Genomic DNA, 144179 nt, shown 5'->3' on the forward strand with positions numbered 1-144179 from the left:
GGATATTGGATATTGGATAGAAGCAGGCGTTACTTTGCGGAAATCCATGATATATTATCAAAATTAAGCTTAATTTGCTATACTCAGCGAAAAGCAGGAGAATCTGTGTGGTGTAATTTATAATTTCTTCAATCCTTATACCCCACACCAAACAGATCTTCGGCAATATACCCTCTACGCACGTTTCGCTCCGAAACCGGAGCATCAATTGGAGATGTTGACTTTACAATGAATAATTGTTAAGAATAATTTGATGTTGACTTTACAATGAATAATTGTTAAGAATTATACTTAACAATTATTCATTGTAAAGTCAACATCTCCTGATGATGCTCCGGTTTCGGAGCGAAACGTGCGTAGAGGGTATATTGCCGAAGATCTGTTTGGTGTGGGGTATAAGGATTGAAGAAATTATAAATTACACCACACAGATTCTCCTGCTTTTCGCGGAGTATAGCAAATTAAGCTTAATTTTGATAATATATAATGTAGGACTCTCAGGCATGCAGGTGTCCTCACAAAAGTTGCCTCCATAACTATTATTACCACTTTTGCTTAGTATCTTCTATGGCAGATACCTATATATAAAATATTATCCGGTATTACCTTTTGTATAGGTATCGAAAAAAAGCCATTTTTAAGTGCACTCAAAATAGCTTACGTTAATGTAATAACAATTTCCTATACTCATAATCTTATTACATAAGACTTTGAATTTGTTTTGTTGTTTTTTTTTTAAATTACCTGGTTTTATTAATGAATTAATACACTTTTATTGTACACTCCAGAACTAAAAAAATAACAGAAAACCACGATACATAGAGCAAGTTAGGTAGGTAGAGATAAGAATTTGTAATTGTGGTATAAGTAGTCATACTATATTAATTATAACGCCTAAGTACTTTTAGTTTCTTCATAAAAGTACCTACCGTATTATTGAAAATTAGAGCAAGCTAAGAACCCAATTTTTAGATGTTTTAATTTCTGAATTTTTTTTCGTCCTTACGTTCTATATTTAAACATTGACACTAATGTGACATTTATACATTTTTCTCCAACCATACATTAGTGGGTTTTCGTACAAAATAATTATCGGTCTCTGGAAACACCCAACTGAAGACCAGACAGAAAGCCCTGTAAATTTTTATTGAAAAATTCAAAGAATAAGTTAATTACGAAACAGTAACTGTGCAACACGATAATCGATAAACAAAGTGGGACATCACTACCTACATCGTAACTCGCGAAAACTCTAAACGGATTCGGCGTCTCAACTAAGCGACAGTTTTAAAGTAACTCCGCCCCTAACTTGATTCCGATGCGTCGCGAACTCACCGGTCGTGCCATCTTTATGTAAATTCAGCAAAGTTAACTTTGCGAGCGCTGAACGTAAAATTACACTTTGTAGACGTTACAAAACTCGTTTATTGGCAGCAAAGGAAAAATTGCCGGAGCGCGCGCCTTAGGAATTTCATCTCATTGGTGGCGTGACGGTTTTTTTAATGTCAAAGCATGTGTTAGTTGATTTTTTATGGGCGGGAATGTATGTGTGTTTCTCGATATACGTAAAAAAACATAAGTGGTTATATACATACTAGCTTTGAGACATTACCACGACAAATGATCAGGGTTGTATGACAGTAAAAACAAAAGTAGGTAGGTACACTTTTTGACTATCCTCTGAAGAACTGCTTTTTCACTGATTGGTTCTCTGAGGATAGAGTACCTACTACTATCTCTCATTCTTTTTATCTCCTGAGATAATCCTAAGTTTTATGCATAACCTACCTATGCCTAGGTATGTCATAATATTCACCCCCAAGAAAGGGGTGAATACTATGTCGTATTATAGTAGTAGACATAAATCAAAGGCAGCTGTTTGAAAAAAAAAACGGTAGACAGTAAGTAAATCAAAGTACACAGTTACTGTCATGTGCTGCTGGAGAATAAAAGTCCCAAAAAAAAAGTACAAAATTTAATTTTCTCGTAAGTATAATAATTATCTTGTAATAAATGATGTATTTGGTATATTGAAGTAGTCAGGTACAATGTATTCTTGTTTAATATACCTGCCTATAACTTAACCAATTAGCTTGTGTCCAGCGGCTCCCCGCGACTCGTTTGGGGTTGTCGGTCCACCTCCAACACCTTGAGTACCCAACGTCCATCGGTCCTCAGAGATATGTGCCCCGCCCATTACCACTTCAGCTTCGCGGCTTGTTGAGCTATTTCGGTAACTCTAGTTCTTTCACGGAGTTCCGTAGAACCAATACAGATGACGGCCGAGTGGCGCAGTGGGCAGCGACCCTGCTTTCTGAGTCCAAGGTCGTGGGTTCGATTCCCACAACTGGAAAATGTTTGTGTGATGAACATGAATGGTTTTCAGTGTCTGGGTGTTTATCTGTATATTGTGAGTATTTATGTGTATTATATTCATAAAAAAATATTTATCAGCTATCTTAGTACCCATAACACAAGCTACGCTTACTTTGGGGCTAGGTGGCGATGTGTGTATTGTCGTAGTATATTTATTTATTTAATAAGTAATAACTTCTTCTTCAGTCTTTTTCGAACACATTGCTATAGGCCTCCTTCAACATCTTCCACTTCTCGCGACATTGAGCTGTCTGGATCCAACTCGAACCGGCTACCTTCTTCACGTCAACCGTTCAGCATTTGGCCGTCCTTGAGGGCGCTCCCCATGGCTTCCATTCGAGGAGACGTTTGCACCGATAAAGTAATATTACCTATAAAAGTAACGCGTAGGACCGATTGTCAAAATTTTGCCTGCATTTCAGCGCTCAACCGTCTAGTATTTGCACAAAAAATACCTAGCACTACTTCCTTTACCAGTTAAGGCAATTAACCGCGTACCTCGTAGAGAGGTAGCCATTATTTAAAATCAAGATTCCGTCGGAATGGAATAAGCCATCTAAAATTCAAATGGTTTCAACAAAAAACGGTAAAACCAAGAGATCACGTCGTCTAGCTTTTAGCAAAACGCGTTGATACAAAGGACTCGCAGACATACTCCCGGCATCTCCATTTTGCTTTCTCAAGACACTACGTATGCACTTAACTAACCACTCTTGTCTAAATATATTTAAAGTCGAAAATCCTTCGACTAAAACGTGAACCACTGCTAAGAGAAAACGGATGTTACTTTGAGTGGAATAAGAATTTCTATCCATAATCATATATTGCTCTGTTCGGAATTGAGAAAGGGTTCTTGCTGTTCAAAATGCTACTCTATTTTAATACAATTGAGCTTTATTTTAGAGTACTGTAGACTTTAGGCAGGGTTGCCACTGACCACTTTACTTTAGAAAAATGATTGTTTGAAAAAGAAGTATTATTTGAACATAAGGTATAATCAAATAAAACTTCTTTTTGCCATTGTGTGAACGATGCATTTGCACAATCTTACTACGTAAATTGGTAAATCTCTAGACTGTAGGTATACTGATAATCAGCCGAGTGTGTGTGTGTGTTGTGGTAACCTCGCCTAACATTGTCAACAATTTAAGTAAGAGAAAATTTATATTAAAACCAATTGAACTTAAATTATTTCCTAGGCACTATTACACACTATATACTTCCAATTAAACTTAATGTTATAATTCAGAACAGATTGCATGCACAATTGGAAAGCTTCAGGTGGGCCCCAAATGTTCAGCTTTGGTCATAGCTTCCTTTCCTTTAAAATAACAAAGAGGATAACTTTAGACTATACAAAAATACATGAAGATATAAATATTGGATAGAAGTAGGCGTTACTTTGCGGAAATCCGTGATAAATTATGAAAATTAAGCTTAATTTGCTATGAACAGTTTTTTGTGGATTCATGTCGCTCATTCGCCGGATTGCGGAGTATAGCAAATTAAGCTTAACTTTCATAATACATAAAGATATATAGAGTTAGACCCATTAGGTGGACAGATGGCATAAAAAAGTCCCAGTGTGTCGTGGCACCTGGAAGTCCATCGGTTGATGTGATGACGACTCTGATGATGAACGTAATATTATTTAAAAGAGAAAGAGAAACTTAAACAAAAACGATGAACTAACAAGAAAATTCTGTCGCACTTCTATTTTAAAAGCTTTTATATCATTTTATCCTCAAGTCATTGAGATTCTATGGAACTTGACTTAGAGTCCTAGTTTTAGGGTTTCTCTAGTAAATTATAAGTTTCAAGTAAACTAGAAATACTTGTTACAAGACTAAAATACTTGTGTTAGAAATACTTACAACCTAGAAAACTAGAAATACTTGTGTTAGAAATACTTACAACCCTAGCGCAGGTGCGACAAAATAGCGGCGACGACAAGGTACAATTTGAATAAATTTGATAGCGTTGCCGCTATTGTGGAGGGGTGATATCGGAAAGTGATATCATGATGAAATTGGACCCGACTGCGGATTATAAGCCTTCATATCGAATTGACTTCGTGGTTTTATCTGAACAGGTGAGGTACCTACCTATGTAGAATTGGAATACGTTACGAATGGAAATCAAAATTTCTTCTTTCCAAAAATGTAAATAGATAGGTTGCGACGAACAAGTGATGTGTGTGAACCTACCCACCAGCATGGCTAGTTTAGGCAGCAGGTAAATTTTTATCCCCCAATTATTATCCACTGACAAGGAATACAATTTATTTGTTCACCTCGCAAAGCACAGTCTGATATTAATACGTGTGTATTTGGATATTACATGCTCGGAAAGTGGATAAAACTGTAAGAGAAGAGAGAGTCTCGTTACCGAGATAGCCGTGCAGTCTAACTTCTTATGTCTGAAGTCAATAATCAATATAAAACAAAATTTTCAGATGGCAGATTGGATTAAGTATTGCTATCCTTATCTATAATAAATTATGAAGAGCAGTTAAAGGATGCCACTATCTATCTTCTAAAGATAATGGATTAGATTGATTAATTAATTTGTTAGTTAGTCTTAGCCTAACTGATCTATTCTCGGAAATACACAGATATATACTTACATTTTATTTTCTCTACCATAATACCATAAAGCATCAGTGAGATACTGTATTGCCTATTACGATCTAGACTATTTACTTGACTAATGTATGACTAATGCATGTTACAATTAATATTCTTTTTTATATTAGGTATTGCCGCATTCAGTTTTTTGAATATTAAGTAGATGAGAGCAATATAGTTCAAATAAAAAAAATTATGACTTGAGTTTAAAGATGATACGAATGAGAGACAAAGTTTAAAACAATTATCCTACCTATTAACTATTTTATTAATTAAAATTGGTCAAACATATCGCCTAATTAAGGTAAATACCATTTATAGGTGCAGTAGCATTTATAAGTACATATGTCTAAAATAGGCATGGATGTACTTTTAGTTTACAAATACCTACCTCAAGGATCTGTTTACTTGGAGTGTAACGAGAAATGATAAGCTAATGTTTTCTAATTCGCGGGACTTGAAACAACGAAAGGTTTCATTAATTAAATACATTCAATCACATGGCCTGACGTTTTGTACCTAATATAATACATACATTATTATTATTATGCTCTGGAAAATAAGGTCATAAATAATCCACGTCGTTGCAAAACAGTTTGGAGAGCTTGAGACATATTAAGTAAATAACTTAGTGGTAGTACCAAGAGCTTGCACCAAGTAGCAAGAGCTGTGTAGTGACTCTACCACCGGTTCGGAAGGCAGATTCTACCGAGTAGAAGCCGGCAAGAAACTCAGCAGTTGCTCTTTTCCAATATCAACAATTTACATTTTACATTTTACATTTTAAAATTCATTTTTCTATCTTGTGAGAGATGTATTAATTATCTTATCTTGTACTTAAGAAATTCATCAATTGTATAATAACCTCGATGTAATAATTGTGTTTTAACACATTCTTTAAACTTATACATTGGTAGGTCCAAAATCATATAAGGAATCATATTATAAAAGCGTATACTCAACCACGACTTCTGCACCTTTCGCAGACGATATGCAGATGTCACTAATTTATGACCATTTCTTGTAAGTCAACTGTTTATACCCACTTTTTGTTTATCAAGACTAATATGTTGTCTTACAAATACTATATTGTTATAAATATATTGTGAGGCTACCGTAAGTATACCTATTTCTTTAAATGTATCACGGAGGGATTCACGTGATTTAAGTTTATATATTGACCGTACAGCTCTTTTCTGCAATAAAATATGAATATAGTTTATAATGAAATCTAGATAAAGTTGTGCCAAACCTAAGGTTCCTTACTGCGATTTCTTTATTACTATAGTTAATGTTGTGTGAGTTAACATTGCTGTGACACATAATAAAGAAATCGCAGTAAGGAAACTTGAACTTGGCACGACATTATCTATATAGATTACTCCAGGTACTCCAGATCTTTGATTATCCTAGTTTTTATAGTTTTCCCTTTATGTGGTCATTAAACTCTGTACCAAATTTCAGCTCTCTGAGTTTATGGGAAGTACTAGTTCTATTTTGATGATCACGAGTGAGTGAGTGTCATAAATGCGAAACTTTGCTTTCACTTAACTTCGGAATAAAATGACCTACAGACTTGAAATTTTGGATTTTAAGTACGTGATTATAGCTTACCGGATGACGAAACTTTCCGCGTTCTGGTCTTATCCGGAGGTTTTCAAATAGGGACCTGAAAATGCGGCAAAATGGTTCCAGTAAAGGATGGTACGGCTGTGTTTGCTTCGCGCTTATCTTGGCGGGGCACTACCGGGCCCCCCGATCTGTACTCATAAAATATCTAATATTATACAAAATTTATAATGACTGTAACTTCAAGTTACGAATTTAACAGAGAGGAAAAAAGAAATGTACCTATATATCTTTAATTTTATCCATACTTTTTATTAATTCAATAATTTATTTATTGAAATAATAAAAAGTATGGAACATGTATGTATACATTGCAACTATTATTACAAAATTTGTAAAACTAGAAAGGATAAAATGATATTTACACGTGCAAGAGTTTCGGTTTGCACGTGTAAATATCATTAATTTTTGGTACTGATCAGTGCAATAGTTAAACCCGTGTACCTGTGTTTAACTACTGCACCGATCTGGCTTGCTTGCCTGGCATTTCCAAAAACAACAGTATCAGAAATTTTTTTGAAAAATATACCTTCCTTACAGGCTCCTTTCCAGGCTTCACAACTATCCGATCTTGGGAAAATGAATTCTTGAAAACGAAAAAATTAAATAAAATCTTTGGACTATAAACAATCGAAAATATTAAATTCTAATTCTAATTCAAATTCATTTATTTCAACTTTAAAAGCACTTTTGAAACGTCAAGTATGTATGTTTGTAGTGACTCTACCACCGGTTCGGAAAGCAGATTCTACCGAGAAGAGCCGGCAAGAAACTCAGTAGTTGCTCTTTTCCAAATGACGTACTTATTAACAAACTTTTTTATTACAAATGACGTTCTTATTAACAAAACTTAGCGAAAAGTGATTTAGGAAACTGGAAAACAGAGAGATCGAGTTGGCGGATAGTACCAATTAAAATAAACAAAATACATCATTTTGATAACTAATCTCTTCTTCCCCTATCGGCACTAGTTACGCCGCGAATGTATATGATATCAATTTTTATTATATTACATTTCAGATGTGTGCTAGTAATGAAATAACAAATAAATAAAACACGATTAAAAAGTCAGGTTCCACCGAGATTTGAACTCGGATCGCTGGATTCAAAGTCCAGAGTGCTAACCATTACACCATGGAACCGCGTATTAAATTCGCTAAATTTATCGACTGTATGATACAGCCTTTTACTCGTCTAAAGAGTGCGGCGACCTCATAATATTATACTTATGCTACAAGTGCGAGTTTTTTTTATTCCACTACAAGTTAACCCTTGACTACAATCTCGCAAGTGACTAAACACGCCCGAAGCCTCCCACCAGACCAGACCAAAGAAAATTCAGAAATTACAAATTCACAAATTTCCCCTGCAAGGTATCGTGCCCGGGACCTTCAACATAAAACCACATCGCTGACCGCTGCGCCAGAGAGGTCGTTAAAAGGTTGCGAAAGGAAGACGTTTCTAACGTGTTAACCTCAATCTGGTGAAAGTTCGTGGTATGTTTGATTAAACCTAATATTATAAAGGCATTTATATTTGTTCCAATTATTATCTACTAAGTGTTGCCCGCGTTATTTGTACGCCTTTGTTACGGTCTTTTACAAATTCCTTGAAAACCGTTGTTTTTCTTGGGACAAGAAGTAGCCTAAGTTACTCTCAGTCCTTTCAATTAACTTCAACTTTGACTTTGACTTTGACAAACAAAGAACATTTAGTATAACTCTTACTCATATTTAAGTAGTTATAGTAGTTATATATTAGTTTATTATTTTTTTTATATTTATTATTATTAGTATTTTATGTGTGTAATCTGGATAAGTATGCGTGTGTAATTGTAAGTATGAATATATAATAATAATACACCCCACCAATCGGTTTCCCTTGGTTTTCCTAATCCTAAGGTTGCCTGGAAGAGATCGCTACTAAGCGATAAGGCCGCCCTTTGTATCCTTTCAAGTTTATTCTTGTTGTGTCCATTGTTTTGTTTTTCTATTCGTGGTGTACAAATAATGTGTATAAATAAATAAATAAAAATAAAGAAGACCCTGTCGCATTTATAATACTTACTTGTAAGGATTCTACTGTTAGAGTAAATACTCGTACACGTAGGTACTTACTTAAGCATCTTTCCTTGCTGTCTTAATACTTTTTAACCGACTTCAAAAAAAAGGAACAGATCAAAGTTCGCGGATAACATCGTCGCTAATGAACCGATGTGGATGATGTGTGAAATGTAGAAACTTCTGGTACTTTCCTAATTTCTATATAAGAAGGTAGACGAAGTATATGATCTATAATGAAAATATTGATTTCTTGCTTTGTATTTGTACAACAAAGTCGGTTTTATATACATAATAATGTATCTTTTTGGTAAATATATTTGATATTTTAAGATTATTATTTACTTATATAAAGCTTTTCTTAATTTTGTTTTGGTTTTGTATATTATTTCAGTAAGTGTTATTAACCCCGATGCAATTTTTTTTATACTATGTAAATACACACATCGTCATCTAGCCCCAAAGTAAGCGTAGCTTGTGTTATGGGCACTAAGATGACTGATGAATATTTTAATTAATAATAAACATAAATACTTATAATATACACATAAACATCCAAACACTGAAAAAAATTCGTGTTCATCACACAACAATTTTCCAGTTGTGGGAATCAAATCCGCAGATTTGGACTCAGAAAGCAAGGTCGCTGCCAACTGCGCCAATCGGCCGTCAAAATAATAATTACTTAAACTAAAATTGCACATAAACTCCGAAAAGTTACAGGCGCATGCTGTGAATCTCGTAAGGGAGGCCGAACCAAACCTACTCACTGAGCTATGACCACTTTTTTATAGATAAAAGTTAAAAGAAAAACACAAATAAGTATATGTCCTGTGCCCAAAGTAGGATTACCGTAAATTGGGGGCTGAAATCTTCGTGAATCTCGCGAGGAGCGTAATCATTGTCCGCCGAACTGCGCATTTATTATTCACAATACTGATTGCGTACGGACGCACGTGGGTGATGCTGAATTATATATGAGCGGCGATTCTAACAGGACAGGGTACGGACTGCAGTGTGCACTTAAACTCCGTGGATACGGCCCACGGGTAGGTATGGACAGTGGCGTGCACTGAGTTATTTTCTGGGTATACAAACAGCAGGTAGATTGCAACAAATGGCAAAAATCATCCTCCTATACGAGTTATATATCAATTTTAGGGTAGGCAGTGCTTCGGTGCATGTATGAAGTGCACGCCACTGGGTATGGAGAAATGCTTAGAAAAGAAAGAATAAATTTACACTATTATTGTAGCTACACAGACAAAAATTTAATAGAGGCAATAATACATAGAGCAAATTATATAGAGCGTACAAGTTGGCAGCTTCATCGTTACATAGAAAACTCTTCCAGCCAAGACGTGCAAGGAACGAGGTGCGAATGACTATTACAGCTATACAGCCATAGATATTGAAACAAAGACAAAAAGAAGAGTAAACATTAGAATAACTATAAGAATTGTAAACACCAAATTTGCTAGTGAACAGTATACTAAACACGAAATTAAAAAGTGTTAGAGTGTAAAATAAGTCAAATGACACAAAATGTAATAATAAATATTAATAATAAAATTAAATATACAGTATACATACATAAATAAACAAGTATTGAGGCATTCAACAAGAGCTTTCATGGTTTGTTTACATGATTATCTACCACCTATTTTTTGTTACAAGTCTAAGTATTATTTGTTAAAATAATTTTGTTTAAACAGTTGGGTAAGAGAATGAAATTATAAGGTTTGAATCAAAACCTCAGATAAAAAAAACCTAGAGGGAGGACCAGCCGACTTTAAACGTTGTATGCGCAGCGGGCTTACACATACCGTTGCACCTACTGAATTCATTTATTTGAGCTGCGCTGCTTTCATTGTGATATTAATGATTTGAAGAAGTATAAACTTGTATCTATAGTTACAACTATTAAAAGTGTAATATTATTTTTTTTACTTTCTGCAGAATTATAAATCGGGTGGTACGGCCTTACCATTCTTATCTCGATGCTGTGCAGGCCATTTTCAGACCTCCTATAATGTATTCGTTGTGGATAAAACTAAAAACCTGAATTTTCAGTACCGAAGCAGTCATTGTACTTAATAACTTAAGACAGAAGTTAAAGTAACCGACTTGGTATTACAAGGATCTCACAACTTATTACCGTAGAAGAACTAACTGGCTAAAATAAGCTTTTAAATTTTTTAACTAGTCGTATTGCTCCGAAGTCTCGATAATAGAAAACGATTCTACAATGGGGATCCAACCGATTGTAGAGTAGTTTTCTCCGAATTTATTCAGAAAGATGACGCAAAACGGAAACTGCGAAACGCCTTATATTATATTGTACATCTTTAATCGCCTTATTCATTATACATGTTTAATTATTATCTATGAAACAATCGTATCGTGCCCTCGGTGGATTCTCATTGCAAGTAGAATTGTGTTTTAGCAGGACCGTTGCGTTCTTGAAGTTAGGACTTGCGACGTCGGATCTCGTACAAATAGCGGATGATCGATCGCCTTTCTCTTTTTTTTCTGTACTCTGTGGATATATCCGCGAGGTATAAGTATGTTCTAAGATAAAGTATGTAATAAATTGAGCAACTACATCCATCGGTTCCATGGTGTAATGGTTAGCACTCTGGACTTTGAATCCAGCGATCCGAGTTCAAATCTCGGTGGAACCTAATGTTTTTTTTGCACTCTTATAAATTTATTTCTAGGTAAAGACATTTATTTTACAGTGCCTACCTAATTATTATGACATATATGACAATAAGAAACAAATTAGTAGGGAATTCACATAGTTAGTAGATTTGAAGGTAACGCTTTAGTTAGAATGTTTTTCTGAATAAATAATCTGCTGAATAAATTTCTGACAAGATAGGTAAAGATAAATTTAATTTTGTTATTAGTATTTTTCAATATATTTATAATAAAATCTCAGTATTATAATCTATTAACTCTATTCCTTGTACTGTTTTTAATAAATTTTATTCACGATTTAATCAGTGTATAATTTATAATTCCAAGCAATTTGCCATTAATGTTCGAAATCTTTCCGGGGCTAAAAAGAAAAACTTATTATTTAGCCAATAAAATCAACTTAAAGTCCTCGGTAAGAAAGTGACAAAGTTACAATTTTAAGAAGGTACGCTTTTCTTAGTCACTTATTACATTTTTTGTAATAAAATATAATAAACACTAAATATAAATGATTCACCAAGTGCAATCGATTGGTTTGCGAGGTCCTAGGTCATACGATTTGAAACATGTTTAAGGCGTGACTAGGGAGTAACTCCGATTTTTTTCTGACGGAAGTAACGCTTACGTCAGACGTCTGTGTAGTTTCCGCTATTAAAAAATAATAATTTGGATTGGTCATAAGTACATGTCATATACTTCACGCTTCTGGACTTATACGCCAGCTAGTGGCAAATGTCATAAACAATTAGGATCTCAGGAAAAATTTATATCCAGTATTTTCAAACGGATCAATTGTGAATAGCAAAGTAAATAAAAATTCGACAGTTTAAAAAAAAAAATTTAAATTGCAAAGTTTTTAGAAAATCTCTAAATATACTTGTTTATTTATTACTTTTGTAATAAATATATTATTAATAAATTTTCTGACGATTGCCACATTCCATAATGTTCAATGACAAGGTTATACATGTGCTGATCTAACCTTCATTCTCAATATCTATCTATTTAAAAAATGTAAATATTTATAAAATGTGAAAGTGATATTAATGAATTTTAAATAGAATATTAAATGAAATAGTAAATATTAAATGAAACTTTCATCATTAAATAATAATAAAAGATTTACTTCAATCGCGCCGTATGTGTAACCTTACCACACACTTTTTTTTTAATTTAGAGTGCGTGCCTGTCGAAAACAATAGCGTGAACGGGTCCAATACGCAGCACTGCGTGATAACAGGCGTTTAGCGTCCACTGCACTCCCTAGAGGCGGGCACCGGTATCCTTCCCGCTTTATTGCCAAATCCAACTGATGTTTTTGTTGCTTTTATTCTTTTACTAGCTATTGCCCGCGACTTCGTCTGCGTTTGATTTTGTTTTTTGATGTGGCATTCAATTTAGTTGTAGTTCTAAAAAAATTTAAAGTATTCAGTATCGCTAAGCCTTAAATGAGAGGATTGCTGCTGTCCGCTGAGGAGTTCTGTCCTCTATCGCCAACCACATTCAGATCTACACAAAGTTTGGACAAAATTAAACACATATTATAACCTCAATAGTACAAAAATAATTATTTAAATCGGTTATAATTTGTCGGAGTGTAAGTGTGTGTAAAATCGTCAAACACTTTCATCCCCTCTCCCAAAGGAACCGAGCTTAATATCGGGATAAAATGTATCCTTTATTACTTCTAACACTTCTAAGAATATGTGTACAAAGTTTTATGAGGATCGGTTAAGTAGTTTATGCTTGAAAGCGTAGCAAACAAACTTACATTGACATTTATAATATTAGTAGGGATCTATACTTGTACTCGCCCAAAATTCATCCAAAATTCATTTAAATTATAAGTTTCAACATTATTATGGTTATACTGTCAAGGAATATATTATGGTTCCCCGTCCATTAAATGTCCAAAGTTTTCTTATGCTTGTTTTTAGTCGCTATGTAGTAAATATATTCAATCTAACAAAATTAAGCTCTAAATATATCTCATTATGATTTATAATTAAAAAAATCTTTGAATTATAACACTAACCAAAGACCACACTCCATTACGAACGCCTTATTTTGGAATACTAAATAAGGCGAAGTACAACGCGCCGATTTGGCACACCTAAAAGCCAAAAAACAAAAAAAGAAGACGAATTATGGTTATTATGGTTATTTTTGACATTCAGCAAGACTACAGATAAATAAGATAATCTATTCTCCATCTGACCACATACTTTAACAATAAACCAATGAGTATAAATGCGTCGGTGTGTCAAATACATGGTAGTGTGTGTAATGTACCTATTTTTTTTTATTTAATGTATTTTTTTTCCTTATAAGTGTGAGTACTTAAATACTCATCCGTTCTCACAATTTTCGTAAAATGGGGTACTAATATATAGAATATACTATACCTAAAGACTGCCTATGGTTTCAAATTCAAATTCAAATTCGAAATTCATTTATTTCAAGTAGGCCTAATATAAGCACTTTTGAAACGTCAAGTTTGTTTTTTTGCAGTGACTCTACTACCGGTTCGGAAGGCAGATTCTACCGAGAAGAAGCCGGCAAGAAACTCGGCAGTTGCTCTTTTCCAACATCAACAATTTACATTTTACATTTTAAAATTCATTTTTCTATCTTGTGAGAGATGAAAGCGGAGCCGGATGCTTCTAAGCAACCTTGTCATTAAGAAATTTATCAATTGTATAGTATGTCTACAATTGATGAATTTCTTAAATAATATGTTAAAACACATTTATACCTCGCTGTAATAAATGTGTTTTAACATATTATTTAAACTTATGCATTAGTAGGTCAAAAATTACCTTAGGAATCATATTATAAAAGCGTATACTCAATCCCACAAATGACTTCTGTACCTTTTGCAGACGATATGCAGATGTCACTAATTTATGACCATTTCTTGTAAGTCGACTGTTTTTGTTTATAAAGACTAATATGTTGTCTTATAAATACTATATTATTATAAATATATTTTGAAGCTACAGTAAGTATACCTATTTCTTTAAATTTCTCACGGAGGGATTCGCGTGACTCAAGTTTATATATTGGTTTAATGGTAAACATGTTTAACTGAAGATTACGAGGTCCTGGATTCGATCCTCGGGTCAGGCCAATAAATAGTATAAGGCATTTCTATCAAGAAATTCTTAGTACCAGCCCTGATTTTGGCTGAATATGAATGGTCCCCGTGCCTTGGAGAGCTTTTGACAAGGTTGTTAGCCTTAGGTACACCTCGAGGTCTTAGTTAGGGGCAAACCACTATAAGTACAGTTACCTGTAGCATACGTTGGAAACTATGTGTCACACTCATAGATTTCTTGACCGATTTCGACCAGGGTGGTCAATGAGATATCAGAAAGAGCCCAGAAGGGTTTTCCAACTACTATTAATGTGCACAAGTTTATGCTCAAACACAGTTTTACACTCTATTTCCTCACTTTCAGAGTACGGTGGGACAGCAGATCCAGCTCGACTGGAATTAGACCAGGCTCCTGAGCGACAGCTTAACGTGCTCTCCGAGGCACGTGGGTTTATCACTCTTAATCAATCACAAATTTTCCAAACTCTGCACTGATGCCAAAGAATTTCTTGATAGAAAATACTATTTATTGGTCCGATCCGAGGCTCGGACCCAGGTCCTTGTGATCTGCAGTCGAACAAGCTAACAGCTCGACCAACGGAGCAATTAAAAGTACAATAATCTAGATATGTCTTATCTCAAGCGAACTGGTTAATAATGCGACAGTTGCTCTTAGTAGATTGTAATCAAGCGTGAACTAAAACTCCTATACCATTAGCATTTTTCAATCATCCAACATCGATATCGATTAGTGTTCTGATATTAATCGAATAGGTCCGATTCCGATGTTTGTCCGTCCGAAACAATGTTTGCAGTGAAATGATCGATTACTCATTAATTTAATGGCTTTATTTCACTCGGCAGTTATCCACCTAATCGTTTTCTAACCGCTAGTTCTGCTGACTTTAAAAAAAATGTTTCAACAGGTTATATTTTAAGTAGTTACCTAACATCAAACCGCAGGTCTCCTGCCCTGCCAGTCCCACAATGAGAAGGGGTTAAGACCGTCCGGAATCCATACACCTTTGAGCACATTATGAATAAATCTCAGGCATGCAGGTTTCCTCACGATGTTTTCCTTCACAGTTGAAGCATGTGATATTTTAATTGCTTAATGCAACTGCAACCTAAAAAAGTTACAGGTGCTCGTTGGGATTCGAACTTGCGCCCCCGAAAGTGAAGTCGAAGTCCGACCCACTGTGCTATTACCGCTTCACTTACGTATCAATGGCGTATACTAATAACTTGTACGGGAGCTATGGTGATACGCTCGACCTTAACAATAGGAAGATCGTCCTCCGGGCGGTGATCGTGCTCGGGGACCGAGGGCCGAACCTCATTTTTGGAAGTTTTATATGTAGGCATTCTTCGTGAACACTTCGCTAGCGCGATGCAGGATTTTTGTAGCGCCATCTAGTTCGGTAATGTGGAGACCGCTACAAACTGCTCAAAACTCATATCATCATTATCATCAGTATGCTTTTGATTCAGCATTTTTGTATTTATTTTCATTCCACTACGAACGTATGAATGGAGTAAAATAAGAACTTTTAATAAAAACATAAAGATTCAGCATTTTTGTTTTTTTTTATTCTAAAGTTAAAGTGATGATGCCGTCTAAGATGATAGAAAAAACAAATGATTGGTTTCTACGCGATATCGTACCGGAACGCTTCATCGATTGGCCTAACTAACTAGCCATGACCGAAGCCTCCCAGCAAATCAGACCATAGACAACTCGAACGACCAATCCATAACCTCCAATTCAAAAGTCATTTTTTTTTGTTTAAGCATAGTTACTTCCATAAGACGGCCGATTGGCGCAGTGGGTAGTGACCCTTTCTGAGTTCAAGGCTGTGGGTTCGATTCCCACGGAGAATGTTTGTTTGATGAACATTAATGTTTTTCAGTGTCTGGCTGTTTATCTGTGTAATATAAGTATTTATGTATATTATTCATAAAAAATCATCAATCATCTTAGTACCCATAACACAAGCTACGCTTACTTTTGGGCTAGACTGCAATATTGTTGTTATATATTTAGTCGTATTTAGTCGCATATTTAGTCGAGTTCTCCATAATGATCTCAAAGGCGTGTGGAGTCCACCATTCCGCACTGGGCCAGCGTGCCCAGATCCGTGCCCTCTTGTGGGCGGGTAATGGGCTGATATATGATATATGATGTACTCTTTTTTAATAGTTGTAATTGAACAAGCCACAAAGATCCGATTAGTTAAAGCAATGATATTCTCCATATTTTTCTACGCTTCGGAGACGTGGACCCTGAGGGAGACTGAGAAGAAAACAATAGATGCTCTTGAGATGTGGTGCTGGAGGAGAATGTTGGGAGTGACCTGGAACATGTTCCGTACTAATGAATCAATTCAGCATCAAAGCGCCTATCTTCTGCAGTTCAAGTGCGAATTCTTAGTTTCTTCGGTCACGTTTCCAGGCGTAATGACGTGTCCATTGAGCGACTTGTGGTTCAAGGGAAAGTAGAACGTACCAGAGCACGCGGAAGATCACCGATGAGATAGACAGACCAAGTGAAAGCCATAATCGAGGCTCCTCTACATGAATGCGCGAGAAAGGCAATCGTTAGATAAGAGTGGCGAAGTATTGTCAAGCGAGCCACAACACCCAGATGACGATCACGACCAGTCTGTCAAGACTGAAACGACTAAGAAGAAGAAGGAAATTCATTCAAGGGCAATTGTGTATTATTTTATTATTTTATAACAAATTACCAAATGAAATCTTTGAGATGTCTCTCAATAAGTTCAAAGTTTATATAAAACGTAAGCTTACAGAAAAATCCTATTATAATATTAAGGATTACTTAAACGATAAAAAAGCTTGGGTGTGAATTGCTCTAGTTTCATAGCTTAATATAAATTTTCTGGAACTATACGATAAGAATTACACGGTAGTGAGATGATGGCGATAACCACATTCGTAAACTTAAAACTAAAGCTACGAGGGTTCCAAACGCGTCCTGGTCTAAGAAGAAGCCCACAGCCAACTTAGCCGGGTATATATATATATATATATATATATAACGTTCTCTTTTATTATAATAATAATTGACGCAGCAAGCAGATGAACTATCCGATAGCGTGTAAGACGATTACCTATAAACAGCTACATTATGCAGGACATGTAATAATGACCAATAAAGGGCCGCCCTGTGTCTATCAACCTAAGGCGAAGGTTTCTGTGTTACTCCAGCAACGACGCCCTTCAGACCGGAACACAGCAATTGTCACAAAATGCTCTACCACTTCTCTCCAAGGCAGAGGGGTAACAAACTAATTCTGGTATTGAGAAAAAAACAACCATACAACGTCGACCTGCCCGGTATATGAACCCAGGGCCTTCTAATCGTTTAGTTAAAGAACATGCTTATCACACGAGGTATTAATTTATCCCAAGCGTTTTTAATTCCGTTTTCCGTTCCGTTCCGTTATGCCAACCAAAGGATATCCGTGGTATAGTATAGTGGAAATTTAGAGGAACGAAAATCTGTCGAAATTGTATAAAACTATCAAAGTTTGACGTTTAAAATAACATATTTACGTAAATCTGACGTCAGTTATAATGAAAACTTACATTAAGGCAAAAATACTATACAAGATTTGCAGTCTTGCAATTGTATTGTCGCTGTCGAGTGTCAAAATGCTGTCATAACAAAGTAAATTACAAATTATCACGCTTGTTTTAAAGCTGACATTTGCACGTACTCCTACAACCAGCGCTCCGACGGCTTACTGGCCTCCTAAGTGAGGGCTCTTACCTCGCCCCGCACTACCCCAAATTCACGAAACTTTCGGAGCTCTATTTTAATATACTCAGGTACTCCATGCTAGAGAGCTGTGCCTTGCATAGTGCTTCTCTTACCTGACTGAACGGAATTTATTATTTCTGAATTATCACCTTTCTGGTCTGGTCTGGGAGGCTTTGGCCGTGGCTAGTTACCACCCTACCGACTAAGACGTGCCGCTAAGCGATTAAGTGTTCCGGCGCGTTTTCGCGTAGAAATCAATTCGTCGTATGACTACCTATGAAACAGATGCGGCTCTGATTTGCAGATCATTAAGATTTGAAAGCCAGTAAATTCAGTAATTATAAATTCTCTGCTGGGAATCGAACCCGGGACCTCTCGCTTATTAAGACCACAGTGCTCGACACTTGGAGGTCGACGTCGTATAAAAAAACACTCCAAATCAGTTCACTATTAACCTTTGGTGGATAGTCTGTAGAAAATAAAAAATATCTTAAAAAATCTTATCAAAATCGCTTTAGCAGTTTCGAAGATAAAACGGATACGAGTAGGGTGCCTAGAATTACACATACTTAATATTAAAAAGTTTGTAGCAAAATAGGAATTTTTAATTAAAACGACAGTATAAAATACATCATTATATATTTAAGTGACAGTTGCTTAAACAATAAAAGTTATGGCATTAGGATTGCACGTTCGTCTTTGGGTTTTGTTAACATTAATGTTGTACACTATTTACAGACGTTACACAATAACATTGTACTAAATTTGTTTTAAAATCTCGGTACATTAAATATTTTTTTATTCTAAATATACATTATATTACATACAAACATCTTAAAGTTAAAACAATGAGGAAATTATTATGGAACGAACTTTGAAATGTGTACGATAAAATTGTAAATCTTATAAATGTAGATTTAAAGTCTTAGTAAAATCATTGGTTGTAGCAAAATAAAAATTAATTAACAATAAAAATATTCGTCAACGTTTTAAACTACTTACCTAGGGAATTTGGGAAAATTGTTACACAGAAAAATCTATATTACTATATTTTAATACTATTTTAAACAAACTTTTGAATGTTTTACAAAAAATTTTTTTTAAATTGACTTGACACATTATAATATTTATTATGAAGTAAAGAATGTCGTATACAATTTTACGTATAAAACTGAAATAGTTTTAATTGGTATATTTTATTTACAGAAATTGCCTATCTATTCTTTTTGGCCTAAGGGATTTCACAATGTTCACTATAAGATCACACAGATACAGTATATTTAGGGCTTATTTACAAGCGTAGTTCTTTATTTTTATTACGGTTACCATAACACAATATCTATTATAATAGAAGCTGTAATTTAAAAGTTTCAATCAAATGAATTATGCTTAGAGACATTTAATGTTTATATCGTGATATATATGACTACAATTTGATTAATATTTACATTTATTTTATATGTCTAGTAAATTATTTTAATTGATTGAAGTATATTTATAAGTGCGTTATGCAGTAAAACATAAAATATAAGTACACTTAAAAACGACAGAGTTTCTAAGTGTAGCTTTAGACTTGTTGAAAAATATTAACAAAACTATATTTCTCTTAACCAAAATATAATTTGTGATTTGGAATGACTATTGTGGAATTCTTGTTAAATCTGTCTTTATATTGGAATTTTCTCTAGTTAGTACGCGTGTTAATAATTAATTAAATATAGTCTAGGTAGTTAAATCTCGGAATGCCAAACAAGAAAATATACACGTTAGGTACAACATATAAAAATAGATAACAAGCAATGTTCAAAATTGTACCTAAAATAGGATAATTAGTATTACATTTAGAATTAAACAAAATTGGCGTTTAATCTTTAATATAGTAAACGTGATAATTTTAATTTAATAGATCAGTTCGATCTTAATATATCAAAAGGTTTTAGTTATAAATACATGATAACTATAAACAGCCGATGCTTCAACACTGAGATCACATTAAATTTGTTTTATAAGTTATTATTTTATTCATCATTTACAAATCCACACCGTGGAAGAATTCTTGAAAGGATACTTTGAATTCAAAAAAACATCGTAAAACTAATTATATTTTAAGACTAAGTCTTTAGTTGTTGTGATTCTTTGCTTATTATCATTTCTAAAATTATTCACTACTGGGTGACCCAGTGTGGGTCACTATTTAATAACAAAAAAAAGGTTTTGTAAATTTCATACCATTGTAACAATTTCAAAAAAGTATGACAAACTAAAATTTGGTTAAATTAAAAAGGATAACTTTTAAATAAAATATTTACTTATGTAGTTTACACAACATTTTATAATTTACACAATGGTTACACTCTTTATATTATTAGTTCAGATTCATGGTATAAACATTGAACTTAAACATAAATTCCACTTAATCACACTAGTGTCTTTGGTATAACGTTAATATTCTTTTGATTTCTACCAATCACATTTCTAGACGATTTAAATTGTAACTACGCGTGAACTTAGCAGCTTTGTATAAATACATATGTACTCATATCTCATTCCCGATTTCTTCGTATTACCTATTCCCATAACCATTTATAAAATATGAGCTCGTTAATTAAATTAAACTAAAATAAGTGTTGAATTCTAGGAGTTTACTGCTATTACTTATTTTAAATATTGCCGCTCTTGTTTGCGAATTATAACCCTTTTTTTTGCCTTTTGGGACGTTAGATAGAAGGTATTAAGCCGTTCATTAAAGTAGTATCAGTACGGAGGTCTACAGACACCTCTGAAGGTACTGCTTATTGATTTTTACTTCACACATTTTCGGCTAGGAACACTGGCGGTAAATAGCAGATGAATTTAAACTTTAATAAAAGGATAATAAGTTTATTTTACTTTGGTGTTTTAGTACTATTAATATCTAAGGTTACCAATGAATCTATTGACTGTTTCCAATCTCGTTGAGAGGCAATTCGCGCGTAGTAGAAGCAAAATTTTGGTTTGTGCCTCTTTTACTATTTTTATACCACGATGCAAGAAACGATGGTGTGATATAAGTTTGACAGGTATGTGTGTGTGTCTGTCTGTGGCATCGTATTTCCCGAAAGGATAACCCGATTTTGGTTTGTTTTTTGTTCGAAATGTCAAGTTTAGCTAAGTTTGGTAACAATTGGTCCAAGATGGCCGACGCCGCAAAATGGTGATATTGAATGGAAGCAGGCGCTACTTTGCGGAAATCCATGATATATACATACTTAACAATTATTCATTGTAAAGTCAACAACTCCTGAGGATGCTCCGGTTTCGGAGCGAAACGTGCGTAGAGGGTAAATTGCCGAAGATATGTTTGGTGTAGAGTATTAGGATTGAAAAAATTATAAATTACACCATACAGAGTCTCCTGCTTTTCGCGGACTCTAGTAAATTAAGCTTAATTTTCATCATATGAAAAATTGTGAACTAAATTTTTTACATTTCAGGTTTGACTCACCGAGTGCACAATATTAAAAGGCGCCGTTTTTTTTGTTTGTTTTGTTTATTTAAGTTATTTATTATATTAGGATGGATATAACTTAAAACAATACGAACTCTTATATAGGTGTCAGTATGCGTAGTTATAATTTAAATATCATCCAGGAAATTAGTTAACTTACAATAGATGGTTAATGCCTTAGCGCCAAGGCGCAAAGGCAGTTGAAGTTCAGGAGGGTAACGGTTGCAGTGGAGGCACCGTGCTGCTCATTCTGAAGTCGGGCTGGCGAAGATCGGGATGTGGTGGACGCATATCTGTAGACAAAAATATCACATAACATATTATCGTAACATTCAATAGATTTATTTTGGCACATAAATATTACATGGACTTCGGTTACACTTCTCTAACTTTTCTAAGTTACGTGCGTTTTGAGTAATTAAAATTGCACTTGCTTCAACGGTGAAGGATAACATTGTTAGGAAACCTGCATGCCTCAGAGTTCTCCGTAATATTCTATTCTCCTTTTGTTTTCCTTATCCTAAGGTTGCCTGGAAGAGATCGCTACAATGCGATAAAGCCGCGTTTTGAATACTTCTGTCTGTGTTTTCTTTTATTCTTCTTCTGTATTTTTATTTGTGTGCAAATAAAGAGTATAAATAAATAAAATACAGGCGTGTGGCGTTACACCAATCCGCAGCGTGGTGGACTACGGCCTAAACCCGTCTCATTGAGGGAGGAGACCAATGGCCCGTAGTGAGTCGGTAATGGGTGGATGTGATGATGATGATGATGATGAAATATTCGATTTTAATCGAGCATCGATAGAGATAGGGTTTATCACTATTGTGTGTTTTCTATATTAAACCTTTTATATTTCGAGGATTTAAAAACCCATGTGTGTATTTATTTGTGTGATTTTAGTAAGTAGCGTATTTATATGTTCTTGTGTGCCTATTTATTGTATCTTCTGCCACGCATCTATAGCTATTTCTTAATACGCCTTTGGTTGCCTGGAAGATATCGATGTGTAGCGATAAGGACTTTCTACCTTATCCTTGTTTTGTATTCGCATTTTTTATTTAATTTTTGGTTTCTATCTTGTGTACAACAAATTTGCGTTCATTCATTGAAAGCGATACATAGAACATGTGGTTTTGTCTATTACAGACCATTACAGACTATTGTTGCGAATTTCATTGAACGATTTCCTACAAAAAGGAGGATATGATCTATTTTTAGATCTAAAGTATTATACATATTATACCTATATTAGTATATTATGTAAGACTTGTACAAAATCTAAACTATTAATGACCAATATGGACGGTTCAACGTGGACCAAAAAAGCCTTGTGTGTCAAAAGTATAGATTAACACTTACCTATCCGGTCTCCGACATGCATTTCGGGTGGATGCATTCCATGCACGTCCGTATGCGGCGGCATATGCTGTGGCGGTCTCAAGTCCGCGTGCTGAGTCTCCCGATGCCGCCTCAAGTCCACTTTCCTCTGGAACGCTCGTCCGCACAGGTCACAGGCGAATGGCTTGAAGCCAGTGTGCTTGCGCGAGTGGGTAATGAGGTTTGAGCTCTGGCTAAACGCTTTACCGCATACTTGGCATTTGTGTGGCTTTTCACCTGTGAACAAGGAAAATGGTATTAAAACTTTTTAAGTAAATCCACCTACACTATTTTGACGAACTCCCTGGCAAAGGTGGTGGTGTGGTTTTAAGTGGCAGGTCTCACGTTCGATGCCGGGAAGGGTCAATTTGGAAATTTATAATTTCTGTCTTCTGTCTAGTTAGGTGCCAGGCTTCAGTAAAGTGTGGTAACTATCCATAGTTACCACACTTCGTCGATTTACCGACCGGTACGATATCGCGGAGATATCGATTAGGGGTATGGGTTTAATACACCTAAATACCATCGACTTGCCTTATAATGTAATCAATGTATTCATTGGTTTTGAATGTAAAATTGCATTTAAAATATAAAAAAAACAAGTGTGTAAGTATAAAATGAATATAAACAAAGAAATAAAAAGATATTTACTTTATGTAAGTGTGTTTATATTATTTTTTTAACAATTTAAAATAAAGTTTAAAATAAATATATTTACAATTGTAGTGTTTAAATTTAATTTAAGGCAAACCAAAAAACTTGGGTACTTTTGTTTATTAGTAATTAGGGCTTTCGGGATAAATATTATCCTCTATATTATTTCAAGTAATCTCGGTAACAATTGTGATTAATTGATCACCTATTCACTTAATATAATAATATGTCACAAAGATATCCACAGTAACGCCGCATTGTTTCATCAAAATAATTCAGGATAAAAAATAAATAACACAGATAAGACGACGATTTATTATATAACATATAATATATAATGTCTTATGATATTAACTGAAAAAGTTACTGTGGAAATTTTACATAGACATGTATTATATTATATTATATAACGTATTATATTATATTTTATGTTATATAATATAATACATCATACATGTCTTTAAAACTGAAACTAAATCATTGCACCGTTACTGTAAATATCTTACAATATACACAGTAACGGCGCAATGTTTCATCAAAATAATTCAGGATAAAAAATAAATATCACAGATAAGACAATAACTAAGAAATAATCATGATATAACGAATCCATGATTTAAAGGTCGCTATGTAATCTGAACCCCTGATAGCAGAGTATCGATCCGCTGACACGTGAGGCTGACTAAAGATGAACCTAACCCCAGGGTTGGCAAAAGCTGATTATTATTTATTATTATCAATTATTAATACATTATATGTGCATGCATAAAAATATATATATATACGAGTAAGTATATATGGAATTCTTAGTAATAAATAAATTTAAATTATCCAATTCTTAAAATACATAATCATGTTTTATTTTAGACAGCAATACGAAAGGCCTCTTCAATTTTTTCCCCACCACTGTCTGTCTTTTGTTATAATTAACTGCAATTCACCGGATTTTCGTATTATTTCGTCAACCCACCTTTCTTTCCTTGCCAGGTAGTTGCTCCATATGCCAATTTTTTCTTTGTCCATACGTGCAATTTGATGCAAAAAGGCAAATGCTGATTACGCTTATCACATGCACGAGCGATTGTGATTTTGTCTTGCGTGTTTCTAATGTTCACGTCAAATGAATATTAATTTTTAAAATTAAATTAAAATGTAATTAGTCATAAGAAAATTACTTTCTCATGGCACTATATATTTTTTTTAGTGTACAACGAAACATCCGGTATACGTTATTCTATCAAATTAATATGAAAGGTCAACAGTAACATTTGACAATTGAATAAAAATTACAAAGTTATGCCCATATTATGATTAATGCAAAATTCAAAAAAATTCAAAATTCAAAATTCATTTATTTCAAGTAGGCCTAATATAAGCACTTTTGAAACGTCAAGTCTGTATGTTTGTAGTGATTCTACCACCGTTCATATAATAAAAAGTTCTTTGCATAAAACAAAAGTAGCCCACTTAGTGGCAGCCCTAAATGTTCAGATATTCCACGGCCGAGTATATACACACATAATCTGTGCAAAGTCCGGTTTTTATAAGTATCACTTATAAAAAATCTGGCGAACTACTTATGAAAAATTATAACAGAGTATTTCATTACTGTGCCTTGTTCCTTGGCTGCAAGATTCGGTATTTAATTTCTGATTTAATTTTTGGTGACGTAAGATTCCAATTTTTCTATCATTCGGCTGTCGAAAATTATATAAACATACTAGTTATACCTATCTATTAATACAAAACATTACATAATATTAGATTTTTAATAACGAGATGCTGTGATAAGTAACCTTTAAAAAAATTTAAGACAAGAACTGATTTTATAACAACTTGCTTGTAGCTTGTTTATATAAAACGAAAGTAATTGTGTTAGTGGCAGCCCTGGAATCTCTTCCTGTACGTAAGCTTTGCAGTAAAAAAATTTAACATTTTAAATTTGTATGTGAAGTTGTCAAATGATACCTTTTAGCCAAATAACATAGGTAGGTATTAAGTATCGCTTGGTGTCATTTAAATGAAACGTTAGTAGTACAAGTGACAGGTCTATATGTACCTACGTTAAATTTGTATAAAGTTGTCAAATGATACCTTTAAGCCAAATAAAATGACAGATTTACAATAAGTATTAAGAATCACTTGGTGTTATTTAAATGAAACGTTAGTTGTTTAAGTGACAGGTCTATAGGTACCTATGTTAAATTTGTATAAAGTTGTCAAATGATACCTTTTTGCCGTCGAAATAAAATAACAGATGTACAATGAGTATTAAGAATCACTTGGTATTATTTAAATCAAACGTTACCAGCATTAGTGACAGCCCTGAATATGCGGATATCGCACGTCCGCGTATTAATACACGCCCGTAATCTGTGCCAAGTCCGGCCCCGCATTACGGATTCGCCGCGCACTCTCCGCCGGACTACAAAAATTTATAGAGCGTTATATCCGCGACCATTACCAGTTTATGTATCGTGATTCCAGATAAGGAATTTAATATCGCCCCTTTTGTTCTGGATTTCTTCGCCTGACATTCTCTTTATAAATACTAGATAAGTATCTACAGTAGATACCTACTTAGATAATCGTAGGTAACGAAAGACACCCACTTATTCGCGGCAAATGGTTAAAATAAAACCAGCACGGCTAGCATAAAAATTTATCTTCTCCCACAGCTTTATCAACTCTCAGGGAATTGGCGCACAAGTGAAAATAAAATCCAAATTATATATGTGTGATAATAAACGGGGGTAAACTTCTACTATTCCTTGATCCAGTGCTTTGGCAGATGGACGCGTTAATTCATAGATCAATATAGATAGATCAATATATCCCCGATATATCCCCAGGGGATATCCCTGTCAGGGGATATAATCGGGGATATATTTTTTGTGTTCTGCCTGTGCAGCCAAAAAAAGATGCAGGCAAAAGATTCAAAATGGTTCTGAAAGTATAACTTAGTGGCATTAATACGACGTAGTCAATTCTTAGTCCGCGGTAGTTCTTGATTAGGTATTTATTCTAAGAGATCGCGCTGATTAATTTGTAAGTAGTCTTAATTAGTCATCATTATCTACCTCGTTTCTCATAAGAGAGACTGTTTTAGAGCATATACCCACCACGCTGCTCCAATGCGGGTTGGTGGGCTTTAACTACCATTACCACAATTAACTGATAATGACCTGGACCGACTATCTTAACCTCCGAGGCACGGGGGCTGACAGACTCCGGTTGTGTATCGTGAATTCTTTAATAGAAAATACACAACAACTTCTATAACTTAGCTCGACCCTGGATTCGAATGCATAACCTCATGATAATTGGTTGAACATGCTAACCACTAAACCAACGAGGCAGTTTCATTATATGAATATACGTGCGTAATATTATGTAATGCAGCAATCACAGCAGATATGTACTGCAATAGGTATACATAATGTTATAATGTACAGGAAAATGGCAAACGCCCAATGCCCGCGCAACCTCCTATCGCGAGCACAAATCACGGCACCGAATACCGATACCTAGCAATTAGGTGCTGCATTTCGGAAAAGGGCCGCGGAGTCCGTCAATCAAGGGGTTTGGCGACTGGCGACTTCATTAGTGCGACAGAGTGGGCTATACTCGTTTTTATCCCCGTCTCTGTTTCACATCAGTGTCGCGTTGGGAGACCAATTTATATCCGTCGTGCCATTGGCCGTGATTGCGGCGGCTCCACCCCAGCGTCGCATAGCAACGGGAGGGGGGTACCCCTCCTACACCACCCCCCACCCCGTTATGGATCGCAATTTTCCTTTGAATTGGAAATCAGAGTTCGCAGCCCTCGTTAGTCGTCCATCTTTTGGAGCAGATTTTTTAGTGAAGATGTTCCTTTTGCGGGCTTTTGTATTGTTTTGGGTTGTATCTTGCTTGGATGCAGATTGGTGATGATTGTTTAGGCTCAATACTTATGGCTCGTTATTCACAAACATCCAGAAGCGTAGGTAGTATCTATATAATTATATAGCTTCACTAGCGGACCCTTACGACTTTGAACGCGTAATAATATAATAAAAAGATAGACATATGCTGTCGCGGACTTTTTTTTAGAACATTAAAAGGGAAAAAACTTTGTCTTACATTTTTTTTTTTTTGGTGAAATTTTGAAACATTCTTCATATCATTCTGCGTGATGATATATAGCTTATAGTCTTCCTCGATAAAGGGGGTTTCCAACACTAAAAGATTTTTTCAAATCGGGCCAGTAGTTCCTGAGATCATCGCGTTCCAGCAAACAAACACTCAAATAAGTACACAAACTCATCAGCTTTATATATTCGCATACGATTTGAAAATGTGGTACCTACTAAAGACACGGTGCCAGTTGAAGTTTACTTCTGTCTACCTATAGGCAGTGGCGTACAAAGCAGGCAGATGGCATAAACTTGAAAAATCCTTCCTCTTTATGAGTTATACAAAAAAATTTAAGGTCGGCAGTGCTTCTGTGCATATATGAAGTGCACGCCAATGGGTATACCGAGGCTATCACGTATAATATTTCTTTAAACCCTCAGTAGTACCTATCTACAAAACTACCCTTTCCCTATACCCTTACTTTTAAATAATCATGTGTATGGTATTAGTATTTATTTATTTATGTATATCCTTAGTATACTTACAGCTAGCCAAAACGTATACTAAGACAGTTACAGATGTACATTCCAAATATATTAGTTCATTTGTCTGAATGTAATTTAGGAACTTAACTAAACTTATATAAAGTACGTCAATTTGTTGGTGCTGAGCAATCATATTATTAAGAAACGAGAGCGCGCGAAATGTTGGAGCATTTCGAGCATAGTGCATACGTAACGAATCGAGTGAAAATAGTCGTAATCTTCCCCTGCAAGATTTCTTAAGCATAGATCGATAGGGTCGAAATATCGACGAATTCAAAATATTATCGTGGTATGTACCCGTTGATCTATGCTTAAGAAATGTTGTGATTAACCACGTGTTCGTGATTTACCACGAAAATCTTAGTTTAAAATCTTTAATTCCCCTGCAAGTTCGTACCGTTTTACCAGGCACTCGCACAGCTAACGAGCATTTGCTAAGTGCGTCTGGATTGTCAACCTTATTGTTAAGATTATGATACACTTGTCATTAGATAACTTTCTAACCTATTTATTTAATCCTAGATAGAACACTGCACCACTAACTTAGATAACTAAGTGCGTGGGTAGGTACAATTGTCAAACGTTTAATAATTTATACAAAGTTACATCCAAAGTGTGTTCCAAAGACAATATTGAAGCCGCGGTTGGACCATAAACAAAACAAAGCAACCATTAACACAAGTTGTAACGATCGTAAGTCCACCAAGTGCGTAAAATCTTCGAGTCCCGAGACTTAACAGTGTAATTACAGGCGCGGAGGGGTGCGTTAAATTGTGTTCTCGGTCTTTGCGACCCCGAAGCGACGAAGGATGTATTTAATTGTTGAGAGTTCCAGACACGCTGTATAATATGCCGTAGGACAAAAGGGAAACATCGTTTTTGAATGAAAATCCTAGGGAAATTGTAATAGGAAACTAATATCCGTTTTCACTAACAACGTCAATGGCGATGTAGTTTGAAACGCCTTATCTAAGAAGATTTCTAGCCATTAATTAACCTTTCAGTAACAAATGATTAGAAGCAGGCGTAGCAAAGCTTAACTTGCTATACTCCGTGAATAGCAGGAGCATCTGTATGGTGTAATTTATAATTTTTTCAATCCATATACTCCACACCAAACAGATCTTTGGCAATCTACTCGCACGTTTCACTCCGAAACTGGAGCATCCTAAGGAGATTTTAACTTAACAATTATTCATTTTCATACTCTTTCAGTAATCGATTTCCACTAGGCAACTCAGAACCTAACCTTACCTACCTTGTCCATGGTTCATCATCTAAGAGTTGGTGAAACGTTTTTTTTCTCTAAGCATCATCCAAATCATTACGCATCCGATTTATTAGTTACCTAGGTTTAGTGAAAACGAGCATAAGAGAGTTTATCGCAATCCGCTGCTATTATATACACATTATTTATCCCAATAAAACGTAAGTGCCGCGTGCCTTCGAATCTTTACGTTTTTATCTAACCTAACTTTAGATTTTGCTTAAACTTAACAAGCGCAATTTTTCGTAAGACAAAGGTACCTAATATATAACTTACTCTTATGTCGAATTACCTATTGTGTTTTTTGAAAGGCATAATTAATTAACCGATCCGGCCGAATAATTTGTAAATATCTAAGTAGGTACCTACTGGTGAAATGTTTTTTTTAACACACACTTCACCATCTAGTCCCAAAGTAAGCGTAGCTTGTGTTATGGATACTAAGATGACTGATAAATATTTTTATGAATTGACACTGAAATATATTCATGTTCATCAAACATATTACACATATTTACCAGTTGTGGGAATCGAACCCACAGCCATGGACTCAGAAGGCAGGGTTCCCCAATGCGCCAATCGCCCGTCGAAACGTACCTATTTTATTTAGGCTTCGTGTTTTCAATCGTCATATTAAAACTAGTAACCCCTAAAGGGAAGACGTTTAGCCTAGTGGTTATTGGTACATAAAGTATAAAGAAAGCTATCATATGGTCTATTATAGCTTGGAAGTTTCACAGATTTTTATAGTGACTCGTTATCAAGCGACATAACCGTTAGGATTCTGTTGTTTATTAGACGTAGTTATGACTTTATTGCTTTTCATTTCTTTTTTTAGGATTCCGTACCTAACATTTTCTTATTTATTGTGATAGTTATTATCGCTTCCATTTCCAAGTTGTTATTTTATGTATTACTAGCTGTACACTGCCACGCTTCGCTGAGGCACATTGTGATTGAATGGTTGAGAAAAAAAATTAAAACCAATCCTTGATGCGTATTATATATCATGCTAAAATTTCAGCCCGATCGGTGCAGAACTTTTTGAGTTTTTGAAGCGTACACAAACCATCATAACATTTTTATATACATAGATTATTATGTAAAGTGTATGTAATTTATTTTATCACTAGTTATAAACCTGTTGCATTATACCGTTTTCCCGTACTTAATTCTTCCATCAAGGGTTGTCTGTAAGAGATCGCTTAAAGCGATAAGACCGCATTTGCGAGTTGTATATACTATAGTGGCGTGCATAGAGGGTATGCAGCTGATATAAAATGAAGAAAATCCCCAGTACGAGTTATAAATACTTAAGAGTAGGCTAAGCCTATCCTTAAGTATTTTATAACTGGAAATTTTCTTTATTTTATATCATTTGCATACCCTGTGCATACCCTCTATGCACGCCATTGGATATATATATATAATAAATATAAATAAATAAATATACTACGACAATACACTCATCGCCATCTAGCCCCAAAGTAAGCGTAGCTTGTGTTATGGGTACTACGATGACTGATGAATATTTTTATGAATAATATACACAAAATATTTATAATATACAGATAAACATTCATATTCAACTGAAAAATATTCATGTTCATCACACAAACATTTTCCAGTTGTGGGAATCGAACACACGGCCTTTGACTCAGAAAGCAGGGTCGCTGCAAACTGCGCCAATGGGCCGTCAAATATATTAGTTATTTCTCTTTCTCTCTCTGTAATTAGGGAAAAAAAGACTTTATCTATCTATTCAGTTACATTGTTGCACCAGGGAGGTCGTCAAATAGAAAGTAACGGGGACATGGAAGTGGCGTTCCTAAAAAGTGGAGCGGCTCCGTGCATTAGACATGAAGTTCTGGTTGTGATTGAACGGAGTCGGGCGAGCGATAACCGTAAATCCCGGATATACGAAACCGGGAACCAGTCTGGGGCGGACTGCCCTATGCTGTTTCAAGTATACCGTTACCCGCGTTTATTCCGAATTTATAAAAATACTCACGAGTACCGCTTTAATTTCCTAGGATACAAAGTAGCTATTACTCTCCGTCCTTTCAACAAACTCTGTGCTAAAAATCAATCTGATTGGCTGCTTAGTTAAGGCGTGACGTAAGGACAAACACAAAAACTTTGGCATTTATAATATAGGTAAGGATATTTGCAAGTGAATGTAAAAAAAACTATACCTAGCAAAAAAATAATAACTTCAGATGGCCAGGCCGAAATGTTACCCTTACAAAATGATCCAATCTAAATCCGATCTGAAAATAGTGTGAGGTGTGGAAATGATAGATCAGAATACAGTTGGCACTTCCCTTCTCTTTTTGCAGTGTCGTATGAGGCTAATGGCATTTAGCGGAGCACGGGCAGCAGCTTCCTGCGTGCTACTACTACCGGCTACTGCGATAAAAGGCAAACCCTTCCGCTTGGTAATATCTTTAGTGCAGAAGTAGAGAAGTAGTACGCTATTGATGATATCTAAAAAGATGATAAATTTAAAGATTTTTAAATAATGACAGTGTATATTTGAAAATTAAATGTATATTCATAAAACATTTCTAAATGTTCATAAAACATTTCTAAATTTAAGAAAAAATGTGACTGCAATAATGCAAACATTAGAAGTAAGAATAAAGTTACAGTGCAATATACTAGGTTACATAAAATTCATAATTCGTTTAAAGGAAATTACATACAATTCTACAATAAACTAACCATTGACATCTTGGAGATGTCTCTTAAAAAGTTCTAAGTTTGTTTAAACGTAAGCTTATAGAAAAGTCCTATTATAGTATAAAGGTCTACGTAATCGATAAAAAAGCTTGAGTGTGAATGATTGCTCTAACTAGGTTGCTCTTCTAATAATTTTAAATGACAATGTGAGATGGTGATAAAAAAACACCTAAAAACTAAACATTAAGTTTGTTGTGGGCTTCTTCTGATCAGGAAGCGTTTGGAACCCTCGTAGCTTTAGTTTTAAGTTTACGAATATGGTTATCGCCATCATCTCACTACCGTGTACTACTCATGTAATGTACGCATCAAAAGTGACACCTATGGGCCTAACCATCTACGTATAGTTAAGCCGGTAAAGCGATGTTAGCCTAGTACCTTATTATGTACGTTTTGGGGATTTTTACAATTTGCTTTAACGATAAAGGAAAACATTTGAATACCTGCTTCCCTAAGAGTTCTCCACAATGTTCTAAAAGGGTTTTAGGCTTCTACGGCCCAAACCCTTCTCATTCACAGAGGAGACAAATGGGTTACGATGAACTATGGTCATGCAAAAGGAACAATCTCAACCAGATTGCCCCAAATCGTAGTCGTTATCGGGGCCGTTACGAAGATATTGCCAATAAAACTGACATTAATATAATTACCAAATTCAGCCCTCCACTCATCTGCACAGCGTCACATGGGGTTTTATGAAGACGTAAATTAAATAAACCACTTCCTCTACGGGGCCCTGATTCCTAATTATGACGAAATGTATTTTGTGACATCGAATTTGATTTTTTTTTTTTAAATAGTAAGTTCTGAGTTTTCTGAGATAAAAAGTCTACAGGATACAAAGCTGTGCGAAAATTTATTTGCTACCGTTTTCTTCAGTGATCGTGGTTTTTCTTCTGATTTTGATCGTTAAATAAGTGAACATTGCATCAATAGAACGTTAAATTTAATGAAAACGTACGTACACAACGATTATAATAACTTAGGTAGATTATAATAACCTATCTATGTTTTACTGAGACATAATTCCTAATAAGTTTGTTTCTTTTATTTTTTCTTAATGTGCTAAACAATAGTTGATAATCGCATAATATTTCCCTAAACTATAATAATAATAATAATAATTTATTTTATTTCATATAGAAAAATGTGTACAGCAGTAATCTCCTTATGGACTAGACACAGTGACACTATTAATTTTTTCACAAAGGAATGCTTTAACACTCGCACTAGAGTAACTTGTGTTACGCCACCTTCCTTCGGACACATTACAACAACGTGAAATTAGTAAAATACAATCATCGCGATACATAATGGATAAAACAATTTTTTTTAAACTTATACTTTGTACAATACGACAATTTTTCTCACTCACTGCATGAAATTATAAGGTCATCGTCAATAACGTTTAACTTACTCTGCATTTTTGAATTAATATTCTAAACTGCCTATCCTAAACTATATTTTTCTCTATCAAATGATAGAGAAAAATATAGTTTAGGATATGTCGCTTGTCTTCAAATTATTAATAACGTATTACGAACTTAAATAGATATTTAGAGAGTATTTTAACAAATCGAACGTATTAATAATTTGGCATGAAAGGAATTAAAAGAACGATTATTAAGAAATAATTCGGCATTAAAGGAATTAAAAGAACGATTATTAAGAAATAATTCGGCATAAAAGGAATTAAAAAAAAAAAACAAGTCCGTCCCTGGTCTCATCTGCACAGCATCACATGGATTTTTATGGCGGCGTGCTTTTGCGGGCTTGAATTAAATATCACCCCCCACTTAAAGTGCTTCCGAGAAAGATTTTACGAAATATGGTTTTAGGCTAAATTAAAAATACGAGTGAGAAAGAATCTTCAAAATTGTGTTTAGGTACAACCACACAGCATAGTGAGCGGTTTGAATGACCCAGTATTTAAACCGATTTTACTCGAGTATACTTAAGTAAGTTTTTTTTATATATAGGTATAATTAAAAATTAAAAATCAATGTAAATTTTATATATTTGTGATGAGAAATAAATGGCTTTTTTATTTATCTTATCTTATATCTTTAAACGAGCAATTCTTGTATATATATATAATTGGAATCTCGGAATCGGCTCCAATGATTTTCATGAAATTTAGTATACAGGGGGTTTCGGGGGCGATAAATCGATCTACCTAGTATTCATTTTTAGAAAATGTCATTTTATTTGTGTTGTCCGGTAATAACCGATTTGGTGCAGACGAAGTTGCACGGGTAAGCTAGTTTATACTTAAGTAAGTACAGGTACGTACGAGAATCAACAATGAAGAGAATCAGATAAGTTCGCGATAAAATATAGGAAACCCCGGCCCCACCGTTTTTTAGCGTTAAATTATTAACCGTAAGAATCCCTCGAATTATTGTTATTACCCACAAACCGAAGCTACAGATTCTGTAGGAATACATAGAAAGTTTTTTGTCGGCTCATTATAAATCCATATCCATTCCGCAGCCTATTAATGTCCCACTACTGGGCACAGGCCATAAGAGAGATGATTTTAGAGCATAGACCCACCACTGTTCCAATGGGGGTTGGTGGACGCTATTGAACCTAACTGCATTATTTTAGCATCGAAAGGCAATGGGGTAAACGTTACGTGTGGATTTTGAGAGATAAGCGAACGACTTTTGCTCTATTTGAGAGTAACAGATTCATGTTGACCTTATCATAATGACCCACAATATGGAGCGTTCATACCTTTAACAGTCGAAAATAGAATTACTATAAGTGATACCACCTTTGTTACACAAATTTAAATGACTTGTACCTTTTTTCTCTTGTATTTATTTCTGTTTTGTTTTTGTGTGCAATAAATTATTTGTTATAACGACGAGAGCTAGGTTCGATAGGAAATGCTAAACGTCGGTGGATTATTAAATCGAAAGTAGGGATGATAGGCTAGATTTGCCTTTTTTTAGTAAATGAAGAATAGATAGGTTATTGAAAACGGCCGTTAGACAACGATCCGTTTAAAATCCTTGTAGCCAATGTAATTATTACCATCATCCCACAGCAGTGGAAAAAATTCTATTTTTCTATGCATCAAAAGTGCCTTTTTGAATATATAGATCTTTATTTGCATTATACACACGTTTACATAGATGCCATTTAAATATCAATTATGAAGTCACAGGTACTGCCATTAGCCGGCGTGCAAAGATGTCAAACCATTGATTGCAATTAACACATAGAATAAATACAAAAAACGTGCAATTTTATTTAAAAAATATGGAAAGTTTTGAATTTTGAAGTACCTTAGTATAAATTGAACTATAATTTTCAAATTTAATTAAATGTTCTGTTTTGCATTCAATTCTTTGTTGCGTTTCTCAGTAGTAAGTGTCAGATAGGTTTAATAAATTTCATATTATGAGCTTTTATGCGTAGGTATACCCGGACTAGTAGTACATTGTAAATTATTTACAAGAATGACTTGTGATACTATAATGCATGCGGTCATAACGTGTAACCGTTTACCATGTGACCCATTACGTAAAAGTTGTCCAATAATAATAAATAAATTTATACTAAAGCAATTGAAATTATTTGAGTTTTTCGAACCTATTTAGGTCAGGCTCACTTCTAGCTCAACTTTTAGTGTTTAGGTTGGTAGTAAAGCAAGAAGCGCTTTAGTGAACATAAATAAAAAAGCGCTAGAACTTAATTCCAGTAAGCACTCTCGGTACAGCTGAAAGCGCTGCAACGCTGCACTTAGCGGTCTCAGCTGGGAGATTAAAAGTGCTCTCATTAGAGCAACATAGGTACTTCGTTGTAGACTTATGACATTGGTTGGGTGACGTTGTAGACTTATAACATTAATATCGTGATATGACAGGATTCGATTTCAGTATGCAACATATAACGATAACAGTTTGCATTTTTCTTTTGTAATTGTTTGCTTTTTTTTTTTAATTTTTGATTCATTTGAATAGTCTTGAAGCTCGTCATTAATATTTTTGTTTTTTTTTTATCCAAATCTGTTTACTTATGCTTGAAGGAAATGTCAGTATAAATTCAACAACGTTGTTGTTGTTAAGTAACAACAATAACAACAACAAGAACTATACAATGGATAATTGTTAAGTACTAACAATTATTCATTGTACAGTCAACATCTCTTGAGGTTGCTCCGGTTTCGGAGGGTTTCGGAGGGAAACGTCCATTGCCGCAGATCTGTTTGGTGTGGATTATTATAAGTATTGAAAAAATTATAAATTACACCATATAGATTCTCCTGCTTTTCGCGGAGTATAGCAAATAAAGCTTAATTTTCATAATAACCACCACACCACATAAATTTGTCTCACTTTACCAGTTTCTTAAGTCTTAGTCAATGTACACTCAATAGATCACAGTTCGTGTGAAGTGTGATGTGACATCGCCGAGAGCACACAATTTTCGTGTTGTATGCGTAGCTCTCAAGACAAGATTGCTTAGTTTCCATTTTCCATTACAGGCTCGAGTCTTGCGGAGTGTACAGCGAGAGATTGGATTCGCCCGAGTTTATGTTGGCGTGGTTTGTTTGCCTCGCTAGAATTCCGAAGATTGTCCTTGACGAAAATTCTGGGTGCTCCAAGGGCTTTCTGCTTTTGTGTGCTCAAAGATTTTTACCTTGTGAATCTATATTAACGGCGCTACGAACCTTAATTAAAAACCCTTAATCCTATCGATCTAAACAGACATCGTCATCATCAATTAACGTCCCACTTTAAAGATGAAAGACGGGTTAAGTAAATAAATAAATAAATATATTACAATAATACACACATCGCCGTCTGTCATTAACGTAAGCGTAGCTTGTGTTATGGGTACTAGGATAACTGATATGATGAATAGTTTTTATGAATAATTTACATAATATACAGATAAACACCCAGATACTGAAAAGCAATCTTATTGTTGTAATTGAACGCTATTTATCTATGGTGCTTTGATTATGGAACAGACAGGAACTGTATTTCTATAGACAACCAATTCTTCCTTCCGTAATCTGTCCTATTTTGTAATTATTCTTCCTACTGTCTACTTGTCTTTATTGCAACCAAGATATGTACTTAATACTTTCCGAGTATTATTTTACTCGGAAAGTATTAAGATGATGATGACTCTCTAAAGAGTGTTTTCTCCACCACGAGCGATAAAATTCTAAGCATATTCTTCACACAAATTCTTTTTCATGTGTGGGTATCGAACCCAAAGCCTGAGACAAAAAAAGCAGGGTCACTGCCCACTGCGCCACTCGACCGTCACGCTGCTCCAATTCGCGTTGGGGGGCTTTAACGAATATTGTCACAAGTTAGTGATGATAACCGGGACCGACGGATCAACGTGCTCTCCGAGGCAAGGGGTCGATACCGCTAATTTCCTAACTCGGAGTTAGGTGGTACTGAAAATACTTAAACAGAAAAAATTTATAAATGAATATATATATTTTTTTTTTTAATTTTCCGTGTGTGTACACCTGTACAATAAAAATTTATTCATTTATTCTTTCAAATAAATTTGACGGCCGATTGGCGCAGCGGGCAGCGACCCTGCTTTCTGAGTCCAAGGCCGTGGGTTCGATTCCCACTACTGAAAAATGTTCGGTGATGAGTATGAATGTTTTTCAGTGTCTAGGTGTTTATCTGTATATTATAAGTATTTATGTATATTATACAAAAAAAATATTCATCAGTCATCTTAGTACCCATAACACAAGCTACGCTTACTTTAGGGCTAGGTGGCAATGTGTGTATTGTCGTAGTATATATTTATTTTAAATAAATATAGCGGCTATACGCTAAATAGAACTGAACGACTCGTTGTGTTCATAACGATTATTTGTAAGTGACGGTGTTCACCAGTTTATAACCATTGGCAACGCTATGGAGCTTTGTTTTAAAAATTCAAACATTTAAACCTGTTTTGAAAAGTCCTATCGAATTTAGTAAAGTACCTTTTTGAAGGATATTATTTAACTAGAAACAGTGGTGAACAGTAAGAGATACCAAACTTCCGCATTTTTGGTTGAAGCTGAGAACTTCGTAATAGAAAAACAAAAAATGTCCGCTCGACCAAGAAATCGGATCCAAGACCTAATATAATCCGTAGTTGGACTGGAAAACTGTAAAATTATATAAAAATTTATGTCAAAGAATACACAAACAAAATGTTCCTTTTAATCAACTATTCATTTCCCTACTGCAGCTAAAAGAAGTTTTCCTTAAACAGAGTGTAGTCACAACATTAACACCGGTCCAGCATAGTCATATAAAAACATAATATATTATTATAGCCCCCACCTCCCCAGTTGGGAGGGGGGTCGTGGGATCGTAAACCGGGATTCTCGGCGAAATCCGCACTTCACTACCGACCCCGGAATCACGCCTTGCCTGAGGATTTGTTGAAACGTATATGTGGTATATACGTATCTACTGAGAGAAACTTGGAAAATCCTTTAAAACAAAGCGTCAGTAGTTGGTTATATAAAAGTAACTCATAGGTCATCTGCTGCTCAAATAGCTTGCGGTAAACCTACAGGCTTTTTGGGGAACTATTTTTGTACATAAATAGGTATTCAGTATGTATGTAGTTATTTAGTCAAAATTATACACACTTTTTCATGCGTTTGGGCTCTTTTTGTTCTTCTCTCTCGTCCTTATCTCGTAGCGTTTCAAGCTAGTCCAACTAAACATATTTTGATGATAATAATAAGGGTGATAACAAAATTGTAGGTGGTGATAACAAAAAAAAAACACCCGGCTAATTTTGTTGTGGGCTTCTTCTTAGACCAGGACGCGTTTGGGACCCTCGTAGCTTTAGTTTTAAGTTAACGAATGTGGTTATCGCCATCTCACTACCGTGTGGTTCTTATGTACGCATCAAAAGTGCCACCTGTGGGCCTACTTGAATAAAGATATTTTTGACTTTGACTTTGACTTTGGTGGACAGCTTTGCGGGCTCTCCGAGGCACGGCGATGACATAATCAATTTCCTAAAATAAGTATTATAATTATAGGTACAGGTACCTTTATGAAAATTGAACCGTAAAAACAGATAAAGTACAAAATCAAACATGCAAAAGTCATTAAAAAGCATCGCTGTAAAAAAGCGATATACGATATGAAATACGAGGTTCAGAGGACGCATATAGTGGTGGGGTCCGATAAATCACCCCCCTAAGTGGCATTTACACAACACATATCTTTTCCGACTGCGGAGTGAATCGTAAACGTCTGTGAACCGAACGTTTGTGAATTGTGACCTGCACGAATACCGGAACGTGTATAAAAATGGTACAGAATAAGTATGGAATAGGTAAATGAAGAACCGCACCTACTATTTTAGTGGTCCTGAAATAGATAATTTTTGGACAGCCGATTGGCGCAGTGGGCAGCAACCCTGCTTTCTGAGTACAAGGCCGTGGAATCCTACACCTGGAAGATGTTTGTGTGGTGAACATGAATGTCTTTCAATATCTGGATATTTATCTGTATAGACAAGTACCTATTGATGTGTATTATATTCATAAAATATTCATCAGCTATCTTAGTACCCATAACACATGTTATGCATACTTTGAGGCTAGATGGCGATGTGTGTATTGTCGCTGTCATCATCATATCAACACATTACCGACCCATTGCAAGGCACTGGTCTCCTCACACAATGAGGAGGGGTTAAGAACGCCACGCTGACCCAATGCGGATTGGTGGACTCCAGACACCTTTTAGAACAGTAAGGAGTACTCTCAGGCATTCAGGTTTCCTCAAGATGTTTTCCTTCACCGTTGAAGCAAGTTATATTTTGATTGCTTAAAAAGAACAGTTAGAGGTTAAGCCGAAGTCGTACCCACTGAGATATCACCGCATCCAATTATCAATTTTGAACTTTAATAAGTGCATATTGCCAATAACCGTGGCTTAAACTTGTATGTAGTGAGACCTTAATTTCGAAAAGCACTTAACGGAGTTGCAAGTTTTCGCTAAGTAATTCATGAGATCCCAAGTGCATGCGGTGTTCATAATGCAAAGCATCACCTGATTCTACTGAATTTCTCAAATTCAGATTTTATCCATAAAATATTAAAATAACAATTATTCTTCAAATATCTACTTTAAAGGCACATGGAAATCATAATATTTTTCTAGATTTTGCTTTATTTTATTTAAACAATAAACTTACTTCATTAAATTTGTAATTTAAGTCTCATAATATATTAAATCATTTATTTCCCTCCGTATTCATTCTCTTCTATTCTCTTCTTGAGCGGGTGAAGATAATTATCTACACCCATGTGAACCCAATAATAGAATATCAGCATAGTAAATAAAAGCTGTATTTGACAGTTTGACAGTTCAAAAATGGGAGGGCTCCGATCGTCACCAAACTTTACAGGATTACTCGCCAGGTCAATCCGGAGATTCCCTGAAAGCTTCATTTTCACACTTTCTCTTTTATATATATAGACTACTATCACTCGTTCGGAAAACAGAACTGAACAGAACTGAGTGAGAGAAATCAGAATGTACTACTATCACTCGTTTGGAAACAGATTCTACTGAGTGGGAGCCATCTGAAATTTCAGCAATTGCTTTTTTTTTAAATCTTTATATTTAAAAATTTATCCCAAGCCCTATAGCCCAATTCTAAGTCTTCGCCTGGTTCTTTAAAAGTTCGCAGACGCATTTTATATGCAAAGATAAATAGGTACATATAAGTACTAAACTGCCGGCTGGTTGCTGAAATATTTATTCTTTTCAAAAGTTATTTCTAATAGTGAAGTTAACAGTGTCGATTATGCCAAAACATATGACCCATTACCGGTACTGGAGTGGTACCAGGGCACGGTTCTCCTCTCACAATTAGAAGGACTCCACATGTCTTTGAAAACATTATGGAGAACTCTCAGGTATGCAGGTCCTCACGTTGTTTTTCTTCACTGTTGAAGCAAGTGATATTTGAATTGCTTAAAACGCACATAACTTAGAAAAGTTGGAGGTGCGGCTGGGATTTGAACTCGCCCCCTCGAAAGTAGGTCAAAGTCCTACGCATTGGGCTTTATTATATACCTAGTTATTATATACCTAATCATAACACTATTCCCCCTTAATTATAAAATGCTATTCTTAATTCGAGAAATCGTCGAACCCGAAATAGAAATAAAACTTCAAGCGAACATCCCCGTGAAAATAATCGTCGAAGTTCCCTCCGAGAACTAATAAGATCCCACACGCGTTGACAGTTGACAAATTCGTTAATTCCACACCCCGGGCCCCGGACCTGGGTCGCTAAGTATCTCACATCGTCCGAGGGAAGTATGGGTATATACGAACTACTTCTTTGGAATCTTTTAGATTTGTTGGGTAAACTTTTCCGATAAGTATCTTCCAGTTTTAGGGTGCGTTCTCACTAAGCGATGAATTTTTGTAAAAGCTGATTACTTTGAGGTGTAAACCTAAAGGTGCAGAGGATGTAAAGAATGTGCCTAACTTACATAATAAAATTACGTATACACGCATATACTACGGCTTTGGTGCCAATTCTGTTGTACACAAATTACAAAACTAAACTAAATTGACATGTATAAATGTGGAACCCTTTTCACTATTCTCTGTATCGCTCGAAGATACTGTAAACATGCAGCTTAGGACCGTGGATTTTGGAACTTCAGAAGACCTATGTCTAGCAGTGTTTGTCAATTGGTTGAATTTTTTAAAATACACTTTAAAGATGTATATACAACGTGTATATGAAAACCGAAATAATACGTCACAAGCTTAAGAAATATACTATTTACTTTTTCTGAGATCTATCTGTGAAACCGAAACGCCAATAGTTTTTAAGTAAACCACTGCCATACCTTTTCTGCAAGAAATCAGATACAGCCCTAACATCACATGCAAAATTAAAGTCACTTTATTAAGTGCGCCTCGCGTAGCGTAGGTACTATGCACGTGTCGATCTTTTATCTTCAATAAGGTTGTCAGATGTGAGCACTTAAAATATTTTGAATTCGTTTGTAAGGAAAAACAAAATGTGCTTCTTTTATGATTTAATATTTTTAAAGAGGGATTCCTTATGAAATATACTTATGCACCCTTCAACAGTATTTCGTTATTCAAACTATACAATATTCGTTATTCAAATAATTTAACAGAATAGGCACCAGTCTAGTTGGATTGTGCTTTGACTAGCTACAGCGTAGGCCGTAGATGTGCTACGAATTCGAACAACTGCCGCGGCGTCGCGCACGTCAGTTTATACTTTATCGGTAGGCTGCCCACAATACCTATAATTGATAATATGCAGAATATTGTCAATATTATTGACAAGTGTGCGGGCAGCTTCTTCTTCGACCAAACATTTCACATACATGGTGTTTTTATGTTTTTTGCTGCCTGAACATATATGTGAACACATGCTTCAAACACCATATATGTGAAATATATCGTAGAACCGATAGGCATCACAATGCACCGTTACGTTTCTGATATCACTAAATGGATACAAAGGAAATGCGTTAATAAAACAAAACCTATTCGCAGTCTGTAATCAAGTGGACGCCCCCGTAACATTGCGCGGTCAAGTATGCAGTAAGATTGTCCCGGCGGGATTGTCCCTGGATTGCTCTCAACAATTCCAGAATGTTCCAGTCACTTTGCTTATTGCGATATATTTGCGACGGCCGCGCTGGAATTCGGGATTTTCGGACAATCACCGGACGTTTATCGTTATTGTGTACATTGATGTACGTTGTAGCTTTCTATTTAATGGACACTCTCTATTTTGTTCGTTTGAATACCAATAGAATATAGTTTTGTCTGTTTTGGTAAGTATTTTAGAGAGTCTAGAGTTAGTTGAATCATTGCCATATTAAATTTAAAGATTTACCCGCCATTTTGGTTAAGCACGTGTGGAAGAATTTAAAATTAAATTTAAAACATCGAAATATTTCATTTTAAGTATCGGTAATTTTTGATTCATTATATTTACCTCAAACTAATGAAAAGCCTTTAAGATTTTTTGAGTAAAACACATATTTGTTGCTTGTCACTTTGATTAAACCCGCTTGCTTTTCTTTAATAAATTGTTTTTGGACTATGACGACACTACGGGTTTTGCCTGAAAATTAGCTTCGTCTTTTACGAAGCCGTTCTGAGTAATGATAATGTAATCTTCCTATTACAATTTTCTTTTTTGTTTTTGGACCAATTTTATTTGATTTTATTTATGAGTATCTAATTATTGCTTTAGCGTAAACAATAAAGTTAATGTGAACCCTTCGCCATTTTATAATTGAATTACGACCACAAGTTGAATGCGATGTCGCCTAGCTAATCTTAAACAGGTAGTGCTGCTTTTATATTAGGATTAAAAGATTTCAAAAATTAACCACAAACAAGAATATGTTTTTTATAAACAAAAAAAAACAAGTTGCCGCGTCCAATGTTTCACAGCCCCGCAAGCAGTATGGCCGGCTCGTGTGGAATGCGACAGTCACCTCCCTTATTGCGCCGTGACAATTGATGTTTGTACTGCCCACTCTTTGTCACCGTTTCAATCCTAGTTTTAAAAGCGGGCTTTAGTTTTGGAACGACCAGAAAGCTCGACGTAGATAATTAAAAAAAAAGAATTATGAGGCACTAGTTGCCGATAGCTACTTCTTAAAATGCTGAAGCGTTTGTAAATGTTATTTATTTCTGACTATTGAACTAGCAGTTGCGAAAAATCACGTTGATCTCGTGCTCTGTGAAATACAAAACGAAAGGACATGATTCCGGGATAAAATTAGCCTTTGTGCTATTCCAGACTTTTTTTAATATATCGCTGTGCAAAATTTTATCCAGATTCAGCCGCTCTGGCATGATTTAGTAACAAACAGACATCCTTCTTAACTTTCGCATTTATAATGTAGGTATTAGTAAAGATAATGGAGTTTTTGGCATTCCGAAATAGATGTTTTTATTACCTATTACCCATTTTTGAATTCTAAGCGGCTGAATGGGTCCTATTTAATATTAAGAAGATCTGTTTAAAATCTGATAGCCAAAACTAGTAGGTACGTGCCAAAAGCAATCAGTGTAACTTTTACCCATAAAATTGGATCTTTTAAATTATGAATAAAAAAAATAACTTATTTACAACAGACAGTAACCCCTATTCACAAACCTTTATATGTAGAGCCTTATAAGTTTGGCTAGTTGACAACTGAGCAATATAAACATTGCCGAGTGCCACTGAGTATTTACGAGTGCTCTTCACCCAAACAAGTGGTAATTTTTTCGTCACACGCCCCCTCCGTTGGTAACTTCGAACAAGTGAACAATCAAAACAATCAAGTACTTGAGCATTAATTTTACGAAAAGAGTGTAATATTTTTAAGTCATAATATAACACGATGACAAAATGAATTGCCACTCGACCACGCGGAGACAATGCGAGAGGGCTGGGCCCATCATTTAGTCGGATTATATTTAACACCCGTAATAAAGCTAGTTTTGTCCATTTCAGACGCTTGCATATTAGTAATAGTAATTTTTTATTATTATTAGTATTATTATAATGTTTTCAACGTCATTACAGGGTTAAATCAATGCAAATTTCTTATTTCTGAGAATTTCTTGACAAAGAAGTCTAATTTCGGAATCCATAGTCTAATAAGTGCAAGTCTCTTTTACGCAGCTCTAATGCAAGTTATCGAGCTTTAACGTGTAAGCAAAAACCTGGTCGCTCAACATGCTTTTCGTATAATCGACGGAACTGACCGCTATACATTACCTTCCAAAGCTCATTTCTGGTGCAGGAACAATGCCTCTTACCAGTCAGGTGATAGGAACACTAGACTAGTACTAAAATATCTAGACAGAAAAACTTTTTAACATCATCACTATCAACCCGTTACCGGCACGCTACAGTTGTTTCTTGTCTTTAAAAATTAAATGTGCTTGCCGGGAATCGAACTCAGTCCCAAAGAAAGGCAGGATGACGTCCTAGCCCGTAGGCTATCGATGCTTTTGTAAAAATCAATGCCTAATAATTATAACTCGGCCAAGAAACCGAACCTACCTTTTGCTCTGTAATCGAACATACTAACTCGTCATCCGCAGCCCATTAACGTCCCACTACAGGGCTCAGGCGTCAGAGCATAGACCCACCATGCATCTCCAAAGGTTGGTGGGCTTTAACATAACAATTCAGTTATTATTACTTGGACTGACGGCTTTAGAATCCGTTCTCTGAGGCGCGAGAGCTGACACCGCTAACCTCCTAACTCCGGACTGGTAACGAAAACGCTTTAATAGAAATTTGACAAAACTGACCCCGGATTCGAACCCAGAACCTCGTGATCCGTAGTTGAACATGCTAGCCACTAGAACAAAGCAGTAATTTACTAACTACTGAACCAATAATGTAGTAGCATCATAAAGCATCATAATATAACACCCCCAACATGAATATCAAATTCATATTCAATTCAAATAATTTGATACCCTACACCGCTAATCCCGACTGCGAGCTATTACCGGAATCCAATATAATACGATGACAAAATGAATTGCCACTCGACCACGCGGAGACAATGCGAGAGGGCTGGGCCCATCATTTAGTTGGATTATATTTAATACCCGTAATAAAGCTAGTTTTGTCCATTTCAGACGCTTGCCTATTAATAATAATAGTCTAGTTTTTTTTTATTTAGGCTAAAAATAATGGATACAATAATTACATGAATGCCCTAAACTGTACGGAAGGAAAACAGTGATACTATATTATACTAGCTGTTGCCCGCGACTTCGCCTGCGTTTGATTTTGTTTTTAAAGTATTCAGTATCGCTAAGCTATGAGTGTAGTAGTATATCATGTGAATGTCAATTAATTATAGACGACTATAATTAAAGATCTAAGCTATCCGATCTTTTAAGTTGGACCAGAGTGTTCACGGTGTGCCAATTTAATTTAAAATCGGTTAAGTAGTTAAGGAGTCCATCGCGGACAAACATCGTGACAGGAGATTAAGAGGAATAATCTTAATATATATATATATATTAAGATGAAGACAAGTTCACGGACACAGAGCGGTACGTTGCACGACGTCTATTTGCATGCCCTGTGAAGTGTTTATTTGGTTAAAGGCAATGGATATCCACTTACATACACACGTATTAAAAAAAAATTCTAAATTATTTTATTTCAAGTAGGCCACTTTTGATACGTCTGTCTGTGTGTTATGACTCTACAACCGGTTTGAAAGGCATTCTAACGAGAAGAAGCCGGCAAGAAACTCAGCAGTTGCTCTTTTCCAATATTAACTCAATTGTATAATAACCTCGTTGTAATAAATGTGTTTTAACACATTCTTTAAAAACCCTTAGGAGGTCCATCTGCTCGGTCTGTCAATTATGCATCATCATCATCATATCAAGCCATTACCTATAGGGCACGGGTCTCCTATCCCAATGGCAGAGGATTAAGGCCGTCCACCACACTGGCACAGTGCAGATTGGTGGACTCCACACACCTTTCAGAAAACTATGGAGAGCTCTACGGGCATGCAGGTTTCCTAACGATGTTTTCCTTCAGCGTTGAACGAAGGGAAATTTTAATTACTTATAAAACGCACATAACTTGTCTACCACGCTGGCCCAATGCAGATTGGTGGACTCCACACACCTTTGAGAACACTATGGAGAGATCTCAGGCATGCAAGTTTCCTCACGATGTTTCCTTCACCGTTGAAGGAAGTGACATTTTAATTACTTAAAAAACGCTCATAGCTACGAGATGCATGCTAGGATTCGTACTTGGCCCCGAAAGTGAAGTCAAAGTCCTACCCACTCGGCTATCACCGCTCAATGATTACTTTAAAAAAAAACTTTGATAATAACCTGCTGTTACAAGAGCGAGCAAGATTTCGATGAAAATTTTTTAATAACTTATAGATTTATACAGTTTAGAAGTGAAGTGGTGTAAGTCTAGTGTATCAGTGTAAAATAACCTAAACAACTAGTGACATATCGAAGGGTTATTAACTACTTTGAAAAGGGTTTATGGTATGACATTATGCGTTGTAAATCAAATGCGACAGTATGGGGTGCATCGCGTGGATTATTATATTTTAATAACGAATTATTTGAACAATGTTACTACGTTTTAAATAAAATTGAAATAATATTAAGTTTTATAGAGCGACGGCTACAAAATTCAAATAAGGAAAACGGAAACGGTTGGTAAAAGTAACCTTGTACCACCTTTTAGTAGAGGGAATAAGTGCCACCTTTAAGGAGAGGAGATTACAAAAGCAAACACGATTACGAATTATCACGAAATATCGATCACGTCCCACTGCTGGACATTGGGAAAAGGTCTCCCCAAGTAAGAAGACGAAGATAGTAGAGGTTACTGAAAATATCCGCGAGGTGTATATATTCAATAGGTAATGTTGTCTATCATCTTAGACGCCCCTAAACCTCTCACTACACTCAGGATTTTAGATAATATTTAAATTATATCTTCACGCTTGGAATTTGTCCTGGCGTAGCGTAAGACGTTACATAATAGTTAGATTAGATAGTAGTAGTTATAAGCAAGGAATTTATGCATTATAAACATAATTCAAAATTCAAAATTCATTTATTTCAAGTAGGCCCACTTTATAGGCACTTTTGATAAAAGAACTAATAGGTCAAAAAAAAACAAGTTAAATAACCATAAGTTCCACAAGCTGTTAGTTAACACTGCACTACTTGATCAACAAGCTGACAAAAAAAGAAATCGTAAACAACAATTATTTTAAGATCCTATTCAAAATAATTACATATTGTTTTTTTATAACCCCATACAAAATAACTTTAATATCATTATGAAAAAAACGGTTTCAACCATATTGCAATGCCCAGTCGGGGCTTTATGTTTATATGTCTATCTAAACATTAATGTGTACAGTATTGTCTGCTATACATGAAAGCAATAAATAAATGAATTGAATTGAACATCCAAGAAGATGATTATGCATTACTTTTCTAGATATATTTCCATAAACCTTACACAATAAATCTGACTACGATTTGCAAAATAATATTTATATAGAATAACCTCCCCACAGCGTTACCGCATTATAAAATTTCAACTTCAAAGCGTACATTAATTTTGAAAACAAACGCATCCAATAATCAAATTATCCGTGTTTTGATTGGTCGCTGCGAGTGTTATTCGGCAGCAATGGCGGCAGATGCCAAGTGTTTTCTTAAACCAGCTCTACGAAATGCACGTTCCCGTAACCCCTATTTTGATTGTGGTAAGGGTGAGAATAGGGGTTGGAATGGAAATATAGATATTAGGAAATGGTCATGATGTTGCAGTTGAGTGCAATGATAACAGTGTCAAATGTCTGTCGGTACTTCGGTTCTTACTGGCCATTTATTTGATAAAATTGTATTAGATTCAAGTGGTTATTTTTAAATGCTCTCTATTTACTCATACAGTCAGTTCAGTTATGATCAGCGGCGTGCACTTCATACATGCACTAAAGCACTGCCTATCCTTTTCAATCTTCTTTATTTATGCGTGCCCTGGTCAAAGACCTTGTGCGCGCCACTGGTTATCACCATACTGGGCCCATTATAACAAAATATGTGCATCCTAAATTATAAAATAAGTGCGAATTTGAATTTGTTTTATTGTTTGTTCACTTTTTTCTTCACGCCTGTATTGAATTTTGCATATCCGTTGTGACTAGGCCAAAAAATGACAAAGGATATCTTTTATTATTGCTACTTTTGGAATAACTCTTAAATACTTGCCATGATCAAAAACTACGCTACATAGTACGTAGCGTAATATGTAGCGTAGCGTAGTTTGTACTTACCGTCGTCTATATAGGAACGTATAGTACAGTACTGGAACAGAACTTAAACCAAACCAAGGGCATTTTTTTTAGCGTTTACAATCCCACTTCTGATGCCAGTACGAACTAAATAGTGCTTACATTTTGATGAGAGAAATATTCGTCATAAGCATCATCAGCCTAAATAATGTCTTCACACATATTAGGAAAAAGGAATATAGACTTGCATGGTTGTACGCTGCACATCTACATACTCGTAGTACGGGAGCTAGAGTGAAGCGTTCACCTTATCATTAGGGAGATCTTCCTTTTAGCTGGTGCTTTGCATGGGGTCTGGAGGTCATAACATTAATTTAGGGAAGTTACACAGCGCTCATGTATGAAAGCTTCGATAGAGTGATAAAGATTATTTTTTATTCCACTACAAGTTAACCTAAACTTCAATCTCCCGGGCTATGTGATCATGCAGATTTGGATGGTAACAGTTAGGGGTATTACATGTATATTAAACTCATTGACGGCCGATTGGCGCATTTTGTAGCGACCCTGCTTTCTGAGGCCAAGGCCGTGGGTTCGATTCCCACAACTGGAAAATGTTTGTGTGATGAGCATGAATGTTTTTCAGTGTCTGGGTGTTTATATGTATATTAAAAGTATTTATGTATATTAATAATAAAAATATTCATCAGACATCTCAGTACCCACAACACAAGCTACGCTTACTTTGGGGCTAGATGGCGATGTGTGCGTTATCGTAGTATATAAATTAAAAAAAAATATATATATACCTAATCTGTTTCTACGCGCCTTTGTACGTGCCGATGTAGCGTCCTAGCGGGACGCTTATCGGCAATGTTTGTCGGTAGGGTGGCAACTAGCCTCGTCCGAAGCCTCCCACCGGACCAGACCAGAAGAATTTCAGAGATTGCCCCTGCTGGGTATCGACGCCGGGATCTCAAACTTAAAACCACAGAGTTCACTGTTAGTCTGTACTGCGCTATGAAGGTGTTTCAAGATAAAGCGGAGGCCTGCTCCAATGCAAGCTGGTCCAAGCAAAAATTGTGTATATGTGCCATAAGGAGTTGTTAGCAAGATTCTGAACTGGCACGTAGCTAGCGAACGTGCTTCCCGCAGGCAGATTATCTGCGGCTGCTGTCTGGGTTTATCTTTGTATATTTGGGTCTGCTTTTAATACAACCAGAACATTAAAAATATATAAGAGCCACCTGACTCTGACAAATAGTCAGATGTTTTCCGCAAAAGTAATGTTTTACGGGTAGCGAATTTGAACGAGAATATTTACGTATTAAACTTTATCTGTATATTTATGTGTAGTATTCATAAAAATATTCATCAGTTATCTTAGTACCCATAACGCAAGCTAAGCTTACTTTGGGGCTAGATGGCAATGTGTGTATTGTCGTAGTATATTTATTTTATTTATTTAAGGTTTCCATAGAGTATTGTGCCTTTTTTTGTACAATTCTAGGCACGTGGATTATTTAATTGTAAAAAAGGTCGGCAAAATTTGTTAGCTCCGGTATTGCAGTAAAACGTGAGAATAGCTTAATTTGAAAGATTTCTGTATGGCGTTTAAAGAATAAACAAGTTGTGAATAACAACGATCAGTCTCGGTTATAACTTAAGCTTTATGTTTATAGTAAATGATATATATACTCTTGGTAATTTCGACTCTAGCATCATAAGCTTCTACTGCTGGGCGATATGAGACCGGATTTTTAATGCATAGACCCCCGCCACTCTGCTCTTTTGTGGGTTGGTGGGCTATTACAATTAGTATCTCAGTTATAATAGCGAGGTCTGATGGCTTAGTTCTCCGTAGCACGGGTGTTGAAAACCATCAATATCCTAACTTAGGACTGGTTCTTAGGATTTTTGAAAGAAAAATGAATACCTACAACATATCCTTACCTGACCGGGGAATCAAATGCAGGACCTCGTGATTTGTATATGGATATGCTAACCACGAGACCAACGATACAGTTACTCTACACTATACAAGCTAATTAAGAAAAGTATCGCAAAAGTTCAATAGAATAATCTGATAATTGGTAAAAGGAATAAAATAAAAAGGTTAGAGCCACGCGCGGGACACGTGCCCCGCCCAGGACAAACGGGGAATTACGTTAATTACTAGGGATGCGATAAAATATAGTGCAATCAGAAATCACACCAGACTTCGCCGCCATTACAATATTTAAATTGGATTATCTGTTACTTTTTGTCACCAACCCGCACTGGGCCAGCGTGGTGGACTACGGCCTTACCCTTAACCCCTTCTCATTTTGGGAGCAGACCCGTGCCCTGTAGTGGGCCGCTAATGGGTTAATATGATGATGATAATGACTACTTTTTGTATTATTTAATTTAACGGTTTTTTCTGGGGAAACTACTATATTATCATTAGACATTAGACCTATCTTATAATACTTAATTTTAAATAGCAATGTGAGATCGTGATAACAAAAAAAAAACAACCGGCTAAGTTGTTGTGAGCTTGTTATTAGACCAGGGCGCGTTTGGAACCCTCGTAGCTTTAGTTTTAAGTTTTCGAATATTTTTATCGCCATCAATTCACTTCTCATATTCATATTTTACATGTATTACATGTAATGTATGCATCAAAAGTGCCATTTATGTGCCTATTTGAATAAAGTAATATTTGACTTTGACTTTGACTAGCCTACTACAAGGTAAGGTTATGCTCTCAGAAGGGTTGAATTTTGGTAACGATCTAACGACCTTACCCTGAACAAAGTCCAGATTGGTAAACTTCACACTTCGGAAGCGAAACGTGCGTAGAGGGCACATTGCCGAAGATCTGTTTGGTGTGGAGTATAAGAATTGTAGAAATTATAAATGACACCATACAGATCCTCCTGCTTTTCGCGGAGTATATGTCTATACTTTATTAAAATTAAGCTTAAATGTCTTTATTTTAATTTTCATAAAGTCATTCTGGTCTTACATTGCTGCCCAGCTACGGACCTGGTTTCTGCCTGCCGGCCTGGCTCAACTATTGTTGAGCTAGGGCGGCTCAACAATAATTCGGCTCGGATCGGGTTGGCTTATTAGCCAACCTCCTGAGCACACTTAAACCTTTTGTAGGTCCGCATCGCGTACAAAGGTATAAAATAAAAAGTCAGAAGAAATTGCATAGATAAAAGATAATAAACAAACTATTTCTTTTGCTTGTGTTTTGAGTTTTTTAACCTCCACCGAATGCCAGAGTCTTATAGAACGAAGTCGCATACAACAGCTAAAATTCAATAGTATAAGTCACTAGAAAGTGATTTAGCCTCATCCACCAGATGGCGCTGCACGGATTAATATCCATAAAACGTCCGGGTCGGATTTGAAATCAAATTTATTGTTTAAATAATCAGCCGACACTGATGCGAGGCACGCGTCCCGCACGCGGCGCCTTCGTTCCGACTGGTGTTCTGTTACCCACTTCAGTTCATCAAAAATCTTCCCAAACAACATGAGGGTTTTTGATAAAAAAGAAATTAGTAGATTCCTAGGCGGCGTGGTAAAAACACCTTCAGTTGTTTAATTATTCCCTGATAGAGCTTTATTTTTGGAGTTTCATCCTTAAGAATCGATTTTCATGTATAAGGTGCCCGGTATGAGAAAAATGTTAGGAGTAAAATCTACTAATGAATGACCTCGTTAACTTATTGAATGAGTTACCTTATTTTTCCTATTTAAGTTACCAAAGAAACCGAATTATGTCTAGATAAAGAAACAAACACATAAATGTATCGGACAGAGTGAGATAGAAAACATAATACATTTTTTTACCTATTCTAGTTACCATGGAAACTAAATAATAAACATTACATTTATCTTAATAGTTCAGATACTCTACATCCACCTCAATCTCTCGTAGGCTACTTTTAAGAAGTTACACTTCCGCCGTGTGTGAATAAATTGCACAGAATTTTTAATTTACCCTTTCATATGGTATTAATCTTTATTCAGTTCTCTTTTTGTGTATGTTTCGACAATCGTACTTAAGGAGTAAACTCCAGTCGCTGACACACACTTTTTTGAATTTTGTCTATGCGTCTGTCTGACTGCCAGAGCTCTAAAAGAAGGTAGTTTATCTAATTTAACACGCTTCTTCTTCTTTTTGGTTTATTGGTTCTGCGCGCTGAGCGATTGAACCATAGTCAATTAATTTTACACGCTTTATATTAGCTTCACTTGTATGTTTGTTTGTAGCCGACTTCTTTGGGCGCGATTTTGACCCACTTTAAACGGTCAGATTTCTTTCAAACTTTGTAGACATATCGAGGACCGATGACAATACACTAATCTGAAAAGATTATTCCAATTTTCACTATAAAAAATAAGATTTTTTACTAATTACTACAGCGCCATCTAGACCCAAATGTAAAAAACCTATGGCGTTCGCGTACCTAACAAATTCCACAGAAAAAATCAAGCTACTAGATGGTAGAGGGCGTTAGCTATTACTTTTTAATGGCCTGTTTTAAATAATAATTAGAACTTGCATTTCGAGAGACGGGCACTTTGAATAAAAAAAAAATATTTTATCTCTTTAATGGTGGATGGGTTACCGATTAATTTTGCTCTAATAAAAATAATAGATCAAGAAAAACTAAAAAAAATCGCTATTATGAATAAACTGAAAGAAAGAAATTAGTTTAGTTTTTTATACCAAGCTTTTTTTTTTAGTTTGTTTGAACTATTTAATTATTACAGATATTAGAGGGCATTGCTGGGCATGTAAGTCATCTGAGTCCACATTATCGTCATAATCATTGATACGTTCCCGGCCAACTAAGTCCGTACAGTTCGCCATACTTGCCTAATGCCGATTGGTAGACTGTACGAACCTTCGAGAACATTATGGAGAAATCTCAGTAATACTAATAACAATACAAATGTAGCCGCCAAAAAATATTATCATCGCCATCATTAGCACATTCTCGGCTAGCTATAGTCCGTTGGGTTCACCATCCTTGCCAAGTGCGGATTGGTAGACTGCGGAATGTCATTTTATGTGTGTTCATCGTTATTTTTGCAAAAACTGGACTGGAAGATGGAATAATTTTCAAGAAACAAAATAGGTACGTAGGTAAGTTTTGACTTATTAAGTAAAATCAAGAAAGTTATAACTACTTAGACACCGTGAGGTATCTTTGCATCGTCTAAGTTTCATACAAGACAATTATCAAAATAATTAGACAACAATTATCAGAATATGATTTTAATTATTTCTTGAAATCCAGCACATTTGTTTAAATGGTACTAAACTGATTTTATTAAATAAATTATCTGGCACTTAAACTAACTTGTAGTTTTAACGAGTTAAATTCATTATTAATGAAATAAATATACTGTAATATATATTTTGCAAGTGAGAAATACAATGCATGTTAAATGTAATAAAAGTGACTTATTTTTAAGAGCAAGTGTCAAAACCCGGAAACAACTTCTGCACAATTTGTATTTCTAATAAATTGTAGTTTGCTCTAAAAACCCCTTGTACTTATAAATATCAAAAAAAATATTCGAATTTTTACGAACTCATAATATGAATACAAAGGGTAGCGAAACGAAACATGAAAGGAAAATATAACCCTAAAATGGCTTGGTCAATTTGAATAAGACCTCATGATTAATATCGGTGAATCATCCGTCGAAATCTGTTCCTACGGGAGTGCTTCCACCGGTCGTTCGGGCCCACTAGCACTATTGCTCGCTGGGGTCGTTTCGACCCAGCGGGGTTCTCACTAGCTAATCGCGATAATGTGTTTATTGAATTAGCGGCGCGTGCGTCCGCGCCACGGTTGCACATGGGTTGATTCTTGTTAGGGTGATCGATGGTTCTTTTATTTTTTTTGTTTCGAGTGGTTAAAAAGACCGACGAACATGACACGGGTTAACATTGTAGTAGGTTAAAATGCTTCGTTCTTGATTGTTTTTGTTTTTTGTCACACTACCTGCTTTCTCGGGAAATCTTTCGATAGAAAGTGAGCCCCAAACATATAAAAACAGTTGGTTCAGTGAAAGCCGATTTGACGGCCAACACGTCAAAGTGCGCAGTGGGCAGCGACCCTGCTTTCTGAGTCCAAGGCCGTGGGTTCGATTCCCACAACTGGAAAATGTTTGTGTGATAAACATGAATGTTTTTTAGTGTCTGGGTGTTTTTATCTATATTATAAGTATTTGTGTATATTATTCATAAAAATATTCATCAGTCATCTAAGAACCCATAACACAAGCTTACCATTATATTTATTTATTTATTGACTAGAATGTTCGACTATGCATCACAAGGTTTTGGGTTTGATAACGCGTTGGGCCAAACAATTACTACCCAGGTTCTGGTTATTATCCCTAACATTTGTGATAAAACCCACCACGATCCTTCATTGCAGGTTGGTGGCCATTTATAATGTTAGCTGTAACGTTAGCCAGGGCTGTTAGTTTCCTTCTCACTGGTAGCCGGAATACGGAATTTTCGGAATTGAAAATGAGATATTTTTCATTAAAAAAAAAGCCTTATAATAAGAGAAAAGAAAAGAAAAGAGAACCCTGTGAAATAATCTCGAAACAGGCAAGAGATCAAAAGGCGTTATCGCCGACTCCGAGCGCTTCTCTGGTGCAAAGCAATACGTCACCAACAGTTCCAATTCACAGAGTAAAATAAAAATATAGACGGAGTTTTGCAGATCTAATATTATATTCAGAAAGCCGGTCCCTCATTATCAATAATATTGAAATAGTATCTGTACGCAATACGCATTTAGTAATATTTACAATTATTTTTTAAGAATTCTATATTCCGAGGTAGTTAAAAGGCCAAAAAATTTTTTTTTTAAAAAGGGGATCATCTCCTTTTATTAATTGACCTCATAAAATAAATTTTGCACGCAATCGGTAATTTAATACCTTTGACCATCAGAGTCGTAAAGATAAATGCTATTCGACTGAATTGTTTAAAAACAGTCCTACATGATCTGCTATATGGTTTATACAGAAGAGGCCTGTAGTAAACACAGAAAAAATGTACTGAAAACTCGGTCACTGTATTCATGTGTAATGTCCACATCAATACAAAATCCTAGCAGACATGGATGGTTAACAAATTAATGGAAATTAACTTCTTTATTTGGAAAAACTAATATCTTTCATTAGCTACTCATTCAAATATTTCTGTACATGTATTTTATCTTAACATGAATATTAAGATAAAATACATGGTCAGAAATATTTGTTGTTGAATCTAAGCATTCAATAATACCGCCATTTAGCTTGTTATATTTGTCAACTTAGACAAGAGTATAATAATACGATAATGATGAAGAAAAATCGAGATATATAGGTCGAGTGCGTCATTTATTGTCATTTGTAACTTCACATTCGATGTCTCATTCTGGTGTTTAACTAAATGATATACTGGAGTATTTCATTGACTTTGTCAATGAAATACTCCATTTTTTCACTTCATTCTTTTAATATCACTTATTCATTTTGTAATGTCCAGATCTAACAGATCTAACTGAGTTCCAAGAACAATCGCATAGTTATTACAACTTAGTGCGTTCACTCATTTTGCAAGCTAACGTTTTTGCTTGCGAAATAAAGGCGATGAAATATCCGTCGGTATTTAATATACGACCGTCTATGCTGCCCTGGTACTGTGCACTTCACCAACAGTTTCAAAGTAGAAACAATGCAGGTGTCGGATTACTGGAAACGAAACGCGGGGCAAAAGAGGGTAGGACATTAATTTAATTATGCCTCTCTCCCGGGAGCGGCTAATATTGTATAGGAGTGAAGCCGGCCTACAAATTCGGAATGTCACTTTTTCGCGTGAGAAAAGGAATCGTCAACCTGATTTCTGCGAGCATCCCCCCCGCGACTTATATCGAGTTACTTGTACGACAAATATAAAATCTGGTGATATTTTTTCTTCGCATTCGGATATTGTGATATTCGGCTGTGGGAACAGTGAAATTATGTTAAGTATTTTATGACGAAAATTTAGAATACGAAACGGCGGAAGAAAATATTGTATTTGTCAATATCAACTTAGCCTAATTTTTGCTGCGCTTAGGATTTCTGTGTGATTAGATAAGATATATCACGCAGTTCCAAACATAGCTAGGCGGATATTTATTGTTTTTGTTCCACTACAAGTTAGCCCTTGATTGCGATCTCACTGGTAATTTATGATGCAGTCTAAGTTACCAGTTAGTGTATATGGTAGTCATATCCATAACCGGATTCTAAATTCACAGTGCTCACCGTGGCACCAGGGAGGTCGTCAAATTTATTACAAATCTCATTAATACACAGATGGTCTCTCAGTACAAATTCTAAAGGTATACGTGTTATGTATAAATTAATTTACTGATAATCGAGAATATAGTAATTCAGTGATAATAATTAATTAACTGAGAATTCACTACATTGTTAAAGTTGCTTTGCAGACTGCTGCGTAGTGAAGTCCTGCCGAAATTATGAGAAGTTAAAATTCATCAAGCTCGAGTTACAAAAAAAGATTTAAAGATAAACCATAAACTAAACTCATCTGAGCGAAAAATAATGCTCATATGAAAAAATATTTTGAAGCATATTGAAACTAAATATCTTTCTACGTTACACTTTATGTTCCAGCCCTCTGCCATCTTATTTAAGGGACTTTCGCTTATTTTTAGATGTAATGATTCGAAATTATGAATTAATGAGACTCACAGGCATCCAACGACTTAAATTATGTTAAGATTTAATGAAATATAACAACGGTAACCAATTTATTTCGTCATTTCCTGATCTCACGAAATACACGAAGTCATTGTCCAAGCACCCGTCGCTATTGAAACAACAGCATTCACTATAGAGGAAGTGAGTTTAAGGAATGGAAAGAAAACGCCACTAAAATCGAAGTATCTGAAGACCCTCTAGAGTCCTTAATTAAACTCAAGGCACGTAGCACTCCTTGATTCAGTTCCCCCGGGCGTCCACCCCCATCCCCCCTTCCTTATGGACCGCTTAGATTTCCACCCAGCCGGTAGTGCGGACGGAATTCTCTAAGACTTGAATCTTGTACGAAGAATTGGTTTTGAGAGATTGGACAGTAACTTTTATATTCCTTTTTATTCAGCATTGGTTACTTGGTATTTTAATTGGAATCAAAAAAAAAATAAGGACTGTTCAGATTCCTAATTAAATGGGTATCTATTGTAGACTGGCTTACAACAATATTATTCAAGGTCTTCGTAAGCGTAAAATGGAAGATAACTATTGTCTTGAAAGTTAGTGATATTGCTCTCGATTGTTGATGAATTCTCGCAAGTAGATCAACTCAAAATATGTTTTTGGCAGCTGCTGATAGTTTAACGATTTAAAGATATAAAAGAATTTATGACTTTATTAAATTTCTAAGTCATGATCTACGTAAAAGAGGTCCAGTATGGTTGACCCCATCTGCATTTTATATTTTTTTCGCTTACGAAGATTTCTTGTAGAACTTCTCTGACCCTCGGGGTTCTGTAGTGACAATAATATAATTTTCCTGGGTCTGTATGCATGGTTGATATAATTTACGTGTTAGTACAAAATCGAAATAGTAGTCAGAATCGAAAAAGAAATTGGAAATATTTGGCTTTATTTCTTCCAGGTTTAATACTTAAAAGCGTAAGGAATATCTTCGAGAACTTTTCTAAAACAGGATTAACATAATATCTAGGATTTTTGGCCAAATTTGCAAGTAATACTCATTTCCACTGCAAATTGCGCCTTACGAATCCAATGACGCCATTAGAATTCGCTTTAAGAACTCTTCAAAATGTCCTTCTGCTATTTTTAAGTCGGAAAAAGCCTTTAAAAAGTAATCAGATAGTTGAAAGGAAAAGTTAAGAACATTTGGCGCGAGTATTGCAATTATGAAGTGTTTTATACTTTTAATTTTGTTCTTAGAAATCTCTATCCGATGCTAATTTCTTGCGATTGTTTTTAAAGAAAAACACCTTTAGATTTTTATTAATTTTGTAAATTTGTTGCTGGGATCTTAATTATTTTATTTAAAGATTATAATAGGCTATTTAACTACCTGTATTACCTTAGCTCATCTTAAATTACTTTGAGTACTTAATTTTTTCCACTTTTATATCTACTTTTATTTATTTTTTATCTATTTTTATATTTAAACAATCCCCTAGGTGATTCTAAACTAAATAAAGAAGAAAAATAGAACTTCCTTTTTCTATGTTTTACTATCCATTAGCATGAAAACTTAAACAGAATCACAATTAAGAGTAAAAGCTAAGCGCAATATCGTAATCCCCTAATTGCATAACAATGCAAACCAATTTTCCAAATGCTTCTAAATTCTTCACCGCAGAACAAACCGCGACCGGGAAGTAATGGGAAAAAATAAAAAAAGAGAGAGAGAGAGAGAGAGGAAAATTCAACCGCTCTGTAATTATAGCGAGAGCTAATGTGCCTCTTGTTTATTCCCTGACTAATTAAGAGCAGGAAGAGCGTTTAAAAAACGCCTTACCGGCGCATTTTGAAAATCAAACATTCATGAAGCTTGCTCAGGCACTTTAGATGATTCTACTTGTCTGTTAAAATGCCTATTTTTATCTCTCTAATCCCTTCCAAAATTGGAATGGAATTTTATATTCCCTTTTTTTCATTTATAATTATGCTAGGGGTATTGCAAGATAGCTTTGTCGGTCCTAATTTATTCAAGATGTTTATGGGTGACCTTCCATCAAATGAATGTGACCGTTAATTCTTAATAGATTTAAATCAACAAACTATATAAGAATGTTATATGCCAGCATACATGTTTTTGTGTTTAATATAGATATGAAAATCAAACGTCGTAAATCTGAGCGTCCTATCAATGATGAATGGTGGATTTAGGTGTTATTTTAAGATAAATAACAACACATAAAGAAGGTGAGTATAAAGAAGGTTAGTATGCACATTGATTAAACGAATGATTAATTAACTTAGAACTACTAAATTGAAAATTACCGTACTAACAGGTAGACTGGTAGAGAGCAGGGGTAACAAAGTTCGGGGCTCAATTAGCGTCGAATTAAACCGGTTCGGAGAGAGGTGACAAATCGCGGGTCGCGGTCCTACGTCTTGACATTGACTAATCGTTCCCCATTTAATTTAGCTGGCGCAATTATAAATAAAATTTCGACGATAAATTGCATGGTGGGACATTAATCAACAAGTTGAGACGCTGATTAAAATGCTGTTCGCGCAACTATTTGCTAAGTTGATATTGTTAATAATTTACACGTGGATTGAGAAGGGGGACCGTGTTAGTCGGGTGTGGTTGCTAATGGATGGGATTATCTATACTTATAATAAAACTGCAACTGGATGATTTCTGTACATTTAATATATTTTGAATATTTTGACCGGGTGATGCTTTAAAATAGATACTGAGTGCAAAACCGTATTTATTTAATTTTTGTCCGTCTGTCTATCCGGGCATCGCGTGAAAACTACTGCACGGATTTCAATTAAATTTGGTATAGTGATAGCTGATAACCCGGGTCATCATATAGGATCCTTTTTATCCCGATAAACAATGAGTTTCCTCCGGGAAATGGAATGAAATTTTTTATCAATTTTACTTCATATCTCCGTTAAATTTGCACCGATTTTAATCATTCTTTTTATTTGACAGTGTGAAGATCTAATGAATTTTGTCGGAGATCAAGGACATAATTCCTCACTTCTTCTTTTGAATTGATAGCAACAATTAGAATCTCTAGAAAAAACACGTAGGTGTATCGTAGACTCTGACTTATTCAAAACTTCTTTTCTTGTGATACGCGTATCGTTCATGATATAATATGGATTAGATTTATCAGAAGTGACGTTTCGATTTCATAAGATTACACGGAATTTTCATTTTAAGCAGCTAACATTTTTAACAAGTCTCGTTATCATCGAGTTACGATAAATAATAATAAATGCCATAAAAATACGTGCTGATCATACGAGTCCCTTTACAGATATTGCTGTAATCAGTTACGAAGTCACTACAATTTTGTACATTGAGAAGCCTATTATTATATTATATTTTTATTGTAATTCTTAAAAAAAACATAAAATATTCTACATTGGTTAAAATAAATAGAAAAGTGTTGTTCCATTATAGTATTTTATAATATTTAGTGCTCAATTTTTGCGGAATAACTTTGAAGTTTCACAGTTTTTGCACCCTACGCTTACCAAAGTTTAGCAATAATATCACTTTGGTGTTTACTAGAATTTTTTGAGTTAGAAAATTCTCTATTTGCCCGTAAAACTGTAGTTAAAATCTGAAGTCAAACGTTGTTATTTTTTACACAATATATTTTAGAGATAAGAATACGCTAAGTATTGTGAAATCACTGTATGCTTAAATTTTAATAATTTGCATGTAAAGGTAAAATAGAAACCAATTTTTCAGAGCACTCTATAACTTCGAAAATTTCGAGTAAAGTACAAAGAGCCACCGAGCGGAATTTATTCACCGACCCATAACCTATCTACAAAACTCTATACCTCCGTGAACATGTGCCACGATAACTAACCCAACCTTAAATCTTTGCTCTCAGTCACGCTCCATGTCTCAACTATACCCATCCCTCTCTCTCCCCAGTAAAGCAATGAAAAGTGAATCTACGCCTGAATCACGATTCCCACCCTCATCTTAAATGAACTGGGGTGCGGTAGGTGTTTTCATAGGTATGTTGAAAGCGTTCCGGCGATCTCAAGTACCTTGTTTACGTTACATAAAAGGAAATTTCTCGATGAATCTCTGATAGTACTTAGCGTTGTAAATGGCAGTTTGCTGGCGGGATTGGGATGAATTATATTTACACTGCATCATACTATCTTAATGATAATAAAATAATAAAGTGAAAACCATTTGTTTTTCTAGGATAAAAAGTAGATTAGGTTATCCTCGGTGCCAAAAAGTAAATTGATCGTTTGCTTAGTTAGGGCGTGAAGGAAGAACAAACAAACTAAATACCAACCAAAAACACTCTTTCGCATTTATATAATAATTAGAACAGAATAGGTACACTTCATAGTATATTCTTCTTCTTTTTAGTAATTTGAATGTAAAACTGTTGGTCTTGTCTTTACCTTATTCGGGAACGATAAAAAATAGTAAGATATTGAGGTTATCCCTCAAGTTCTTGTTATTATCAACGTTTAAAACTAAACTTTGGAGCAGGGTGTAATTGTGTTATGTATCTTTTAACAAACACCATATATATATATAATGTAATATTACTTTATAATATCATAAATTGTAGTTTTGGCTACACACTCAATTTTGTAACACGGTTTTATGGTTGTGCAATAGAATAAAAAAAAACTCTCCTATTTTAGAGGATAACTGTGATTTTAATAGCCTAAGGACTATGACATATAGGTATATATAAATATGTAACTGTATCAATATATATTTAGATGGGTGAAGTACCGAGACATTCCCGATAGTCTATGTTAACAGCGCTTCATCCCTTAAACTGGATGTCACTATTAACGGAACAAGGGTCTGAACTCTGAATTATTCATTCGCTTCCACCCCGAAAGTGAGTCGTTTGATGGAATTTTTAACTTACATATTTTATCAAGTTTACGATACCTATTTATTGTACTTCTTACAGCTTTCGACTGGTAGATTGGCGCTATAAATACTTAATTCCAGTGAACTAATTCATTGACGGTATGGAAAGTAGATAGATAGATAGAAAAGACTTTATTGTACATACAGAAAGGAAACAATTTTAACAAAACAAAAGGTGAAATATATCATCATCATATCGACCCGTTACCGGCCCACTACAGGGCACGGATCTCCTCCCACAATGAGAAGGGGTTAAGGCCGTAGTCCACCACGCTGGCCAAGTGCGGATTGGTGGTCTCCACGTACTTTTGAGAACATTATGTAGAACTCTCAGGCATGCAGGTTTCATCACGATGTTTTCCTTCACCTTCGAAGCAAATCATGTTTTTATTACTTCAAACGCACATAATTTTCTGGCCTGGCCCAAATAATGTTCGTGTGATTTTGTTACAATAGAAATATAATAGAACTATCAGCTAAATTTACCAAAAATTGTTCGGTATTGTGTTTTTTTTCTGTTAAAGAATTTTCAGTACCAACCCGGAGTTAGAAAATTGGCGGTGTCAACCCCGTGCCTCAGAGAGCACGTTAATCCCTGGTTCACTAACTTGTGAAAAAAATTCATTAAAGCCCACCAACCCGCATAGGAGCAGCGTGGTGGGTTTATGCTCTAAAATCGTTTAAAACTTAGGGGCTTCTGCCTTCGTGAAGAACAGCAAAATATTTTTATTTAAATGATGGGAAAATTCTTTAGAATAAATAAAGGCAAATCAACTAAAAACGTTCGATTTATTTCTCAGATAAATCTTTATATATATATATATATATATATCTTGTGTGCGTGTGTGTGACACTTTACTCCTCCTAGACGGCTGGACCGATTTGAATGAATTTCTATTATATTTCTATTGTAACAAAATCACACGAACATTATTTGGGGTACAGTGTATGTAAGTATTATGTGGATTCCCTATGACCCTCTGCGAATCTTATCCTTCGGCTTAAGTGTTAACGAAACAACAAACTCTATACCGCAACATCTTGTATTCATGAAGGGAGATACACACGGGGATGACGAATGAACAACCGATGTCTATGGTAACCATTTTGCCGGGTTAGACACCTACTGTGTTATACACTGTGTTATAAAGCTAGTAAGGTCACCTTTATTATCTCAATGGTATAAATCTGGCTCAGACATACTTGTCATTTTACAAGTTTCACTTCAATTAACATATATTTTGAATTTTGCCGATATCATGCGAACGAAGCCGGAATCGGAGATGATTTACAATTAGAATCCCACTTCTGATGTTTTTGCTCGTAGCACATTAAATCCGTGTGTACCGGTAACACAATCGCTATATAACTCACCGCAAACGCCCCGGGTTTCCCGTTCCCCGCGATTATTATAAAACACCCTAACTCATCTTAGGTGTTAATGTGCATTAATTATGGCCGGGGCGCTAAGATGTTGTGACAGTGTTGCCGTTTTGATAAACACCGCCTCTTTAATAGAACGGCGGGTTGTCTTGAGTAATTGTCTTCAATCTAGTCTTAATGTAGGGCTTAATATTATCTAATAATTATATTTAAATATATTCTCTCTTTGGTTGAGAGCTTGTTACCTTGTTTCTATTCCCGAATCGGGCAACAAAGGTGTTTTTTAACAATATCCACACCGTGCATAAGAAAACATATTGAGGTTATAAAATCTATTTTTTTTTTTAAATATACTTATAATTTATAATTTGTGATATTTTAGATTTTTGGAGAGTTGCTGAAATCTTAAAAATACATAATGGTCAACCAACTGTAAAAGGAAATCTGAGATAAAAATAGTTTTGGTTTACGTCCTATGTTGATTACACTATAAATCTAACGTATCTGGAAAACATGTTATGTTTGTAATAAACATTTTAGAGAAGAGAGAGAAAAAATGAAATACTTACCAGTGTGTATATAAGTGTGTTTCTTCATATCAGACTTCTGGTGGAACCGCTTGCCACAATACTGGCAAGGGTAGGGTCGGGTGTCCGAATGGATGAGGAGGTGTGTGGATAGTGTACTGGAACGTTTGAATGTCTTCCCGCACTGCTTGCATTCAAACACTTTCTCTACGCTGTGGACAGCCCTGTCAAAAGGGATGTCAGTTAAAGAAGGACTTTGTTACTATTTTCAGAAGATTAAATTCTAAGAAAAATTATAACTGTTATTTTTTGACTGTAGGTCAAGACTGCAAATTAAGAGTTTTTCTTTTCTTGTGGGAATATCAAGGCAGTGGTTAATATGGATACAAACAGACATCAGCAAATTACAGGTATATCGTTGCCGTTTAAGATAGTTAGACATGTTCCTTAAAATACATCACTAGATTTGAAAAATTGTACCTAACGTAAAGAAAACATCGCCTGAGGAAGTTGCAGTGTTAAAAAACCACACAATTTTTTTTGGTTCCGTGAATTATAAACATACTTGCATATCATAACCTACCGCAAACGTCCGCTTCTACCCAAAAGGAATGTGTCTCTAAAGGAACCCACTACAGGCCGATGCCTGTATCCGCCGATGCCGATGCCGAGTCGCCTATCCGAATCAGAAGGATTTAGCTTAGCGTCGGATTGATAGACTTCACGCGATAGACTTCTTTGAGAACATAATATAGAAACTAATGCATGAAGGTTTCCTCCCGATGTTTTCCTTCAGCAATAAAACCCACATTACTCTTAAAAGTTAGAAGTGCGTGCCGGGGGTTGATCACCTAGGAGGCCAAAGCCCTAGGTGATCAACCCCCTACAATAGCCTACTTGGCTATTTCAGCTTTAAAAAAAGGAATTTTAGTTACACTAGTGAAATTTTATAAAGATGCTCACCGGTGTTGACTAAGGCTGATCTCATGTCCAAAAGTCTTGCTGCACAGTTCACACGCAAACGGCCTCTTCCCATTATGAGATCTCCGCGCATGCACCTCCAATCCATGAGGCGTACTGAACATTTTCTCACACTTAACACACGAATAAACGTCTCCAATAGGCAAAGGTCTGGATAAAGGACTTGGGGCTCCGAGAACAGCTGCTCTTAACCTTAATAATTCTGGGCCAGCTGCCTGCACAGCGTGGAGGTATAAGTTGCTGTAACTCCCCCATCCTGGTATACCAAGGCTTCCAGCGTCTCTTAGAAACTCCGTGAAGGGTAAAGGCGGGTAAAGGAATGGTCTCTGAGGTTGCACTCTTGGGGCATCGGGTCTTAATAAAGCGCTGACTGAAAACGCTTCTGACCTCTTCAAAGGTGGGGAGGAATCTGGAATTCTTCTAGGGGAAGATGGTGGGGAGTCAACTTCGAGTTCGGGAGATGATGAGCGAACTGAGCGTGGGGAATGAGAGGATGGTGCCCAACATGGGCTTCCGCATCTTGATGTGGGTGAAATGTCTTCGGCTCTTGAGGTCTCATTGTTATGTGATTCGTTGTCTTCTTCATCTGTTCTTTCTCCCACTAGCCGGTTAATGCCGAATTTGATGTCGTCTGCAACAAACATTTCGGGTTAATATTATGAAGGTTTTTGGGTTCTTATCTCATCTTACAGCGAGCAAGTAATATAGCGATTATGATTCTATTTTCTATATCTTTGTTTATATAATAAATAATAGTATTAACAGGTACCATTTTATTTATAGTTAAATTATTGACATTGAGGAATTTTTTTTCTAAAAAAAAATCTGCACAAGAACATAAATATTTGATGTTAGTATTTCGACGCTACGACTTAGGTTTCCTTTTATTTTTTTAAAGATGTATAAAGTTTTAAGAGCTTAGTACTGCACCTTACTTAGTTACTTATGCGTTTGTGTTTCTGACTCTAGAGTTGAAAGAGTTAGTTTTAAAACACATAATCGAAAAAAACTAAGATTTTATATGCATTTTCATTATTGGCATCCCTAGTAGCAGCTTACGAGTATTTATATTGAAGATCAACAAACTAGAACTTTTAGGGTTGTCATGAAAACAGCTTGTAGGGAAAATGTAGCAGAATGCCGAATATGTTTTGCAGTGGGCGCTTAAAGGGGCACAATGCAATTCGCTATTGTTTGCCAAAAGAGCACAAAGGACCCTGAAACGCCCCTAGGCCAGTGAAAAAGCGCAGGTGCCGCACTTGTCGCAAGGGTAGCCATTTTATATCCCCTTTAAATCCGGATACGTTTACTTCGTTCCTCGAAATAAATATATCAAATCCATACGCTATGTCAATTAAACCTTTTTTTGAAGATCTCCTTTTTTTTCCTACTACCTTTCCGGTTACCTACAAAGACGTGACGCCAAGCGATTTAGCTTTTGTTATGATGCCAATTTGAAAACGGGTTTCCAATCAAGGGCTAACTTTTAGTTTGAAAAAAGAATAAAAAATTTGTCGTGTTATAAAAGAAACTTTATATTTATATAACGTTTTTGACAGGTCTCTTTCATCAGAAACTGTCACCAATCAATTGCTTATAACAGTCCGCTGCACTGTACTGTGCTGGGCAGATACCCATCTGATCACAGTAGAAAGTAGTAGCACAGACGTACACAGAGTCTGTAGTATTAATCGTCAAATTATCCTGCAGTAGTATTTTAAAGTACGGTAACCCCACTCCCGATGAAATGAGCCGTATCATGTCGCAGAAGCAAATTGACTTTCATCTGCTCTACCCCTCGCCCAACCCCAGTAATTAACACTTCGGGGTCGGAGGGACCCCGGGCCCCAATCTTTTTTACAATTCACTAATCCGCGGGCGCGAGTAAACGAAACTAAAGCGTACATTGTTGGAGTAGACTTTATTTGGTTTATTCACCGCAATGTTAACTTTTATCGAATAATTCAATATTCATTTATTTTAGGTATCAGACTTTAGGAACATTTTTGAAAAGTCACCTCTGTCTTTTTCTTTGACTCTGCTTTTCTACAACCACAATCTTGGAAGGCAGATTCTAAACGGTAAATAACTAACTGACTAATTTCTCACGTCCAGTGCTCTACGTACACGTAGGTCTTGTGTAGGGAGTTCCACAATCCTCGGTCCTGGATCGCTTGCCTCCAGCGGATTACAGCGACCCGCCTGATATCGTCACCAAAGAATCACCTCGTTGGGCGCCGACCTGCGCTGCGTTTACAGTGCGGGGATGCCATTCCAGCACCTTAAGACCAACGTCCAGTGGAATACCGTGGCCTATAAACTTTGCAGGCATGCAAGGAGTCCTGCAACGTTCCGTCCTGTGTCCGTCAACCTGAGGCGAAGGTGCTAACCCTCATGTACCCGTGTCCGGCATCCACGCCCTCCAGACCGAAACACAGCATTGCAACAATGCTGCTTAGCGGCAGAAATAAACATGGTGAAAGTATTTCCCCGGTAAAGTTCTGTCACAAAAAGCTCTAGGTACTACTACTGAAAATTCTTACCTCGAAATTTTTTTTTTTTTTAAATCAATTAAAAAAAATTATAAAATTCTAACATCCTCATTTTACAATTTGACAATTTGTTCTCTATCATATGTGATATGAGACTATGACTGAACTTTTGCTAAGCAACCTTGTAATTATGAATACAATCAGTTGTATATAACTTCGACTTCATAAATTTCTGTTGTTCCGCTGAATTATATTGTTGAAATGCCTTATGAAAATTTTTGTCTTGTGAACACTTTTTTTTTACTTGCATCCAGGCCTTTACATAATCATGAGGCCTTGTCAGGGCGTAGCAAAAAGAAACAGTTTGACACTTTATTATTATTACACGATTTCAGGATTCTAATTAGGTAGTGTTAGTAGAAATATATATCAGATATCAGAATGATTAGTTACTATTAAAGATCTTCAAGTTAATAAATCTATCAAAATATTAAATAATGGCACAGCCAATTGTTTAGTCATTAAATTATGTTAAAAATTACACTTACAACATGATAGATGTTATGTTACTCCTAAAAGGCAAAGTTTTCTAAGTAACGTGCAAAGACTAAGTTCGAAACGAATCACTACTGTTCTGTACTGTAATGAAACATTAATGTATTTTTCAAATATGAAATTTCTTCTTAAAATCATTAAAGTTCGATCGAGATTAGTGCAGTGGTTAATCTGATTATAGTAAAGAAACAAAGAAATAAATGCAGTTTAGCATTAACAATATTAGCATAGATTGAACAAACGACACTATAATCGATTAGTGACAATTTTCTCCACGATGGAGCCTAATAAATAATCCACAGATCATCAAGAAACCATCAGGCCGCGCTCACGCTGTCCGAAAACAAACATCCATCTCGCCGAGACAAGTTACACTAATGAAGAGCGACCCCCATAACTGAAATACTGCAGCTGTCGACGTCCGGAGCGGAACCAATCCGACTGTTACGGACTTTTTGACGACCTTCTGTAGCCTTAGTACAAGACTGCTAGCTTGCAATCGGAGAGTTGTTTTCGATTATGCAAATACTTGACCATCGGAGCAAAATGGATCTTATTAGTATTAAATAAAAATTTGCAGTGTTCCACAATTCTTCGAGTTTTTCACAGAACGATTGTAAAACAAAACTCTCAAGTACAAGATTTGCTACTCTAGAACAAGTAACATTAGGTCCATTTTCTTTTGATGTCACAGAGTTTGATATGCAAAAACCACTTCTCGTTTTTGAACGAGCAAATTTCGTACTAAGGCTACTCACTTTTTGTAGTATAAGTCTTGTTTGTCGAGTTGTTCGGATGTTTGACAACAGATCACAAGGTAGTGTCAGCTGAAAACTGCGTACTCTGTCTAGTTCGGTTTAAGTTTCAGCTGACAATCAGTGTCACAAGTTTATACGGTTGGTAGAGCATCTAACCCAATGCTGAGTTGGAATCTGTTACTAGGTTATGCCACACATTAGGACAAACATTATCCTGGCGCTTCAGTTATTTGATAAAACGCATATCTGTGGCATAATTTATTAATACAGATTTTTTTGTCAGTTTTTACGTCAATAAATTACCAATACTTACAAGTTTTGTTAGGATATAAGCGATCTGGAATCTCGTGCCTCTTAAGCATGTTAAACTTTACTAAAAGAGGCCTATACCCAGCAGTTCTTGCACATCGCCAAAAATAAGTTTGAGTCAAATTTAGGACACTGTAAAGTGCAATTTGACCCAAAGTCTAAGATTTATTTTTATCGGAACGTGTAAAAGATGTATCCAAGCTTATTTGAACAATAAACAAAGATTCTTATATTGTATCGTTATTTATTAGGGTCAGATTTAGGAAGAAAAAATACTTCATCACTGAATACTGTTGAATGTTTGTTAATAGATTCCACTTTTGAAATAGTATTCTAAATTCTAGATTCATTTTGCCCAATCATGCCGATCTTATTCGATATGATAACAATGATTAAAACTGTTTGTTGTAAACTTAATATCAAGTTAAATAAACTTGTCACGATGAAAAAAGAAATAGGCGCGACACGGTGATGACTTTGTTCCAAAATTTAACGCTCAGTCCCATTCAATAGCCGCAGTTTAGGGTTGCCTCCGTGCACTTGTTTGTTTGTCCCCCCGCGTTACTGGGCTTTATTGCCCCATAGTATTTATTACATATTAATGGTTATTTAGATTCATTGTTCCCCGACAGTATGCTCGAATTCATGGCCTTGCGAAATGTTGAATGGGACCCCATTCAGGGTAATGGGGTGAACTGTAAAGATGGTTATTATTGTGCCTATTGTAGAGCTTCGTAATAAGATAATTTAAGTTATTTGATGTTTTGATTATTATAGGTTTTCTATACATTGTTTGCGTACTTGTGTCAATCATATTAATACCATTACACCTCCTCGGAATTATTTTAGAAATAGAAATTTATTTAGTTTTAACGGTGATTGAATTAATTTGATGATATTTTTATCATGAATCTTTATAAATTTATTTCAACGATTTCATTGATTCCTCTCTTCCTTCGTCCGGGATCGAATCAACGTTATCAACTTATTTCTACTTACATTTTGGATTTTGATGAAAGTCGCGTAGATGAATGAGATGTGATATAGTTAAATGCCAGCTGTTTAAATAATAGGAACAATTATTATAATTAATCATAACGATAGAAAAACTATAAGAATGATACGAAAAAAAACTTTGACTTGGACCTATAACTTTTTTGCTAGCAGCAAAAAACAGTATTATTATAATCGTGCTTGGCTACTTTTAGTGCGAAAGTTATATGAGTGACAACCCTTAAATATTTGATGTGAAAACGCTGCAACCGGTTTCAAATAATACTGGCATTCTAAAGTTAAAACCCAATAATCGAGGATTCCATTACCAGTTGGTTTCCCTAACAAGCGCAGTCCATTTTCTAGGCAAGGCACAATCTAGTTAAGGCTTTTTGCAAACAGCATTAGCGTGGTTACGTTAGCTTAGCAATCATACAGTTCAGAAAAGCAAATACCTAATTTTGTAGGCGCGTGTTTAAAATAGATACGTAATCCTATTAATACTATATTGAAATAATAAACTTTGTGAGTATGTACGGATGTTTTAATGCAAAGATGTTTGTTACTCTGTAATGCAAAAACTACAGAAGGGATTTGACTAAAATTTAGAATTCTTCACAACGGGGAAATCCATGAACGAACTATGCTATAGTTATCTATAGTTAAAGTAATGCTGTGTCAAACTATGCTACATCTTTCTATAGCTATAGTAATGCTTTGGCAAACTATGCCACAGTTTTCTATAGTTAAAGTAATGCTATGGCAAACTATGCTACATCTTTCTATAGCTACAGTAATGCTTCGGCAAACTACGAATATGCTACAGTTATATTTATCTATAGCTTTAGTAATGCTATGGCATACTATGTTAAAGTTATCTATAGCTATAAATTGCCATAACAATCTTACTCAAAATTCCTACTATATAAAGATATACTTGCATGTTCGCCGCGGTGTTCCGCGTTGTGTCTGTTACTTAATTGAAATACAAATATAAATTTTATAATAGGCCATCGTTTTTTACTTACCATCAGAGGTCTATCAGCTCGAAACGGGTCAATTATTTCAATAAAAGTGTGCCAGACAAACACCTTACCAAACTGTATGATAGTTAAACTGCAATTGCATTTAATCCAAACACTCGCTGGCGTCATTAGTTAGGCGTCGTTTTTTCTGTGGCTAATGCAATTTTAATTATAAGAGGCGCGGTCTCTAATTGCGCTGTGCATTCTGAGTAGAAATCGAAAACTTGAGACCTGGATATCGTTTAGCACAGCTAAGTTACGTTAGTCGTTTTATAAAAAGCTAATGACTTCCTGCATAAACCGTAACGATTTTTACACGCTTTCATTTAGGTATCTTTTTCTATATGCCTCTCCGCTTCAAGATTTATAATATATATTACAGGACTGCCCAAAGAAAGAGTGTAATATTTCTAGAGTCCATGTGTAAGGACGTGAGATAATTTATTCTACTATAATCTTCTAAAGAGAGAAGATTAGTTTATATATTCGACTATAAACTTCTAAATGACCGAAGAGATTTATGTGCACGTGGGAGTTTTAAAATCCTTACATACCGATTGATATTATGAATTCTTGAAGAGTAAAATGAATTGCATGGCAACATTATCAAACATTGAACTTCATAGTGCTCGACAGTACTGTTTTTTTTTATTACGTTCTTATTAAGGAAGAGCTGCGGTTTACTATTCTTGTGTATAGTATGTTGTTTGTTTGACGACCTTGGCGCAGTTTGCAGCGACCCTTTCTGAGTCCAAGGCCGTGGGTTCGATTCCCACTACTGGAAAAGGTTTGTGTGATGAGCATTAATGTTTTTCTTGGTTTATAGGCGATGGTTTTCCACTAAGCATTAGTTTAGTTATCAGCTTGGACCGTCAATAATAAGTATAAAAATATATATATTAGCTTATATAGCCCAGCTTATGTTATCAAACAATAAACAAAATCAGCTGTATAACAGAGCCTTCAAAAATTCATGTTCACGTTTAGAATATGAAGGGCCTTACTATAATAGCTAAAAACATCTTTTTTTTAATTTTTTTATTTATACACACATCGCAAACAGCCCCAAAGTAAGCGTAGCTTGTGTTATGACTGATGAATATTCTTATGAATATGTTACCTAAATACTTATAATATACATATAAACACCCAGACACTGAAAAACATTAATTTTCATCACACAAACTTTTCCAGTTGTGGTAATCGAACCCACGGCCTTGACTCAGAAAACAGGCTGCCCACTGCGCCAATCGGTCTTAGAACAGCAATTTTAAAATTACAGTTATTTTGACATATCTTGACTTCTTGAAAATAAAGACAATAATTTTGTAATAAAAAACCAAGAACATTATAATAATACTGCTTCAAGCGAACGTAGGTTAATAAGGTATAGGTTGTATGTAGTTTGTTGAACTAAGCATTAGAATTTAATAGAAAAAAATCCACTCCACTTAATAAATTATCCCTATGCAAAATTAATCAACAATTTGCTTAGTTGTTCCATGAAAGACGGACAGCGAACGGACCAACAAAAAATACACCTCAGCTTTTGTGTATTTGTATAGGGATAGGGTGATATTAAAATGGCGAGAATATGTGTGGGCAATAAAAACAAAACGCGTGAAATAAACGACACAGACAAATACCCAATAATTGCACGGTGAGCCCCAGATTGTTATCCTATCGAGCTTTTAGCAAATTAAAAATACGCGTTGATCGCGTTTCCAAACACGAGTTGCAATTTTCATGCAAAATAGGTATCAGTTGGAAGCTAATGTAATCGTTTGGTCTAGAATTTTCCACTGCTTTCGATTAAGTCTGTCACAAGTTGAATTATTCCAAGGGAATCGAATTAGATAATTTAAAAGTGCTACAACAGCGCTGCCACCACGCACGTTATACGTTGTATAACAATAGTACCTTGATTGACTTATTGACTGACTGAATATTGTGCCAGTCAGTCAGTAATTATTTAACCGTAAAATACAGAATTGTAAAAATTAGACCCCTACATTCTATAGGGATAAAAGGTTTTTTATGAATAATTTAAACAATAGTAAAGCGTTTTACGATATGTACAAAAACCGCCAAAGTTTGAGTCGGATCCACGGACGAAGGGTTTTTTCAATTATACATAAAAACGAAAAAAAATCATTTCTGCTGTATGGGAGCCCGCTTAAATATTGATTTTGTTCTATTTATTAATACATATATTTTTTATAGCGGCAATAGAAATACATCATCTGTTTCAAGTGTCTAACTATCACAGTTGATGAGATACAGCAGTGGCGTGCAATTCATACATGCACAAAAGCACTGCCTACGCTAAATTTTTCATGTAACTCGTATAGAAGGAGGATTTTTCTATTTAATTTGCTTACCCTGGACAAAAACGCTAAAACATGATACAGCCTGGTCACAGACGGACACACAGAAACCGTCTTAGGAATAGGGTCCCGTTTTACCTCTTGGGTACGGAGCCCTAAAAAGAGTAGCTTAAATACCATGAAACAACGCTTATTATCACGGTTTGATATTGCTCAGATAATTGATTTATATGTATGTTATGTGTGTGTGTGTGTGTGTGTGTGTAATATTTTAATGTTAAAATAAAAACATCATAATCATACTTTTTAATGTTTACTGTCTTTTGTATAATTTAATTGTATTTTATTCCTTAACGTTAAAAGCTAAAAGGAAGTTCTTGATACCTATTGGTTTTGATAACTCCTATAAGACTCACTCGCTAGAAGTGAACATTTCGAGAGGTCTATAGATTATGAGTTAATAATATAAAAGATGCGAAGTCACGCTATAATCGTTAGTCAGGATTAGAGGTTGTAATGAAATGTTTAATAATGATCCGACTTATATGGGGAGCGTGACAAATTCCATTTTTAATAAAGTGTTTGCATGGGGTACAATAGACCTACATCTGTACGACTGGTGTTCAATTTTATTTATTGTTGTTGAGATATCGATTGTAAATAACTTACCAATTTTTTTTATTTATTTCTCTATAAGTTCGACCTTAAATCCAATCTCTTTGAGTTGACAATGAATAATTGTTAAGACTTAACAATTATTCATTGTAAAGTCAACATCTCCTGAGGATGCTCCGGTTTCGGAGCGAAACGTGCGTAGAGGGTACATTGCCGAAGATCTGTTTGGTGTGGAGTATAAGTATTAAAGAAATTATAAATTAAAACATACAGTACATTACTGCTTTTCGCGGAGTATAGCAAATTAAGCTTAATTTTCATAATATCATGGCCTACTTCTATCCAATACCATACCATTCTCTTAATCGGTGTCTACACTACGTCATACCCGAAACGCTACTTGTAAAAAAACGCGATAAGTGTCTATTATAATATCACTCATAACTTATTTCTTTATTTATTTATTAAACTCTTTATTTGTATACCACAACATTAACAAATACAAAAATATAATAAAAAAAGAAACATAAAGAAAGAAGTATAAGAGACGGCCTTATCGCTTAATAGCGATCTCTGCTAGGCACCCAATATCCATAATAAAAGATAATCTTTTCGTCCCAGGGAAAAATATTGACGCGGAAGAAATCGCGGGAAAAAGTTAGTAACAATTAAATTCATGCTACCAGTAGGTAAGTAATTAGGTACAATTGAAATGTTGCGCTATCAGTGAATTTACAAAAAATAACTTATAAATCAAATGTTATCATTCGGTTTTAATATCTTTTATCGGCATGTAATCCCATTTTATCGACATGGATTAGCCAAATCTAAGATCGTAAATGACGCTCAAATATTTTCCAAAGAAATATTATATTTGGATTTGTGTATCATGTCTACCAATGGACGGCTACTGGTGGACATAGGTCTTTTGTAGAGATTTCCAAATACCAGTCTTGCGGCGTCCCCTTGCGACTCTATTGATGTCAACTGACCACCTCTTCGGGGGTCTACCAACGCTGCGTTTACCGGTGCGAGGTCTCCATACCAGGACCTTGGTACCCCAACGTCCATTGGTCCTCCGAGCTTTGTATGTATTGCCACTTCAGCTTCACGACTCGTTCAGTTATGGCGGTCACTCTGGTTCTTTTACGAGTCTCCGCATTCCTGATTTGATAACGTAGAGATACTCCGAGAATAGCTCGCCCGATGAGTGACTCTGAGCCTCGTTATAAGAGCCATACATAGACACCATATCGTTTCATAGCCATATATGTAACTGTAGATTAATAACTAATGAAAATTTTGATAATAATTGGTTGATATGATGATGATGATTAGAGCCCAAATAGTAAGCAATAAATATGTATGTTTGAATTGAACATTCTATTTACAATGCTTATTTTATAATACTAAATTTATTCTTATCAAAATTAATACTTTTATCGCTTCTGTTATTTAAAATAAACAAACTACGTCTTTTATTAATTAAAATTAATAAAAGACGTAGACGGACGGACGTAGACGTAGACGGTAGACGGTAATTTGGACTAAAAGTTAAACAGTTATCGACGATGATCTTTCGCAAAAACGTGATGGTTAACATAGAGTACGGTGGTATGCAGGATTGCAGGGCATGGTACGAGTTACGTCACGACAAAAACTCTGCTCACTTCCATGAGATCTTATAACCAACGCAGACAAAGTCGTGGGTAAACGCTAGTCATTAATAAATTCCATTTCGATTAGATTCCCTTATCTCAGATGAAGTTGACGACTCCTGGAGCAGCGGTTTAAGGCTGGCAGGGACAATTTGGGAATTTACAAGGGAAAGGTTGAGAAGCTTCGGTCGTGGCTAGTTACCACACAAAATTAGAAGGTACCACTTTTCCTTGAACCAAAAGACGCTCAATGTAAACGTCATTACGACTGGACACGTGCCCGAATAAACTGAGAATTCGCGCTTTAATTGCAGAATATAGACGATGTTTGATGCTGAGTTCGTGGAGAATCGATAAACATGTTCCAGGTCACTCCAAACTTTCTCCTAAAAAACCAGCTACAACCAAAATTTGTAAAGTTTCTCATTTCTTAATTATTTTCTTCTCAGACTCCCTGAGGGTCCATGTCTCCGAAGAGTACTACATAATATGTGAATAAAAAACTGCAACTGAGCATTAAACTATGCATGTTACCTGCCTTGCTGTTCAGTCGGCTCGTACGACATCCGCGGGATTAAGAGGGGTGACGACAACAGTATTCTAATCTGGCAAATCACAAGACACAAAAATGTCGTTATCACAATGAAATGAGCGTTTTACGAAGGCCGATGCGGAACTCCGAAAATCATAAAAAAAAAATTATCGCAAACCTCGGGTTTAATCGAGTTGGATTTCTCTCACTAATCCATTTACTGGGCATTAATCAAAGCTGTATTTTGAAGGTCTCCGATAGGCGTGATAAGCGTAGAACAGTATCGAAGTTTATCCGATTACGAATATCTTTACGGTTTTGCTTAGGAAGTGACGTTATTTTTTTTTAAGTGTAATAAAACAACGGTTATAAAAAACGAGGATGGTGTAATTCGGTTATAAAATATTAATATTGTAATATTGTGTACCTACTCGTTGAAAGCAACGATTTTCATTGTATAGTCACATTTTGTACCTATCTACGTCTTTCTATTATACATCATATTACTATACACGATAGTAATATTTTGTTAAACGTTTTCAAATATTAATTTAAAGAACTTTGATCTTTGATCTAGCAGATCCTATATATTTATTTCGCGGTGTATATTTAAGTTCTCCGCATGGAGGTCTCGGATAATCACGCTCTGATTTTTGTTGCTGTCAGTTAAAGACTGTCTAACCACTGCATAACTATTCCAACGCTTATTTCTACCTCCGGCGCTTCGTGCCTCGTTACTGCCATTCTAATAACTTATATGGAAACTATATGTGGTACCAATTGTGTCTTGTATAGTTACTAATGTATAGGGTACAGATTTCTTTACGTTAAACTAGATGAGACGTTACTTTGTAATAATTGTTTATCTGATGATCTTATTTGAGTTTGAATTATCTGTTACATCAACTTATAATATTCATTCATTTTATTCACACCAACCCATTACCGTCCCACAACCAGAAGGGGTTAATGCCGTAGTCCACCAAGCTGGCCCAGGGCGGACTGGTGGACACACACCTTTGAGAACATTATGTAGGACTCTCAGGCCTCACGATATTTTCCTTCACCATCGAAGCAAGTTATATTTTAAATACTTAAAACGCACATAACTTAGAAAAGTTAGGGGTGGCGTTAGGCGTGCTGGGGTTCTTACTCGCCCCCCCCAAAGTAGATATTTTTTGTCACGTGATAATGAAAATTTACCGCGGGAATTTCATAACGAAAAACGTCGACGAGAGAAGTCGTAGGCAGCAGTCGTAGTACCTTTATCTTTTAATTGTGTGCAACAGAGAATTTTATCTATCTATCTGTCCTCTTGTATAGTTAGTGCTAACGTTTTTATCCACCCATCCACACTCGGCCCTAAATACCGCTAATGATATTTATAAACGCTTTGATATAAGTTTCCCACTGCAGTATGTGGCTCTTTATCTGTATAGGTACGTACCTCCATCCTCGGGGGGTTCTAAGCACGTTCTTAGAAGACGACCCTGCTCAACTTCGCAATCTTGAAATTGGTATTAGATTTCAAAAATTAATCCATGATTTCGACATCACACAAGTCACAAGCATTTGCATTGACAGCTTTCTCCCAGATAAGTTTTGATAAATCTTGGAGCGGCAACATCTTAGGGACGTGAAGTGTTATTGAGAGCTGGATTACGGAGGCCACGCCCTACGTCTCTGACGCTCACACGCCATCCGATTGATATGAGCTATCGGGTTTTATTTTAATGCTAAAGCGGTTATATTCGTGTTTTATTCGTTGACAGATATCACGATCAGTACAGGTAATATTTTCTGTGATTCCTTAGTACCAGCGACAACGGCATTCCAAAGGTACTTGCTGCCAGATTCGACTGCCCTATACTGTGCCACTGTGTGGATGTAGCAATCGGGCGAGTATAGTATTGTTATTTTACTATTTCATTACTAAGTTAGTGGTTAAGGAAAAATTGCTACTATTATACCTACTCACAATCTATGAATCGTTATTTTTATGCTTTTTTTTAAAACTTTATTATTATTAATAGGAATTGGGAACAGCGGCAAACATTCTGCTGCTTTCCAACAAACGTGAAAGTAATTTAAAAGATCCACACGGTACGTACAGAATGCTAAGTGTGACTATTTCTACCCACGTTTACTTATTCGATTGCGTGAAATTTAACTTCAATTTATACGAAATCGAAGGAGCGCCATCTAGTTAGTAACTAGGAAACCTTACTGTCACTAGATGGCGCTAGTTCGCTACTATATGATCGAATAAGTAAACGTAGGTGGGTAACCTCACACTCTCAGGTAAGATTGTCTGTGATTTCTGGGCAGAGATAGTGTGGGGCCCTAACACATCCGGAAATCAAGAGAACAGCAACCCTGCTTGGCTTGGTAAGAGTGGTAACTAGCCATGACAACATACAATTCTTCCAACACACATGCAAGAATTTACATCTCTACATGGTGGTTCGAAATCGAACGATGTTTCGGAAATAAAAAAAAACGTGTGTGTACTTATGTACACGCGTTAAAAAATGTTATTAGCTTCATGGTGTCGGTTTTTTGTGACGGTGTTCGCGCATCGAAAAATTACTCTTACCATTTTTCCCTAACGCGCAACAGGAAGTATAACTTTAAAAAATAACCATTATTTGTAAGTTAGCAAAAAAATAGGAAATAATTTTAATTTAAAAGTAATTTTATTTCTTATTCCCATTGGACCGTGAACATCCTGTTAGATACACGCCGCGCCAGTTTTATTTAATTTAATCAAAGGTCGTGGTACCTCTATTTTATCTCGGCGGCGCCTTTGTATGCGCCCCGATTTCTCTCCAATGTTTCCACGAATTATTTGCTGAAACAATAGCACGTTTCATGTTTGTGACTGTTACCAACTAACCATTACCGACTAACTTCATATACGTCACCATTAGTCCATTGAAATAGAGTTGAAAGTTGTACAGCATTTAACTACCCAACAGCAGAATTAAGTTTGCCAGTTTCCAAGCTTTGACGAAATGTCGTCCGCGGCATCTTTGAGATTAAATTCTCCCTCAATAATCGTTAGACTTGCGCCTAGATTTGTGATTATGACCACTTAACAAGGTTTAATGAGTTTTCTCAGTGCAAAGTTTGCTTTGTGTCAATATAATTCTTAAATCATTGCTGCAATTGACACCGTTTCTTCAATGTCTTCTTGGTGTAACATTGACTAAGAATTAACTGAAGGACAGCAAGAGTTGGCAAACAGTTTTGGTATACTTGTACCGATTACTTTTTCAAACACAGCTTTAACTTCTGAACTCTCATAAGAACAGACAAGCAAGCAATGGTTACCATATTATTATAATGCATATTCTGCATTTAACACTCAAGATTAAACACAATATATATATATATATATATATATATGAGACGTAGCTGAAGGTCCGATAAGATCTGCAAATTATGAAATGTATGCAAATTTTGGTAAATTATTATATTTAATAATGTTTTTGTTACTACGTTTGATTTGTTCGTTACTCAAGATTATTTGTTTATTATAAGACAACTAGACAAGTTCAGCCTTATAATGCATGAAAAAACTTGTAACAAAACTATATCTAAACTGTAAAAAGTAATCTATGATTTTAAGATCAAAAGAGTTTGTTTCTGCTGACACTGTTGTACGCTGAGCTTGGTTTATTTTTCTGTGTTACCATCTACTGCACTAAAGTGTAAATGATATGGAATTGGATGAAGCTATCTATTAAGTAGACACTCCATTTAATGGTTAATAAAATAATTCCTGGAACCCACACATAATTAAATCATAATGACATAACTTGGCAGCGTATCGTATTGTTGGCAAATAAGCTAATCATTCTATAGGAACAATAGTCCGTAACAATCACGAAACCTTTAACAATTCAGTTGTACACCAAATTCGATTGTCATAGCACCAAGTCACGCAAACTTTAAACAAGAGGACAATGTCGACTCTGCCACACTTGGCCAAACAAAAATGTGAATAACGGGACAAATAAACTGCTGGGGCGATGTCGTGACGGTGCCACTTGGCAAATATTGACGGGAGTTGGCGTGCACGAATGGGCCACATTTGATTGATCGAGCTTTATGGACTGGTCACCTTATGTTTGAAGTTCTATGAACTTGCAGTGAGACATGCAGTCTATTTTAAATACATCAGGGGCAATATTTACCTCAGTGTTTTTTTTTATTCCACTACAAGTTAGCCCTTAACTGCATTCTTACCTGGTGGTGAGTGATGATACAGTCAAAGATAGAAGCGGGCTAGCCTGTTAGGGAGTATGACAGTCAAACACCTAATAGGTTTCTAAGCGACAACGCACCGGAACACTAAATCGCTTAGCGACACGGCTCCCACCAGACCAGACCAGAGAATATAAAAAATCCAGAAATTATAAATTCCCAAATCGCCTCTACCTCCTGCTACCTCCTGCTTTAATTCACAACGCTGACTGTTGCGGCAACCAGGTCGTCAAAAATTGACAAAGATGAAGGTGTTTTGGATTTACTCCGTAAGTTTAAACAGTATCTTAAAATGCTTTTCATCCGTTGCACGAAGTTGCATTTTGTCTGAGCGTAAAGTCTCCAGGGATCATATTGTCTATGGCATTGAAATCTTAACTGCACGAACTGTTTAATATCGAGAAGTCTATTTACACTTCCCATAAACTGACTACTTTTGTGTCATAAATCATGGTAAAATGTAAGTTGAGAATATTATGTCGTGAGAAGGTAATAAGGGTTTTTCTTTGGATTTAAATAAGTTGTATTTTCAAGGTTCTCGAGATAAAGAAAAAGGTACATATCATATTCCTTTTTTGACAGTTTTCTCTATCTTTTCGATTTCTATAATCAGCTACGATTGATATCATCCTTCTCGTAGTAACACTTCTGTCAAATTTCAATTCAAATTTAAAATGCATTTATTTCAAGTAGGCCCAGTTTAAAAGAACTTTTGAAACGTCAAGTAAATCTGTTTGTAGTGACTCTACCACTCTGTCATCATTTTAAAATTTAGTAAAACATCATCGGCATTATCTAGCCAGAAACGTTAGAGCCTATTTATTTATTTTCATCAGGGATGGCTGACAGGAGACAAGCACAGGTTAATTTTTTTATAAAATATGGAAGTTCTGGTAGATTTTTGTTGAGCAATGCGTAAGTTTCTCGCGTTTCACAAAACAAAAAATTACCTCACAGAAAATGAAATTCACGCTTAACTTCAGACGGTCTGTTTACTCAGTTATCTGCATATTGGAGTTGTGCTATGTTGACCAATTGCCCAATTTTTTAGATCTAAAAACCGATTCCCCGAAACGGTCATAATGCTAGACAATCCATACATTCCAAACACGGCACGGTGTTATCTTGTAAACTAATGTTTGCTCACAAGCGTACACATGTCCAAATCGGATTTACAATGTGCCAAGACCAGAGCGGTGGAGGGACAGCAAATAAAGTTCATCTAAAATACTCTTTAATAGTATCTAAGTACTTACTAATATAAAGAAATCTTTTTTTTTTATTCCACTACAAGTTAGCCCTTGACTGCGAATTCACCTGGTGGTGGCTAAACCTATTAGGGAGTTTATTATAATAAATTAAATAAATAAATAATAATTTATATACTACGACAACGCACACATCGCCATCTAACCCCAAAGTAAGCGTAGCTTGTGTTATGGGTACTGAGAAGACTGATGAATATTTTTATGAATAATATACATAAATACTTATAATATACATATAAAAACCCAGACACTGAAAAACATTCGTGCTCATCACACAAACATTTTTCAGTTGTGGGAATCTAACCCACAGCCTTGGACTCAGAAAGCAGGGTCGCTGCCCACTGCGCCTATCGGCCGTCGGTTTATTAATTATTGGTTTCTACGCGGTATCGCACCGGAGCACTTAATCACTTAGCGGCACGTCTTTGGCGGTAGGGTGGTAACTAGCCACTGCCTAAGCCTCCCACCAGACCAGGGCAGAGAAATTTTCCGAAATGATAAATTCCCAAATTGCCTTTGCCTCTTAAATTCATAGCGCTTACCGTTGCGCCAAGTAGGTGTCAAAAATATAAATGACTGCCTGACAGACGCACACTGATCGCCCAAGACATTTGATTTTTGAAAGACATAATCATAAGACATAATACCAGTAATAGGTATAAATGTTTAATAATTTATTTAAAGGAGGGGAATGACAGTTTATGTTGTGGTTCTGTATTTATAAATGAAAACAAATATTTAATAATATTATTTAAGTTTACAAGTTCAAATGAAAAATTAAAACCTTTACAAGATCTTTTTGAATATCGAGTCTCATAGGAGCAAAATAAGTTTGTTAATTCGCACGTTTCTTTCCTATTTTGTGCTTATAGCGAAATAAGTATGTATGTAATTCTGATTAATTGTTGTTGACTAAACAAAAATCCTAGACTTATAACTAGCTAACCATATAACCTACTGTACGCAACACATGTTTTTTTTTGTTTTTTTTGCCAACCGTCCTCTTATCGGCGATATCGAAATTTGTGTTCGATACATGAATTACAACCATCATAACACGAACGTTTAAACTATCGATATCGATATCGACAGCTTTGTCGCCGCCGCCAGCAAATCAAAGTCATAAAACAAACGCAATTTTGCCGGGCGATACGCGCCTCGCGGCATCGATAAGATAATGTCAGCCCAAATCTGAAGCCGTGGGATTTGTGGCCCAATGTTATTGGAAATACTGTGTGTGTACGTGTTTATGAGGTTTTTTTATTAAATCGAGAAGCCTTTTAAATGCCGCTAAGTAGGAAAGTTATATCTTAGGTATTATGATAGCGCCAAGGTCAATGGTGGCGTGCAAATCAACGACCAATCACAGGAGGCGTTAGTTGAGCAAGTGTAGTGATTGGTTGCAACTATGACGCGGCGAGCACCTGGCACTAGTGTAGGCCTTAAACCTTTGGTTAGGTTTTCCAATAGGTAACTTTTTTTTACTTACGCTTGAATGAAATATCTAATTAAGTACCTACTAGCTGCTACCCACGGCTTCTTATATTTTTTTATAAATTCCGCGAAAACATTTCTTATTATTATGGTATTCTTTACTGCACACACAAAAACAAAATACAAAAGGTAGCACAAAAGATAAAATAAAAAAAATAAAACTAGTTTAGGTGTGCAAAGGCGGTCTTATCGCATTAGCGATCTCTCCCAGACCTTTGGCAAAAGTAGTCGTAATAAGAAACGGATTGGTGCGGCAATAAAATTTTATACCAAAATAAAAATATTGCAAACTAAACTGCATTTAGTTCTTATTAAATTCTCATACTACACATATAATTATTATATACATATTTTTTATACGTATAATAGTAAACTACATACTATAACGCCTACACACATAAAAAATAGTTTTTCAAACGACTTTAAAAAAGAGGTAAGTATACTTATCTTTTTAAAAGTTGGAATCTAAAGTATCTAACGTCATTATTCAGGATTCAAGCTATCTCTATGACCAATTCCCCTAAAATTTGTTTCGTTCTGAGGCCGTAACAACGGCTTGTCTGGTATGAGGCTTCTGTCGTGGTTTGTTACTACCCTACTGACAAAGACGTACCGCTAAGTGAATTGGATTTCCGGTACGATGTTGCGTTGAAACAGATTTAGGGGTATGGGTTTAATATAACTTCCATACTCTTTACAGGTTAACCCGTTACGAGTCTACTCAGTGGCGTGCCCTTCATACATGCGCAAAAGCACTGCTTACCTTAAAACTTATATATAGCTTACCCTAAAACTTATATAAGCGTTAGAGAAGCAAACTGGGGATCGAACTCGTTCACCTTGAAATCGAGGGCGAAGCTCTAACCACTAAGCTATCACCGCTTCTGTGATATTGTGATATAAATATAGATGGAGTTACCTCTGACAGTGTAGGAATCTAAGTGCTGGTGCGGAGAAGGTTCTGGTCGCGTCGCCGGTGCCCAAAGCGACTGGCAGAGGCCGTTCCGAAGTGCTTCGCTTGCTGACACACCTGGGAACAATACATTATTGGCATTATTGGCTTTATCAGTATTTTTTTGTCGACCGCCCCGGCGCGACGGTGATCGCTGTGAATCCCGAAGGTCGGAGGTCCCGGTTCTACTCCTGGAAGGGGCAGTTTGGGAAAGTAAAATTTCTGAATATCTCTGGTATGATCTAGTGGGTGGCTTTGGCATTGGCTAGATCACCACTCAACGACAAAGACGTGCAATTAAGCGATTTATTGTTCCGGTGCGATGTCGCGTGGAAACCGATTAGGTGTATGACTGTGATACTCCTAGCAGGTTAGCCCGCTACCTCCTTAGACTGCTTCATCACTTATCACCAGACGAGATCGCAGTCAAAAGCTAACATGTAGTAGAATAAAAAGGGCATAAATTTACCTATTAGTAGATAGCTACTGTAACTAATAGTAGTTACAAGAGTTCTTTGTCCACGTTTTTTTTTTATGAACACCGTTTGAACGACTTTACTTAGATATAAAGTAGCCAAAGTTACTCTCTGTCTTTTCAACTAGCTCTATGTCAAAAATAAAGTCGATAGGTCGCTTAGTTTAGGCGTAAAGTAAGGACGCACAAATAAACAAACACACTTTCGCATTATTAACATTAGTAAAGAAAAAGGGATATTTTTGTAGTAGAGCTTTTTTTGACAGAGGTACTTCGAGAAAGTTCTAACACCAGATCAAAGACAAAGTAATTCTTTATTCTATATACAAATAGGCACATAGAAGGCACTTTTGATGCGTTTTTTTTTTGTGTTTATAGACGAGCGCTTGACTGCAATCACACCTGATGGTAAGCGGTACTCATGTTGTAAGAACTGGGGAAAATGGAAGCTGGAAGAGCGTTCCAGACCCTAGCGGTGCGGATCAGAAACGAAGATGCGAAGCGCTTCGTACGCGTCCGCGGTATATCGACCACGTAGGGATGCAGATCCTTCATCTTCATCCGTTCATTACATACAAAATGTGTACATAGTAGTGAATTGATGGCGATATCTATATAGGTACGTAAACTTAAATACATGCTTATATTTACGGTCTAGCAGATTTATTTTTCTGTCTTAAGGGCGTAGTTGCCGGTGTATTTACAGGCACATGAGTCTTATCTACGATGGTAGTTAGGACCCTTTCTAAATGTGGGAGGATACCCTGTAGTGGGCCGTTAATGGGTTGATATGATGATGCTAATGATTCTTACCTATGTTTCATGGCATAAACAAACATTATTATAAGTATTTATATGAATTATATTCATAAAGATATTCAACAGCTATCTTAGAACCCACAAGCTACGCTTACTTTGGGGCTAGATGGTGATGTGTGTATTGTCGTAGTATTTTTAATTATTATTATTTATTACTTAACCAATAAAAAAATAAATAAAATCTTTATGAAAAACATGGCGGTAGATCTTCCCCGGACGGGCTCTGTCACAAAAGCTGTTCTTCTGCCAGAATCCAGACAGCGACGTGAATTTGCGTAATTACCAATGGAATTTCGTAATCATTAATCAAACATTATTCGAGTGAGAAAATCGAACTCTGTCGATATTATCCTATCAAATATACATGGTATTACACGCAATTACAGATGATAAATGTAATTACACGGCTGTTATCGTGTGTCCGCAGCAGTGATTACCTAAATGCGTGTCCCGATAAGATTGAATCGCTAATTTTACATACTACTTATTTGAAATAATTTAAAATAAGTAAAAAGACAGCCACCCCAATTGAAGCGGTGATAGCGCATTGGGTAGGAGCTTGACTTCCCTTTCGGCGGGGCAAGTTCGAATCCCAGCACCTGTAACTTTTTGAGGTTATGCGCGTTTTAAGTAATTAAAATATCACTTGCTTCGACGGTGAAGGAAAACATCGTGAGGAAACCTGAGTTCTACATAATGTTCTTAAAGGTGTGTGGAGTCCACCAATCCGCACTGAGCCAGTGTGTTGGACTACCGCCCTAACACCTTCTCATTATGGGTGGAGAGAGTGATGTGATGATGATGATGATGAAAAGGATATAAATGAGTAGAGGAGAGGCCCTAACTAAAACTAAGTGTTTGTGATTCAAACGCGCCCTGTGGCGTGCCACGATATAATTACATCTACTCGTTAATTTGTAAATTACTTTAGTTATGAGATTTATGCTTTACAAAAATAGCAACACTGGGGTTTAATAAAAATGCCATCTGATCTGATATATTATGAAAATAATGCTTAATTTGCTATACTCCCCGAAAAGGAGGAGAATCTGGTAGTACTTTACAATGAATTATTTTTTGTTAACGTTTATTCATTGTGGAGTCAACATCTGAAGAGCCTCCGGTTTCGGAGAGAAACGTAGCGTAGCGTACATTGCCGACGATCTGTTTTTCGTGGAGTATAAAGATTGAATAAATTATAAATAGAACTATACAGATTCTCCTGATTTTTGCGGAGTACAACGAATTAAGCTTTATTTTCATAATATATCATGGAATTCCGCATAGTAACGTCAGCTTCTATCCAATATATAGCACTGATCTGATGTTTTGGTACAAGGTCAGACGGAAGTCCCGTTTTTTTTAAGTACTTAGTTGTAGTATTTAACAACAAAGTTTTGTCAATCAAGAACCACAGCACACAAAATATATATATATATATATATATATATATATATATATATATTATATATATATATATATATATATATAAAAGAGAAAGTGTGTGGGTATTTTCCGTATAGGCACCGAAACGGCTCGACCGATTTCAATGAAACTTTCAGGGAATCTCCGGATTCAGCTGGCGAGTAATCCTGTAAAGTTTGATGACGATCGGAGCACTCCTATTTTTGAATTGTCAAATGCACATTTTATTTACTATGATGATATTCTATTGTTGGGTGTACATGGGTGTAGATAATTATCTTCACCCGCTCGAGAAGAGAATAGAAGGGAATGAATACGGAGAGAAATAAATGATTTAATATATTATGAGACTTAAATTAAAAATTTAATGATGTAAGTTTATTGTTTAAATAAAATAAAGCAAAATCTATCCCGGCAAAGCGGGCTGGGTACGCTAGTATACAAATATATGATAGCCTAATTTCAAAGGGGGCAAGAGAGATTTATTGAGCGTCACGGCGAACGGATTTGGAAACAGGATAAGGTCCATAACCGCGGGCAATCTCTGCATCCTCGAGGAAGAGAGCGATTCCCTGGCGCCACGGCGACGACACGACCGTAAATTGCTGATAGGTAAGGTATAGAGCTGTAAATGACTAGCGCAGTTAATTTCTACATACATATTCGGATAATTTGTAACATTGTGATACAAGAATATTCTCAGCTTCATTGGTCACATTGCCCGACGCCTGACCAGTAATCTGGATAAGCTAATATTTGTACATAAGATGGAGGGTAAAAGACCCCGTGGCCGATCGCCTCGTTACTGGTCTGACCAGGTAAAGTCGCTCACAGGCCTTCCTATTACAGAAGCTATCAAAAAGGCTACGAAGGAACTTGAATCTGGACAAGGAAGTAAACGACGAAAAAGAGAAGAAAGATATTCTGAAATAAAAATAATGCTTTCTTTATTTAAATTATGGGTTAATTTTCAAAAAGTAGGAACGGACAATCAAATCTTTTATTTAATACTGGCTATTGCGCGCGACTTCATCTGCGTTTGATTTTTATTTTTGATGTGGCATTTAATTTAGTTGTAATTCTATAAAAAAAAAAAAAAAATCAGTATCGCTAAGCCTTAAATGAGGGGTTTGCTGCTGCCCGCTGAGGAGTTCTGTCCTCAATTTCCAACCACATTCATCAGATCTACACAAAGTTTGGGCAAAATTAAACACATAGCCTCTATAGTACAAAAAAAAAATTAAATTGGTTATAATTGGTCGGAGTTATGGTGTAAAATCGTCAAAAACCTTCATCCCATCTCCCAAAGGAAGTGAGCTTAATGGCGGGATAAAAAGTATCCTATATTACTTCTAACACTTAGAGAATATGTGTACAAATTATCATAAGGATCGGTTAAGTAGTTTTTGCGTTAAAGCGTAACAAACAAATATTTATAATATTAGTAGGGATAGGGATAGGGTAGGGAAGTATCCATAGACACGCATGACACATATAACCATTAAGGTGTACAAATATTTTTATTTTTTTATAAAAAGGCGACGCGGTTAGGCCGCTTGACAGGAATCGAAAGAAAAAAAAAAAACCACCGAGAGTACGTCAAATACTGTTAAACCTGATGAGAGGCTTTAATAGGCTGCGGATGATGATGATCTGAGTTTTTTTATACTAAGAACATAACAGAGAATATTTTTACAAGATACAGTAAATAAATCTTTATTTACGCTAGAACGTAAGTACTAGTAGAGTTTCATAATAGATGAAGATACTTAAGGTGCAATTTGCTTGTGCCCACAAGGAAGTAAGCGATTTGTTGGCGCCAGTGCGATGACCCATAGTTGACACTCAGAGGTCTCGTGAATTGATAAATTAGGACCTTGAATCAAAGTAATGGCCTATTTAGGGTGGTAAATGTTACGACGGGTTATCGAAACAATTGAATGTAGGTACATTATTACATTTGCATTCTGGAGAGGTGATAGCTCAGTAGTTTGAACCTCAGCTTCTATTACTGTGGGACCGAGTCACGTCACTTGCCTTAACTCTGAAGGAAAACATCGACATGATGTATACCTGAGATTCCTCCACGCTGGCTGATTGCGGATTGGTAGACTTCATATGGCTTAACTTAGAGAACATTATAGAGAACTCAGACATGCGAAATTAGAAGTGCATGCCGGAGATTGAACTCGGTTTCCTCGAAAGTGAGATCGAAGTCCTAACCACTAGGCTATCAGCGCTTTCTTTATTTTAAGACCGCCTTTGCACATTTTTATTTTTTTTGTTTTTTATCGTTATTTCATCTTCATCATTTCTCAACGCAAATAGTTATAAGCAGCTGAAGCCAACTATTCTTTAACGTTAGTTTATCTTTTGTTTTCTCTGTAATTTTTACAATAAATACGACTCTATTTATCTACCTATAACTGCTATTATGTTTTTGATGTTCCTATTCTATATTTGAAGCAAGTGGTTCTCAACGCAAATAGTTATAAGCAGTTGAAGACAACTATCTGTGTGCATTCTTTCTCGTTATTTCATCTTTTGTTTTCTCTGTAATTTGTGCAATAAAGACGACTCTATCTATCTACCTACTGCTATAATAATGTTTTTGATGTTCCTATTCCATATTTGAAGCAAGTGGTTCTCAACGCAAATAGTTATAAGCAGTTAAAGCCAACTACCTGTGCTTGTTTACAACGCCGACGCAAAATTTAAAGCGCTTCTTCACGATTTACCCAAATGGGTCACATCCATTCTGACCCTCATGCTATGATTCACTATCACAACCTGAGTCACAAGTTTTGATGAACACGTGCATTATGGTTTTCAAACAATGGCTTGGATTCCATTTTATTGATTATGTAAATTTGATGAATATCTGAATTTTCTCTGGTCTGGTCTGGTCTGGTGGGAGGCTTCGGTCGTAGCTAGTTACCACTCTACCGACAAAGATATGCCACATAGTCATTTAGAAATTCGGTACGATATCGGAGAAACCGATCGGGATCGCCATCTTCATAAAATAAACCTATTACCGGCGCACGGGTCTCCTTCTACAATGAGACCAGGTTAAGGCCGTAGTCCACCATGCTGGTGCGGATTGGTGGACTCCTCACACATTTGATAACATCATGGATAACTCTCAGGTATGCAGGTTTCCTCGCAATGTTTTCCTTCACCGTTGAAGCAAGTGATATTTTAATTGCTTATAATAACTTAGCAAAGTTTGAGTTGCATGGATTCGAACTCGCCCCCCCCCCCCCCCCCCGAAAGTGGAGTTTAAGTCCTACCCACTAGGCCATCACCGCTTCTTTGACTTTGCTTCTATACTAACCACTAACCAGGTGAGGTTGCAGTCAAGATCTTACTTGTAAAAAAAGAACACAGAGTTATCACTAACAAACCTATTAAAAATAACGATAGCCTATTAAAAAGTAACGAATATCAAGCATTGCCTCTGACTAAAATCTGATGCCAACTAATGGTTAACTCTAGATGAAATGACATATTAACCTTCATTCTATGATTCACTATGCCAGTCCCTGAGTCACAGTCGGCCACAGAGTATAAAAATGCTAAGAGCATCGCGAGCGAGCGGCGCCAACGCTGTTCAGGAATCAATGGCCGGCGTCCGGGCGCAGCGTTAATTCGTCGCTCGCTACGCCAATTGGAACTGTGTTTCCTGTCGCGTGCTGTGGCCCAAGTGCTACACAAATTAATCAATTTGTATGAAAATAAAACCAGTGAGGCTTTATTATGAGTCCCTGAGTATTGGTAGACCACAGTAGGCTACAGTGTATAAAAGCTTAGAACTTTAAAGTCTTAGAATGGCCGCCTTCGGGGTGCAGCTTTAATTTGTCGATCGCCACGCCGGGCCAGTTAGAACCGAGTTTCCTGTCGCGTGCTGTGGCTCAAGTTCTTTTCAAATTAATCATTTTGTATGACAATAATAATGAGTGAGGCTTTTATTATCAGTCCCTGAGTCAGGGTAGACCAAAGTAGGTGTATAAATGCTTAGAACATCGCGATTGAAGAACGCGGCGCCAACGCTGTTCAAAATCAAATGCCGGCGTCTACGCAGCTTTAATTTGTCGCTACGCCAGTCAGAAGTGATTCCTGTCGCGTGCTCTAGTAAAACACAAATAAATCATTTTGTATGACCGTTATAATGAGTGAGGCTCTTATTATCTGTCCCTGAGTCAGGGTAGACCAAAGTAGGTGTATAAATGCTTAAAACATCGCGATTGAAGAACGCGGCGCCAACGCTGTTCAAAATCAAATGCCGGCGTCTACGCAGCGTTCATTTGTCGCTCGCTACGCCAGTTAGAACTGTGATTCCTGTCGCGTGCTCAAGTACTACCAAACAAATCTTTTTGTATGACAATATTAATGGGTACAGTTTTATGATCTGTCTATGTGTCAAGGTAGGCTACAGCTGGCCACAGTGTATAAAAAGACAAAGAGCTATATTATGTGGCGCTAAAACTATATAGGATGGCCGATAATGCCACGAATTAAATCATGATGATCTATATATAGATATAGATTTCCTGAGTGTTAATTATTATGTTTGTGAAGTTATATCCACACAAGTTGCACGATTTAATAACTATGAAAAGAGTCTGTAATAACACGCTACCGTTTATAATATGCACCGTGTTATAAAAAGTCGCGTGCTGTCACGGTCCGAAATTTGATGCCAATTTAAATATTTATCGTACTACACAGGTCAGAAAAAGCGTCGTACACGGATATATAAGTATAAGCAAGATTTAAAATGATAAAATTTTTAGCATAGTTTAGTTTATATTATATATCTATTATTATAAATACATATATTAATAAAATAATAAAAGTATATTTATTAAAAAAACCTTTTTTTTTATTCTTCTTGAAGTCAGCTCTTTACTGCAATCTCACCTGTTGGTAAGAAGTAAAAGTTGCAATATTGATTATTAGATCAAACACATGAACAGCTCTAGTTAGAGTCAGATAACTTGAAGCTTATACAGCTATAGCAATATAAGAAAGCGCCCATGACTATGTGATTTACGATGTAAACAAACACGTAAGAAGCGGAATCAGAGCAAGACGGAGAAAGGTTAATTAAAATTGTATCTATAAATAGTGTTGCTAAGAACTAAGGAGGCCCAGTTTAATCAAGCAAGCGCTTTGTAACATTAGCTTTTACCATCGATGTAATAACAAAGATAAAAAAAGTGATACGAAAACATTACAGACTAAAGCGTGTTAACATTTTGCCAATGGAATTCAAATCAGCGATCCAATCCCAGACAAGATTGTTATTCGATTAAATGAATACACTTTTATTAACACCGCACAGAAATAATACCTACATAAATACTTTTGGTGGCTTAGACAAAATAATCTAGTTAAACGCAAGGTAGGTGTTGAAAGTAATATCTACCTATATAAATTAAAGTTGTTGTATGCGATTTTGTGCAAGTTTTTATCCTAGGACTAATAAATAATTTGCGGAAAGAATTCTATCTATTCAATATAATAAATATTTTTTAATTATTGATTGACAGAGCAGATGGCCCATCTAATGGTAGTTTCTAAGCAATGAGGCCGGCTATTGTACCTGAGAGTTATTTGGGGTTTAGCTTACAATATCGCGCAAGTGACCAACAATTTCACGAAAAACACTCCCTTATTATTCCAACATCAAATAGGCAATGCAACCGCCAATAATGGTAAGAAAATCCTTTATTTTTACATTAGGTACAGACAGAGTTATCATGTGAATTTATTATTAAATAATATGAGTGGTGTCTATTATGTTCTGTTAGTGGTGTTGTGTTATTTAATTTTTTTATTAGTATCTTGAAGCCGCACATTTAGCACCAAATCAGGTTATGCGAGTCATGGAAGAGCTCACCAGCGGCGATCTAAGCCGGAATCCGAAACAGTCGCTGGGACCTAATACGGTTAGGATTGATTGATATGTGGCGTTATTCCGCTAACAATAACACTTTGTATGGTTTAGGCTTATAATAATATCTTTAAATCCCAGTTAAAAGACTATTTCCTGTCTAATATGTAGTAAAATATCTATGTAATTTTATGTGTATGTTTAAATAGTAATATGTATTTAAGTTTATTTATTGATATGTATTGATATTTATATACATATATATAAATATATATGTTTGACTATATATGTAGTATTAGTATGTATTGTATATGGAATGTATATAATTAGCACAATTTGGGGATTGCACTATTCCGTTTTACGAAATATGTTTCTTCAACCAAAGGTTGTCTGGTGGAGATCGCTTCAAGCGATAAGGCCGCCTTTGTGCATATGCGTACTATCGTTTTTTTTTGTTAACCTGGCTTTTTTATTTGTATGTGCAATAAAGACTACTTCTTCTTATTTTCTTGCTCGAAGCTGCGTATCGTTGGTTTCTGTATATCAACGGTGTATAGTCAAAAACAATAAAGTGACGAATGAAGATCTATCAGACGGCGCCTCGGCGGTGGCGCCCTCTCGTAACAACCGGCACTCCCCGATCGGGCATTCAATTACGATTGGCTTTATTGCAATTGTTATCGCGTAAAATGCAATTTTTTACATTCGCCTCCGACAGATGAAGTGGTCTAATAAATTGGTGATGAGCGTAATGCGGAGTTGATGAGATGATTGTTTTATTCGATGCCCAAGTAAATGCGGTGTTTTATTAGCTTTGCTGCTTTTGTCAATTGTTCAGTCGACTTCTAAAAGGAGGTTATTACGACGCGTGTATTTTTAACTTCAATCAAATAGGAGGTATTTGTCAATTCGGTTTTTTTTGTCTGTTCCGGCATAACTCCCACATTCATAGACAGATTTGCCAAAATCTTTTTTGTTCGAAAGGTGTACATTCTGACACGGTCTTATTTCAATTTTATATAGATCTGACGAAGAATTTTATGAGGTAGCATCTGCATTTCTCCACAGAACCATATGTATATGTGGTTCAGACGCAAAGAAATCGTCTTTATCGTGTCACACATATTGGATAGAAGCAGGCGTTACTTTGCGGAAATCCATGATATATTTTGAAAATTAAGCTTAATAATTTTCATAATGTGTCCCACATTCTAAATGTTTTGTATGTTTGGGCTAACTTATAAGTACTTTTGAAAAGTCATGACATATCTGTTTGCAATCAGATTCAATAAATTTTTCTTGTTGTATGGTTGCAACAATAACAATTGAAAAAAAGTTTTTGGGTACTAATCACAAATTATAATAATAAATTAAAAAAACAAATGGGTAAACAAATTCGCTAGGTCAAGTAAATAGAATTTTTAATCACGATTTCGAAATACCAGTGAAAATAAATTACCTATCGTATACCTACGTTATATAACAATCACTTACGTATTCTTCAACAACTATATGATATCCTTCAAAAACCTTATCTTTAATATAACAACTGAGATGCATTTCCAGTATAGTAACTACAATAACGCATCTGAATCTACAAAAGAGTTATTCAGTTACCGAATGATTCCCCGCGATGTCAGTCAAACACTGATAAAGGTAATGCCACCAGCGTTCTTATCAATATCAAACGGCACCGACCAACATCAATTATGGCTAGTTGAAAGACAATCAACTCTTCATACCCATCAATGGGAGCGCAATCATTCATTGAATCGTTAAGGTCTGCTCTCATAGATTGCACTCCCACAGAGTAACAGAGTACGTATAGCCATGTTCTCCGTCCGCGTACTATTTAATACAATATTTTTGCTGAGTTTTATTAAAGGGCTTGGTGACAGAGGAATTTTGCTGATCTGAGTAATAAGGAACTTCATAGCCTTTTCTTGATAATTGTTTACGCGCTAAGCCGCGGGCAGACAGCTTTGAAATTTGGTATGCATGTCACCTATGCTTTGGAAAAGGACATTGACTATTTATACCGATCTCTCAAATAGCTAGGCGTTACTCTCAATTCTATCAACTTACTGTATGTCAAAAAGTTGGTATGTTGTGGACAAACAAACAAAAGAACAAATTTTCGTATTTATAATATTTGTAAGTATAGAGGCCGAACGAAATACCTTTCCTTGTTATTCCACAAAAAAATTGTTTTTGACTGCAACGTCGTCTGGTGGTAAGTTATCATGCAGTCTAAAATTGTAGCAGTAAACTAGTGACGTGCTAGCCATGGGCCATAATTGTATCATTATTATACTGACACGCGACTTTTTGCGCAATTTCAATAAATGAATTGTAGCGGCGTCGCTGTTCGCCTACCGAAATACATTTGTTACAGACATAAGATACTACGCCGTTCGCGTCGCGCGGCCCGTGGCCAGTGTATGGCAGTTATTTTGTCTTATAGTTTTGTAGTATCCATAAATTATGTAATTCTATGTAGTTACTGTAAGTGGCACTGCCGTACTAAAAAGATAATCAATAAATATTATAAACCTATTATCCAAAAAGGTTAATACGCGGTATCGCAACGGAACGCTACATCGCTTAGTGGCACGTTTTTGTCGGTAGCTACGGCTGAATCCCACTAGACAGAAAGGCAGTCAGGAGGTATATGCTGGCTGATGGCCACCGTCTCGGGACACATGATAGAGGAGCCTAGCTGGTAAGTATTAAGGACCTTCATAACCTCTATTAGTCGTGACAATGTCGGTATATATCACAAAATCAAAGGTGTACAACTAATGCAGAGGTCCGACGAAGCTGTCTAGACAGATCAATCGGTCGGTATGGTGAGTACTAACAGGTGTGAGGCGAGGAAACACTGACCACAGGTGAATACTTATAAGAAATACTTATACCTTTTAAGTGATACTATATGATAAGATATTAGCTTAGTTTTTTTTTTAGTTTGTTCAACCATTTTAAATTAATTTATTATATTTCGCATCAATGACATTAATAAAGAAAACTGCATTTTTTATAAATTATATAAAATTGGTATTTGTAATGTTTTTACCATTATATATATAAATGAGAAATGCGATATACTGTAACCTACAAAAAAAAAATCACTTTAATACCATAAGGTTCATCGTAGATAGGTATACCATAGTCATCGCAGCGGTGTCAATGTGGCCTTGTCCTTATATGAAACTGGGTATTGAACAGTTCAGAACACATATTAAACAGTTCATAGCAATTTGAAGCGTATTACGTGGTGAGAAAGACAAAGATCGATTGTGAGGTTGATTGATTTCCACACATTATAGGTGCTGTATAAAATCGTTCGATTGGAGTTGCTAAACGTATAGAGAGGATTGTTAATAAAATAGTTTTTCTAGATCCACAGTAACGAAAATATTTATCAACATCATAACTAACGTATTTTCTAAGTAATGTCGAGACCCTCTACACTGTTCTAATACTGATTGGCGGGCTTAAATAAAGGACTCAAACTAAATATTACGAATCTAATAATATGATAATCGCCGGTACCGAAAACCCTTAGGTGTTAAAGTTATAAAATAAATCGAATATAACCCAATACTGTCAAACCTAATATAATTAAAGTGAAAGAGTCGATGTTCGAATGTTTGTTACTCAATCAGGCAAAAACAGCTGAACGGATTTGGATGAAATTTGGCATGCATGTAGCCTTGACATGGAAAAGTCAAAAGTCAAAGTCAAAAATATCTTTATTCAAGTAGGCCCATAGGTGGCACTTTTGATGCGTACATAAGAATTACGCGGTAGTGAGATGAACATACCCTTTATCTCGATTCCTTAAGTAGTTTCCGAGGGAAAATTGAAAATTGCTGACGAGTAGATAGCTTTGAAATTTGGCATACCAAATTTCCATCCAATTCTCAGGTCTCGGGCGGAAAGCTAGTATCTTTAATATATCGGACGGCCGATTGGCGCAGTTTGCAGCGATCCTGCTTTCTGAGCCCCAGGCCGTGGGACTATACTGGAAAATGTCTGTGTGATGAGCATGTATATTTTTCAGGGTCTGGGTGTTTATATGTATATTTTAATTATTTATGTATGTTATTCATAAAAATATTCATCAGTTGTCTTAGTACCCATAACAGAAGCTACGCTTACTTTGGGGCTAGATGGCGATGTGTGTATTGCCATAGTATATTTATTTATTTATTTATCTAAGACCGCAAGCTGACAGCTGTAGTCGACAAGAACCGAAATACCAAGAAAAAGTGAAGAGTCGAACATGCTATTAAAATTATTTTAGTAGCATAATCGACTCTACGGATTTAATTTCCTAATCCGGGTGTTTGATTACCGCTCGCCTGGGTGGTCAGTGCACAGGAGCGTATTATAATTGCCACAACGACCCACTCATGACAATCTAGAGAACTCAAACGGAAGCCTGAACATATCGCTGCACTGATGAGTTGCATGTCAAATGATTACCGCCAGAGTTTTAAATACGTAAAATTGAATTTTTAGCTCAAAATAATCTTAAACCAAACTTTCTGAGAAATCTTTTCAAGAATGAAAATCTTTTAAAAAACTCCTACCTTTAAAATATTTAAATATTTTAAAAACAGTCGATCATTCTTTATACCCATTCGACATGAAAATACAAAAAAAAATAGTATTTAACGGATTTTTAAATGTTTTTACTGTCTAATATAAATAGTTTTAGTGCACACGGTTAATTTTGTTTGGAGCAGGCCTAACTTAAAGGCACGTTGAGTGTTTCTGTAAAAAAATTGTTACAACTATTCTGAGTATCTGAACTTCAAGGTCTGTTCAGTAAGTAACAAGGAAAGATTTCAGCAAAATATTGATTGTACTCTTTTTGGCACTTCCTGTTTATATCATTAATAATAAGCACTTGATTTTCCTGCACGGGTAAAAAAAAAATAGACATAAGAAATGAATATTAAATGGATCTGATTCAAACGCAGTTGTCCATTCCATTTTAATAAAATTACACATTTTTTGTTATGCTTAAATTTGGGTTTGATATAAAAATTAGTTAGGTGTTATTAATTGATAATTAAGGAGCTTCGAAGTTCGATTATTTTTATCAAAGTAGATAGTTCTATTTCAAAAATGAGATAAACTAGTTTTGATATATTATATCACTAGCTGTTTCCCCTAGCTGTTTTCTGTTGGCATTTATTTATTTTTTTTTAAATTATGCGCGCCCGTGCAATCGTCTCCTTGTTAATTTTTAAAAAAACCTCTGATTGCTTAGGAGTTGAAAATTAACTGTTCCTTTGCAATTTAAAATAATAGTATGGAATGGAAATAAAAATAAACTTTTGTTATACAAGTTTGTCTGGTTGTTAGTGTTTTATTTCAATTATTAAGTATAAATTTCTATACTAAAGTGATTGGATTTAGATTTATTACCTTATTTTTATTAAAGGATAAATAGCTTAGAGCTTCGTTTACGTTTTCCGAAGTTATGCTAATTGAGTCGATCCTAATCGTCAATGTCAGTATGTCCTCATTATCGTGGTGACTCGCAGTCTACTAGGTACCCTTATCTCGACCAAACACAGACTCTTTATTCCAAATACAACAAGACTTTTTATTTGCGTAACAGTGACAGGGTCGACGAGGTCATTCCTTCCTGACTTCGGAACATTCGATGTATACGAGTATTTTTGTTAAACAATGTTGCTTTAATTAATACAACTGCTTTATACCTAATCTGTTCTCTGAAGTTGAACTCATATCGCACTAATAGAGGAAGTTGTTGATTGCTAGGCTTAATTAGTTATTTACTGTGTAATCTTGCGTGGCAACATAAGAACACGGTCCTCGTCATCACCATCACTTCAAGCAATTGAAGATGATGATGCTGGACATAAATTCAAATTCAAATTCAAATTCATTTATTGCAAGTAGGCCTACATTATAAGCACTTTTGAAACGTCAAGTATGTATATTTGTAGCTACTCTACCACCGGTTCGGAAAGCAGATTCTACCGAGAAGAGCCGGCAAGAAACTCAGTAGTTGCTCTTTTCCAACATCAACATTTACAATCATTTTTTTTTCTTGCGGGAGATGAGAGCGAGGCTGGCTGCTTCCAATATACCTTGTCATTGAGGAATTCATCAAATGTATAGTAATCTCGCTGTGCTAGATGCGTTTTTACACATTTTTTAAATCTATGTAGGTTCATTGGTAGGTCAAGAATTTCCTTAGGAATCATGTTGTAAAAGCGTATACTCAATCCCACAAAGGAGTTCTGCACCTTTCGCAGACGATATGCAGATATCACTAATTTATGTCCGTTTCTGGTAAGTCGATAAGGACTTTTGTAGGGAGTTCTATAATCCACGGTCCTCGGACGCTTGTTTCCAGCGGCTCCCAGTATTTGTCCCGTCCCACTCATTTGATGTCTGTCCAACTCGTTGGGGGCCGACCAACGCTCCGTTTACCTGTGCGGGGTCGTCGCCCAGCTGACAGTCTACAGGTATCCTCCCACAGTGAGAAGGGGTTAAGCTTGCCCTGTGCGGACTTAACCCACCTTTGAGAACATTATGGAGAACTCTCAGGTATGTAGGTTTCCTCACGATGTTTTCCTTCACCATATTGGATAGAAGCAGGTGTTTCTTTGCGGAATTCCATGATATAACGCCGAAGATCTGTTTGGTGTGGAGTATAAGGATTGAAGAAATTATAAACACCATACAGATACTCCTGCTTTTCGGAGTAGTTATAGCAAATGAAGCTTAATTTTTATAATTTACTTGCAATTACCGTTGAAGCAAGTGATATTTTAATTGCTTAAAATGCAAATAACTTAGAAAAGTAAGAGGTGCGTGCTGGGGTTCGAACGTGCCCCCGCGAGAGTAAAGTCAAAGTCCTACGCACCGGGCTATAACAGCCGATGGTGTATCTTATCAAAAATAAAGGCTAAATTAACCGAAAAGTTGTTTCCAAGTCACTCGAATGACAAAATCCTTCCGTCTGGCCCACGTCTAATCAAGAGCCAGTGGTTCCCACGGCACGCCTCCTACGCATGGGCATGCTTACTCACAATGTTTGTCATGTGCTCTAATTGATCTAAGATCTAGTTGTGAATTAAATCGTGGCTCATCAATGTCTCTGGCTGTGTGAATATAGTTTTTTTTTGGTGAGTCATTTATGTGTCTTTTTTTTGTATGGGTTTAGATGTTATTTTATTGTTGTTCATCTATAATGAAGCGAGAATATCTGCGATTCCATGGTCAACGCCTGCGGGACTAAATTGTGCGCCAGGGCATAAATATGTCTGCCATTTTCTCATCCTGTATGTAAGAGATAAGAGGAGATAATGGGAAGACATAATTACCTCTATTTTTTATAGTATTAAATGACAGACCAAGCAGATGGCCCACCTGATTCCATGATGGTAGGTGGAAAACCATCGTCTATAAACAGCAACATTTCACTGGGCATGCAAGGAGCATGTCCTGCAACATGAAGCCCTGTGTCCATCAATTTGAGGCGTAGGTGTTAAGCCTCATGTGTCTGTAACTACACCGGCAACTACGCCCTTCAGACCGGAACACAGCATTGCAATAATGCTGCTTAGAGGCAGAAAAACGATAGTACTTGCTCGGACGAGCTGTCACAAAACCCTTTGATTGCAGCAGTCAAGTTAGTAAAATAAAAATATATGCATGGTCGTAAAACGTAGCTTAGTTTAAAGTCTATAGGCCCGGACGAGCTCTGTCAAAAAAGCTCAACTACTACTAAAATCTACGTGCGCATTTTAGCTCTACAGTTAGTTCATGTTATTTATATTGCAATGTTTTAGCAATTTAAAGGTTTACTAAAAGATAATGCCCAGCATCGCTTCTTCTACCTATATGGTTTATTAGTAGTCCAAAAATGTTTTTTTCAAGATTGAAAGATTGTTGTTCCGAAAGACAATCATTAATAATTAAAAAAAATCGTAATACAAAACATTTAGAGACCCCAAAACGCCGACCGTTATAAAGTAAGTAACATTTTTTGTAATTCAAATAATTCGAAATAAATTTATCAAAACGCTTCGTTCGACGAAACTTAAAATTCAGTTTACGTTTTCAAAACGCTAGCACTAAATTACGGTGCAAACGATGCGGTCGGAGAAGAACTCCGAATGCTCCTCATTTGCCAAACCGAGGAAGTGGAAAGCTTAAAAAAAGTTTTAGAAACAATTAAATTGTACCCGAAGCTGATTGTCGTGCGAACAGCGGAACGGGTTAAGAGGTGTTAATTGCGCGTGATTGAATGTTTTCTCAGGGCAGAATTTCAATTGGACGCAATTGTTTGCCTGCCTGTTTTTTTGCCGAGGAAAACATACAGTCATCTCTTTCTTTCCTTATCATCTTGCGTCTTACCTTACATAGACCATAATCCGTCTCCGGCATTGTAACGTAGGTATAAGGTTTCTGCATTATCCAATCCCATATAATGTATACTATCCGATATAATATATGTTATATAAAGTACAAAGTCTAAAGCTTCAATCATACGATTGACTAGATTTTCAATTATTATTTTACTTTACATTTAAACAAGCATGTGTTCAATTATTGATTTACCGTACAATCCACTGTCAAACAGACATACATTTCAGCTATACCTAAACATAATTTAGTTTACTTTAAACTCCTGTACATCCAGTACTATACTAACACACTGAATGTAACTAAAATTTCATTCATAAAAATGTTTATTGAAAATATTAACCGACATTTAAACTTTAGTAAAATTAGCCTTATGCCCGTTTTCACTAACGAAGTACAAGATATTGCCTATGCCAAAGGAGATTTCTAGGATACATCAGTCGTTCACAAATAGTTATGGCCTACGTGTTTTTGAAACGTTTTTGTTCCATACACATCGACTGAATCATTAGGCATTCGATTTACACGATAATAAGTTGTAAACGGGATAATAGCGAACATTCAAAAAATTCAAAATTCATTTATTTCAAGTAGGCCTAATACAAGCACTTTTGACTCTAAAACCGGTTCGGAAGGCAGATTCTACCGAGAAAAAGCCGTCAAAAAACTCAGTTGCTCTTTTCCAACATCAAAAGTTTACATTTTACATTTTAACATTCATTTTTCTATCTTGTGAGAGATGAAAGCGGGGCCGGATGCTTCCAAGCAACCTTGTCATTAAGAAACTCATCAATTGTTTAATAAACTCGCTGTAATAAATGTGTTTTAACACATTCTTTAAACTTATGCATTGGTAGGTCCAAAATCACCTTAGGAATCATATTATAAAAGTGTATACTCAATCCCACAAATGACTTCTTAAGTTTAATAATAGTAATTTTTTTTTTTCAGATAGTATTATTATATAATATGCGTTTTTACATAATAACATTTCCAAAGCAGCAGAAGAATGTCCTATTAGTTCTTACTTCTTTGATATATAATTACGTATGAGTACGAAGATATCTTGCATTAGGCGTTCAATGATTCATTCAACATCAACGTAGGCGGTCTAATTCTAAAGCTCATGTTTTCTCGGTCATCCTAAAAGGCTTCACATTACACGCGCACTATATTATCTTGCTTTATAGTTATAAGTACTTATGAATATAAGAAAGTAAAATGTTATATTTCATTTAATAATAATATCTTAAATAAAACTTAAAACACAAATTTTTTCACACCTGTTTTCCAGGCACGTCTTTGTCGGTATGGTGGTAAATAGCCACAGCCTCCGAACAGATCTCCTCTTTAGTCGTTACCTCTAGACAGAGTGGTCGTGGTTGACGATGGTACATTTTCTTTGGCTACAGCAGCCCCCGTGATGCGCCTCCACTTGTTAAGATCTTCAGCGTTTCTGGAACATTCTACTATGGAGGTTTGTGTTGTAGCTTTAATTATGTCTGTCCAACGCGTGGGTGATCGACCACGTGACCGTTTGCCTTTCACTTTCCCCTGGACAACAAGTCGTTCCATGGAGTGCTTATTCCTAGTTATGTGTCCAAAGAACTTGAAGATTCGTATCGGCACAGTCGACGATAACCATTCTTTGACTTTTAATTCCTCCAGGATCGACACGTTATTCCGAAAAGCTGTCCAAGGGATCCGCAACAGTCGCCGCCAGCACCACATTTCTAGTGCATCGATTCGACGACGGTCTTTCAAGCGCACTGTCCATGTTTCTGCGCCATACAGAAATATTGGAAAGACCAAACTTCTCATCAGGCGGACTTACGTGGTCTTAGTTATATTGCGGTTGTACCACAGTTTTTTTAGCCATCAACGGCAGATCTTGTAATAGCACATCTCCAGTGAATCTCTAAACCGACCCGAACAGATCAGATCAAACATTTTTCAGAATTTATAAATTCCAAAATTGCCTCGGATGGGGATTGAACCTGGCACCTCCCACAACCACAGCGCACGCCAGGGAGCTCATACGCGAGTGAGGTCGTGACATGATCTAGTGAATAGTAAATGGTAACGTGGAGTATTGATATTTAGCGCCATGGCGTGATGACTTTGACCTCAATTCGCTGGCGTCGTCTCACGGGATTTGGTTTCAGAAATGATTTTATTATACGACCACTTGCGCCGCTGACCTTAGCAATGGGCTGTGGGATATAGTCAGACCTACTTCCTAACGGGAAAAAAACATCTTCGAGATAAATAAAAAAAAAGGCTCGAAACCATAGTTTAGATTATCCGTAAATTTATAGTCAGTGACGTTCTTTGAACTTGGCTACGCCGTCACTGTCAACTGACAGCTGTCAACTGACAGCTGTCAGACACACATCGCCATCTAGCCCCAAAGTAGGCGTAGCTTGTGTTATGGGTTCTAAGATAACTGAAAAACATGAATACACACATAAATACCCAGCCACCACTCCAATACACACTGACTTTTAATGAAATGATTTCATGACATACAACGTCGTTAAACTTTACTGTCATTATCAATTTAAGTTATAATTTCTAGTCCGGGTACAGTTATCATTAAAGTTATGTCACCATCGTGATCAACCCATTGCCGGCCTACTACAGGGGTCTCCTTTCAGAATGAGGAGGGTTTATGCCGGTGTCCACCACACTGGCCCAGTGCTGATTGCTGGATTCCAAACACCTTTGATAACATTATGTATAACTCTCAGGCATGCCGGTTTCCTCACGATGTTTTCCTTCACCGTTGAAGCAAGTGATATTTTAATTACTTAAAACGCACATAACTTGAAAAGGTTAGAAGTGTTGGGATTCGAACTCGGTCCCCCGAAAGTGAAGTCAAGCTCGTACCCAATACGCTATCACCGCTTTAGTGACGCTTTTAAATTTATTTAATTAAAAACGCGCATAACTCCGAACAGTCAAAGGTGAAGCCGGGGATCGAACTCGGTTATCCCGAAAAAGAGGCCGAAGCTATTAACGCTGTTTTAAAGGTTTGTAACATACAGCATTGAAACACTCAACATAGTAATCGTAAGTACAAAATCATCGAAAACGGTGGCGTTTCAATCAATCCCCTCGGCAGTAATGATTCACGACGCAACGCTACGGTCAAGTCATTGCTCAGAGAGTCGCCGACTTTTGAAGTCCGCCGCCCATTTCACAACCTAATTCGCCGACAGGAAGGTTCTAATAGGGTTAAGATTTAGTGCTTGTTGGGTCATAGACAATGTTAACGATGCGTTGAATGTTTTCTGTTTTTTTTGGCGTAGATGTTGGTTTGAATAATGAACTATACCTAACTAAAGATTTTAAACTGAGACTGCGTAGGTACGAGATGTCAACATTACATCTCGTAGCTACTTATATCGTGGTATATACCCGTTGAACTTTGTTTAAGAACTATAACTAAAAGTACAAAAGGCTGTTTGTTTATATTATAATAGATATAGTGGCTTAAGAGTTGCGTGGCTTATTTTACATTTTGTTAGTACGGCAATGCCACTTAACCTAACTTGATAGAACTACATAATTTGTGGATAACTATAAAACAAATGAATGATGACATTAAATATTATGAAAGACATGATATTAATATAGTATACTATAGTACTCTGCGAATAATGAAGTAAAGGTCATTCAATATTCTCGGAGTATCTAAACAATTCACGGAACAGTGCTGTCCACCGGTCATGGAACAGATCCCATTGAGCATTTCTGTCCAAGAGCGCATTGAGTGACGACAATGAAAGTGCCATGCTTCGTGCAACAGTGTAAAAAGAAGGGGCAACGAATAATTTGTTTTTTCGTGGACGTAGGTTATTGTCTTTTGGGGCAAGTATACAACACAATCGGTTATGAAGATCTGGAGAATCAACATCTCCTCGTAAGATTTGGCACATTATCTTTAGTTGATCGCAAGTCTGTCTATCTTCCAGGGAGTTAAACTATAAGCAACCTAAAAGAAATTTGTTTGGTACATCAAGGGGTAATACCCATAGCAATTTGACGGCCGACTGGCGCAGTGGGCAGCGACCCTGCTTTCTGAGTCCAAGGCCATGGGTTCGATTCCCACAACTGGAAAATTGTGATGTGTGTTTGTGTGATGAACATAAGTGTTTTCCAGTGTCTGGGTGTTTATCTGTATATTAAAAGTATTTATTCATAAAAATAATTATCAGTCATCTTAGTACCCATAACACAAGCTACGCTTACTTTGGGGCTAGATGGCGATGTGTGTATTGTCGTAGTATATTTATTTATTTATTATTTATATTAGCAGCGCTTGAACAAGTATCTCAACAAGGCCTTCTGGACTTTATTTATTGTTTTAATTCGAAAATGATCCGTTAGGTACATGGAAACTTACAGGGTAGTCGTTATAACTAATAAGTAGGCTTGCTATGATATGTCGATCTTAATGTTGTGTTAAAAATGTGTAAAATTAAGTTTAATAGGTAACATTTGTCGCGCTAAATATAATTTATTTAGTGCGACAAAAAAAATAACATTCCATCGTGAAATGTTTTTCACAGCTGTGTTTTATCATAAAGGTCAATTTAATTGTTGTTTTTGTGCAACGTACTTTCATAAATATTTTCCTACAAGCTTCTTATTCGATTACAAAAATAGATTATGGTAGAGTTGAGATTTAGTATTTCTATGGCGTGCGATGTTAATTTTTAAGACGTTTAATTAAAAGGTAATTTTAGTTTATTTATTACATATACCTAAGTACTAAATTTAGTTTCTTTTCTGTTTACCCGCCCGGAATTTTCAAATGGGGTCAAGATTTTCGGCCTGAAGACGAAGTATCTTAATTCTCCATTCCCTGTAACATTGCATTGAAAACCACACTTCTCCCATGAACCAAATAAAATAATTGCTAACAGCTTTATCATAATAAAGTTAAGTTTAACACATTTTACTTATTGTATATATTAAGTCATGTGTTGTTTGGTGAATGAAATAAAGCGACAATGATGTTATGAGAAAAGAATCGAAATTATAAACTAAAGGTACGTGTTAATTGAACCTTCGTCACTCCTAAAAATTCTTGCAGTCAACCAATCTCGTTGAGCCTTCAAAGGAGTCATTAATAATGAATTTGGGTAGCAAATCGCCTTTTATACGGCGTAGGGATTTGCCTCGCCACGTGTGTGCCATTACCCTAATGGGGGAGTCTTCTCATCGTCGCGTAATCAGGGCGAACGGCCAGTGGTTTTACGGCTAAAAAACCGCATTAATCTGAGCACTTCAGTTCTAGAATACTCTCCTCACTATTTCCAATAGCATTGGGATCCTCGGTATCAACATCTCGAAAGTTGTCTAGAAGCAGGCGTTACTTTGCGGAAATCCATGATATATTATCAAAATTGAGCTTAATTTGCTATACTCCGCGAAAAGCAGGAGAATCTGTCTCCTGATGATGACTTTACAATTATTTTTATACAGGAGATGTTGACTTTACAATTATTCATTGTAAAGTCAACATCTCCTGATTATGCTCCGGTTTCGGAGCGAAACGTGCGTAGAGGGTGTATTGCCGAGGACCTGTTTGGTGTGGAGTATAAGGATTGAAGAAATTAAAAATTACACCACACAGATTCTCCTGCTTTTCGCGGAGTATAGCAAATTAAGCCTAATTTTGATAATCTCGAAAGTTTGTGAACGACTTGTTTGCCCGCAATTAATTATTAATATTAAAAAAAAAGTGCAAGCCACATGCAATTACTGAGTGATACATGTAGATTGAGAGAGTTTGAAAATTGAACTGTCCGTTTAAGATAAGAGGCCTCTCCTAACAGGACTGTTTTCCCATAATCACTATGCTGGGCACTCAAGTTGGCGTAGTAGCCTGTTTTCCGTTGAATCTCTTAGACGCCTGGTATGGCAACGAAGAGAGAAAGTGCCAGGAGAATTATGAGGATATTAATGTTACGCATCGGTGTAATTGGCAGCCACGATATGTACGAGTATTTAATGCGTGGACGCTGAGTGTGGTGATGACAACTCTATACCGATCTTCCGTCACCATACGGCTCAGCTTTATTATACTGACTTTATTATACCAATATATACTGTATGTTTCGTAATACATAACAAACTGTTATGTATAATTACGGGCATATGACGTTTGACATCTACGGCTCAGATTGATGGACTCAAGGCGGCACTTTTTAGGACGCCCTGTTTACAGGACATTTTTTTTTATATGGTCGACGGACCAATCCGATGGCCCAATAGTAAGTGGAAAACAGAGTAACACTTCACAGGGCATGCAAGGCGCATGTCCTGAAACATGCAGGACACAAGACCGTATAAAATGGCGGGCAAGTATCACGAGGTCCGACCCCGAATAGAGAAAGTGCCAGGAGAATTATGAGGATATTAATGTTACGCATCGGTGTAATTGGCAGCCACGAGTTTTAATTTTATTACGCATTAAGATTTAATGCGTGGACGCTGAGTGTGAGAAGCGGATGTAGGATGCTGCCAAGGACATGCAATTTTATTGTTGTTTTGTGACAACATGTGCTGCGAGCGAACATTGCGGTTTTATTTTTTTCATACGGTGTAATAGACGATCTTTGAGGAATGGCTTATGGGATAATATTTATTAAGTGCAATATATTTCGCTGCATACATGTACTAGAATGTTGATAAAAAAAATTCTTCGTTAAAAATATAATAAAAAATGGGAAGTACATTTCTCACAAATCATGCCAGGCGATACTTAACTTTGGCCACATCTCAAGGAATGAGGGCTCGATTTAGCGATTGGTGGTGCAATGGTTAAAGGATAAAGGGCATAAGGGCGGTCACCTACTCGATGGATAGATACGGTGATATCGTTGACCCAGACAACACTGGTGGAATGCTTCCGACACGCTGCAAACGTGCGGGAAGCCGTGCGATACAATAAAACTTAACGCCATGCCATTCATCACAGAAGCCACGACCACTCTTTGAAGAATGCACGACTTAGAAGAACACAACATTTTGCTACGATTAATACTACTACTTTTAATTTAGTTAGAGTAACATATTTTTGACCTATGGTTCCGAAAAATTGTCGCTAACTATGGACTTGGAGTATCTCTGCGTGGTCAAAGCAGAAATGAGGAGATCCGTTGAAGAACCAGAGCATTCATAGCTAAACGTTTGCGTTAGTCAAAGTTTGTTTGCTTAAAACGCACATAACTTAGGAAAGTTACAAGTTAGGCTGGCATTCGAATTCGTCCCCCGAAAGTGAAGTCGACGTCCTCTCCACTAGGCTATCGCGCCTTCAACATATATATAGTTACCAAGTTGCCAAGTTGGCCTAATGATCGCAGACTGCGGAAAGAATATGCATATGGAATAAGAATTGTTGCATAAAATTTCAAAACAAACTTTCCTATATGATTTTGCGCTACATAAATTGCAAACTAAAAAAAAAATTGTAACGTCTCATACTGATATAGGACCCCATGAAGATCTTAAAAATGATTTTTTTTAAAATAGAATATGAATTTAATATGTAGTTATTCGATAATATGTATTCCTATTATCTTATTTGAAGTTAATTACCCTCCGAATTTGGGTTCAAAACGAGCCACCATCCACGAGCTATTGTCTAAAAGTCATGCCCAAATTTGTAGAGTTTACCCGAAATTTCATAACATTCGCCATACAAAGCTGATTCACCGCAGTTGCGATGTCAGAAATAAATCGGTTAGGCCAATAGAGAGGCGCGTGTCGCCGGTAATTCATTTAGGGGAGGCTAGTGCCAGTACCAAATTGGATTTCCATCCGTGATGATGGATGGACATGCGCCCAAATCAGAGGTTGGGAGGAATTCGAGGAAAGGTGTAATTTGCTTTGAACTAACTGCCTAGAAGGAAATAAATGACAATTGTCTCTTCAGCCGTCACTACACGGCAATATTCTAAAGATACGAGATTTACAAGATTCTGAATACCCACTCCAAAATGAATTTCAAACCAGACGATTAACCTAACTTTTATTAAATCTACGAAGTTCTCCACATTGCAAAACAATATGTTATTCTTTTTAATATTTCCGTATCCGCTAAGCACGAATAAGTAAAATGTTCTCGACATTAAAAATTGTCAAAGCCTAACCTAATGCAAATTTTCTTTGCTAAGTATACATTAGAAAAATACTATACATGTATATTTTTATTTAATCAACTTAAAATTAAAAAAAAAGTGAAATTGGAAAGTGCATGCAAGAGCAGCTACTTGGCACTTATTTATGGTTGCATTCTACTTTATAAGGTTCTGAAATCTTAACCCGTGTAAACCTCTTAAGAGCCCCCGTAAAAATATATCACCAGGATAAGAGGTATCTGTATGCAAATAACGTACAAGTATTACACACAAACAAACAAATAAAAATCAGACACACTTTTTATTGTCAGACCAGACAAGACCCACCTGATGACAACTATTGCCTGTACACAGAGCAGCACTTCGCTATTCATGCAAGGAACTCACTTTACGACTTGCCACCCTGTGTCCATCACCATAAGGCGTAGGAGTTACGCTTCATATACTTGTAATTGAACACTTGCCGCCAACCCTACAGATCGGGACACAGCATTTTTGCTTGGCGGCAGAAATAAGCGTGGCGGTATTAGTTTCCCGGACGAGCTTTGCGCAAGAAACTCTACTAATACTGAAATTACTAGTGTTTGGTATAGCGCTTCTATGTATTCAATAAGATCAACAAATAACTGATCCGTTTTATATACAACGTGTAAAAGATAACCGACATAATATTTCACAGGCTTAAGAGGTACATTATGTACTGTCTCTAAGACTTATCTGTGAAACCCAAATGCTCATAGTTTTTGAGTAAACAACTGCCATAGTTTTTACTAAAAGAATTAAGATACAGCCCTAACATCACACGCAAAATTAAAACAAGTGAACACTGACAGTTCATTAGGTACCTACGCGTCTCGTAGCGTAGGTACTAAGCGCGTGTCGGTCTTTTATCGTCAGTAGGGTTGTCATAAGTAAGCACTGTGAATGTTTGGAATTCGTTTGTAGGGATAAATAAATATGGTTCGTTGATTTATTTATTTTACAGAACGGTTCCTTATGAAATATACTTCAACAGTATTTCGTAATTAAAATATAAATATAATACATATATGTGTTCCCCAAAATAAATGTTACGTATTTGCGAAAAGTACTTATGCTTGTGGTATAAAAATTCTTAACCATTTACAGCTCATGGTAAAAAAATTAGACGGAAATATTTTTAGAAATACGTTAAGGATTTGGTTAATAAGTAAGGCGTATTATAACATAATATTTTTGTGACATTTCTTAGTTAGAGTCTAAAGTTTAAAATTTTAGGTATAGTAATTTGTAATATAAAGTCTAAATATGTAAGAAAATTGCACGCCAGAAAGTGGCTAAACAGTTGGAACTATTCCCACTCACAACACCAAAAATGTACACAGTTAAAAAAATAAAAATTTATTCTATTCTATTATATTCTAATTCGGCTACATTTTGTATAGGTAGTATAGGTACCTAACGCTGATTTTGAAGTCCGGTGCTCAAACGATAACATATGAGGAAAACCATGTTTCAAGATTGATGTAGGAAAATATAGGAATTTTAACATTTAAATCTGTTATCATAAAAATAAATAACATTAATTATTAATTAAAATATATTATGTACCGATGTATAACTAAATACTTCTGTCATAATTATAAGGCTGAAATGTGTACATTTTATTAGCATTGGAACATAGCTGTAGGCTGTTCACTAAAGTAGCTAAGTGCGGATATGTAAACTCACGCCTTTGAGAACGTTATAAGAACCCTCTGAGATATACACTGCAAGGTACCTCACCGTTAAAGTGAGTAACATTTAATTGCTTTTAACTCACATTACTTCGACAAGTTAGAGTTGCATGGCGGGGAACTCAAATACCCCCCGGAAGTAGGACCGGTGTTTCCTAATACGAGACGCTTTTTCTCAGATAGGTATACCTAATGTTTCTGTATTGGGATAGGACGTAGGTTCCTACTACTTGTATTTATATACTGATTTTACTGCATATACGACTTTTCAAAAATATATCCGTTTTGAGCAATTAAATATCTTTTATTCGATTTTTTCTACGCCATGTTGTCAAGACTGAAAAATATTCCAGTTTTCAAAGTAGCTAGTCCGTCTAAATTGGATCACAATGCTCAATACGGGAGCGGATCTATACGTTAGCCCTCGACTGCAATCTAACCTGGTGGTAAGTAATGATACAGTCTAAGATGCTAGCGGGTTAACCTTTTATGGAGTATGGTAGTAATACCCCTAATCGGTTTCAACGCCATACCGCGACGGAACACTAAATAGTTACTAGGTACTAGGGTAGTAACTAGCCACGCCCTGAGCCTCCACCCAGACCAGAGAAAATTCAGAAATTTGAAATTCCCAAATTTTGTACTTGGGACCTCCTACTTAAATTCACAGCGCTCACCGTTGCGCCAGAGAGGTCGTCAGAATATATATTATCAATATGTTTATGTTTTTGTCCCTAATAGTAGTTTCATAAGACACTGTTCCGAGTAAGGCTGTTAAAGTGAACATTGTAAAGGTTTAGAAAAAAATGTAGAGTATTTGCAAAGTATTATAAAAGCAGCATACCACGCAATCCCATTAAAAATCAATGTGCCCGATAGTCGCGTAGAGAAATAATGGACAAATTCAATAACGACTGGTGTTCGATCAGGCAAATCGGATTATACCCGGGATCAGATGTCTGCTCGGGAAATTATTGTCCGGACAGGATTACAGCTGTTTGCCTGGATAATATTAATTGCTCTACGTAATCTCGTCTTGAGATTTTGTTACGTTATTGATAAGTAGGTATCCAACCATCGGGAGTTTCTTATACATTATTTACAGTAGTGGGTAAGTTATACATGAATCTTCAAGGATTATTTACAGCAGGAAATAAGTTATATTTGATGGCAGGTTGGCGCAGTGGGCAGCGACCCTGTTTTCTGAGTCCAAGGCAATAGATTCGATTCCTACAACTGGAAAATACCGTGTGATGAACATGAATGTTTTTCATGTTTTTTTGTAAATTATAAGGACTTATACATAAGTAATTATTAAAAAAATTATTCATCAGTCATCTTAGTACCCATAACACAAGCTACCCTTACTTTGGGGACTAGATGGCAATGTATGTTTTGTCGTAGTATTATTATAGATATATCTTCATTACAAAGGGCTTTATGTAGTGGATACAGCTACGGCTACAACTTGTCTGCGTTATGTTATGGAAAATTATGCGTATCGTTAATTGTACAATGCGGACGAAGCCGAGTTCAACAGCGAGTTTGTCAAAGGTGATCCGTCTGTTTCTAACCTCGATAGTTCGTATCAAAAACGTTTTAATTCTAAAATACCATGGAACGCCGAAGGGCGCGTGTCATATATCGCCGGGGGTCGTGGGATTAGTGTTATTTTGTAATTGCCTCCCCATTGTGGGAGCTCTTGTGCTCCAACCTAATTCTAAATGGGGAGATACTTAATTGAAAAAATAACCTGCCCTTGAGTTTAGGGTTGCGTGGCCTAGATGTGACATCGCAAATCAATTGATTGCGTGAGTTGAGCTATGTTGGATTTTTTTTATTTATAGCGGGATAACACACTCTAAAAAAAAATTGGTTATCCCTAACAAGATAGTAATTGTTGTGATCAAGCATCTTAATTCCATACGAGCCTAACAAGAACATAGATACATCAAATAAGATGATAATGATTGTTTATCATAATTCAATGGACTGGGCAACTGTATTGCTCCTATTATTGTTACTTAACTAAGGCAATTAAGACCTAATTCATAGTTATTTTAATTAGTATATTCTTAACTGATTCAATTTACGTACTTGTTTAAGCTAAATAATTAAAAATGATCTAATCATACAAAGAAGTAAATAATAATAGAAACAACGTATTTATTTGTTAGAATCAATGAACATAACTACATTGTTAGCCCAATCTATAATGAACTTGCTGCTATAACTAATCAGCTTTTGTTGTTATGTTTATTATCATAATTGTTATAATCTATATAACGTCAACTAAGAGAAAATCTCTCTTAGTTGGCTTTCTTTTTTTAGAGTGCAAGTTTAAGTGACTACCGGCTTCCTTCAACATCTACAGCACCAACGGAGCCACCAATGCGTTGCCAGTTTTTGAGGAATTTGCTTAACTTTCTTAACTATAACGCCTCAGGTTTATAGCCAAATGGGGGAACTTTGCAGACCATGGTTATCCACTAACCATCATGTGGGCCATCTACCTAGTCCGTCAATTATTACTATAAACATGATATTAAAAAAAAATCTGCGAGCGCTGCCTAAAAGACGGCCGATTGGTGCAGTTATCAGCGACTCTGCTTTCTGAGTCCACGGCCGTGGGTTCGATTCCCACTACTGGAAAATGTTTGTGTGATGAGCATGAATGTTTTTCAGTGTCTGGGTGTTTATATGCATATTCTAAGTATTTATCTATATTATTCATAAAAATATTCATAAGTCATCTTAGTACCCATAACACAAGCTACGCTTACTTTAGGGCTGGGTGGCGATGTGTGTATTGTCGTAGTACATTTATTTATAAAAAAAAAGACAATATTAATAGGTGGATATAAAGAGCACGTACAAACAAAAATTCTGAGACCAGCATCGTAGGACAGGCTGTTAAATATAGATTCATAATATGTTTTTAAAAAATCATTTGGAGTTTTAGAAATAAAAAATAACTTTTGTTGAGGAAATCAAACCACATATTGATCAAAACAATTTATTGGATATCTAATGAGATTTCTGCCGCTAAGCAGCATTATTGCAATGCTGTATTGCGGTCTGAAGGGCGTGGTTGCTGGTGGTATAACAGGCACATGAGTCTCAAATTGAAGGCCACGTGGCGGCATGTTTCAGGACGAGCTCCTTGCATACCCTGTGAAGTGTTGCTCTGTTTATAGATGATGGTTTTCCACTTACCCTCATCCGCCCTCTTAGGTCATCTGCTTGTTCCGTCAACAATTATCTACTAAGTAATAAAAAATAAAAATAACCGGGACCGTGGTTTAACTTGTTCTAAATGGCACGAAGGTAGATACCGCTTATTTCCTAACTTGGAAGTGGTACTGAGAGTTCAATACAAAAAAAATATCGCAAACCGTAAGATTAAAAAAAAAGTTAACCCAATTAACATTATGTAATCAAACTTAAATAAAGCTTCGGTCATGATTACAATATTATATTAAAAGGTATTGGATTCCACGAAATAGACTCCGCCAATTTCCTAGCTCGGGAGTAATACTGATAGATTTATACAAAAAAATTGAATACAGTAACATTAAAAAAAAATACAATTATGTCATCACATCAATCCATTACCGGCCCACTAGAGAGCACGGGTCTCCTCCCACAATGAGAAGGGGGGTGAGAAGGTCGTCGTCCACCACGCTGGCCCAGTGCAGATTGATGGACTCAACACACCTTTTAGAACATTATGTAGAACTGTCAGGCATGCAGGTTTCCGCACTATGTTTTCCTTCACCGTTGAATCAAATGATATTTAAATTACTTAAAGCGCACATAACTTGGAAAAGTTAGAGTTGCGTGCCGGGATACAAACTCGGCCCCGCGAACGTGAAGTCGAGCTCCCAATGTGCTATCACCGCTTTACAATTATGTTATATCACCTTATTAAAGCTTCATCCACGTTTAAAGTATTACATGTTTCCATAAGGTATTGAATACGTTTCATGAAATGATACCAGATTACAATTGCAATTTTCACTGCAAAGAACGTACTATGAATGAAAAAGGAATAAAAACGAACCATCCACCCATCGGACGGGAAATGGGAAATTGAAAATTAATTTTAACTTGCATCGCGCATCGCTACCTCCTTTGTGCTAAACCTTTGACCAATCACAATTTCGGCAAGATCGTTAATGGCGGCCAATTTGTTACTAGTTTAATGAACTACATTTCGCATTATGTTTAATAGAAGTTTTCTACATCAATAACAACTAGTTGAATCTTGATTTTTAGCGCACTCCAAATTTAAAACATTAAAATATGTATCATCATCATCTTCCCGTTACCGGTCCACTACAGGACAAGCATCCCACAATTGAGATGTGAGATGGTTGAGATTTTAGTCCACCAAACTGACCCAATGCGGATAGGCGGACACACGCCTTGGAAGAATGTAGAAAGGGCATGCAGGTTTGTAAAGAGGTTTTCCTTGGCCGTTTAAAGCAAGTCATATAATTGCTTAAAACGCACATAAATTAGAAAAGTTAGAAGTGCGTGCTGGGATTAGAACTCGGGCCCCAAAAGTGAAGCCGAAGTTCTTACAGTTAGGCTATCAACGCTCCAAAAAAAACATAGATAAACAACGTATATACATACATAGTCCTCAATAAATGGTGCTTTCTGTTTTGCAATACAATTTGTTATCCAAGACAGTTAAATTAGGGTTTTTATCTGACACGGCATATAATGATCAATAAATAATAAATAAATATACTAAGACAATACACGTATCGCCGTTTATCCCCAAAGTAAGCTTAGCTTGTGTTATGCGTACCTATTAAGATGACTGATGAATATTTTCATCAATAATATACATAAATACTTAAAATATACAGATATACTAGCGGACCCCAGCGCCATCTGTCGGGCTGATTTGTGAATCTTAACCATCCAGGGTGCCACCCAAACGCATACCCAAAAATTCATTCAAATCGGTCCAGCCGTTTAGGAGAAGTTCAGTGACATACACACGCACAGAAGAATTATATATATAAAGATACCCAGACTCTGAATAAAATTCATGTTTATCACACATACATTCTCTGTATTGGAATTGTACCCACAGCCTTGGACTCAGAAAGCAGGGTCGCTGCCGACTGCGCCAATCAGCCGCACATTAGAAGGTATATCTCTTCTACTGGACCGACAAATGGCCGATGTTTATAATAATAAATGTAATCTATAAAATTCCAATGGCGGGTTGGATTTAGTAGTGCTATATAGCTATCTACTAAATACAATCTGCCATCTTGTGATTTAAAATTAATTCAGGTGAAAGTAAACCTGAATTTTTTAACTGACTATAAATATTTGTTTAGCTTTGTGATTTCGCTACTCCAAGAGTAAGTAAAACATTGTGTATAAAAATTCTATGAAATGCATTTCTGTGTATTGGTATTAAATTCTTTCCTTGTGTTTTGATATCAACTGGTAGCTTAGATTATTTATTACCTAATTAGCAGTTTACTTGCTGTTGGTACCTAGTTATATGCACATTTGCATATAACTACACATATAATTGTTAGGCGTATCAGCTGCTTTATGTAAAGTACAAATACAGCTAGGTATCGTTATTTCTTACAACAATATATTAGGTACCATGGGTTGTCTAGAAGATATCGCTAAGACCAACTTTGGTTTTTTGTTATTATATTTATATTTTCATTCATAGATTTTAATATATTTCTTTTAATGATACTAAGAGAAATAACCTATAGATCTATAGCTAGGCATCTGATATAGATCAAAAGATCGAAAATTATTCGTAGGTAGTATTAATATATTTTCGTTACTCATAGAGATAACAGAGTGTGAATTTACGCTTGTTGAAACCCTATTGCGACAGCCAAGCTTTAAAGCCCTAGTTTTTAACGCAGAATTTCAAAGTCTTCTTTTCGAAAGGAGTTGTGTCGTGGACTTTCGTCTAAAAGCCTCAAGTTTTTTGGAACATACCTGAATATCAATGTTTTCAGTGCAAGATACCTTCGCCTTCAGACCTACCTTCTTTTTAAATACCATAAACATTGTGGTCAACTAAACTTTTTATCCACTAAGATAGTGGATAAAAAGCTCACCTTTAGAACAAATTTGTGTAATTAATTTTTTTTCTACTATTGCAGTAATTTGTAGGTTTAACTTTTTCTGATTAACTCCCGAATGATTTCTTGAATTCCATAATTAAATTCTCATCACTTATATGAATACTTTTCACCAGCAATTCGTAGTGACTCCTGATCAATTTTATTTTGTTTTTGCTTAATTTTATTTATGCAATAATTAACATTAAAATATAGTATTTTATTTTTATCCTATAACAAAATAATAATTAAGAAAACCTTTTTGAAAGGCCTTGAATCCATGGCCGTAAAATAAAAAAAAAATAAGAAACCCTATAACTGTAAATTTGCATTATAGTCGAGTAATCTTAAAGTAGGTAAGTAGGTACAGCGGTTAACCTTTTAGTCAGAATTATGGTCAAAGAAACATATATTTTATTCGTTCTAAAAACTACATAGATTTAATGCTATTTAACGAGGTTTAGGTTACAAATTTAAGAAACTTATTCTTAAAAGAACCAGTTAAACTGAATTAGAAATTAAAATTAACTTAACCAAAGTGTAATATATTATCTACTTAGAGTGACACAAAACTAGTAGCTTTATCTAATAACAGCTTTTAGTAGTTTATTTTAGTAAGTGGCGCGTTTATAAGAAATTTTGACAAATCTTTTATAGCTTATTTTCAAATGATTCACACGATTTGCTTTGGAAAACCCAGCATTATAAACTGGTTATCAGCTTCTGTCCTTCCGAAACAAAAACCACCTCGGTCTTGAGACTTAAGAAACAGTTAAGACGAGCCAAACTTATATGTCCGACGTAAATCTGTGTCTGCCTTAACACTAACTTTGGCGAAGCGAAATTAAACTACACTTTAAGTAGTCTCGATCGCGGCATTTTAAACCGATGAAAAAAAAACCATATCACGGAAAAATATTAAAAATTAGATGTTGCCAGATTTAGTTCCAGTTTTTTTTTAAACCTTCGAGAATCATCAAATTTATCAAGATAAATATTACTAACCCTATGCCCTCCAGTACGTAACGGTACACAGGTAACAGACAAACTCACTTAGGTATACATTATTAATATTCAAACTCCTTTTAACGATTCGAAATTGCATTGTAAAACTTAGTTCTAAATCCCAACTTGTACCGCTCATGTTGATTTCTACTTCCCAGGCGCACCGATCCTGAATTTCTGTGGCACCCCTAGTAACTGGTTAAAAAAAACTGGCTTTTCAAAATCAACACAAAAATATTATTTAAAAGAAACGTTAGAAACTATTAGATTCCGCTTTCATAAAAGGTTTATGATGAAATTTTCACCAGATTCCACTTTATAACTTATATGTTTATTTACTTTTATCACTGTTTATAGTTCGCTATAATACTTGACAATATAATCAAATGTATGGTGTGAATTAATTTTGATCTATAGTCGTCGTGTACCTACGTCTTAAAAAATCAACTAAGTTGATCGTTTTTATATTCTATATTTTGTATTATCGTTTGTTTAGTTAAACTAGCTTTCTATTTGTATGTGTAATAAAGACTTCACCTTCTTCTTCTTCTTTTTTTTTATACTTATCACCAAATTGGATGATCTAAAAAACTTTTCTATGCAATTTTCGCTATTAGGTACACCTACATCTAGCGTAGCAGCAAGAGAATTTTGACTTTACTACGTAGGTACGATTGCAAATTCCAAATGTGTGCAATGAAGTGTTTAGTACTAATAAAACACAATAACTATAACGTTCGATGTAAATCTCATTTCTCTCTCTTCTTTTGTGTAATTTTTCTGCAAATTCAGTCTTTCTTAATAGCACAATTTTTGAATTTGAATAACGCACGACGGGCGTGCATTTGGGAAATCCCTAAATATGCTTGTAACAGAATTAGTATTGCGAATATAAGCACCTAATCAATGTAAATAAAAGTAATACGCTTAGTAACATATATGATATTTTAACACAATGTCAATATTATATTATATACCTGTAAATATACGACTGTAAATGTTTATTTATAATTAAAAAAAAACAATGTAAACCTGTGTTATCGTAATCACAACTTACCTTTTGGCGTGACAACTCTGAAAGCGCTGTTCGACACAGACCTCGGCGAACTCTCTCTCAAGTGCCCCGGAGAAGAACCACCGTTACGCACCATAGAAAAGTCCAAAGGCATGGGAGGCATTGCACTTATTTCCATTTTCAAATCGTCCTAAACCAACGTCATAACACTATGTCCCGGTACAAGCCGCGTGCGATCGACGCGAATCGCGGGCCAGTATTAAGGCTAAAGGCCGTCGCACACTCTGTTCGGCTTCCTGCGGCCTTCTGTCGCCCTAAAGCCGAATTCTCTAGGCCAGACCGTGTAATTTCGACCTTATCGCTCGCGGTGGGCGTGGCGTTTCAGGCCCCGCCCCGTTCCCCCCGCCGCCATATGCCGCGTGACAATCACTTTGTATAGGTAACACAATAATATGATTCCTGATAGATTTTATTGTTCCGCCGATGCATTTATTCGCGAGCAATTTCATGGAAATGTCTTTTAGTGCTTTTTTTGGATCTCTTGTGCTACGAACGCCAATGCGAGATATGTTGATTATGTTTTATGGCTTTAGTTATTAGTCTGTTAGATTAATGTTGTATATATTTATTTTTGTTGTAGCAAAATTAATAATCTAATCAAATCGATGCACTGATAGCCCAGTTGGTTGCACTTCGATTTCAATTTTGGGGCACCGAGTTCGAAACCCAGCACGCAACTCTTTCTAATATATAATAAATAATAATAATAATAATAATAATAAATAAATATACTACGACAATACACACACCGCCATCTAGCCCCAAAGTAAGCGTAGCTTGTGTTATGGGTGCTAAGATGACTGATGAATATTTTTTCAATGAATAATATACATAAATACTGATAAAATACATATAAACACCAGACACTGAAAAACATTCCTGTTCATCACTCAAACATTTTCCAGTTGTGGGAATCGAACCCACGGCCTTTGACTCAGAAAGCAGGGTCGCTGTCCACTGAGCCAATCAGCAGTCATAATTTATGTGCGTTTTGATTGTGAATATATTACTTGCTTTGACAGTGAAGGAAAACATCGTGAGGAAAACTGTTAGCCTGAGAGTACTATAATGTTTTCAAAGGCGTTTGGAATCCACCAATGCGCATTGGGCCAGCGTGGTGGATTACGGCCTTAACCACTTCTCATAGGGGTAGATTACGTGCCAGGTAATGGCCCGGTAATGGGTTGATATGATGATGATGGGCACGTGGTGTGTTGAGACCTACTTGCTGCATTGAAAATTAATAGATTGCTTCGGTTAAGCTACTTTAACCAAGTCCATATTTGGATGGCTGACCGATTTTGCAGATTCACAAATCTAAGTTATTCATATAAAACTAGGTATGTAATTTGTTTTTTTAGACAGCCGATTGGCGCAGTGGCCACCGACCCTGCTATTCTGAGTCCAAGGCGGTTTGTTCGATTCCCACAGCTGAAAAATGTTTGTGAGATGAACATTAATGTTTTACAGGGCTGCATATTATTAGGATTTATGTAATACTCATAAAAATATTCATCAGCTTCAACCTACTTACATTTTGGAGCTAGCTGGCGATGTGTGTATTATCGTAGATATTTGTTTATTTTATTTTTAGTTTCAAGTAGTATTTTGCAATAGTGAGATTGTGATAATGGTCATAAAGTAGCTTAATTTTAGGATCAATGAATATAATCACCACAGACAACTTGCCAGCAGCCAGAAATATATAATATACAAGCGGACCCCAGTGCCATCTGTCGGGCTGATTTCCAATTCTCTTCTGAATTCCCATACCTAGTTTATAACAGTCCATTGCTGGAGTAAAGGCCTCCAAAAGGAAGGATGAGCACATTCTTCGCTACATTTCTTAAGTCGCCTCGTACGAAACCACAGGAAGAGAAGGAATTGTGTCCCATGCATTCTGATCTGCCATCACCAAAAAAAACTAAATTTTTAATTTTGTTTTTATATTTTTTTTATTCTTATGACGCCGCGAACCATTGAGCGCGAGTGAGATATACCTACCTCCCAGTAACATATCAAATCATTGCAAACGATCACCTAATAAATATAATTTAACCCATTACTCAAACTTCCAAAACTTACCAGAAGGAATATAATTTAAAAGAAATCGTTAATTACTCAGAAATCTTTTTTTTTTACTATCTGTTCCTCGAGTTGTAATCCGCGTTACCTAAGAGTCGTAACACCTACTAATATTGTAGTTCAATCGTTTCATTCTATAAGCACTTTTGAAACGTCAAGTCAGTCTTTTGTAGTGACTCTACCACCGGTTCCCTCTTCCGACATTCGTAAACAACTTCTTGACATACTTATGTTTTCTTCGTGGGGAAGTGTTCCTTACCGCCCGTTGACTGAGCCACTGGAACGCTTTTGCACACCGCCACAACACTACTTGACCCTGGCGAAAACTGCGCGATCGAGCGCCAAAGATTTAATACGAACTAATCAAAATTATCTTTTAACCAAATCTCTGTATCCTTTAACACTTAAATACCAACTAGAACCCTAAAGATTATTATTGTTAACAGACCGATGTATATTTTTATTATAACAAGCTTGCGTGTTACGAATAATTGATAAGATAACTTATCTATTGTCATAAACTTCTATAGTAGCTTATAAATTTGGTATTACGTAAGAATTTTTACGATGATGGTTATGTTATTATACATATTTCTTTTATTTATACTCTATATTTTGCACACACCACTGCTAGTTTAGAAAATTAAAGGAAATAAGAAGCTGAGTTCAAAAGGCAGCCTTATCGCTTCGTGGTAATATATCGCAAGCTTAGGAATGAGAAAAGACTTTCTTAGTAGTTACTTTTCGTGTAATTCAGCTGAAAATAAGCGTTCTATGGAAGAGAGGGACTTACTACTTTTAGACTACTTAGATCCTCCAGTCTGTAGTTTAGCAATTGTAGAGATTTTCGTGCCAGAGCTCGTCCTTGTTATAGTTAGTCCTTTAATAGTTTTAATAGTTTTGTAATGAATTTTATAAGCAAATGTTTGCTAATTTGGCTTAAATTATTGCAATTTTCTTGAGGATCTTTAATTTTATTGGAAATAAATTATAACCTTACTTTGTGATAATTTAGTAATCTTTTGGTGAAGATATAGTTAAAATCGTCCCTGCACTTGCGGAGCCTATTCGGTAGAAACAAAAGAATCTTTGCTCTTTATAATATTAGTATAGATAGTGCATTCAGGTCTCGAATTTTTTTCACATACATATATTATATCTATATGTACCTACCGTCAAGCAATATAACGTTCCGTTACAATATATAAAACGATTATGATGAGATTAAATTAATTAGACCATGTAAATAAAGTATGAACATAATGAATTTATGTATGCAAAAATGATCCGCCATTTGTTGGGCCTATGTCCACCGAAGCCTGCCGTCACGTAGTGACATTAAAAACAATGGACGCCTCAATTTTTCACCGGCCTCCCGAAATACGGCCGCTAATCCGCCCGCTGACTTACTCTGTGAGGGGTTTATTAAAAAAAAAAAACATTCGGAAAATAGTAAATTATCACCCTCCACAACATAAATCCATCGTCATCATTATCATCAGAGCAGTAACATTCCACTGCTCAACAAATGCAACCACCCACTATCCTCAAATGCCGAAAACAGTAAGTGAAAATAAACAGGACCGACGGCTTAGCATGGCTTAACGCTAAAGCTTAAAGAGGCTCTGAGAAAATAAGGCATTAAATTATGAAATAATAATAATAATAATAATGATTCTGACAGTCCACCAAGTAGCCGGAGATCATTCTTGTCTCTCTCTCACTCTTATATTAATGTAATTGCAATGCTTTCTTCACTCTATCTAGCCCATCTCTTTGCATTACGTTACCATGCGATCTTAGACCGCTTTTCGGTTAGACACTGAAATATAATAAATTGTTAAATGTTGATTGAAATGAAGCAACTGCTGAGTTGTTCGCCGGCTTCCATTCGGTAGAATATGCCTATAAAACCGGCGGTAGAGTACCTTAAAACCGACTTTATGTTTAAAAAGTGCATATAAAGTAGGCACCTCAGGAAAATTAAAAATTTAAAAAACCCGCGTTTTTTAATATTCTACTAGTCAAGCCCTGTCATTTGATGATTGACCTGTATTGAAAAAGTTAAAAAAAAAAAATCACCGTTTTGTAGCTCCCACCTTGGTTTTGAAATTTGTCATAGCGTGTAGTATTCTACTAATACCCATTCATTTTATACCCATATACCCAAAAAATATGTGATCTGTCATATTGGTGCGTGCGGCGGCCATCTTGGACCGATTTTCATCAAACATAGCTAAGGACACTCCCGACTCATTCACCTTTTAAACAAAAAACCTAAATCAAAATCGATTCATCCGTTCGGGAGCCACGATGCCACAGACAGACTCTGTTTGTCTGACTGCACAAGCATATTGTCAAACATATTGCATCCCGTCGTTAAAGTTATTAATGATTCTAAAGTAGGTAACTTATTAAAATTATAAATGCCAAAATAAAAAAATAAAGAAAATTCCTAGAATAAGGCTCGGCTTCGGCTTGCTTTGCGAAAACTAATTACACCCCAGCTTCGCAATGATAAAGCAAAGCCGTCGTATAGGATATTTTTATTCCAACAAAATGAAATTCCCTCACTCAACTCTACCGTTGTATACTCAACTTTATACAGTAATAAAAATAAGGTAACTTTTTGCTTGTAGAGCTGCGATATGACGGCGAAGTTACGGAAAAATTTTTAGTAGGTACTCAGCATAAAATAATCCGGCATAATCTGGGGCTAAATCCCATTATTTCGATCATCCCTCCGACTGTAAGCGCGAGGCGAAACAAAAATCGAGATCGTATGGAAATCGTAATCGTAATTCCGGGTTCGGACGTTTGATTTGTATTTTCCGTTTGATTTTCCGGATTTCACCTTTAAATGTTCACGCGGGTGGAATTGATTAGGCATAATTTTTCTTTTTCTTACTCGAGTAATTTTCGACCCACCTTTTAAAATAACGTGTTATGTCCTTCTATAATCCAATGAATTCACATGACTTTAATGATGATGAGAAGATAAGGGCACAATAAATAAATATACTATGAAGATGCAAACATCGCCCTCTAGCCCCTTAGTAAGCGTAGCTATGTAAACATATATGTATGATCGCTTCGTAAGTGCATGTAATAGGCCTACATGAATAAAGGAATTTTGAATTTGAATTTGGTACTAAGATAGCTGATGAATATGTTTATGAATACATACATAAATACTTATAATATAGAGAAACATCCAGACACCGAAAAATATTCATGTTCACCACACAAACATTTTCCAGTTATGGGACCTCCTACTTAAATTCACAGAGCACACGGTTGCGCCATGGAGGTCGTCAAAACAAGCAAGTACTTATAGCAATTTTTATAATTTTTATTAGTGTTTTTACCTACACTTGGAGGAATTATCAATTTTATAAATTTAAAAAGCATATAAAAATTTTGTGAACCGACAGGATTTGAACCCGCAACTCTCTGGCAATCGCAGCCTGAGCGCTTTCTCCAATTAAGCTACGGCTCTCCTACCATCGATGTCGAAATTAGTATATGCCTTTCACATCAGTCTTATAGCGACTTTAGCGTCATCTAGTAGGACACTTGGCAGTTTCGATCTACTTTTTCAAAGATCCATATTACAATGAGACACGCCTGAAACAAGAGATGACACATTTCTTTTTTTATATGCTTTTTAAATTTATTAAATACTTATAGCAAATTAAGCTTAATTTTCATAATATATCATGGAATTCCGCAAAGTAACGCCTGCGTGTATCCAATATAATATACTTACACTTTTGAAATTTAGGTAACCTAAATTTCACTTCTCTCAGACGAGCTTTGTCGCAATAAGCTGTAGGTACTACTAAAAGCTTCTATCTACTACTACTACTACTTAAAAATTCTATCTTAAACTTATATAGAATGACACTTGAGAACCGGTTTTTAGCTCGACATACGAGTATGTTTTCGAATACCGACCTGAATCAACAGTCGGTGAAATTAAAGAGATAACAGCCAAAAAGCACGTGATACAGCATTAAAAATAATTTACTTAATACAGTAACGAAATAGACTGGTATAGCTTAATCAAAAAGCTTAATATTTTGAATCGTCTACAATATAAACTAATGATCTCATCAGGACGGCAATCCTTGGCATTATACCTTTGCAAGACCGAACGTCATTTGCACACAAACGGCCATGGACGTTCGAAACAGCGTGCGAATTTGCAAGCGTAAAATATACCTTACATTTACATAAAGGTATATTCGAGGATTTCGATACGTTTTCCGAGACTAATATATCGTTGACCAATATGTTTTTGCGTTGTTAAAGATTTGCACGCAAATAAAATTGTAAAATCGTTGTCTTACCTTTTAAACCGACTTCAAGAAGGAGGAGATTCTCAATTGGATTGGATTTTTTTTTATTTATGTACAACGAGGAGCGATAACCTGGTGGTTAGGACTTCACTTTCAGGTGGCCGGGCTTGAGACCTAGCTCTAACTTTTCTGAGTTTTGTGCGTTTTAAACAATGAAAATATTACTTTCTTCAAAGGTGAAGGAAAACATCTTGATGAAACCTGCATGCCTTAGAGTTCTCCATAATATTCTCATTGGCGTTTGGAGTCCACACACCTTTGAGAACGTTTTAGGTAACTCTCAAGTATGCAGGTTTCCTAACGATATTTCCTTCACCGGTAAAAGCAAGTAATATTTTAAATTCGTTTAGTTACATTTTAACTAAATAGCTCCAAAAAGTTAAAGGTTCCGGGGATCGAACTCGGTCACCCCAAAGGCAGACCGAAGCTCTAACTACTATGTTATCACCGCTTCGAATAGCAACATTGAAATAACACCTCTTGAGAACGGCAATCCACTGTTCATATTAATACGTTTTTGGGAAACGTCATTAGCACACAAACGGCTTTGGACGTTGTGTCGGGACACGGTGCAATTTCGCGGGCGGTCATAAACGCAAAAAGGTAATTTTATTTACCACCAACGATGACTTGCGTACGTGATATATTTTTGGGGTAAACGGTTGTGTTTTTGAAGTTAAAACTTCTTTAGCCACGTTGAGCTTTTTGGTTGAACAAAAATCATAGAACTCGCGTCATCGTCACGGAACGCTTCCCATGAGCTTGTACAGGAGCTACGTTGATGCGTTCGACCGTAATTATTTTTATTTTTTGTATTCCACTACAAGTAAGCCCTTGACTGCAATCTCACCTGGTGTTAAGTGATGATGCAGTCTAAGATGGTAGCGGGCTAACCTGTTAGGGAGTATGGTAGTCATATCCCTAATCGGTTTCCACGCGACATCGCACCGGAACACTAAATCGCTTAGCGGCACGTCTTTGTCTTCGTGCTCCGGAATCGAGGTCCGACCATTCATCTTTGGAAGTTATATACAATGTGTAACCGAATTACGAAATACTGTTGAAGATTTCCTAAGGATTATTCCATAGGGAATCTTCTTGTAAAAATATGAAATCAAAAAAAGTACTTATTTTTCCATAGAAACTAATTCAAAACATTTTAAGTGTTTACTTATGACAATCCTATTGAAGGAGAAAAAATCGACACTCGCATAGTACCTACGCTACGCGATGTGTACCTAATAAAGTGATAACAGTCTTTTGATTTTAATTTTGCATTGTTAGAGCTGTATCTACTATTAGCGCTTTCACAGATAAGTCTTAGAGCCGGTAAATAATGACGTACATTAAGCGTGTGAAGTTATATTTCGGTTTTCATTTACACGTTGTATAACGTAAATTTTATGAAAACTTCGTTAAAGCGATGTAGGCTCTTTGTAGCGCCATCTAGTTTGCTACTGTAGAGACCGCCACAAGCTATAGGTACCTTTGTGTATATGTACATAGATTTAGTTTTTACTTCTATCGGCAGTTTCCAAAGACTGCCTTGTGTGTTTTAATGTGCTCATTGCTTAGGGTGGCTGCGACAGTGCAATACAATCGATTGCGCTGGGTAAGCAACGTTGACACAAGTCGGTAGCTGTCAGGAATTCTGCTTGATGGCAGAAATAAGCATGGCGTTGCTATTTCCGAACTAAAATTATATTTACTTACGATGTTATCTAATGGAAGAAAACTTAATCTCCATCAACAAAATATGTCATTCACATTCAATTTAGTTACAAAATTATGTCTGATGAAGTGTTTTGTGTGAGTAACAGAAGAAGGTTAAAACCCGGCCGGTGTTTCGCGTAGCACTTTAATTATACGGAGTTAATTAATACAAAACATTACCGGTCGGCCATTGAAGTAGCGATTTTCGAGACGGAAACATTTTCATAAGATAATCAGTAGGTACTTCAAAATAAGTTTAAATAACTGTCACTATTAATAATCCATGTCGTTCTTCAGAGCGAAAATATAGATATGTTATTCTTGACCATATTCTTACTCAACAGTTATCCACTTAACGAGATTCAGTTAAATTCTCGTTAGATAAAATGACGACGTTACCAATAACAAAAATAAATGAACGGTATGGTTTAGTTATGAAATAATAATTACTATAAAATATATAGACATTACTGATTATTTTGGTTAAGTTTATTTTTTAAATTCTTATTTGCACAGATGTCCCCCTCCAAGTGAAGCTGAATACATTACCATCATATCAACCCATTACCGGTCTACTACATCACAGGTCTCCTCTCACAATGAGAACGGTTTCGGCTGTAGTCCACCACGCTGGCCCAGTGCGGATTGGTGGACTCCACACGTCTTTGAGAACATTATGGGGAACTCTCAGGTATAAAATGTTTTCGTTCACCGTTGAAGTAAGAGATGTTGAAATGGCTTAAAATGCTAACACTTAGAAAAGTAAGTGGTGCATGTGTTAGGAAATAGGGAATTACAGCACTTTATCTATGATAAACCCGATGATTATATTAAATATATCAACAAATCATAGTTTGTATACTCATTGATAATGTATTGAAAATAGAATAATGGACTTTAGTAGACTGTCAAATAAAAGTATAGGATCTATGGCGGGAGACGCGAGTTTGACAATATAGATTGGCGGGAAAGAAAAGTGAGGACGGATTTAAAGTAATGAATTGAGAAAAGGAGATTAAGTAAAGTATTGTGGATAGAACGTTACAAATTGGGAATAGATGATTTATAATGGAAACGATAAACGTAACGAAATACTGTTGTGGCGGAACAAGAGTTGTATATACTGGTGATGGAGTTGAGATAAGTTGTTAAAAGTTGTTGTACCTGATGTTGCATCAGATAAGTATATCTCATCCTTTGGGTTATTTATTGGTATCATATATGGAGCCCTAGCATTATTTTACACACACAGTTTATGTAGCAGAGGTTGCTCTATACAAACAACTTGTTCCAAAAGTCCTGATGTTATAAGTGATCATAGTAGTTATGTTTTAACTGTCTTAAAATATGTCTTGTATCAAAGGGCCTAGCGTTATTACATATGACAATGTTGTAATTGTGTTTATAAGTTGTTTTAATTGATTGAATAAAAGAGCAACGGTAGAGTTTCTTGCCAGTGGTCTTCTCTGCCGAAGACAGCATTCCGAACTGGTAGTAGAGTCATTTGAAGGTAACAAGTAATATGAATTATAGAGAAGCCTAATATACAGTATTAGAGTCAGTCTAGTTGTTTTATTTCACTCCTTGGGAAGTCAGGTTTATAGAGTACCGACCCACAACACTGCTCTAAAGCAGGTTGGTGGGCTTTAATGATGTCTTTTATAAAATGAATACTTTAATATGAGAAACTAGGTATTTAGCTTCAATAATACTGTTAATTAATGAAAGATCTAAGTGCCATCCTGAACATTGTTGGTATTGAAGTGAATATCTGAATACCTTGGCCTTCCATTTTTTTTTTATTTTTTTAGCACATGCTTAGATTCAAAATTTCCCCCCCGTTACAATTTCGAATTTGTAAAGCCACGGTATAAAACTAGGTATTATCTTATATTCATCAACTTCATACATAACATACTAATAACAAAAGTATATTTGATGGTTTGTTTCCTTGTCGGTTTGTTCTCCTTTCAAGCAGCACTGAAGCAACGGGTCAACGACCTATTGACAGATGATATCGGTTTAAACATGTCTTTTGTAAAAAGCAGCACTACCGAGTTTAGTCCGCGTTTTATTTCGTGGCCACAATAATTCTAAGCTTAACTACAAGCAGGTAGTTAGCTATCAAAAATCATTTGCGAGTTCGCCTACCAGAGGTGTTTAACGGAATTACCTCGCTACAGTGTTTACTTTTAATTCAAATTTTATTTCGACCGCCCCCCGAGTTTTGAGCGGCGAGCGTTTTTGAGTTTTATACATTTTTTTACACCGAGGAGAAGTCTATAATAGTGCTTCTGTGGTAGGTATGAGTAAAAGAAATGCTTTTTTTTGTTCCTTTTTTTTTTAATTTACAATTTTTTTTTTTTAAGTAAAACTTCTTTAGGCGCGTCTAGGGAGTAACTCAATTTTTTTCTGATGGAAGTAACGCTTACGTCAGACGTCTGTATAGTTTCCCCTATTTAAAATAATAATTTGGATTGGTCGTAAGTAGGTATATGTCATATACTACTCCGCGCTTCTTAACTTAGGTAGGTATACGCCAGCTAGTGGCAAATATCATAATCAATAAGGATTATTTATTTCCAATATTTCAAACGGATAATCTACAGTTTTAAAAAAAATATTTTAAATTGCAAAGATTTTCGAAAATCTCTAAATATACTTGTTAATTTATTACTTTTGTAAAAAAAATTTATTAATAAATTTTCTGACGATTGCGGCATAGTATAATATTCAATGACAAGGTTATATTGACATATTCTGATCTAACCTTCAATTTTCTACTCTCAATTATTCTATTTAACAAATGAAACTATTTATAAAATGTAAAAGTTATATTAATGAATTTTAAATAGAATATAAAATAAAATAGTGAATATTAAATGAAATGGCGGAGTCATAGGAACATTTTTCTCTTTCATCAATAAATAATAGTAAAAGTTGTACTACAATCACGCGTAAAGGTTACACGCACACGCTTTTTTAGTTAGGTACTTAATTTAGTATTGAAACTTAGTCGTCACGTTATATACCATTGAAATAATATTGAAAAATGGGTTTATTATCTATGTTATTTTATTATTAATCCTATAGTAGGTATTAAGTTTTTTAAACCAAATTTCGTTAAAGTATATCTCAAAAATAGCACAACAAAGATTTGCACTTACATAGTATTAATTTCAAATGGCAATTCTACTTAACTATTTACGTAATAAGCATGGAGATTGTACGTATAACGTAAATAATCTCAAGATCGTATAAAATTGCACGGGAGTTCCAACCCTTGCGGTATTTACCGTGGAGAATTAGAGTTAAAATAAATACGCGGGCCGAAACAATTTGCATGTAGATGTGACATTAGGAGGGTTATCTTTTTGAACGACTGACCGTGGGTCAAATTAGAGGCGGTCGCATTTAAGGGTTGAAATACTCTTTAATTTGTCGATTTTTTTCGTACTCCTGCTAAAGGATATGGAAATTAGTTCTTGGGTTAAGAAATTTGAAGCTTCAGTCGGAGTAACAATTACTAAATGGATAAAAAAAAACTTGCACTCAACGTCTTTTGACTAGGCGTTACATTTTGACCGCCCTGGCGCAACGGTGAGCGCTGTGAATTTAAGTACGAGGTCCCGGGTTCGATTCCCGGCAGGTTAATATAAAATTTCTGTTGTCATGCTTCTCTGGTCTTATCTGGTGGGAGGCTTTGGCCGTGGCTAGTTACCACCCTACAGACATACTGCTAAGCGAATTAAGAAGAAGAAGAAGAAACACTTTATTGCACGTATGACGTACAGGAAGAGAAACAGTAAGGAGTATACAGTACACAATGTAGACATGCAAAGGCGGCCTTATTGCTGCAAGCAATCTCTTACAGGCAACCTTTGTAGATAGGACTTACAGCAAGGGAACGGGACAGTGCCAAGCGTGTTGATAGATGTACATAAATACCAAATGTAAAGATTTAGTTCCTTAGCGATGTCGCGTAGAAACCGTCTAGGGGTATGACTCCATACTCCCTAACAGGTTAGCCCGCCCATTATAGATTGCATCATCACTTACCACCAGGTGAGATTGCAATCAAGGGCTAACTTTTAGCGGAATAAAATAAATACAAAACCCTATTTAAGCCCCTTACTGGCATAGGGTAGTGAGTGAAGGGAGAAATAATTTAACTACTCAAATTATAACGGGTATGCGGTGGTGTTAAAGACGTTTTAGATGTGTTTTAAATGTGTTCTTAACATGATAGATTATTTTTAGTACTTCATTGATAACAACACTGCTAGCAACACACAACTTAAAAAACGGTCAAAATTATGCATAATCTGTGGTCATTAAATGTTTAAATGGAAATACAAAATTACTTCACTTCTAATTCTTTAAGCAATCAATTCAAAAAAGGAACAAAAACTGATACGAGGTTGAAGGAATCGTGTTGAAGGAATTTGGTGTGGAGAGTCTTGGAAAAATGTTTGAAAATGGAACAGGTTGGAGGTGATTAGAGATATACGATTAAAGTCTGTATAATAAAAATCTGAATAAAATAAATTGCATCGTATCGTAACTCATGGGAAGTGTGCATTTTTCCGAGCCTAAACGTAGCCTGATCATCGTTATCATCATCAACAGCCCACAAGCGTCCACTGCTGTCCAAAGACCTCGCCACCACACACATTCCTCCGACTTTCTCATCCAGCATTTTTTAGGTCATCTCATCATCAGCGGGCTGGAGATCGTCCCATACTGCGCTGACCGATTCGCGGTCTCCACTCCAGAGAGCGGTTGAACGTTCATCGGTCCGACGACAGACATGATCCGCCCACTGCCGCTTTAACTTGCTTATCCTTTGAACTATGTCGCCTGATGATAAAGTGACCTGATGTCCCTCATTTGTACTATTATCTCTATTCAAGAAATACTCTGCGAGATCGATGAACAAACCAACAGATGCAACTTTTACCTATATTCTTCTATTTAGATATATATAAATTATAAATACTCAACGAGTCGCGAAGCTGAAGTGGCAATGGGCGAGGCATATAGTTCGGAAGAGGGATGGACGTTGGGGTCCCAAGGTGCTGGAATGGCAGCCCCGCACTGGTAAATGCAGCGTTTGTCGACCCCCGACAAGGTGGACGGACTACATTAGGCGCGTCGCAGGTAGCCGCTGGATTCAAGCGGCACAAAACCGTGGAAATTGGAACTCCCTACAAAAGAACTATGTCTGCCTATGGTGATATGATGATGATGATGGGTACTTAAACCCTAAAAGAACAGCTGATTAATAAAAAAATATGATAACTATTTTTGTTTCGGAAGTGTAACTTCATATTACTTGGTTACGAGGAGCCTATAACGTTCACTGCTGCACTTAGGCCTCTCCCGACAGGAGGGTTCACCCGTAATCACCACGCTGGGCAGACGGGTTGGTGGTCGCAGTAGATTGTAAGTAGTACCACAGAGGACACTACTATCCGTTCTCCATTTCATTCCCTTAGTCGCCTCGTACGACACCCGCGGGAAGAAGATACCCCTCTTCTGTGTGTAGTGAAAACTGTTTTCTGACCTGCCGTCACTATACACACATCGCCATCTAGCCCCAAAATAAGCTTAGCTTGTGTTATGGGTACTAAGATGACTGATGAATAATTTTATGAATAACATACATACATACTTATACAATACAGATAAACACTCAGCACTGAAAAATATTTATATTCATCACAGAAACATTTTCCAGTTGTGGGAATCGAACCCACGGCTTTGGTCTCAATAGCAGGATAGCTGTCCACTGCGCCAAATGACCGTCAAATGAATGAGAAGAGATTTGGCCGCAGTCCACCACGCTCGTACTGCACGCACGCCAAGTGCATGTTGGTAGACTTATCACGCTTTTGAGAACATTAAGAAGAATTCTTCACCATCTTTTCCTTCAGTGTTAAGTAGTATTAATTAAGTAGTAAGGGGTGATATATTCCTCATTTCGCATTGTTTTATTCTAGTCGCACATTGAGTCAACAAATCATTTGACGTCGGATAACGTCGCGGAAGTCAATCGTCAGCTAACGCACATCTGTGGACAGCTCACACGCGAATTATTATGATTTATCCCGCCATCATATACTAATTAAGGGCTTCTTACATTAAACATTCACTCATAATATTAGCTAGTTTTAATGAAGAAGAAACTACTTAAGCCGTGTAGATCGATTTTACGTGAGAGAAACTTATGGGTTCGCGTCACCGATGACCTTGACATGATCGTGACGTATTGCGCCAGATTCGCAACCGTGTATCTTACTTGCGATTTTGTAGATCGGAGTTGGCACTTCAGATTACTTTTCTAAATATCACGTTATGTAGGTGACTTATTTATTTATTTAGTTATTTACTTGCATCCATGCCTTTACATAGTCATGAGGCCCTGTCAGAGCGTAGCAATAACTAAAAGTAAACCCTTATATATATTACAAAAAGACGATTTCAGGATTCTAATTAGTGTTAGTAGAAATATATATATCAGATGTCAGAATAATTAGTTACTATTAAAGATCGTCAAGTCAATAAATCTATTATAATATTATATAATTGCTCAGCCAATTGTTTAGTCATTAAATTATGTCAAAAATTACTTCTTTAAATGAAACGATACATATGCAGGTACAAAATTTATTTTTAATATGGAAAATGGGGGTCATGTTTGATTATAGGAAATGATTACTTAGAAACTTTAAATCGGTAAATTAATTTCATCAGGGGGATAGGGGTGACATATTCAACATTTCACGGTGTTTTATTCTAGTCGCACATTGAGTCAACAAATCATTGGACGTCGCATGACGTCGCGGAAGTCAATCGTCAGCTAACGCACATCTGTGGACAGCTCACACGCGAATTATTATGATTTATCCCGCCATCATATACTAATTAAGGCCTGTTTAACCATTCACTCATTAAATGAGCCAGTTTTCATTATATTAACCCATTACCAGCCTTCTACCAAATTAAGAAGGGGTTAAGGCCGTAGTCAACCATTCTGGCCCAGTGGGGATTAGTTGACTACACATACCTTTGAGAACATTATGTAGAACTCTCAGGCGTGCAGGATGTTTTCCTTCACCGTTGAAGCAAGTGATATTTTAATTACTTAAAACACACATAACTCAGAAAAGTTGGATGCGCGTGCTGGGATTTGAACTCGCCCCCCGCCAGTTGTCCTACCCACTGGACAATCGCTTCGTGAGCCAGTTTTAATGAAGTGAAAACTTCTGTAGCCGTACAGATCGATTATTGATAGGAAAAAAAATTATGGGCTCGCGTCAACTCTAACATGCGCGTGACTTATTGCGCTAGACTAGCGACGACGCGTAGTATTGTGGCCTGTGTACATATATAAGCATATATATATACAAATACATTGTTTCTACTCATGTATATACTATGTATTAGTATTTTAAAATTTTATAATAAAATACCTATACTTATAAAAAATGTAAACTCATTCAATGTATTCAAAACTAAATTAGCTTCTTATATATTAAGTAATACCAATAAATTTAAAGACGAATACATTGAATGAGTAGATAATAGTAAAATTGAATTTAGTTTAGTCTAATGGCGAAGTGTATTAATTTATTATAGAAAATTAAGTTTCCTATGTAAGTGACTTAGGTCTTTTGATGGGAATAAATGTCTTTAAAACTAAACCTAAACCTATTAGTATATATATGCGTATAGTAGTACAATGTATTAGTATTAGTATGGGTGTTTATCTGTATATTATAAGTATTTATGTGTATTATATTCATAAAAATACTCAACATCTATCTAGTACCCATAACTCAAGCTTCGCTTACTTTAGGGCTAGATGGCGATGTGTGTGTTGTCGAAGTATGATACAGTCGAGTATAAATAATAAATAATATTTATTTATTATTATGAATAATAAATAATAATAAATAAATATTATTTATTATTTATACTCGACTGTATCATGTGTGTTATCGACTCGACTGTATCAGGTTTGGGGGCCTGAATCCAGCTAAATCTTAAAATTTGTCGTCACCGTCTGATTTCATTTTTGTTATTCCATTTTTTTTAGTTTTCCATTGTGCCCTTATATTTTTTAACTTGGAAACAGAAGAAATCCAGTCGCCAGCTAGACTAAAATTCATAAAATTTAAATGAATTAAAATAAACATATTTTTTAAACATCAATTCAGCCTATTCGTACTCTACCACCGGTTCGGAAGTTAGATTCTACAGAGGAGCCGGCAAGAAACTCAGACTAACGACGAAGACGAAGATATATTCATTAATAAACGTGCTGTTCGTCTTTGAAACGGTTATGCAACGCGAATTTATGAATTAACAGTTTTTTTTATCATGTAGAGTCATTGTGGAGTACAGCTTCCCAGATGTGTTTTATTCCTTACAACGTAATAGATATAGTACAGTTGTGACGAAAAGCATACATTTACCAAAAAAATATTTTTAATCTGCATTTTAAGATGAAAGTTTACATATTGAGTTTCTATTTTTTTTTAGTAACAATTGAGTAAACAAGTAGATGTTGGTAACCAGATGGTTAGTGGAAAACCATCGCATATTAACAAAGCGACACTTCGCAGGGCATGCAAGGAACTCGTCCAGCTATGTGCCAGCATGTGTCCCTCAACCTGCCGCATAGGTGTTAAGCGTTGTGTGCCCGTAATGACACCAATCGTGCCCTTCAGAAAAAGCGTTGCAACAATGCTGTTTAGCGGCAGAAATAAGCATAATGTGTAGGTACTTTCCCAACGAGTTCTGTCATATAAAGCTCTACAACCTTAAAAGCAGACACTTTCAGCGAGCACTAAATGGAAAATCACAACTGCCGATATTTTCAAATTTCAAAATGGAGCCATAGGTTCGCCATATTGAACTTCAAAAAAATATATATAGATAGTATCACTTGTGTATTCTAACGATGTATTAACCATACATCCAAATCTTTTGCGTTCATTAAAATGGTATATACGAGTAAGATAACATACAAACAAACGTAAAACTCAACATGAAATACTCTTACTTTTTATGAATGATCTAGCCTAAGATGTTAGCGGAATTACTCATTAGGCAGTATTATTAAATCGATTTTAATTATGTTGGTATCTGGCCACGTCCGAAGCCTCCCAACAGACCAGACCAGAGATAATCCAAAATTTATATTTTCCCGGGATTGAAACCGGGACCTCCGCTTTTTGTTTGATTTAAAAATCAGGTAGGATCGATAACAATGCGACTATATTGAGACGTTTTTGCTGATGATTGTACATATTTATAACTGTCAAGCACAGCCATCTCACATCAACTGTGAAGCACACAGATGCAAATAATAAAAAACCTCAAGATGGTCGCAGGAAGTCTGCCGATTGGCATGTGTCGCGCTGAGGGTCGTTGACCCCTAAGCCTATCTAATCTAGACTTACGAAAAGTATAAATTTAAAGTAGTTAGCTTTGTGACAGAGCTCATTCAGGGAAGTTCTACCGCCATGCTTATTTCTGCCGCTAAGCAGCATTGTCACAATGCTGTGATCCGGTCTGAAGGGCGTGGTTTCCGGTGTAATAAAAGGCACATGAGACTTAACATTTAAGCCTCAGGATGATCGACACAGGGCAAGACTTTGGATGTGTTTCTTGCCTGTCCTGGGAAGTGTTGCTCTGTTCACAGGCGATGGTTTAACACTTGCCATCAGGTGGGCTATCTGCTTGGTTCATCAATTGATAATTATAAAAATATATATATATATATTATCTGCCAATGTATATATCTAATTATATCTTGGTATCTATAATATATAAATATTTAGATCATAAAAGGAAGTCTCCTAGTCCTATGTTAATCTAATAAGTCTTTCATGGTCTTCACGATACATGCTACCTAGTGTGGAGACCACTAGCAATTGATTTTTGTAATCTTTTTGAAAATAAAGATTTTTTATTAAAGAATGTCCCACTCTCTTTTAAGAGAAAAAAAGAGAGTGTCAAACAATGCCCTAATACAGGTTGACGGGTTTAACCATAATTTTAAACTTAGTGATACCTAATATCCGGGAACGATGGAATAATGTACTATCCTAGACCACTCCTGGTACCTCGATAGATAGGGCATATATCTTAGACCCACCCCGCTACTCTTACTTAGAAGTGTTCTGTAAAGCACGGGAGCATGTTCGACTACAAATCAGAGACTTCTTGATCCGTAGTCAAACATCCTCCCGTGTCTAGTCGAACGTGGTAAACACTTTACCAACGAGGCGAGCGAAAAGATCCATTAACTCTGAGTAGCCCTATACTACCGTTTCTGATAGAGCACTTCAAGTTGAGAGTAGTGCGGTGGGTCTAAGATGCCCACCAGTGGACCAGTGGAAATGTTACCAGCTACAATAAATAACTATCTGTGAGAAAAGTACGTCTCTCATTGCTTGCTGGGTCGAGGCGAGGATCTGGATCAGTTACGACATAAAATTAAATGCAATTAAAATAAATACATGTCAAAAGTAATTAAAACTAAATTAAAAAAAAAAAAATAAAAAATAAAAAAAAAACTAAATTAAATCTAATCCAAATAAACCAATTCAAAAATCAAATCAAATAAAAGCAAGTTGCTTTAAATTGTACGTAAATATTTATTTTTATATAATACAAGCGTTGCGTGGCGACTTCGACCGCGTATAAGTCAACCTCAAAAGATAAACGAGTGCTGTCGCGGACTTTTTTGACAGTGATTTTTGCGAAATTTTAAACGTTTACGGAAGCTCTCAGAAAAAAAAAACCCCGATTCTGAGACAATCTTCACTAGTGCTATGCTCCTATTGGTGATGAAATATAATAATAATAAAATAGAATAGAATACTTTATTGGGCACAAAGAAACAAGTACAATTATAATGATATACAAAAAGACACATTAGTTATTAGTTAAAAGATCCAAGCAATTGTAACAGCAATCTGTGGTTAGATAAAAAATTATCGATGTGTAGTAGAAATAATATATACTGTATGTAGCCTTCCTCGGTTAATGAGCTATCCAACACTGAAAGAATTTTCAAAATCGTAGCAGTAGTTCCTGAGATCATCGCATTCAAGCCAACAAACTAACTCTTCAGCTTTATATATAAGTTTATGATACAATGTGACAGGGGTATCATAGTTAGGTATAATATATCACCCAGGGCCCTAATCGGCTTCTACACGGCATCGTACCGGAACGCTATATCGCTTGGAGGCAATCCTTAGTGGGCGGTAACTAGCCGAAGCTTCTCACTAGACCAGATAACAGAAAAATCAAAAAATTGAAATATTGGATAAACGCACGTTTATATGAATAATTTATTCATTGTAAAGTCAACATCTTCTGAGGATGCCCCGGTTTCCGAGCGAAACGTGCGTAGAGGGTACATTGCCGGAGATCTGTTTGGTGTGGAGTATAATTTGCGAAATTATAAATGACATGAGTATAGCAAATTAAGTTTAATTTTCATAATAAAAAAATATAATTTGCCACTGCCGGAAATCGAACCCGGGCCCTCCCACTGATAAGAACACAGCATTCACTAGTATTATACCTACATAACATAATCCCACTTGTAAAACAATCGTTAGAAATCGTCAAAACGACGATACCTAACCCTTGCAATGCGTCGGCATATTTCCGCCCGGCGGCACTGTGTCTAAACGACCCCGTAATTGATAAGTAAAGGAAAAGAAGAGCACCGCCTTATACATATTTATGAGATCCCCAAAATTGCTACGGGACCCTGCGAACGACAGCACTTGCGCGTATTGCCGTCTCATTATGTTTTTAGGGTTACTTTGTTATTGCCTCTTTGATGTTCGCTTACGGAAATCGGTAGGAAGGATTTCTGTTGATTCTGACAACTATTATAGGCTCGTATTTTATTATGATTACATTGCCAGTGTACACTAATTTTATTTTATTTTGACTCTTGTTTTGAAGCCATTCTGCAACAATTTGGGCAGTATGTAGTATTTTATTACCAGCCAAATCATTTTAATAGATTCTCACAATCAGTTAACCAGTAGGTATGTGATAAAAGTATTAATTTTATGACTTCAGTTTTAACACACCATATAAGGACTTGCACACATTTTAATTCCAATATGAAAGTTAGTTAATAAGGTTAGTAACAATCTACCTCCTTAGTTGGACGGCCGATTGGCGCAGTGGGCAGCGACCCTGCTTTCTAAGCCAAGGCCGATTCCCACAACTGGACAAAGTTTGTGTGATGAACATGAATGTTTTGTCTGGGTGTTTATTTATCTATTATAAGTATTTACGTATATTATTCATATAATTATTCATCGGTCATCTTAGTACCCATAACATAAGCTAATACTTTGGGGCTAGATGGCGATGTATTGTAGTAGTATAAAAAAAAATATTCCAAGCAAAAACCTACCGCTAAACTAGTAAGGGATTTAACAAAGATAACGAGGAATTACGAGTTGCAAGTGACAATGGGGCACATAGTTTAAGATGGATGTAGGAAACTAGGTAAAAATATATAGATAACATTAAACCAGTTACAGAGTTGATGAGTTAAGAATTCCCTTCAAGAACCCTATGTCCAGTCGTACAAGTTAATGTCCAATAGTTGTAACGATAATGATGCACAGGCAGATCTCGATTTGGAATAAGCCTTTAAACCTTAGTCAAGGTATGTGTAAATATGGTGAATAAAAGAAATACGAAACTTTTTCATACAAAAATGTAGTTAAACCCTAAGTCTACACCGCTTAAAACTCATCCCAATTTATTAGCATTGTTTTGGGGGAATGTATTAAGAGAACTCCACAACGTTCAGAAACCACAATATACGCCATTTTTACTGTTTCCAAGACGCCATTACACGTCTCTTTACGACAGTAATCTATTGTTAAAATACTTTAGAAATTTCGCGCTGTGGTAAATCTTGTTATAATACTTAGTTATGTTTATTCTTACATATGCATTAACCAGACATCTAATTTTATTATTGTAAGTAAGTATTTAGGTACTTCATTTCAAAAATGATATCGTCTTTACGACAAAACAATAATCCCCATAGATTATTATAAGTATATACAAATCGGACTCAATTTAGTAATATCGACATGTCGAAACATGCGGGAAATACAAAAATGGCTTTTAGGCTAGATAATTTCACAGGTGATTTTGGACTTAACGAGTCATAACGTGACATACTTATAAAAGGTTAGGTCTTGTAGAGTTCTTAAAACTTAGGTTTATTATACGACTGATGATTTTTTTTAATAAGTTATCTTTCAGTGTTCAGACCCAATTTCTAGCACATTCCGAATAGAATAATGATTGTTATATGGTAAAATTTTGACGTTGAAGAAGTATTACTGAGAGAATCACTTGAAATAAACTTAATGATTTTCAATACAGGCGTATTGAAGTTTATAAAATCATAAAGATTTGCATCTTGCAGACAAAATGCCGTTTACGATGTAAGTATTGGCACTAATAACCTTTTTAAACAATTGTCGGGCTGTAGCTGTGATGTAAATTCTCCAGTATATATTATTATAAGACTTATAATATGCCTTGAAATCATAATACGTCCAGCCATTGAAGCATAAACTATATACTTTAATGGCTGGACTTTAATTGTATAACTGCCAATTTGCATTTCAGATCGATCCCATAGAAACCATTCAACTTTGGTGGATACAAAAAGCTTAGACTATCTCTTTGCAAAATATTATCTCATTCATTCTATATTGCTGCGGGTAAGAAAAATAAAGCAATAAACACAATTTTGCATTAATATACCTAAATAGTAAGGAAGTAAGGATACTAGAGTTTACTAAAATATTACCTTTATTTACATATATCACTCGGAAACTATCAACCGTACGCAACTACGTAACCCTTGAGCCCCAAGGCGTAGTTCCACATTTTAAAGTGGGGTGGATTTTATTGCAAAAAATACTCGGCAATTTTACGCGTACAAAACAGTCCCCACTGTCCCCGAGGTAGTTTCGATTCGTATTCGATTATTTTAGGGTTAAACGTCATTGATATTGCCCATCGGTGCCCACTGGAGGGTTATTGAATTTTTTTCTGTCTCTAATTTGTACGGGCCATGTGGTGAGGGACGGGTTAAGATCGTATCGTATATTGATAGTTGATTAACGTCCTTTTATTTATTTAATTGTTTGACAATGTTATTGTTGTATTGTTTGTAATACTTTTGATTTATAGAAATTGAGACTCTTGTTGAATAAAATACAGGATGTTCTGAATGAAAGAAATTTTTATTTTTTATACTAAATAGGACCTATTTACATTAACAGTTAGAATTCTAGTCCCGTCTACAACATATCATTTATGCCATATACCTATGCGAATACTAATATTGAATTATATCTTAGACTTTAATAGAGGTCTAATAAGAAGAGAAGACCGCAGTGAAGAGTTAAGTAGTCGTTAAGTAGGGTAAAAATTGAGTTAAGTTGAAGCAAGGCATAACTTACATTCGCTTAGCATTGCTTGTCTCCCCTCTTAAATAAAAAATAACGTGCGTTTTATTACCTTATGAATAAAGCATAATATGAATTTCAGATCGTAGATACGTTCTCCAAATATACGTTAGTCTTTATGACATAATCACCATCATCATCATCTACTATAATTCTTCTTCTGGGCACTGGGCTCTTCTTTTATATAAAAGAGAGATGTAAAGATCTTTGCAGACTGCTCCAATGCGATACCACGAACATGCTATAACAATCGTTATAGTGTGATGGCTTTAGCTCTAAAACTCCCTCGTCTATGGGAGAGGAGGCCTGTCCCAACAGTGGGATGTTAATAGGCTAAACATGATCATGAGTGATTTTAAGCGGAACCACCGGCTCAACGAGCTTTCTGAGTGAAAACAACATAAATAACCCGAGCCCACGCGGCACTCAGATATTCTTAGTGTAAAACCCAATTTTCGCCTGACCCAGGCATCGAATCGAGGATTTACCAACTCTTAAGCGAACTCTAACCACTAAACCATCAAGGAAGTTTAATAGCCTATATATAAAATATAGGGGTTTAAAAAAGGATGTAACACATTTACCATCATCTCAATTATCGGTTTTAATCAGAAAAGCGAAAACAATAACAGTAAAAAATCCGACCCGCATTTACGGAAAGGGCAATCTTCGACGAAATCTTTAAATAACGTCGAATCAAACCTCCGTTTTAGCAATTTAGGGTAAATTTACTGTTGGGAGTTTTTACCAATTGTGCGCCGACAGGAGATCTCAGTAGATAAACAGTCCCGCCCGCATGTGCGCACACGCAACCGTTGTCATAGAATAAAAATAAACTTTGTTTAATAACAATACCTATAAAAAAACTGCACGTTAGCATCAGCCCATGTTTGACCTTATATTATGAGGTTTACTCTTCTACTTTTTGTATCCTTTAGGTATTATATTTATTGATTGTTTTGGTATATCCTTACATGGGTGTTCTTACAATAGGGTATTTAAATGTATTAAAAATGTCAGTTGTGCTAGTGTAATCGGTCAAGATTATTAATTATATAATATTAGTCGGAAAACTAGAAAATAAAGTATGATTTTTCTCCCACTTTATTCAGGTTTACAGCTGAAAATGGGTGGAATTGATTTTTAATGAAAATATTGAAAAAGTGTGATTGATAAACGCATGTTAGCGTTAAAATAGCAAAATGGCTAATTTGAAAGTTA

The 144179-nt window shown here is 35.9% G+C and overlaps 1 protein-coding gene and 2 non-coding genes across 3 annotated transcripts; 1 reads left to right on the forward strand and 2 right to left on the reverse strand.

Annotated features, from left to right (window-relative positions):
* Positions 1 to 7702: 7702 nt before the first annotated feature.
* Trnaq-uug lies at positions 7703 to 7774 on the reverse strand. Its single transcript has one exon. It is a non-coding gene; the product is annotated as a tRNA-Gln (tRNA).
* Positions 7775 to 11304: 3530 nt separating this feature from the next.
* On the forward strand, positions 11305 to 11376 carry Trnaq-uug. Its single transcript has one exon. It is a non-coding gene; the product is annotated as a tRNA-Gln (tRNA).
* A 10415-nt stretch (positions 11377 to 21791) lies between these two features.
* Positions 21792 to 120433, reverse strand: LOC120637222 (zinc finger protein Gfi-1b). The gene is made up of 6 exons (XM_039908941.1): positions 120230 to 120433; positions 85106 to 85216; positions 65874 to 66522; positions 64953 to 65134; positions 23126 to 23380; positions 21792 to 22056 (listed from the first exon to the last, which is right to left on the reverse strand). Exons 1-6 carry the CDS (start codon positions 120363 to 120365, stop codon positions 21971 to 21973), a joined length of 1419 nt encoding a protein of 472 aa, XP_039764875.1. The 5' UTR covers positions 120366 to 120433; the 3' UTR covers positions 21792 to 21970.
* Positions 120434 to 144179: the final 23746 nt, after the last annotated feature.

This window comes from Pararge aegeria, chromosome 3 (genome assembly GCF_905163445.1).
Source record: "Pararge aegeria chromosome 3, ilParAegt1.1, whole genome shotgun sequence".
NCBI classification, from domain to species: Eukaryota; Metazoa; Arthropoda; class Insecta; order Lepidoptera; family Nymphalidae; genus Pararge; species Pararge aegeria.

Coding starts and splice junctions, on each gene's coding strand:
- LOC120637222 (XM_039908941.1), bottom strand. CDS start 120,365: ATGGAAATAAGTGCAATGCCTCCCATGCCTTTGGACTTTTCTATGGTG. Junction 85,217..120,229: donor CAGAGTTGTCACGCCAAAAG/GTAAGTTGTGAT, acceptor TATTGTTCCCAG/GTGTGTCAGCAAGCGAAGCA. Junction 22,057..23,125: donor GCATGTCGGAGACCGGATAG/GTAAGTGTTAAT, acceptor TTTTGTCTACAG/ATATGCGTCCACCACATCCC.